The 141,800-nt window shown below is 54.4% G+C and overlaps 2 protein-coding genes across 10 annotated transcripts; both read left to right on the forward strand.

The window, feature by feature from the left end:
* The first annotated feature begins 2,618 nt into the window (after positions 1-2,618).
* Positions 2,619-29,092, forward strand: LOC131578689 (transcription factor COE4-like). The gene is given in 19 exon segments (XM_058837726.1): positions 2,619-2,648; positions 2,650-2,750; positions 7,413-7,569; positions 8,199-8,262; positions 8,356-8,411; positions 8,605-8,678; positions 9,470-9,538; positions 16,169-16,250; positions 18,297-18,414; positions 20,243-20,376; positions 20,453-20,485; positions 20,487-20,580; positions 21,745-21,833; positions 22,854-22,919; positions 24,432-24,573; positions 24,900-25,079; positions 26,009-26,200; positions 27,616-28,479; positions 28,535-29,092. Coding segments are annotated over 18 exon segments (1,752 nt in total). The 3' UTR covers positions 27,687-28,479; positions 28,535-29,092.
* A 6,265-nt stretch (positions 29,093-35,357) lies between these two features.
* DYSF (dysferlin) lies at positions 35,358-115,878 on the forward strand. 9 transcript variants are annotated; one of them, XM_058837715.1, is made up of 57 exons: positions 35,358-35,467; positions 39,055-39,110; positions 39,638-39,729; positions 40,791-40,896; positions 42,100-42,214; positions 42,297-42,493; positions 43,508-43,636; positions 43,743-43,805; positions 43,921-43,971; positions 44,049-44,079; positions 44,443-44,558; positions 45,776-45,902; positions 46,160-46,263; positions 47,769-47,837; positions 47,937-47,980; positions 48,116-48,198; positions 49,786-49,827; positions 50,507-50,622; positions 50,936-51,049; positions 52,753-52,930; positions 53,923-54,047; positions 54,876-54,982; positions 57,275-57,467; positions 58,155-58,310; positions 60,407-60,538; positions 60,846-61,012; positions 61,290-61,404; positions 61,496-61,601; positions 62,238-62,380; positions 63,738-63,911; positions 64,572-64,677; positions 64,930-65,007; positions 68,097-68,278; positions 69,055-69,195; positions 70,007-70,036; positions 70,695-70,721; positions 71,521-71,562; positions 73,491-73,592; positions 74,569-74,730; positions 75,661-75,826; positions 76,481-76,554; positions 80,268-80,330; positions 83,740-83,838; positions 84,415-84,543; positions 85,695-85,850; positions 87,103-87,194; positions 88,944-89,114; positions 89,897-90,039; positions 94,922-95,061; positions 95,894-95,982; positions 96,188-96,283; positions 99,231-99,372; positions 107,012-107,111; positions 107,355-107,533; positions 108,351-108,460; positions 110,298-110,445; positions 112,774-115,878. In XM_058837715.1, the coding sequence occupies exons 1-57, from the start codon at positions 35,380-35,382 to the stop codon at positions 112,810-112,812; spliced, it is 6,345 nt and encodes a 2,114-aa protein (XP_058693698.1). In that variant the 5' UTR covers positions 35,358-35,379; the 3' UTR covers positions 112,813-115,878. The 9 variants fall into 9 exon arrangements, with proteins under 9 accessions (XP_058693698.1, XP_058693704.1, XP_058693702.1 ...); XM_058837714.1 differs by lacking the exon at positions 35,358-35,467 and adding an exon at positions 37,462-37,600; XM_058837721.1 differs by lacking the exon at positions 80,268-80,330.
* The last annotated feature ends 25,922 nt before the right edge of the window (positions 115,879-141,800 follow it).

Below are 141,800 nucleotides of genomic sequence, written 5' to 3' on the forward strand. Positions count from 1 at the left end.
ATGGGGATGGATGGACACAAGGATGGATGGACACAAGGATGGATGGACACGGGGATGGATGGACACAGAGATGAACAGAGGGCTGCTGGGATGGACGGGGACATGGACAGATGGAACCCCTGAGACCTATTTGGGGTCACCCCGGGGTGTCCCTGGGGATTCAGAGGGGTCTCCCCGGGATACCCTGGGAGCAATTCAGGGTGACCCTGGGACCAGCTCGGGGTCACCCCAGGGACACATTGGGGTCACTTTGGGGTACCCTTGGCACCTGTTTGGGGCCTCTCCTGGGTGTCCCTGTGGCTCCAGTGGGATCTCCCTTGGCTTGTGTCCAGAACCTCTTTGGGGTCATCCCAAAGTGTCCCTGGGCCTGTTTGGGGTCACTCCAGAGTGTCCCTGGGGCCGGTTTGGGGTCACTTTGTGCCATCCCCGGCCCCCATTTGGGGTCACCCCGGGGGACACATTGGGGTCACTTTGTGCTACCCCTGGTCCCTGTTTGGGGTCACCCCGAGGAGTCCCGGGGGACACATTGGGGTCACTTTGTGCCACCCCTGGTCCCCATTTGGGGTCACCCCGAGGGACACATTGGGGTCACTTTGTGCCACCCCTGGCCCCCATTTGGGGTCACCCCGAGGGACACATTGGGGTCACTTTGTGCCACCCCTGGCCCCCATTTGGGGTCACCCCGAGGTGTCTCGGGGGACACATTGGGGTCACTTTGTGCCACCCCTGGTCCCCATTTGGGGTGACCCCAGGGGACACATTGGGGTCACTTTGTGCCACCCCTGGTCCCCGTTCAGGGTCACCCCGGAGGACACATTGGGGCCACTTTGTGCCACCCCTGGTCCCCATTTGGGGTGACCCCGGGGGATACACTGGGGTCACTTTGTACCACCCCTGGCCCCCATTTGGGGTCACCCCGAGGTGTCCTGGGGGACACATTGGGGTCACTTTGTGCCACCCCCGGCCCCCGTTTGGGGTCACCCCGAGGTGTCTCGGGGGACACATTGGGGTCACTTTGTGCCACCCCTGGTCCCCATTTGGGGTCACCCCGGGGGACACATTGGGGTCACTTTGTGCCACCCCTGGTCCCCATTTGGGGTGACCCCGGGGGACACATTGGGGTCACTTTGTGCCACCCCTGGTCCCCATTTGGGGTGACCCCGGGGGACACATTGGGGTCACTTTGTGCCACCCCCGGCCCCCGTTTGGGGTGACCCCGGGGGACACATTGGGGTCACTTTGTGCCATCCCCGGCCCCCATTTGGTGTCACCCCAGGGAGTCTCGGGGGACACACTGGGGTCACTTTGTGCCACCCCTGGTCCCCGTTTGGGGTCACCCCGAGGTGTCCCGGGGGACACATTGGGGTCACTTCCCGCTACCCCCGGGCCCCATTTGGGATTTCCCCGGGGTCTCTCCGTGGCCTGGGGGGTCACTCCCGGGGGTCTGTCCCGGGGGTCTCCCCTCGGGGTGCCCGGCGCCCCCCGCGCGGCGCGGGGAGGGACCGCTCCTCCCCGGAATGATGTCAGCCTGGCCGGCCGCGGCCCCCGCCTCCCCCGGCGGCTCCGGCCCTGCCTCCCCGGGGAGGCGGCGGCGGCGGCGGCGGCGGTGCCGGGATGGCCCGGGCCGGTGGGGCGGCGGCGGGGCGGCGGCAGCGGGCGCTGCTGCTGCTCATGGTGCTGCTGCCCGAGCCCAGCCGCCGGGGCCGGCCCGGGGGGAGGCGGAGGCGGCGGGGAGAGGGCGGTGATGGCGTTCCCGGGACCCCCGGGCCGCCCCCCGGCCGCCCGCTGCTGCTGCTGCTGCCGCTGCCGCCGCCGCCGCCGCTGCCTCCGCCCCGCGCCGCCGCCGCCGCCGCCCGCCCGGTAACGGAACCGAGCCCCCGCCCCCGGCCGGGCCCCCCCGGCCGCCCGCACTCCTCCCCTGCGCCTCGGCCCTCCCTCCCCGCCTGCCTCCCTGCGAGCCTCCATCCCTCCGAGCCTCCCTCCATCCCTCCACTCCTCCTCCTCCGAGCCTCGCTCCATCCCTCCCCGCGCCGCGCTCCATCCCTCCACTCCTCCTCCTGCGAGCCTTCCTCCAGCCCTCCTCTCCCTCCTTCCATCCCTCCACTCCTCCTCCATCCCTCCCTCCAGCCCTCCTCTCCCTCCCTCCATCCTTCTACTCCTCCTCCGGGCCTCCCTCCATCCCTCCCTCCGGTGCCGCGCTCCATCCCTCCACTCCTCCTCCGAGCCTCCCTCCATCCCTCCCTCCTCTCCCTCTAAGCCTTCCTCCCTCCCTCCTTCCTCCCCATCCCTCCCTCCACCCCTCCCTCCACGCCTCCCTCCCTCCCTCTCCCCCCGCGCCGCCCCCCGCCCCTTCCCCTCCCCTCACTTGGCTCCGGGGCTCCTCCAGCTCCAACTTCCCGGGCTCTGCCCCCTCCCGCCCCCTCCTCCCTCCCCACAACCCCCTCCCTCCCCCGGAGCCTCCCCCTCCTTCTCCCCCTCCCTCTCTCCCTCCCTCCCTCCGCAGATGCCGCTTCCCCGGCGGCCGGGACGGCGGCCCCCGGCACCTGCCCGGTGCTGAGCCCGGGGCTGGGGGGGGGGTCGGGGGGGGTTCCGGGGGGGTCCCCCTGAGCCCCCCGGTCATGTTCTCGGTGCAGGAGGCGCTGCCCCGGGGGGGGGGTCCCCATGAAGGAGGAGCCGCTGAGCGCGGGGCTCCCCGCCGGCCGCTGGCTGCAGGGCACCGGCATCCTGGACGCCAGCACGGCGGCGCAGAGGTAAGGGGACAGCCCGGGGACAGCTCGGGGACAGGTCGGGGACAGCCTGGGGATGGCCTGGGGACAGCCCGGGGAGAGCCCCGCAGCTCCGGGGGCTCCGGGATGGATGCAACCCGAGCTCCGTGGGGCATCCCGGGCTCCGCGGGGCATCCCGAGGTCGGCGGGTATCCCGGGCTGCACGGGAATTCCGGGGGCTGGAGGTGTCCCGGAGGATGTGGTCATCCCGGGTTTCACGGGAATTCTGAGGGCACTGGGCATTCCACGGGTTGGGGGTATTCCAGAGGCTGCGGGCATTCCCGGTTTTCCTGGGCATCCTGGGGCATTCCAGGGCTCTGGACATGCTGGGCTTCTCGGGTATCCCAGCTTCCCTGGGCATTCCAGGGGCTGTGGGTATCCCGGGGATGTGGATGTGCCGGGTTCTGTGGGCATCCCAGATTCCATGGGCATCCACAGATATCCCAAATTCCGCAGGCACCCCCCCAGGCTCCACAGATATCCCAAATTCCGCAGCCCTCCCGGGCACTGCGGGCATTCCAGGGGCTGTGGGCATCCTGGGATTTGGGAGTGTCCCGGGATCCACGGACATTCCTGGTTCCGTGGGCATTCCTGGTTCCGTGGGCATCCCAGGATATGCTCCCCCCGCTTTTTTCCTGGCATTCCTTGGGCCTCTGGATATCCCTATCCCGGTGCCCCGGGCATCCCCATGGATTTCAGCTGCCAGGAGTTTGTGCCAACGGGAATGGGATCTGTGCCCATTCCCTGTCTTTTCCAGGGGGCTCAGATCCCATTCCCGGCTTTCTCCAGGGGGCTCAGATCCCATTCCCGGCTTTCTCCAGGGGACTCAGATCCCATTCCCTGCATTCCCAGAGGGCTCAGAGCTCACCGGATCCAATTCCCTGCTTTTCTCTGGGACTCAAATCCCATTCCCTGCCTTTTCCAGGGGGCTCAAATCCCATTCCTTGCCCTCCTGGGGGGCTCAAATCCCATTCCTTGCCCTCCTGGGGGGCTCAGATCCCATTCCCTGCATTCCCAGAGGGCTCAGAGCTCTCCGGATCCCATTCCCTGCTTTTCTCTGGGACTCAAATCCCATTCCCTGCCCTCTCCAGGGGCCTCAGTGTCCCCTGTCCCTCCCTCCTGGGGTCAGTGCCACCCCTGTCCCTTGTCGTGCTCTCCCCTCTGCGGGGTTTGGGGTGTCCCTAAGGGGTCACCGAGGCCATGGTGGCTCCCTGGGATCCCCCCAAAACTTTGGGATGCTGGAAAATCTCAGGGAACGCTTCCCCCCCCCCCCTCCCCCCCCAGGGGACCCCAGCGCGGCCACCACCGCGGTGACAGCCACCCCCGGGGGGGGTGACAATGTGGAGCTGAGGGACAGCAGTGCCACGCTGTGGGGAGGGGGGAGTTGGGGGTCTCAGGGAGGTGCTGGCCTTGTCCCCGTGTCCCCAAAAACTCCCCGGGACCCCTGCAGGGGGCACAGGGACACACCCGGGGCTGGCAGCGGTGGCAGGGATGTGTCACCCAGTGGGGTCCTGGGCGGTTTGGGGTGTCCCCTCCTGCCCTCCCCGTGTCACCCTGGTGGGCGTGTGCCACCGTGCTGGCAGTGCCACGCGTGGGGACACAACCAGCGGTGTCCCCAAGGCCACCGCGATGTCCCCAAGGGGTTGGCACCGGCGTCCTGGGCTGCGGGGTGGCATCAGGACCCTCTAAACCGCCCCCTCCCGCTTGTCCCCAAGGCCACCACGATGTCCCCAAGGGGTTGGCACCGCAGTCCTGAGGTCCCTGGGTGGCCCACACGGGGTCCCCACCCGTGGGTGGCATCCGGGACCTTCTAAACCGCCCCCTTCCGCGTGTCCCCACGGCCACCGCGATGTCCCCAAGGGGTTGGCACCGAGCTCTGGGGTCCCGCTGAAGGTCCGGGGTGACCCACGCGGTGTCCCCGCCGTGGGGTGGGGTCCCCACGCCCCCCGGGAGCCGCTTTAGGGCCGTGCCCGGGGCCGCCGCTTTCCTGGAAGCGCCGGGGCCGCGGCTGCTTGGAAATGCTTGATTGCCTTTAATAATTAATTAACGCGCCGGGCGGGGCTGGCAGCGCGGGGGGGACACGGCGGGGGACAGCGGGGACAGCCAGAGCCATCCCCCGAGCGCCACCGAGGCCATTTGGGGGGCGCGAAGTGGAATTTTTGGGGCTGGAAGGAGCCGCGGACGTCGCTGTCCCGTTGTAGGCTGGGGAGGGGGGGACAGTGAGGGGACAGAGGTGTCCCCGCGGGGGTGGCACCCTGAGAGCAAAGCCACCAGCACGGGGAGGGGACAAGGGACACGCCGCGGTGTCCACGGCAGGTGTGGGGACATGATGTGAGCCGTTTGTGGTGGCCGCGTGCAGGTATTATCACCTCCCCAGGTGTGGCCCCTCGGTGTCTCTGGGGACACTTCGGGGACCCCTCGGGTGTCTCTGGGGACAGCTGGGGGCCCCTCGGGTGTCTCTGGGGACAGCTGGGGGCCCCTCGGGTGTCTCTGGGGACAGCTGGGGGCCCCTCGGGTGTCTCTGGGGACAGCTGGGGACCCCTCAGGTGTCTCTGGGGACACTTTGGGGACCCCTCGGGTGTCTCTGGGGACACTTTGGGGACCCCTCGGGTGTCTCTGGGGACAGCTGGGAACCCCTCGGGTGTCTCTGGGGACACTTTGGGGACCCCGGGGAGCAGCTGAAGGAGCTTTTCCTCTGTCACCTCACGAAGAAATGTCCCCAGAGTGTCGCCGAGGTCCCCAAGGGATGGCGCGTGGGCCCGGCTGTGGCGGGGGATGACACCGGCGACCCGCTCCGCTGCTGCCGCGGGGACACCGAGGGGACGGGCGGGGTGGGGACGCGGTGACAGTGACGGGGACGGTGCTGGAGCCATCGTCCCCGAAGTGGCTCTGCTGTCACTGTCCTGTCACTCGGGTGTCGGGGCAGGGACAGCAGCGGTGACACCGGCGAGCGGGGAGGGCTCAGGGATGTCCCCTCTGTCCCCTTCTGTCCCTCGTGTCCCCGATGCCAGGGGCAGGTGCTGGCTGTGTCCCCATCTGTGTCCCCTACCCTGGACAGGGCGGGTCCCAGGGAGGGGGTCCTGGGGACAGGATGGTGGCTTTGGGGACAAGATCCTGGGGACAGGCTGGTGGCTTTGAGGACAGCGTCTTGGGGACAGGCTGGTGGCTTTGGGGACAGGGTCCTGGGGATCTTGGGGACAGACTGGTGGCTTTGGGGATGGGGTCCTGGTGGCCCTGGGGGTCCTGGGAGCAGGTTGGTGGCTTTGGGGACAGGGTCCTGGGGACAGGTTGGTGGCCCTGAGGTCCTGGGGGTCCTGGGGGTCCTGGGGACAGTCTGGTGGCTTTAGGGACGGGGTCCTGGTGACCCTGGGGACAGGGTGCTGCAGATTTTGGGGTCAGGGCAGGGTGGGGGGGGGTTCCACAGAAGGGGTGCTGGGGGTCCCAAGGATTGGATTTTGGGATTTTGGGATTTGGGGATTTTGGGATTTTGGGATTTTGGGATTTTGGGATTTTGGGATTTTGGGGTTCTGGGAAGGGTTGCTGGGGGTCCCGGGGACATCGTGCTGGGGGTGTTGAGTTTTCGGGTGTCCCAATACTGGAGTCATGGGGATCCCCGGGATGGAGTTCTGGGGGTCCCAGTGCTGGAAATGGGGTGCTGGGGGTCTCCCGGTCCGGGGTTCTCGGGGATGGGGGTCCCCAGTGCTGGGGTGCTGGAAATGGGGTGCTGAGGGTGCCAGTGTCCCATGGAGAAGGTTTTGGGGTCCCCAGGATGGGGTTCTGGAGGATGGAGATCCCCGGGATGGGGTGCTGGGGGTTCCCGCGATGGGGTTTGGGGTGTCCCAGTCCTGGGGATCCTCGGGATGGGTTTCGGGGTCTCCCAGTCCTGAGGGTCCCCGGGATGGGGTTCGGGGTGTCCTGGTCCTCGTATTCTGGGGGTCCCTAGGATGGGGCACTGAGGGTCCCAGTCCTGGGAGTCCCCTGGACGGGGTGTTGGGGGTCCCCAACTCCGGGGTTCTCGGGGATGAGGGTCCCCAACTCCGGGATTCTTGGGGATGGGGGTCCCCAGCTCCAGGGTTTTCAGGGATGGGGGGTTCTGGTTCCGGGGTTTTCGGGGATGGGGGTCCCCAGCTCTGGGGTTCTCGGGGATGGGGGTCCCCAGGTCCGGGGTTTCTGGGGATGGGGGTCCCCAGAACGGGGGTTTTTGGGGATGGGGGTCCCCAGCTCTGGGGTTTTCAGGGATGGGGGTTCCCAGGTCCGGGATTCTTGGGGATGGGGGGTCCCCAGGTCTGGGGTTTTCAGGGATGGGGGGTTCTGGTTCCGGGGTTTTCGGGGATGGGGGTCCCCAGGTCCGGGGTTTTTGGGGATGGGGGTCCCCAGAACGGGGGTTTTTGGGGATGGGGGTCCCCAGCTCTGGGGTTCTCGGGGATGGGGGTCCCCAGGTCCGGAGTTTTTGGGGATGGGGGTCCCCAGGTCCGGGGTTTTGGGGGATGGGGGGTCCTGGTTCCGGGGTTCTCGGGGATGGGGGTCCCCAGGTCCGGTGTTTTCGGGGATGGGAGTCCCCAGCTCCGGGGTTTTCAGGGATGGGGGGGTTCCTGGTGCCGGGGTTCCGGCTGTCCCGGCTGTCCCCCACACCGTGGCCTGTCGCAGCGGAGTGTCGCTGGCCCGCGCTCACTTCGAGAAGCAGCCCCCGGCCAACCTGCGCAAATCCAACTTCTTCCACTTCGTGCTGGCCATGTACGACCGCCAGGGCCAGCCCGTGGAGGTGGAGCGCACCTGCTTCATCGACTTCGTGGAGAAGGAGCGGGTGAGAAACCCCCCAAAAAAACCCCAAAACCTCCCCAAAAGCTCCCCAAACCACCCCAAAACCCCCGCGGGGCGGGGCGGCAGCGGCTGAGGCCGGAGCGCGGCCCCAACTCATCTCATGAGGATGGGGAGGGGACACGGAGTGACCCCAGGAGGATGTGGAGGGGACGCGGAGGGGACACGGAGTGACTGCGGAGGGGACACCGAGTGACCAGGAGGGTGTGGAGGGGACATCGAGTGACCCCAGGAGGGCGCGGAGGGGACACGGAGGTGACCCCAGGAGGATGAGGAGGGGACATCGAGTGACCGGGAGGGTATAGAGGGGACACGAGGTGTCCCCAGGAGGGTGCGGAGGGGACACCGAGTGAACCCAGGAGGATGCGGAGGGGACACCGGATGACCCCAGGAGGGTGCAGAGGGGGCACCGAGTGACCAGGAGGGTGTGGAGGGGACACCGGGTGACCCCAGGAGGGCGCGGAGGGGACACGGAGTGACCCCAGGAGCATGCGGAGGGGACATGGAGTGACCAGGAGGGTGCGGAGGGGACACGGAGTGACCCCAGGAGGGTGCGGAGGGGACACCGGGTGACCACCTGAGCCCTCCCCGTTAATTTTGTCCCCACCCCTCAAGGAGCAGAACGGGGAGAAGACCAACAACGGGATCCACTACCGCCTGCAGCTGCTCTACAGCAACGGTGGGTGCGGCGTTCTGGGGGGGGCTCGGGGGGGTTTCGGGGTGTCCCCAGGGGGAGGTGACAAGCGGGGTGGCCCCTCTGGTGTCCCCGCAGGGCTCCGGACCGAGCAGGATTTGTACGTCCGGCTCATTGACTCCATGTCCAAGCAGGTACCGAGACCCCAAATCCACCCCCCACCCCAAATCCCCCACCCGCGGGGAACATCTGGATGTCGCTGCGGCCACATCTGGCCGCGGTGTCCCCCGCGCTGGGCGGGGAGGGGGTGGCGCAGGTGGCAGGGCCCGGGAGCGCCTCGCCGGTGCCACCGCGGTGTCGCCGCTGTCCCCTCGGTGTCCCCTGCAGGCCATCATTTACGAGGGGCAGGACAAGAACCCCGAGATGTGCCGGGTGCTGCTGACCCACGAGATCATGTGCAGGTGGGCTGGGGACACCCGGGGGGTGACAGGGCTGTCCCCAAGGTCCCTTTAGTGCCCGCTGAAGTGATTACAGACCCCGCGTTAATTAATGAGCCGGGCCAGCGCCGCTAATTGACCTCGCGGCAGGGGACAGGCCACTCCCTGAGTCCCCTCGGGGACACCCACTCGGGGTTGGGGACTGCGGGTGGCACTGGTGTGTCCCCCGGGGGGGACACGGAGCTCCGGGGTGGGTCCCCAACCCCTTCAGAGCCACCCGGAGGTGACAGGGACGGGTCCCCAACCCCTTCAGAGCCACTCGGGGATGACAGGGACGGGTCCCCAACCCCTTCAGAGCCACCTGAAGGTGACAGGGACGGGTCCCCAACCCCTTCAGAGCTGCCTGAAGGTGACAGGGATGGGTCCCCAACCCCTTCAGAGCCACCCGAGGGTGACAGGGACGGGTCCCCAACCCCTTCAGAGCTGCCTGAAGGTGACAGGGATGGGTCCCCAACCCCTTCAGAGCCACCCGAGGGTGACACGGAGCCCCCCTGGGTGACAGGGATGGGTCCCCAACCCCTTCGGAGCCCCCGGGACCCCCCAAATCTGTCCCCAACCCCATCTAGAGGTGGTAAAGTGACACCCCCGAGTGTCCCCTCCCTGCTGTGCCCGTCCTGGTGTCCCCTCTGTCCCCAGCCCTGAGTGACGGGGCGGTCCAAGGGTGGGACATGGGGACCTGGCGGGTCCCCCCCGGCGTTTGGGGGGTCCCTCAGCCCTCGCTGTCCCCTGATGTCACCTCCTGTCGCCGTGTCCAGCCGCTGCTGCGACAAGAAGAGCTGCGGGAACCGCAACGAGACCCCCTCGGACCCCGTCATCATCGACAGGTGCTGGGGACATCGGGGACATCGGGGACATCATCGGGGACATCGGGGACATCATCGGGGACATCGGGGACATCGGGGGACCCCCGACACCTCACCGCGACCCGGGAGGGGGTGGCAGCCACCGGGGGTGTCCCCAGGGTTGGGGACACGATGCTGATGAGCCGAGGGGACAGCGCGGGGGGCTCTGGGTGTCCCCAGGGGGCGGTGACAGGTGTCCCCGCTGGTGACATCGATAATGGAGGTGGCACCGGCAGCGTTGGGGACATCCCAGGGTGGCCGTGTCCCTCTGTCCCTGTCCCCAGCGGGGTCCTCCTGCCTGTCCCGGTGTCACCTCCCTGGTGCCACCAAGCCAAGCCCGAGGAGGGGACAGGACCAGGGTCCCTTGTCACTGTCCCTGTGTCCCCTGTGTCCCCTGTGTCCCCTGTCCCACTGTCCCCACCATGGCGCTTTTGGGGTGCCCGGGGGGGGTTCCTGTGACCCCCCCCTTGGGAGGTGACACCCCCATGGTTGGTGGCAGTGTCCCAAATGTCCCAAATGTCCCAAATGTCCCAAATGTCCCAAATGTCCCAAATGTCCCTTTGTCCCCCCCTCAGCCGCAGGACTTTTAGGGGGTCACCCAAAGCTTTTTTTTGCGGGGGGTCACACAGGGCCAGGAGTGTCCCCAACATGTCACCCACCATTCCCAGCACTTTTGGGGTGTCCCCAGTCTGCCCCCAAGGGCTTTTGGGGTGTCCCCAGACCCTTCTCCCCATTCCCAGCACTTTTGGGGTGTCCCCAGTCTGCCCCCAAGGGCTTTTGGGGTGTCCCCAGACCCCTCTCCCCATTCCCAGCACTTTTGGGGTGTCTCTAACATGCCCCAAGACTTTTGGGGTGACTCCAAACCACTCCAGGACTTTCGGGGTGTTCCGCAACCTCGTGTCCCCATTCCCAAAGATTTTGGGGTATCCCCAATCGTCTGTCACCACTCCCAGAACTTTTGGGGGTGTCACCAAGTGCCAGGTGTGTCTCCAGTCCCCTGGCCCCATTCCCAGGATTTTTGGGGTGTCCCCAGTCTGCCCCCAAGGGCTTTTGGGGGGTCCCTGAGGGCCAGGAGTGTCCTTGACCTGTGTCCCTCCAGCCCCAGAACTTTTGGGGTGTCCCCAAACCCCTCTCCCCATCCCCAGCACTTTTGGGGTGACCCCAACCCGCCCCAGGATTTTTTGGGGTGTCCCCCATCCCCTCTCCTCATTGCCAAGGCATTTGGGGTGTCCCCAACACGCCCCACAGCTTTTGGGGTGTCCCAAATCCCCTCTCCTCATTCCCAGCACTTTTGGGGTGTCCCAAATCCCCTGTTCTCATTCTCAGGACTTTTGGGGTGTCCCCAACCTGTCCCACATCTTTTGGGCTGTCCCCAAATCCCCTGTTCCCATTCCCAGGACTTTTGGGGTGTCCCCCATCCCCTCTCCCAATCCCCAGCACTTTTGGGCTGTCCCCCACCCCCGTGTCCCCAGTCCCCATCACTTTTGGGGTGTCCCCGAGCTGCCCCAGGAAATTTTTGGGGTGTCCCAAATCCCCTCTCCCCATTCCCAGGACTTTTGGGGTGACCCAAACCTCCCCCAGACTTCTTTGCGGTGTTCCAAATCCCCTCTCCTCATTCCCAGGACTTTTGGGGTATCCCAAATCCCCTGTCCCCATCCACAGGACTTTTGGGGTGACCTCAACCCGTCCCACACCTTTTGGGGTGTCCCCAATCCCCTCTCCCCATTCCCATCACTTTTGGGGTGTCCCCAACCCGCCCCAGGACTTTTTGGGGTGTCCCCAATCCCCTCTCCCCATCCCCATCACTTTTTGGGGTGTCCCCAACCTCCCCCATCACTTTTGGGGTGTCCCAAATCCCCTGTCCCCATCCACAGGACTTTTGGGGTGACCTCAACCCACCCCACAGCTTTTGGGGTGTCCCCCATCCCCTCTCCCCATCCCCATCACTTTTGGGGTGTCCCCAACCTCCCCCAGGACTTTTGGGCTGTTCCCCATCCCCGTGTCCCCATCCCCATCACTTTTGGGGTGACCTCAACCCTCCCCACACCTTTTGGGGTGTCCCCAATCCCCTCTACCCATCCCCATCACTTTTGGGGTGTCCCCAACCCGCCCCAGGACTTTTTGGGGTGTCCCCAATCCCCTCTCCCCATCCCCATCACTTTTGGGGTGTCCCCAATCCCCCTCCTCATTCCGAAGGTATTTGGGGTGTCCCCAAAGCCCGTGTCCCCATCCCCATCACTTTTGGGGTGTCCCCAACCTCCCCCATCACTTTTGGGCTGTTCCCCATCCCCATGTCCCCATCCCCATCACTTTTGGGATGTCCCCAACCTTCCCCAGAACGTTTAGGCTGCCCCCCACGCCCGTGTCCCCATCCCCATCACTTTTGGGGTGTCCCCAACCTCCCCCATGATTTCTGGGCTGCCCCCCACGCCCGTGTCCCCATCCCCATCACTTTTGGGGTGTCCCCAACCTCTCCCATCACTTTTGGGGTGTCCCCAACCTCTCCCATCACTTTTGGGGTGTCCCCGAGCCGCCCCAGGATTTTCTGGCCTGTCCCCAAACCCCGTGCCCCCATCCCCATCACTTTTGGGGTGTCCCCAACCTCTCCCAGCACTTTTGGGGTGTCCCCAACCTCCCCCAGGACTTTTGGGCTGTCCCCCACCCCCGTGTCCCCATCCCCATCACTTTTGGGGTGACCTTAACCCACCCCACAGCTTTTGGGGTGTCCCCAAACCCCGTGCCCCCATCCCCATCACTTTTGGGGTGTCCCCAACCTCCCCCATCACTTTTGGGCTGTCCCCCACGCCCGTGTCCCCATCCCCATCACTTTTGGGGGGTCAGGCAGGGCCAGGCGTGTCCCCAGCCCCCCCCGGGAGCCCCCCCCGTGTCCCCGTGTCCCCCCCCGGGCCAGCCCCGCTGGTTTGAGAGCGCGCTAAGTGCCCCTCTCGCGGCGTTAATCAAATTACCCGGCAGCGAAAATTGACGCTTCTCATTAATTAGCCACGATTATGCTAATTGCGCATTCAAATTTATGCGCCGCGAGCAGAAGGTGCTCGGCAGCGGCGCCGGGCATTTGCATATTCAATGGTAATTAGCGATGCTAATTAATGCGCCGGCCCCGTATTTTTAACTCGCGGGGGTTCAGCCCCAGCTCCCCCCCCCCCCCAGCCTGGGGCAGGGATTTAGGGGGGATTTGGGGTTTTTTTTGGGGGGGGTTTGGGGTACCCTCCCCGGCCGCGCTGTCCCGGGGATGGCGGGACCGCTTTCCCGGCGTTTTCCCGGCGTTTTCCAGGCGTTTTCCAGGAGTTTTCCAGCTCCTTCCTTGCCCTGATTACCACCCGCGGGGCGGGAATGGGATTATGGGATTGTGGGGAACGGGGGGACCCCCCCCTTTTCCTGTGTTGTCCCATAGGGTGGGACCCCCTTTCTATGGGGTCGGGACCCCCTCGGTGTGGGATCTCCTTTTTGTGGGATCCCCTTTTTGTGGGATTCCCCTTTTCCGTGGGGTTCCTGAAATGAGACCCTTTTTTTGTGGGATCTTCTTTTTGTGGGATCTCCCTTTTTGTGGGATCTCCCGTTTTGTGGGGTCCCCCTTTTCCATGAGACCCCTTTTTATGGGATCCCCCTTTCCATGAGGAGCCCCTCGCTGTAGGATCCCCCTTTTCCATGGGATCCTCTAAATGAGACTCCCTTTTTGTGGGATCCCCTTTTTGTGGGATCCCCTTTTTGTGGGATCTCCCTTTTTGTGGGATCCCCTTTTTCCATGGGATCCTCTCTCCCTATGACCCCTCCCTCCACGGGATCCTATAAATGAGACCCCTTTTTTTTGGGATCCTCCTCTTTTTTGGGATCCCCCTTTTTTTGGGATCCCCCTTTTTTTGGGATCCCCCTTTTTTTGCGATCCCCCCTTTTTTGGGATTCCCCCTTTTTTTTGGATCACCCTTTTTGTGGGATCCCCCCTTTTTTTTTGGGATCCCCCTTTTTCCACGGAGAGCCCCTCGCCGTCGGACCCCCCCATCCCATGGGATCCTCTCTCCTTGTGCCCCCCACTTTCCATGGGATCTACTTTTTGTGGGATCCCCCTTTCCGTGGGATCCCCTTTCTGTGGGATCCCCTTTCCCCGTGACCCCTTTTCTCTGGGATCCCCTCTCCGTGGGGCCCCCTTTTTATGGGATCCCTTTTCCCTGGGATCCCCTTTCCATGGGATCCCCTCATCCATGGGATCCCTGTGGGATGGGACCTCCTTTCCCCAGAATCCCCTTTTTCCATGAGATCCCCTTTTTTGTGGGATCCCCTTTTTGTGGCATCCCATTTTTTTGTGGGATCCCCTCACCCACAGGACCCCTTTTCTGCGGGATCCCTTTCCATGGGATCCCCCTTTCCATGTAACCCCTTTCTCTGTGGGATCCATGGGATCCTTTTTTACCCTGGGATCCCCTTTCTGTGGGATCCTCTCTCCCTGAGACCCCTTTTCCATAGGATCCCCTTTTTTTCTGGGATCCCCATTCTCTGGGACCCCCTTTCGTGGGATCCCCTTTCCTTGGAACCCCTTTTTTGTGGGATCCCCTTTTTTGTGGGATCCCCTTTTTTGTGGGATCCCTTTCCCTGGGACCCCATTTCCATGGGATCCCCATTCTCTGGGACCCTCATTTTTGGGATCCCCTTTTTTGGGATCCCCTTACCAAGTAACCCCTTTATGTGGAATCCCCTTTTTGTGGGATCCCCCTTCCCTGTGACCCCTTTTTTGGGGTGGATCCCCCTTTTTGGGATCCCCTTTCCATGTAACCCCTTTTTTGTGGGATCCTTATTTGGGATCCCCTTTATTTGGGATCCCCTTCCCAAGTAACCCCTTTATGTGGGATCCCCCTTCCCTGGGATCCCCCTCCGTGTCCCCCCAGCCTGATCCAGGGGTGACCCCGCTCGGGGTCCCCTGGGTGTCCCCAAACCCCGTGTGACCCCAGGGATGGGCCCGGGGGTCCCAACATTCCCAGGGGTCCTGGTGTTGGATGGGGAGGGACACTGGGATGGGGACATTGGGATGGGGACAGGGATGGGGACATTGGGATGGGGACACTGGGATGGGACATTGGGATGGGGACAGGGATGGGGACATTGGGATGGGGACACTGGGATGGGGACATTGGGATGGGGACAGGGATGGGGACATTGGGATGGGGACACTGGGATGGGACATTGGGATGGGGACAGGGATGGGGACATTGGGATGGGGACACTGGGATGGGACATTGGGATGGGGACAGGGATGGGGACATTGGGATGGGGACACTGGGATGGGACATTGGGATGGGGACAGGGTGGCATCATGGGATGGGGACACTGGGATGGGACATTGGGATGGGGACACTGGGATGGGACATTGGGATGGGGACACTGGGATGGGGACACTGGGATGGGAATTGGGATGGGGACAGGGTGGCATCATGGGATGGGGACACTGGGATGGGACATTGGGATCAGGACACTGGGATGGGACATTGGGATGGGGACAGGGTGGCATCATGGGATGGGGACATTGGGATGGGGACATTAGGATGGGGACACTGAGATGGGGATATTGGGATTGGGACAGGGTGGGAGACTGGGATGGGGACACAGGGATGGGACATTGGGATGGGGACACTGAGATGGGGACACTGGTATGGGGACAGGGTGGGGACACTGAGATGGGGACACTGGTATGGGGACAGGGTGGGGACACTGGGATGGGGACACCGGGATGGGACATTGGAATGGGGACATTAAGATGGGGACACTGGGATGAGGACAGGGTGGGACATTGGGATGGGGACAGGGCAGGACAGGAGGGGACACTGAGATGGGGACAAGGTGGGACACTGGGATGGGGACACTGGGATTTGGGACAGGGATGGGGACACTGAGATGGGGACAGGGTGGGACACTGAGATGGGGACAAGGTGGGACACTGGGATGGGGACACTGGGATTTGGGACAGGGATGGGGACAAGGATGGGGACATTGGGATGGGATGGGGACCCTGGGATGGGGACAGGGTGGTGTCATGTGATGGGGACAGGAGGGGACACTGGGATGGGATGGGACCGTGGGATTGGGACAGGGTGGCACAATGGGGTGGGGACAGAGTGGGACAGGAAGGGACAGAAGGATGGGGACACTGGGATGAGGACATTGGGGTGGGGACACTGAGATGGGGACATTGGGATGGGGACACTGAGATGGGGACATTGGGATGGGGACAGAGAGGGACACTGAGATTGGGACACTGAGATGCGGACAGGATGGGGACACTGGGATGGGACATTGGGATGGGGACACTGGGATGGGGACAGGGATGGGGACACTGGGATGAGGACAGGGTGGGACATTGGGATGGGGACATTGGGATAGTGACAGAGAGGGACACTGGGATGGGGACACTGAGATGGGGAAAGGATGGGGACACTGAGATGGGAACAGTGATGGGGACACTGGGATGGCAACAGAAAGTGACAGAAAGATTGGGGACACCTGCATGGGGACAAAACCACACACCAGGAATGGGGAGGGGACAGCACGGGGACACATTTTTGTCGTCCCCCCCCCCTTTTTTTTTTTCTCCCCCCCTTATCCCAGGTTTTTCCTCAAGTTTTTCCTCAAGTGCAACCAGAACTGCCTGAAAAATGCCGGGAACCCGCGGGACATGCGGCGCTTCCAGGTGACACTTGGGGACATCGCAATGAGGGTGGGACCCTAAAAAAGGGGTGCAGGCGACCCCAAAAGGATTTCCCAAAGGGGTCGAGGGGAACTGGGGACTCGATTCCCCCCGTTCGGGGGGAATCGAGTCCCCAGTTTCCCTCGACCCCTTTGAAAATCCCAAATCCACCCTCACCCTATTAAAAAAAAACCCCAAATCCGCCCTGAAAACCCCAAAATCTCCGCCCCTCCTCCCCCCTCCCCGGTCGCAGCTGGGTCCTGGCCCCCCCCGAGGTTCATCAGGGCTCGGTAACGAGATGTTAATTATGACATTTCGGTGATTAACGACCCCATTTGCATCGCGGCATCGGCGGCGGGAGAGCGGCGGGGGGAAAAAGGGGAAAGGGGGGGGGGGGGAGTTGTGGGATTGGGGGGGCTGGGAATGGGGTGGGGGGGTTCCCTTTTAGGGGATGGGCGGCTCTAAAGGGGGTTTGGGGTCTTCTGGGGGAGCTGGGGGGGTCCCTGAGGGGGTGACCCTAAAAGGGGGTTGGGGGCTCCTTGGGGGGGGGAAGCCTTGGGGGAATTTGGGGGGTGCTGGGGGTGGCCCTAAAAGGGGTTTGGGGTCTCCTTGGGGGGGCTGAGGGTGGTCTAAGGGGCTTTGGGGTGCCCTGGGAGCATTTAGGGGACTGGGGGTGACTCTAAAATGGGTTTGGAGTCTCCCTGGGGAAATTTGGGGGGGTGGGGTGACCCTAAAAGGGATTTGGGGTCTCCCTGGAGGGCTGGGGGGTGGCTCTAAGGGGTTTTGGGGTACCCTGGGAGCATTTAGGGGACCGGGGGTGACCCTAAAATGGGTTTGGGGGCTCCTTGTGGGAGTTTGAGGGGGAGCCTTGGGGAAATTTGGGGGGCTGGGGGTGACCCTAAAGGGGATTTGGGGTCTCCTTGGGGGAGTTTGGGGAGGGGAGCCTTGGGGAAATTTGGGGGGCTGGGGGTGGCCCTAAAAGGGGTTTGGGGTCTCCTTGGGGGGGCTGGGCGTGGCTCTAAGGGGTTTTGGGGTGCCCTGGGGACACCTGGGAGACTGGGGGTGACACTGAAAGGGGTTTGGGGTCCCCTTGGTGGGGCTGGAGGTGGCCCTAAGGGGTTTTGGGGACACCTGGGGGACTGGGGATGACCCTAAAAGGGGTTTGGGGTCTCCTTGGAAGGGTTGGGAGGGGTCCCTGGAGGAGTCTCAGGGGGGTTTGGGGTCTCTTGTGGGGCTGGGCTGGGGCTGGGGGTGGCCCTGAAAGGGGTTTGGGGTCCCCTGGAGGGGTCTGGGGTGGCCCTGAAAGGGGTTTGGGGTCCCCTGGGAGGGTCTGGGTGTCCCCTGAGTGTCCTGGAGGAAGGGACTTGGGCAATCTGGGGGGGCTGGTGACCCCAGGCTGTGGGGGCCACCCTCGGGCCACCCCTGTGGGGACACCACAGCTGGCCCCTCCTGCGGTGTGACAGGGCTGTGACAGGGATGGGGACATTGTGGGGACATCGTGGGGACACCACACACAGTGTCCCTGTGGTGTAACAGGGCAGGGGACATTGTGGGGACACTGTGGGGACATTGTGGGGACACCACACACAGTGTCCCTGCAGTGTGACAGAGCAGTGGACACTGTGGGGACATTGTGGGGACACCATGGGGATGTCATGGGGACACCATGGAGACACCACACACAGTGTCCCTGCGGTGTGACAGGGCAGGGGACATCATGGGGACACCACACACAGTGTCCCTGCAGTGTGACAGAGCAGGGGACATCGTGGGGACACTGTGGGGATGTCATGGGGACACCATGGAGACACCACACACAGTGTCCCTGTGGTGTGACAGGGCAGGGGACACCGTGGGGACACCGTGGGGACACGACGGGGACACCATGGAGACACCACACACAGCATCCCTGCCCTGTGACCGAGCAGGGGACACCGTGGGGACACCATGGCGATGTCATGGGGACACCACACAGTGTCCCTGTGGTGTGACCGAGCAGGGGACACCGTGGGGACACCACGGGGTGACCGTGTCCCTTGTCCCCCACAGGTGGTGGTGTCCACCACGGTGCACGTGGACGGCCACGTCCTGGCCGTGTCCGACAACATGTTCGTCCACAACAACTCCAAGCACGGCCGGCGCGCCCGGCGCCTCGACCCTTCCGAAGGTCAGGGGACACCTGGGGACATCTTGGGGACATCCTGGGGACCTGCCATGGGACCCTCCAAGCCTGGCCTGGCATCCCCAGGGCGATCCCTGTGTCCCCACCCTGCTGTCCCCAAGTGTCCGTGCCCATCCATGTTGGGTGTCCATGGGTGCCTCCCCCTCCGTGTCACCGTGGCCACCTGGGGATGTCTTGGGGACATCTTGGGGACATCTTGGGGACGTGCCATGGGACCCTCCAAGCCTGGCCTGGCATCCCCACCCTGTGTCCCCACCCTGTTGTCCCCAATGTCTGGTGGGCCCATCCATGGGTGTCCCTGTTTGTCCCCACCTGTGTCACTGTGGTCACATGGGCGTGTGCCCGGCCGTGTCCCTGTGGCCACCTGTGATTGTCCCCATCTGTGTCCATATGTCTGTCCCCTGTTTTGTCCCTGTGGCCACTTATGTGTCCCCACCCATGTCCTGATGTCCCTGTGTCACCTGTGTCCCACCCCAGCCATGTCCATGTCCCCATGTCCCCATGCCTGTTCCAGTCCATGTCCCCGTGTCCCCATCCATGTCCCCATGTCCCCATGCCTGTCCCCATGTCCCCATCCATGTCCCCATCCATGTCCCCATGCCTGTTCCAGTCCATGTCCCCATGTCCCCATGCCTGTTTGAGTACATGTCCCCATGTCCCCATCCATGTCCCCATGCCTGTCCCCTCTTCCCTGACCCCACCCCATCGCCCCCAAGTGCTCCCCACCCCTCCATGTCCCCACCATGGCTGTCCCTGTCCCTTCCATGTCCCCACCATGGCTGTCCTTGTCCCTCCATGTTCCCACCCTGGCTGTCTGTGTCCCCACCATGGCTGTCCCTGTCCCCTCCAATCCCGTCGTGTCCCCACCATGGCTGTCCCTGTCCCCTCCATGTCCCCTCCATGGCTGTCCCTGTCCCCTCCATGTCCCCTCCATGGCTGTCCCTGTCCCTCCCTGTCCCCACCATGACTGTCCCTGTCCCCTCCCTGTCCCCAGCATGGCTGTCCCTGTCCCCTCATGTCCCCACCATGGCTGTCCCTGTCCCTCCATGTCCCCTCCATGCCTGTCCCTGTCCCCTCCCTGTCCCCACCATGGCTGTCCCTGTCCCCCCCATGTCCCCACCATGGCTGTCCCTGTCCCCCCCATGTCCCCACCATGGCTGTCCCTGTCCCCTCCGTGTCCCCAGCATGGCTGTCCCTGTCCCCTCATGTCCCTATCATGGCTGTCCCTGTCCCCAGCATGCCTGTCCCTGTCCCCTCTGTGTCCCCACCATGGCTGTCCCTGTCCCCTCTGTGTCCCCACCATGGCTGTCCCTGTCCCCTCTGTGTCCCCACCATGGCTGTCCCTGTCCCCTCTGTGTCCCCACCATGGCTGTCCCTGTCCCCTCCTGTCCCCTCCATGTCCCCACCATGGCTCTCCCTGTCCCTCCATGTCCCCACCCTGGATGTCTGTGTCCCCACCATGGCTGTCCCTGTCCCCTCCAACCTCTCCATGGCTGTCCCTGTCCCCTCCAACCTCTCCATGGCTGTCCCTGTCCCCTCCAACCTCTCCATGGCTGTCCCTGTCCCCTCCAACCTCTCCATGGCTGTCCCTGTCCCCTCCATGTCCCCACCATGGCTGTCCCTGTCCCCACCATGGCTGTCCCTGTCCCCTCCTGTCCCCTCCATGTCCCCACCACGGCTGTCCTTGTCCCCACCATGGCTGTCCCTGTCCCCTCCCGTCCCTTCCATGTCCCCATCATGGCTGTCCCTGTCCCTTCCATGTCCCCACCCTGGCTGTCTGTGTCCCCACCATGGCTGTCCCTGTCCCCTCCAGCAGCCACCCCCTGCATCAAGGCCATCAGCCCCAGCGAGGGTTGGACCACGGGCGGTGCCACCGTCATCGTCATCGGCGACAACTTCTTCGATGGCCTCCAGGTGCTCTTCGGCACCGTGCTGGTGTGGAGCGAGGTACGGGGACGGGCCCGGCGGTGGCCTGGGGACAGCTCGGGGACACCGCTGAGGCCGCGTGTCCCCTCGCCCGCAGCTCATCACCCCCCACGCCATCCGCGTGCAGACCCCCCCCCCGCCACATCCCGGGGGTCGTGGAGGTGACGCTGTCCTACAAGGCCAAGCACTTCTGCAAGGGCGCCCCGGGACGCTTCGTCTACACCGGTGAGGGGACACCGGGAGTGGTGCGGGGACACCGGGAATGGGGTGGGGACACCGGGAGAGGGGTGGGGACACTGCGAGTGGGACATCCGGGATTGGGGTGGGGACATCGGGAGTGGGGTGGGGACACCGCGAGTGGCGCGGGGACACCGGGAATGGGATGGGGACACTGGGATTGGGGTGGGGACACCGGGAGCGGGGTGGGGACACCGGGAGTGGGGTGGGGACACTGCGAGTGGGACATCCGGGATTGGGGTGGGGACACCGCGAGCGGCGTGGGGACACCGGGACTGGGAACATTTGGTTTGGTGTGGGGACACCGCGAGCGGTGTGGGGACATCGGGATTGGGATGGAGACACCGGGAGTGGGACATCCGGGATTGGAGTAGGGACACCGGGAGCGGGATGGGGATACTGGGATTGGGGTGGGGACAGCGGGAGTGGAGCGGGGACATCGGGAGTGGGGTGGGGACACTGGGAGCAGGGTGGGGACACCGCAAGTGGGACATCCGGGAGTGGGGTGGGGACACCTGGGAGCGGGATGGGGACACCGGGAATGGGGTGGGGACATCGGGATTGGGATGGGGACACCGCGAGCGAGACATCCGCGATTGGGGTGGGGACACCTGGGAGCGGGGTGGGGACACTGGGATTGGAGTGGGGACTCAGGGAGCGGAGTGGGGACATTTGGTTTGGGGTGGGGACAGCGGGGTTGGGGTGGGGACATCCTGGAATTGGGATGGGGACACCGGGATTGGGGTGTGGACATCGGGGATTGGGATGGGGCCATGGGGGTTGGGGTAAGGACATCCTGAAGCAGGGATGGGGACATCGGGGAATGGGAAGGGGACAGCCGGGAATGGGACGGAGACCACTAGGATTGGGATAGAGACGCTCAGGAGTGGGATGGGGACATCTGGGAGTGGGGTGGAGACATCCTAGAATTGGGATGGGGACAGCTGGGACCCTGCCACACACTCATGCGATGGGGACCCAGATCCCCGGGAAGGGGACCCAGACCTTTGGGACAATGGCACAGGCCCCCGGGAAGGGGACAGAGCCCTTGTGACAATGACCCAGACAGCCGGGCCAGTGCTCCAGCCCCTCGGGACAATGTCCCAGCCCCCGGGGAGGGGACAGTGACCCGGCGGTGTCCCCTGTCCCCAGCCCTGAACGAGCCCACCATCGATTACGGCTTCCAGCGGCTGCAGAAGGTGATCCCGCGGCACCCCGGGGACCCCGAGCGCCTGCCCAAGGTAGGGGACAGGGACAACCCCTGACAGGGACACGGGGACATCTCCGGGGGACACGGGGACACGCCCAGGGGACACCCCCGGGGCACACAGGGACACACCCGGGGGACAGGGACACCCCCAGGGGACACCCCCGGGGCACACAAGGACATCCCCTGGGGACACGGGGACACCCCCGGGGGGCACAGGGACATCCCCGGGGGACACGGGGACACCCCTGGGGGGCACAGGGACACCCTCAGGGGACAGGGACACCCCCAGAGGACATGGGGACACCCCCAGGGGACACCCCCGGGGGGCACAGGGACATCCCCGGGGGACAGGGACACCCCCAGAGGACACGGGGACACCCCCCGGGGACACGGGGACACCCCCAGGGGATGGGGACACTCTCAGGGGACACAGGGACGCCCTCAGGGGACACCCCTGGGGGACGGGGACACCCTCGGGAGACACAGGGACACCCCCAGGGAACAGCCCCGGGGGACAGGGACACCGGCAGGGGACACAGGGACATCCCCGGGGGACAGGGGGACACTCTTGGGGGACACAGGACACCCCCGGGGGACAGGAGGACACCCTCACGGGACAGGGACACCCCCGGGGCACACAGGGATATCCCCGGGGGACATGGGGACACCCCCGGGGGACACAAGGATTCCCTGGCAGCGCCCCAGGATGGGGATAGGGGTGACAATTCTTGTGTCCCCCGGGGTCGTTGGAGACACAGAATGGGGGGGTTGGGGACACGGGGGGGACACGGGGGGGACACGGGGGGTCACTGGGGACTCGGGAGGTCACTGGGGACACAGAATGGGGGGTTGGGGACACAAGGGGGACACTGGGCTGTCATGGGGGGGATCAGGGGTGACCATGGGAGGGACACAGGGGGTCACTGGGGACACAGAATGGGGGGGTCAGGGGGGACATGAGGGCCATAGGGGGCGGGCTGGGGGTGCAGCCCCCCCCCCGACCCCCCTGTCCCCTGCCCTGTCCCCTGCCCTGTCCCCTCGCTGTCCCCAGGAGGTGCTGCTGAAGCGCGCGGCCGACCTGGTGGAGGCGCTTTATGGGGTCCCCCACAGCAACCAGGTGTGCGGGGACCCCCCTGGGACCCCCGAGACCCCCCCAAGGCCCCCTTGGGACCCCCTGGGACCCCCTGGGACCCCCCTGGGACCCCCCTGGGACCCCCCGGGACCCCCCTGGGACCCCCTTGGGACCCCCTACCCTGGGACCCCTCCACTCTGGGAACCCCTGGGATCCCCTTGGGACTCCCTGGGACCCCCCCCCGGGACCCCCCTGGGACCCCCTCGGGTTTTCCCACCGCCACCGTGGGTGGCCCAGGAGGTGACACCAGCTGGGACAGTCACAGCCACCCTCGGCCCATCCCAGAGTGACCCCACGGGCTCTGTGGGTGGCGGGGTGACAGTGAGGGTGACACCGAGGGTGACACCGAGGGTGGCATCGAGGGTGACACCGAGGGGTGGCACTGGCAGGGCACCGTCGAGTGGTGACAGTGACAGGTGACACTTTAGGGTGACGCTGTGCTGGAGGGTGACACTGTGGGGTGGCACTGAGATGTGACACTGAAGGGTGACACCAAGGAGTTACTCTGTGGGGTGACAATGGGGTGACACTGGGGTGACATCAGGGGTTTAATTTGTGGGGTGACACTGGGGTGACACTGTGGGGTGACTCTCTGGGGTGACACTATGGGGTGACACTGTGGGGTGACACCAAGGAGTTACTCTGTGGGGTGACAATGGGGTGACACTGGGGTGACATCAGGGGTTTAATTTGTGGGGTGACACTGGGGTGACACTGTGGGGTGACTCTCTGGGGTGACACTATGGGGTGACACTGTGGGGTGACAATGAGGTGACACCAAGGAGTTACTGTGTGGGGTGACAATGGGGTGACACTGGGGTGACATCAGGGGTTTAATTTGTGGGGTGACAATGGGGTGACACTGTGGGGTGACTGTGGGGTGACAATGGGGTGACACTGGGGCGTGACACCAAGGAGTTACTCTGTGGGGTGACAATGGGGTAACTCTCTGGGGTGACACTGTGGGGTGACACTGTGGGGTGATACTGTGGGGTGACACCAAGGAGTTACTCTGAGGGGTGACAATGGGGTGACACTGTGGGGTGACACTGTGGGGTGATACTGTGGGGTGACACTGTGGGGTGACACTGTGGGGTGACACCAAGGAGTTACTCTGTGGGGTGACAATGGGGTGACACTGTGGGGTGACGCTGTGGGGTGACACCAAGGAGTTACTCTGAGGGGTGACACTGTGAGGTGACACTGGGGTGACTCTGTGGGGTGACAATGAGGTGACACCAAGGAGTTACTATGTGGGGTGACAATGGGGTGACACTGGGGGGTGACACCAAGGAGTTACTCTGTGGGGTGATGCTCTGGGGTGACACTGTGGGGTGACGCTCCGGGGGTGACACTGTGGGGTGCCACCAAGGGCTTTCTCTGTGGGGTGGCACCATGCAGGAGGGTGACACTGTGGGGTGCCACCACGAGGTGACACTGAGGGGTGCCACCAAGCAGTGCCGCCCTCGCTCGGTGACACCGCCGCCGTGTCCCCAGGACGTGCTGCTGAAGCGGGCGGCTGACGTGGCCGAGGCGCTCTACAGTGTCCCCAGGGCCCCCGCGCATGTCACTGTCCCCTCCTTCGGCGGGGGACAGCTCGGCCTCGCCATGGGCGACTCCCCGCAGGGCTCCGAACAAGGTGCGAGGTGGCCTCGGGGCGGCGGGAAGGTTGTTGTCCCCTCCCCGCCTGGTGGCACCTGTCCCTGTCCCCTCAGGGCTGTGACCGAGGTGGCCTCGGGGTGGCGGGAGAGTTTTTGTCCCCTCCCCAGGAGGTGCCACCTGTCCCCTCAGGTCTCCCCAAAAAGTGCGCGGTGGCCTCGGGGGGTTGTGTCCCCTCCGCCACCATGTCGCTGTCCCCTCTGGGCTGTGACCAAAGCGCGCGGTGGCCTCGGGGCGGGGCTGAGGGGGGTCCGGAGAGCCTTTGTCCCCTCCTCAGGCGGTGCCACCGTGTCGCTGTCCCCGCAGGGTTCTCGCGCAGCCCCGGGACGCCCCCGGCGCGGGGGTTCGGCCCCCCGGGCTCGGCCCCCCAGCAGGGCTTTGCCGGGGCCACCGGTGGCTTCGGCGGGGCCACCATGGCCGGGCTGGGGGTCCCCGGGTCCCCTCCGAGCTTCCTGAACGGCTCCACCGCCACCTCCCCCTACGCCAGTGAGTGACACTGCTGGGGACACTGGTGGGGGGGGGGACACGAGTTCGTGGGGGGGCCCTGGGGGGGTCCCCAAATCCGTGTGACTGCTCTGGGGGGTCCTGAAGTCATGACGGGTCCTTGGGGGTCCCCAAAGTCATGGTGGGGTCGCTGGGGGTCCCCAGAGTGATGTGGCAGCTCTGGAGTGTCCCCAAAGCCATCACTGAGGGTGAGAGAGGGAGCGAGGGTGGGACAGCCCTGCCCCTGCTCCTGTCCTTGTCCCCAGCCCTGTCCTGGCCCATCGGTGTCATTGTCCCCATCCCTGCCTCTCTCCCTGTCCCCATCCTTGTCCCCATCCCTGTGCCTGTCCCTGTCCCTATCCCGTCCTCATCCCTGTCCCCATCCCTGCCTCTCTCCCTGTCCCCATCCTTGTCCCTTTCCTTGTCCTGGCCCTGTCCTCATCCCTGTCCCCTTACCTGTCCCGTCCCTGTCCCCATCCCCACTCCTGTTTGTCCCTGTCCCTGTCCTGGCTCTGTCCCCATCCCTATCCCTGTCCCTGTCCCTGTCCCTGTCCCTGTCCCTGTCCCTGTCCCTGTCCCTGTCCCCATCCCCGCCTCTCTCCCTGTCCCCATCCTTGTCCCTTTCCTTGTCCTGGCCCTGTCCTCATGCCTGTCCCCTTCCCTGTCCCGTCCCTGTCCCCACCCCCACTCCTGTTTGTCCCTGTCCCTGTCCTGGCTCTGTCCCCATCCCTGTCCCTGTCCCTGTCCCTGTCCCTGTCCCTGTCCCTGTCCCTGTCCCTGTTCCTGTTCCTGCCTCTCTCCCTGTCCTCTCCCCTGTCCCGTCCCTGTCCCCATCCCCACTCCTGTTTGTCCCTGTCCTGGCTCTGTCCCCATCCCCGTCCCCTGGCGGTGTCCCCCGTCCCCAGCCGAGCCGTGTGTGGCTGTCCCCTCAGTCCTGCCCGCCAGTCCCCCGCTGGGCGCCTCGTCTGTCACCGTCACCTCGGGCCCGGGCACGGCCACCCCTCCCGGTGGCTTCTCCTTCTCTCCGGTGACGATGATCTCGGCCGTGAAGCAGAAGAGCGCCTTCGCCCCCGTGCTGCGGCCACAGGGCTCCCCCCCGCCCGCCTGCGCCAGCGCCCTGCAAGGTCAGACTGTCCCCAGGGCCACCAAGGCCACCAAGGCCACCGTGGTCTCTGACACCCAGTCCCCGGTGGCTCGTGCGCCGTGGAGGGTCCCCGGTGTCACCAAGCTCCCGTTCATGGGAATGGTTGGGCCTGCCCTGTGCCACACCCTTGTGCCTCATCCCTGGTGTCCCCAGTGTCCCCAAGGTCCCTGGCATCTGTCCCCAGTGTCCCCAGTGTCCCCAAGGTCCCTGACATCTGTCCCCAGTGTCCCCCAGTGTCCCCAGGGTCCCCAGGATCCCTAACATCTGTCCCCAGTGTCCCCCAGTGCCCCCAGGGTCCCCAGTGTCCCCAAGGTTCCTGGCATCTGTCCCCAGTGTCCCCAGTGTCCCCAAGGTCCCTGACATCTGTCCCCAGTGTCCCCAGGGTCCTCAGTGTCCCCAGTGTCCCCAAGGTCATTGACATCTGTCCCCAGTGTCCCCAGTGTCCCCAGGGTCCTCAGTGTCCCCAGAGTCCCCAAGGTCCCTGACATCTGTCCCCAGTGTCCCCAGTGTCCCCAAGGTCCCTGACATCTGTCCCCAGTGTCCCCAGGGTCCTCAGTGTCCCCAGTGTCCCCAAGGTCATTGACATCTGTCCCCAGTGTCCCCAGTGTCCCCAGGGTCCTCAGTGTCCCCAGAGTCCCCAAGGTCCCTGACATCTGTCCCCAGTGTCCCCAGTGTCCCCAAGGTCCCTGACATCTGTCCCCAGTGTCCCCAGTGTCCCCAAGGTCCCTGACATCTGTCCCCAGTGTCCCCAGGGTCCTCAGTGTCCCCAGTGTCCCCAAGGTCATTGACATCTGTCCCCAGTGTCCCCAGTGTCCCCAGGGTCCTCAGTGTCCCCAGAGTCCCCAAGGTCCCTGACATCTGTCCCCAGTGTCCCCAGTGTCCCCAAGGTCCCTGACATCTGTCCCCAGTGTCCCCAGTGTCCCCAGTATTCCCATGTCCCCAAGGTCCCTGACATCTGTCCCCAGGTGGCCCCAGCCCCTTGGAGGGTCCCCGGTGTCACCGTGTCCCTTGCACCTTTCTGGTCAGGGCTCTGCTCTGTGCCACCCCTGTCCCTGTCCACCGGTGTCCCCAGTGTCCCCAGGGTCCCTGACATCTGTCCCTGGGTGGCCCTGCCCCACAGAGGGACCTGGCTGTCACTGTGACCCCTGTACCGCCCACAGGCATGGCTGGAGCTGCCCTGTGCCACGCTGGCACCTGTCCCCTCCGTGTCCCCAGTGTCCCCGAGGTCCCCGGTGTCCCCAGCACCCACCCCGAGTCCCCCTGCCCCACTGAGGGTCCCCGATGTCACCGCGCTCCTGCCTGATGTCCCTGCCCGTGTGACACCCATTGTCCCATGCCACCCTTGTCCCCGGTGTCCTTGGTGTCCCCTCCTGACGCTGTCCCTGTCCTGCCCAGACCCGGCTTTCGAGGACTCGGACAAATTCCACGCTCCGGCGCGGCCGCTCCAGGGATTGGCCTATTCCTAAGGACGGCGTGTCCGGAGGGGCTCCGGACCCCCCATCCCACCGGGACAGGAGCGGGGACAAGGATTGGGGACATCCCTGTCCCCTGTGCCCACCCCTCGCCTCCCCTCAGTGCTGGGATGGCTCCGGAGCAGCCACGCGGAGCGGGATGAGGGGACATCCCCCTGATGTCCCCACCCGGGTGACCCCGGCCTGGCCCGGCTGAGGGGGGACTTGGGGAAATCCTGGAATGAGCCAAAATTCCTGGGTTTGGCCTCGGGAAGAGGCGGAGAGAGCCGGGAATGGGGGGCAGTGGAGGGCGCGGGATGGAGGTGCCGGGATGGGCGGGAGGGGTGATCCAAGGTGGGATGGAAGCTCCAGAAAAGGATGGATGGTCCAAGGTGGGATGGATGTTCCAAGGTGGGATGGAAGCTCCAGAAAAGGATGGATGTTCCAAAGTGGGATGGAAGCTCCAGAAAAGGATGGATGATACAAGGTGGGATGGATGCTCTGGGATGGGATGGAAGCTCCAGGATGGGCTGGATGATCCAAAGTGGAACAGATGATCCAAGGTGGGATGGATGTTCTAAGATGGGATGGAAGCTCCAAGGTGGGAAGGATGTTCCAAGGTGGGATGGATGCTCTGGAATAGGATGGATGATCGAGGTGGGATGGAAGCTCCAAGGTGGGGTGGAAGCTCTAGAAAAAGGTGGATGATCCAAGGTGGGATAGATGATCCAGGAAGGATGGATGCTCTGGAATAGGATGGATGATCCAAGGTGGGACAGACAATCCAAAGTGGGATGGATGCTCCAGGGTGGGACAGATGATCCAAGGTGGGACGGATGATCCAGGTAGGATAGAAGCCCCAGATGGGAAGGATACTCCAGATGGGAAGGATACTCCAGGATGGGAAGGATGTTCTATGGAAGCTCTGGAAAAAGATGGCTGCTCTAGGATGGGGGGTGGATGATCCAGGATGGGAGGGATGATCCAATGTGGGATGGATGCTCCAGAATAGGGTGGATAATTGGAGTTGGCGGGATGACCCAAGGTGGGATGGAAGCTCCAGGGTGGGATGGAAGCTCCAGGTGGGATGGATGACCCAAGGTGGGATGGATGATCCAGAATAGGGTGGATACTCGGGGTTGAAGGGATGATCCAGAATGGGATGGATGCTCCAGAAAAAAGATGGATATTGAGGACTAGAGGGATGATCCAGGGAAAGATGGATGTGCCTGGGCAGGGGGAATGAACTGGGGATGGATGGATGATGGATGGATGATGGATGGATGGATGGATGATGGATGGATGATGGATGGATGATGGATGGATGATGGATGGATGATGGATGGATGGATGGATGATGGATGGATGATGGATGGATGGATGATGGATGATGGATGGATGATGGATGGATGATGGATGGATGATGGATGATGGATGGATGGATGGATGGATGATGGATGGATGATGGATGGATGGATGATGGATGATGGATGATGGATGATGGATGATGGATGGATGATGGATGGATGATGGATGGATGGATGATGGATGGATGATGGATGATGGATGATGGATGATGGATGGATGATGGATGATGGATGGATGATGGATGATGGATGATGGATGATGGATGGATGATGGATGGATGGATGGATGATGGATGGATGGATGGATGGATGATGGATGGATGATGGATGATGGATGATGGATGATGGATGGATGATGGATGGATGGATGGATGATGGATGGATGATGGATGGATGGACAGATGGATGATGGATGATGGATGGATGATGGATGATGGATGGATGATGGATGATGGATGGATGGATGATGGATGGATGATGGATGATGGATGATGGATGGATGATGGATGGATGGATGGATGATGGATGGATGATGGATGGATGATGGATGGATGATGGATGGATGATGGATGGATGATGGATGGATGATGGATGATGGATGGATGATGGATGATGGATGATGGATGGATGATGGATGATGGATGATGGATGATGGATGATGGATGGATGGATGATGGATGGATGATGGATGGATGATGGATGATGGATGATGGATGGATGGATGATGGATGATGGATGGATGATGGATGATGGATGGATGATGGATGGATGATGGATGATGGATGGATGGATGGATGATGGATGGATGATGGATGATGGATGGATGATGGATGGATGGATGATGGATGGATGGATGATGGATGATGGATGATGGATGGATGGATGATGGATGATGGATGGATGATGGATGGATGATGGATGGATGATGGATGATGGATGGATGGATGATGGATGATGGATGGATGATGGATGATGGATGGATGATGGATGGATGATGGATGGATGATGGATGGATGATGGATGATGGATGGATGATGGATGGATGATGGATGATGGATGATGGATGGATGATGGATGGATGATGGATGGATGATGGATGATGGATGATGGATGGATGATGGATGGATGGATGGATGTTGGATGATGGATGATGGATGGATGATGGATGGATGGATGATGGATGGATGATGGATGGATGATGGATGAATGATGGATGGATGATGGATGATGGATGGATGATGGATGGATGATGGATGGATGGATGATGGATGGATGATGGATGGATGATGGATGGATGATGGATGGATGGATGGATGATGGATGATGGATGGATGATGGATGATGGATGGATGGATGATGGATGGATGATGGATGATGGATGGATGGATGGATGGATGATGGATGGATGGATGGATGATGGATGGATGATGGATGGATGATGGATGGATGGATGGATGATGGATGATGGATGATGGATGATGGATGGATGATGGATGGATGATGGATGGATGGATGGATATTCCAAGGCAGGAGGGATGATCTGGGACAGGATGGATGCTCCCAGGAGAGATGGATAGTCCAAGGTGGGATGGATATTCCAGGTGGGATGGATATTCCAGGTGGGATGGATATTCCAGGTGGGATGGATACCCCAGGACAGGCCGGATGCTCCGGTGGGACCCGGCTCCCCTCACCTTTCCCGGCTCTCTCCCCACTCCACATCCGGAGCTTCACCCACAATTCCAGAATCCAGTCCCAGAATCCTGGATCTCTGTGATTCCCAGAATCCCAGATCCTGGATCTCTGCCTGTCCGGGATCAGGATCCTGGTGCCACCTGGGGTGGGGGAGCACCGCAGTCCCTGTCCCCTGCCATTAATTATCGCCATTATTATCAATATTAATTATCAGAATTATTTTGACCACAGGGCGGGGGGAGGTCCCTGGGTGTCCCTGGGTGTCCCTGGGTGTCCCTGTCCCCTCCCCCAGCCGGGAATTTTGTACATAAAACGGGAAGAATTCCCAACAATTCCCCCTTTTCCCCCCCTCGGGGGTGGCTCGTGTCCCTCCCCTCCGTGTCTGTCCCCTCTCGGTGTCACCGCGTGTCTCCCCCGCACCGGGCTGGGGGGTGACCCTTGGGGACAATGTCCCCCTCGCGGAGGTGGCGCAGGGCGTGGCCGGGGGCCCGAATGGGAATTAAAGACCTCTTGGAAAAGCCGCGACTCCCGGGATTTGTCACCCCCGGGATGGTGACACCGGTGTCACCCCGCTGTCCCCACGGTGGTGATGTCCCCACCCCCAGCCTCGGGAATCCCGGGAATGCTCCAGGCCCCTGCCCCGTGTCCCCTCCCCGCCCCCGGCCACCCCCGGTCCCCTCCAGCTGCGGTGTCACCTCCTGTCACCTCCCCCCCGCCCCCGCGCGCCGGGATGAGCGCAGGAGGAGCTGGAATTAATTGCGTTAATCAAGAAAGGTTAATGAGGAGGTGGCGGTGCCAGCGCGGGGGGGGAGGTGGCACAGCTGGCAGCGGCACGGGGACGGCGACACGGGGCGGGGACACCGAGCGGCGACACGGGGGTGGCAGCGCGGCTGGGGACACCGCGTGACCCCCGTGGGGACGGGGGTGACACCGTGACCGGCCGGGGGTGGTGGCACCGTGTGCGCGTGTGGCACGGGGGGTGGGGACATGTGGTGGGGACAGTCCCGGGTGTTGGGGACACACAGATGGCACACGGGGACTTGGAGATGGTGGGGACATGGTGGGGATGTGCTCATGTTGGGGACAGGCGGTGACACGCATGGCACTTGTCATGGGGACACTCAAGTGGTGGGAACTTGTCCAGGTGTTGGGGACACACGCGTGACGCGCTGTGGGGACACGCTCAGGACTTGGGGACAGTCACGTGTGGTGGGGACACACACAGGTGTTGGGGACACACGTGGCACACATTGAGGGGACACACGTGTGGCATGCATTGAGGGGACGCACACAGGTGTTGGGGACACACACAGGTGTTGGGGACACACAGGTGTTGGGGACACAAGTGGCACACATTGAGGGGACACACAGGTGGCACACATTGAGGGGACACACAGGTGGCATGTGTTGGGGACACGCTTAGGTGGTGGGGACAGTCACAGGTGCTGGGGACACGCTCAGGTGGTGGGTGGGGACATGCCATGGGGACACTGCCAGGTGTTGGGGACATGCAGGTAGCACAGGTGGTGGTGACAGGCTCAGGTGTTGGGGACACACAGGTGGCACACGTTGAGGGGACAGTCCCAGGTGTTGGGATCATGCAGGTGGCACATGTTGAGGGGACACTCCTAGATGTTGGGGACATTCACAGGTGGGGACATGCATGTGGTACAGGTGTTGGGGACACGCTCAGATGTTGGGGACACGCATGTGGCATGTGCCATGGAGACAGTCCCAGGTGTTGGGGACAGTCACAGGTGGCACGTGCCATAGGGACACTGCCAGGTGTTGGGGAAACGCAGGTGGCACATGCCGTGGGGACACTGCCAGGTGTTGGGGACATCTCAGGGGACCGGCCATGGGAACACCCGTGCTTGGGGACACTTACAGGGCTTGGGGACATGCAGCTGGCACTGGGATTGGGGACACTCACAGGGTTTGGGGACACACACTGGGATTGGGGACATGAACTGGGATTGGGGACACACCTGGCACCGGGACTGGGGACATGCACTGGGATTGGGGACACTCACAGGGATTGGGGACACGCAGCTGGCACCAGGATTGGGGACACGCTCCGGGATTGGGGACACACACCTGGCACTAGGAGTGGGGACACACACCAGGACTGGGGACACGCAGCTTGCACCGGGATTGGGGACACTCACAGGGTTTGGGGACACACACTGGGACTGGGGACATGAACTGGGATTGGGGACACGCAGCTGGCACTGGGATTGGGGACACACACCAGGACTGGGGACACACACCAGGATTGGGGACACTCACAGGGATTGGGGACACACACTGGGACTGGGGACATGCTCTGGGATTGGGGACACACACCTGGCACTGGGATTGGGGACACTCTGGGATTGGGGACACACACCTGGCACTGGGATTTGGAACATGCTCTGCTGGCCCTTCCCATTCCCATGGGAGACCTCGACTTTCACCTCTCCCAAATCCCAAATTTCCCCCAAATCCTCCAGGTCCTGGGTTTGGGGTTGTGGCCCATCCTGGGATTTGGGGCTGGGGAAAATGGGAAGGGATAAACCCAGAGAAGGAAAAATGGGAATGGGATAAACCCAAGGAGGGAAAACGGGAATGGGGTTGGATAAACCCAAAAAAGGAAAAATGGGAATGGGATAAATCCAAGGAGGAAAAAGGGGAATGGGGTTGGATAAACCCAAGGAGGGAAAACCAGGAATGGGATAAACCCAAGGAGGGAAAATGGAAATGGGGTTGGATAAACCCAAGGAGGAAAAAGGGGAATGGGGTTGGATAAACCCAGAGAAGGAAAAACGGGAATGGGATAAACGCAAGGAGGAAAAATGGGAATGGGGTTGGATAAACCCAAAGAGGGAAAACAGGAATGGGGTTGGATAAACCCCAAGAGGGAAAAGCGGGAATGGGATAAACCCAAGGAGGGAAAGTGGGAATGGGGTCGGATAAACACCAAGAGGGAAAAGCAGGAATGGGATAAACCCGAGGAAGGAAAACAGGAATGGGGTCAGATAAACCCCAAGAGGGGAAAGCGGGAATGAGGGGATGGGATCAGGGGGAAATCAGGGAAAAGGGGGATCCGGATCCCATCCCAGTTTGGGGTGGGATCTCCCGGAGCCGCTTCCTGGGAAGGGCCAGGGCTGGAAAGAATTCCCAAAAATAGCCGGGGGCGGGGCCATTCCCAGCTGTTCCCACCGGGAATGCGAATCCCATAAAGGGGGGTGGGGACCCTGAAATCCCCCTGGGAACACAAAAAGGGACCTGGGAACCCCAAATCCCCATCCCAGCGAAAACTGAGGGAATGGGGATCCCAAAATTTCCTCCCTAGGGACAATTGGGGCTGTAGGGACCCTAAAATCCCTCTGATGTCCCCAAAGGGGGATGGGGACCCCAAAATTCCCACTTTGGGGAACAATGGGGGGAGTTGGGAACCCCAAAATCCCTCCCGATGTCACCAAAGTGGGGGTGAGGACCCCAAAATTCCTGATTTGGGAAAAATGTGGGAGTTGGGAACCCCAAAATCCCTCTGATGTCCCCAAAAGGGGATGGGAACCCCAAAATTCCCTTTCTGGGAACAATGGGGGGGCGGGAACCCCAAAATTCCCGCTCTGGGGACAATTTGGGGCTGTAGGGACCCCAAAATCCCTCCGATGTCACCAAAGGAGGGGGTGAGGACCCCAAAATTCCCGCTTTGGAGACAATGTGGGGGTGGGAACCTCAAAATTCCAGCTTTGGGGACAATGGGGGGCTGCAGGGACCCCAAAACCCCTCCCGATGTCCCCAAAGCAGGGGATGAGGACCCCAAAATTCCCTTCCTGGGAACAATGGGAGGGTGGGAACCCCAAAATCCCTCCGATGTCGCCAAAGAGGGGGGTGAGGACCCCAAAATTCCCGCTTTGGGGACAATGTGGGGGTGGGAACCCCAAAATTCCCGCTTTGGGGACAATTTGGGGCTGCAGGGACCCCAAAATCCCTCCAATGTCCCCAAAGGAAGGGGGTGAGGACCCCAAAATTCCCTTCCTGGGAACAATGGGAGGGTGGGAACCCCAAAATCCCTCCGATGTCACGAAAGAGGGGGGTGAGGACCCCAAAATTCCCGCTTTGGGGACAATTTGGGGCTGCAGGGACCCCAAAATCCCTCCAGATATCCCCAAGGGAGGGGGTGAGGACCCCAAAATTCCCACTTTGGGGACAATTTGGGGTTGTAGGGACCCCAAAATCCCTCCCGATGTCCCCGAGGGAGGGAGTGAAGATCCCAAAATTCCCGCTTTGGTGACAATGGGGGAGTTGGGGACCCCAAAATTCCCTTCTGGGGACACTGAAGGAATGGGGTCCCCAAAATTCCCGCTTTGGTGACAATGTGGGGGTGGGAACCCCAAAATCCCTCCGATGTCCCCAAAGAGGGGGGTGAGGACCCCAAAATTCCCGTTTTGGGGACGATTTGGGGCTGCAGGGACCCCAAAACCCCTCCCGATGTCCCCAAGGGGGGGGTGGCGCTCCAACCCCGCCCCTCCCCCACTCCCGGGGCCGGGTCCCTTTAAGGGAGGCGGAGCCCAGTGGGGGGGAGGGGGGGGAAATCCCGGGATTTTTTTTTTTTGGGAAGCGGTGGGGGGGGATGCAGAGGGGTGGGGGAGGGGACGATGCTCCGCGTCTTCGTCCTGCGGGCCGAAAATGTCCTCACAGGCGACAGCGACATCAGCGACACCTACTGCTCCTCCACATTCCAAGGTGGGAAAGCTCCCGAGGGGGACAAAAAAAAAAACGGGATTTGGGAAAATTTTGGGGGAATTTTGAGTGGGGGGGGAGGGAGAAATCGGCCACGCCCGGTCCTAAAAGTTGGGATGGGGCTGGAAGGGCTGCGGGTCCCCCCCGCTACCCCTGTCCCCGTTTTTGGTGTCCCCTCCCCATTCCAAAGTGTGAATTCCTCCGGAGGGAACAGGAAAAAAAAAAAAACCAACGGGATTTGGGAGAATTTTGGGGGATTTGAAGGGGATTTTGGCCGCCCTGAAGGTTAGGATGGGGTTGGCAGCGCCGCCGCTCCTCGCTGTCGCCGTTGTCGCCGCCACCCCCTTTGGTGTCCCCTCCCTATTCCAGAAACTCCAGAGGAGAGGGGGGGAAAGAAATTTAAAAAAATCGGGATTTAGAGGAATTTTGGGGTTTTTTTGGAAGGAATTTTGGCCCGAAAAGTTGGGATGGGGTTGGAAGAGCCGCGGGTCCTCGCTGGTGGCACTTGGGGACCCCCCTAAAGCCCCCCCCGCTCCCCCGAGCGGCGCCCGGGATATTTTGGGATTTTCCGTGCGGGAGGGGCGAGGGGGGACGATCCCAAATTTGGGAATAACGGGAATCGTGTCCCTTTCCCGGGGTCCTTTCGCGGTGTCACCGCTGGGGGACAAAAGTGACATTGAGGGGGGACGACAAAGGGCGGTGACGTCACGGCTTGGTTGGGATGTTTTTATTTTTGGGAAAAGCGGGATTTGTTATTTTTGGGATATCCTGGGTGAGGGAGCGCTCCTGGTTTTTCATGGAATTCTGCCGGTGTGGGTGTGGCGTTCCCGGTGTTCTGCTGGTGCCGCTCATCCCGAATTCCCAGGTTTTTGGGAGTTTGGCGTTCCCGGGATTGCGGCATTCCCGAATCCTGGCATCGCTGGGCTGGCGCCTTGTAGGATCCCGAAATTCCCGGGGATTTTTTTTCCCTATCCCTGGGGTTCCCAGCATTCCCAAATCCCGGGGTTTGGGGGATCTTTGGGGTTCCCAGCATTCCCAAATCCCAGCCCTGAGATGTTCTTGGGGTTCCCAGAATTCCTGGATCCCGATGTTTTGATTTCTCCTCCCTGGGAACTGTGGGATCCCTGGATCCCTGGATATTTATTCCCAGCATTCCCAAATCCCGGGGTTTGGGCTTCCTGGGGGTTTCCAGCATTCCCGGGATCCGATCATTCCCCATCCCTGGGATTTGCAGCATTCCCAGATCCCGGTGCTGGGTCATCCTCAGGCCTTGGAGCATCCCTGAATCCCAGGGATTTCTTCCCGATCCCTGAGGCTCCCAGCATTCCCAAATCCCAGTGCCAGCTTATCCCTGGGGTTTCCAGAATTCCTGAATTCCCGATGATTTAATTCCCCATCCTTGGGAATTGGGGGATCCCCGGATCCCAGGGATTTCTTCTCCATCCCCGGGGTTCACGGCATTCCCAAATCCCGGTGTTTGGGCATCCTGGATATTCCCAGCATTCCTGGCTCCCAAGGATTTCATTTCCCACCTTCTGATTCCCTGGATCCGGTGATTGATTCCCCATCCCCGGGATTTGCGGATTCCCTGGATCCCGGTCCTGGGGTATCCTTGGAACTTGGAGCATCCCTGAATCCCAGGGATTTATTCCCGATCCCTGAGTTTCCCAGCATTCTCAAATCCCGGTTTTGGAGTTTTCCCGGATTCGGGACGGTGTTTGGCCACCCTCGGGTTTTCCAGCATTCCTGGAATCCCAGGGATTTATTCCCCATCCCTGCGTTTCCCAGCATTCCCAAATCCCTGGGAATTCCAACCTCCCCGAATCCCAGGGATTTATTCCCAACTCCCGCCCTTCCCATCTCCCCCCCAATCCCAGCTCTCCTTCCCACCATCCCGGTTTTTTCCCAGCCTCTCCAGGGGCGTTCCCACGCCGGGAAGGGCTGGACCGGGAAAAGGGGGTGGGAATGGGAGATGGGAGCGGATCCTTATCCCGGCTTTCCCGATCCCGGCTTTCCCCATCCCGGCTTTCCCGATCCCGGCCATGCTCCGCTGCCTCCTCCAAAGGGCTTCCCAACTTCCCAACCTGGAAAAGCGGGATAAACAAAGCGATCCCGTGGCCAGCCTGACATTCCGAGGTGAGGGAATCCCGATTTTTTTTTTTATTCAGTATTTTTTTGGGGGGAAGGAAGAGGGGTTTGGAATATTTTTTCCCGCTTTGGAAGCAGCTCCCAGGAAAATTTGGGATCTGGGAAGCTCCTAAATCCTTGGAAAATCCTTCCCTTTGCCGCTTTTATCTCCCTGATCCCAAAGTTTTTAAATCCACTCTGGGATATCCCCGGGAATTCCGTCCCTTTAAATCCTTGGATTATGGATGGGGATGGATGCGAATAATCCCGCACGGAGCGGGGGTTATCCCATTCCCGAGGAATGGATTTCCAGGGAAAACGGAGGGGTTTGCACTCCCAAAATTCAGGATGGCGCCGCCCTGGGATTTTCCTGGAGTTCGAAAAAAATGGGGACAAAAATCCCATTTTTAACAAAAATGAAGGAAAAGGCCGAGCGGCTCCCGATCCAGGTTTTCCGTTTGGAATGGGGGTGCTGCCGATCCCATTCCCACCGGGATCCTTCTGGAGAATCACAGCAGCTCCGTCTTCCATGGAATCCTCATCCAGGGCAATTCCAGGGCTCTGAATCCCGGGGGAAAAAACCCCAAAAATCAGGAATGGGATGGGAATAAATCTCTGGATGAGGAAAATCAGCGGGATGAGTTTTCCGTATTCCCAGAGCCGGGAAGGTCGGCTCTTCCCAATCCCAAACAGGGAAGGAGTCGCTGAGCGGTGCGAAAAGAGCAGAAAACCGGGAATATTTGGAATATCCCGGAGTCTCCCGGGATTTGAGTCACCTCCATTGTTTGGCTTTTTCCTTTTCCTCTTCCCGCGGGGGTCCCTCCCTTGGGATGCGGCGACATTCCAGGAGGGATGAGGGGGGCGTGGCTCTGGCAAGGGGGTGGGGAGGGATGGAGAATTCCCAGGACTGGGAATGTGGGATTTGGGGGAATCCCGGGATTCCCCATCATGCGGCTTTTTTGGGGAAACTGAGGTACAACCCCGAGGTTTGGGAAAGGAGGGAATTTGGGATCTCCCCTGGCTCTTCCTGCCCACCCCGAATTCCCAATCCCTGGAAACCTTTGGATGCTCCTGGGGAAACTGAGGCACAGCAAGGAAGGGGTTCCATGGGATTTTCCAGAGCGTTTTCCATCCTGGAAGTGTTGGGGCTCCAAGGGGGATCCCGGATCCAATCTCTGCATTCCCAGCCCTGCTTGGGAACAGGGAATGGGGCTGGATCCTGATCCTGGGAATTGTGGGAATCCCTGGAAGCTCAGCCACCCCTGGGAGCAGAGAATGGGATTCAACAATTTTCCTAGGAATTCTTGGAAGTTCAGCTTCAGCTGGGAGCAGGGAATGGAGCCTGATCCTGGGAATTGTGGGAATCCCTGGAAGCTCAGCCCCAGAATTTCATTCCGGGATCCTGATCCCTGGGAAGCTCCCGATCCCCAGGAAGATCCCAATCCCGGTTTTTCTCCTTCCAGGTGTCAAGAAGAGGACAAAGGTCATCAAGAACAACGTCAATCCTGTCTGGAATGAGGTGAGAATTCCCAATCCCTGGATTTCATCCCGGTTCCCAAAAAACGGCCCCGAGCTCAGGGGATTCCCTGGAGCTTCCTCCCCACGGAAAATTCGGGATCGTTCCCTGTCTGCTCCAGAATTCCAGGCAGAATTCCAATCTCTTCCCCTTCCATCAAGATCTTATACAGATTTACAAAGAAATTTACATCTTTACAAGAAATTTCTATGGAATGGGAATTTTTCCAGCACCTTTTCCCTTCCAACCCTGTCCTTGTGCTCCCATGGGCCAAAATTCCAAAAAAAAAAAAAAAAAAAATAGGGAACTTGGTGGGAAAACGGGCACGGATTTGGGGCCAGAACAGCTCCTGGGATCTGCTCCTTCCCGGCAATCCATGGCCAAGGAAAACTTTTTCCCAAGGCAACTTTTCCCGGTGGATTTGCCGGGAAATTTGACTTTGGGAACACCGTGGTTCCGAAGGGTTTTGAGATTTGGGTTTTCCACTTCCAGGTGCTGATCCCGACCTCTCCCTCTCCTTTTTTCCCCAGGGATTCGAGTGGGATCTGAAGGGAATCCCGCTGGATCCCGATGCCGAGCTCACCGTGGTGGTCAAGGACCATGAAACCGTGGGAAGAAACAGGTGGGAAAAAATTCCAGAGCCGGACACCATCCCCTCTCCCTATTCCCAATCCCGGGGTTCACCCGGCTCTTCCCGGACTCCGCGGATTCCCGCTGTGGGAGCGGGGGAGGCCGTGGGAGGCCGGAGCCGCATTTTTGGGCCTCCTCGCTCGGAATCCGAGGGGAAATTCCAGCGTTGGAAGGTCGGGAATACACAGGGGGTCGTTGTCTGGGGATGGACACTTCGGACACTTGGCCGGGATTTGGGAAGCGCTGCCAAGATCATTCCCAAGGCGCCGGCAGTGCCGGGAAGGGCGGTGGGAGCGGAGCCTCCGGTTTCCTTCCTCCGGCTGATCCCGGTGCCCCCCATTCCAGGAGTTCCCCATGGATCGGGGGCTCCTGCTGGGTGAGGAATGCCGGGATTCCGGTGATTCCAGGCCTTTCCCGGCTCTGCAGGGTGCGAGAGCTGCTTGGAAAAGGGGAAAAACAGAGGAAGGGATTTATTTTTAGGGATAGGAGCTTGGGAGTGAGGCCCGGGCAGGAAGGATCCCGATTCCAGGGCTGGAGCTGAGGCTGGAATTGCTGCCGGGCTGAAATCCAAAGGAGCTGGAATTTGGGGCTGCTCCAACTGCTGGGTGCCCATAAATAGCCACGGGAAAACGGGAGGAGGGTCCTGGATCCTGGAGCAGGAAGATTCCGGCTGACACCTCCCACTGTCCCAGGCAGATCCAACCCGGCCTTGGGCATTCCCAGGGATCCAGGGGCAGCCCCAGCAAATCTGGGAATTGCAGAATCCCAGGCAGGAATTCCTTGCCAAGATCCCAGCCCAATCTCCCCTTTCCCTTGGGAAGCCATTCCCTGGCTCCTGTCCCTGCAGCCCTTGGCCCCAGTCCCTCTCCAGCTCTCCTGGAGCCCCTGCAGGGACTCTCAGCATTCCCGGGATTTCTCCCTTCTCCAGGGGAACATTCCCAGCTCTCCCAGCCTGGCTCCATCTCCGTGGCCTCCTCTGGACTCCCATCCGTGGCTCAGGAATGGTTCGGATGCCCTTGGATCAGCCCTGAGCCCTCTCCCTGTTTCCCGCAGGTTTTTGGGAGAATCCCGGGTGCCGCTCCGGGATGTTCTGGGCACTCCCAGCCTGGCGGCCTCGTTCAGCCTCCCCCTGCTGGACTCGCGCAAGGAGAGCACCGGGGTGAGGGCCTGGCGACCAGTGTGGACCAGTTTGGGCTCCCAGTTTGGACCAGTTTGGGACCAATTTGGAACACTTGGGGCTCCCAGTTTGGGACCGGTTGTGGCTCCCAGTCTGGGACCAGTTTGGGGCCGGTTGGGGTTCCCAGTTTGGACCAGTTGGAGCTCCTGGTTTGGGACCGGTTGTGGCTCCCAGTTTGGGTCCATTTTTAACCAGTTTGGGACCAGTTGGGGCTCCCAGTTTGGACCAGTTGGGGCTCCCAGTTTGGACCAGTGTTGGCTCCCAGTTTGGACCAGTTGGGGTTTCCAGTTTGAGACCAGTTGGGGCTCCCATTTTGGGACCAGTATGAGCCATGGCAAACCAATTGTGGCTCCCAGTTTGGACCATTTGTGGCTCCCAGTTTGGGACCAGTTTGGGGCCAGTTGGGGTTCCCAGTTTGGACCAGTTGGAGCTCCTGGTTTGGGACCGGTTGTGGTTCCCATTTTGGGTCCATTTTTAACCAGTTTGGGACCAGTTGGGGCTCCCAGTTTGGACCAGTGTTGGCTCCCAGTTTGGACCAGTTTGGGTTTCCAGTTTGAGATCAGTTGGGGCTCCCAGTTTGAGACCGGTATGAGCCATGGCAAACCAATTGTGGCTCCCAGTTTGGACCATTTGTGGCTCCCAGTTTGGGACCAGTTTGGGGCCAGTTGGGGTTCCCAGTTTGGACCAGTTGGAGCTCCTGGTTTGGGACCAGTTGTGGTTCCCATTTTGGGTCCATTTTTAACCAGTTTGGGACCAGTTGGGGCTCCCAGTTTGGACCAGTGTTGGCTCCCAGTTTGGACCAGTTTGGGTTTCCAGTTTGAGATCAGTTGGGGCTCCCAGTTTGAGACCGGTATGAGCCATGGCAAACCAATTGTGGCTCCCAGTTTGGACCAGCTGGGGCTCCCAGTTTGGGCTCCCAGTTTGGGACCAGTTTGGACTCCCAGTTTGGGCTCCCAGTTTGGACCAGTTTGGGCTCCCAGTTTGGACCAGTTGGGGTTCCCAGTTTGGGACCAGCCTGAATCCCTTCTGTCCCAGTCTGATCCCAGTTTGAATCCCTTCCCTCCCAGTTAAATCCCAGTCTGAATCCTTTCCCGCCCAGTTCAATCCCAGTCTGAGCCTGTCCCTCCCAGTTTGATCCCAGCTCTCCCATCCCGGCCTCTCTAACACTCATTCCCTGTTTTCCAGGCTTCCCTGTTCCTGCAGGTGTCCTACATCCCCCCTCCGGGCGCTATCCCGCTTTTCCCACCTCCGGCCCCTCCGGAGCCGGCCCCGGCTGCTGCCGAGCTGGACACGGTCACCGGTAACCGCAACCCCTTCCCATCCCGGATTTTGGAGTCCAAACCCATTCCCAAATCCCACATTTCCCTTCTTCTGCCGGGCAGAGACGGCCGGAGAGGAGGACACGGAAGATCCGGAGGCCACGGGGGACACGGAGCCCTCGGCATCCTCGGGAGCACCGGGCTCGGAGCCGCCCTCATTCCCAAAGAAACCGCCCGGGAATCACATCCATGGGGTGAAGAGGAGGAGGAGGAGGAGCTCTCCCCAAAAACTGTTATCCAACAAACCACAGGACTTCCAGGTGGGATGAGCTGTTCCCATAAAATCGTGGAGGTTGTCCTGGAGATTCCTTGTCCTCCATCCTGTGGGATGATCCTGGTGATTCCTTGTCCTCTGTCCCATCCCAAATCCCAGTGATTCCCTGTTTTCCATCCCATCCCATCCCATCCCATCCCATCCCATCCCATCCCATCCCATCCCATCCCATCCCATCCCATCCCATCCCATCCCATCCCATCCCATCCCATCCCATCCCATCCCATCCCATCCCATCCCATCCCATCCCATCCCATCCCATCCCATCCCATCCCATCCCATCCCATCCCATCCCATCCCATGGATCCCATCCCATCCCATCCCATCCCATGGATCCCATCCCATCCCATCCCATCCCATGGATCCCATCCCATCCCATCCCATCCCATGGATCCCATCCCATCCCATCCCATCCCATCCCATCCCATCCCATCCCATCCCATCCCATCCCATCCCATCCCATCCCATCCCATCCCATCCCATCCCATCCCATCCCATCCCATCCCATCCCATCCCATCCCATCCCATCCCATGGATCCCATCCCATCCCATCCCATCCCATGGATCCCATCCCATCCCATCCCATCCCATGGATCCCATCCCATCCCATCCCATCCCATCCCATCCCATCCCATCCCATCCCATCCCATCCCGTCTCCCGATGATTCCCTGTTTTCCACCCATGGGATGATCCCGGTGATTCCCATCCTGATGATTCCTCGTTCTCCATCCCATGGGATCATCCCAGTGATTCCTTGTCCTCTATCCCATGGGATGATCTCAGTGATTCCCTGTCCTCCACCCCATAGGATGATCCCGGTGATTCCCATCCCGCTAATTCCCTCTTCTCCATCCCATCCCAGATCCTGGTGATTCCCTGTCCTCCATCCCATGGGATGATCCCAGTGTTTCCCATCCTGATGATTCCTCATTCTCCATCCCGTGGGATGATCCCGGTGATTCCCATCCCGCTAATTCCCTCTCCTCCATCCCATCCCAGATCCGGGTGAGGGTCATCGAGGCCCGGCAGCTTCCCGGGATCCAGATCCGGCCGGTGGTGAAGGTGACGGTGGCCGGACAAACGCGGAGAACGCGGATCCGGAAAGGGAACAGCCCCTTCTTCGATGAGGTCAGCGGGAATTCCCGCTCCAACGATTCCTGGGAGAGGCCGGGATGTGGGAATGAGCTCCAGGGGGAAAACTGGGATAACTCATCCTCATCCCGGTTTTCCACAGACCTTTTTCTTCAATGTTTTCGACTCCCCATCGGAACTGTTCGATGCTCCCATTTTCCTCACGGTGAGTGTTGGGAAAACCTGGAATTCTCCCCTTTCCAGGGAAAAATCCCCTGTTCACCAGGATCCCCCATCCTGGCAGGATTTGGGTCGGATTCCCCGTTTTCCCTCATTTTCAGGTCGTGGATTCTCGATCATTTCGCACGGATTCGGTGATCGGGGAATTCCGGGTAAGACCAGATCCTCTTTTCCCGGAGTTTCCCGCTCCGGATAAATTCTGGAATCTCCTTTTCCTTTAATCCCGCAGATGGATGTGGAGACCGTTTACTCCGAGCCAAGTGAGCCTCGGGAAACTCCTTCATTTTTTTCGGGAAATGCCCCCACACATCCCAACTCTTCCCTAGAGGAACCCCGTATCCACGATCCTGGAATCCCGGAATGGTTTGGGTGGGAAGGAACTTTCTGGATCATCCGGTTCCATCCAGGGAAAAAATCCCATCCAGCCTGGACACTTCCAGGGATGGAGCATCCACAGCTTCTCTGGGAATTCCAAAAAAAAACCCCTCCCTCTTCCCCGGTCCCTTTCTTTGGAAAGGAACTGAAATATTCCCTTATCCCATTCCATGATTTTCACCCAGGAGCATCCCTGACCTCCCTGCACATCCGGGGACTAATTCCCGGTTTCCCACGTTTTCCCGCAGAACACGCTTTCCGCAGGAAGTGGTTGCTCCTCTCGGATCCGGAGGATTTTTCCGTGGGAGCCAAGGGATACCTGAAGGTCAGCGCCTGCGTGCTGGGGCCTGGAGACGAAGCTCCCGTGAGTATTCCAGCTGGGAATGGGGGGATATTCCAACCCTGGGATATTCCAGCCCTGGGATATTCCAGCCCTGGGATATTCCAGCCCTGGGATATTCCAGCCCTGGGATATTCCAGCTCTGGGATATTCCAGTCCTGGGGTATTCCAGCCCTGGGATATTCCAGTCCTGGGGTATTCCAGCCCTGGGATATTCCAGCCCTGGGATATTCCAGCCCTGGGATATTCCAGCCCTGGGGCATTCCAGTCCTGGGATATTCCAGTCCTGGGATATTTCAACCCTGGGATATTCCAGCCCTGGGATATTCCAGTCCTGGGATATTCCAGCTCTGGGATATTCCAGCTCTGGGGCATTCCAGTCCTGGGATATTCCAGCTCTGGGATATTCCAGCTCTGGGATATTCCAGCCCTGGGATATTCCAGTCCTGGGATATTCCAGCTCTGGGATATTCCAGCCCTGGGATATTCCAGCCCTGGGATATTCCAACTCTGGGATATTCCAGCCCTGGGATATTCCAGCCCTGGGGCATTCCAGTCCTGGGGCATTCCAGTCCTGGGATATTCCAGCCAAAATCCACCAATCCCCACAACCATTCCCAAGGAAGCCACAGCTTGGATCTTTCCCATTTTGAGGGAAAAGTGCTGCATTTTCTCATGGAATCATGGAATGGTTTGGGGGGGATTTAAATCCCACCCCTTCCATGGGCAGGGACAGCTCCCACCATCCCAGGTGGATCCAAATCCATCCCAGCCTGGCCTTGGGCATTCCCAGGGATCCAGGGGCAGCCCCAGCAAATCTGGGAATTGCAGAATCCCAGGCAGGAATTCCTTGCCAAGATCCCAGCCCAATCTCCCCTTTCCCTTGGGAAGCCATTCCCTGGCTCCTGTCCCTGCAGCCCTTGGCCCCAGTCCCTCTCCAGCTCTCCTGGAGCCCCTGCAGGGACTCTCAGCATTCCCAGGATTTTGCCCTTCTCCAGGGGAACATTCCCAGCTCTCCCAGAGCTGAGGGGCTCCAGCATCCTGGAATGGTTTTGGTTTGGATCCATCCCATCCCATTCCATGTTGAGGACCCCTCCCACTATCCCAGGTTTCTCCACACCCCCTCCAGCCTCACCTTGGACACTCCCAGGAACGGCAAATCCACCCAGCTTCTCTCATTTGGAATTTTCCTGCTCATTCCCGAATCCTGGGTGACTTTTCCCGTTGTCCTCTCCCCGCAGCTGGAGAAGAAGGAGGCGGCCGAGGACAAGGAGGACATCGAGGCCAATCTGCTGCGCCCCACCGGGGTCACCCTCAGGGGGGCCCAGTTCTGCCTCAAGATCTTCAAAGCCGAGGATTTGCCCCAGAGTAGGTTTTTCCTTCGGATCCCTCGGAATCGCGACATTCCAGGCGGGAATTACAGCCCGGAGAAGGGAAAGATCCGTATCTCAATCCAAGGATATCGGGCGGTTTTATGGGAGAGGTTTCTTACCGCTCCAAACTGGTTTTATCCCCCTGCTTTTCCCGCCTGGAGAGCGTCTCCTCCATGGGAATGCTCATCCCCAGCTGGGACCCTCCGGATGCCGCGGAATTCCATGGAATTTGGCATCTCCCTCTTTTCCCAGTGGATGACGCCGTCATGGACAACGTCCGGCAGATCTTCGGCTTCGAGAGCAACAAGAAGAACCTGGTGGATCCCTTCGTGGAAGTCAGCTTTGCCGGGAAAACGGTCAGCGGAGCGGGATCCGCCGGGATCCTGGGAATGGCAGCGGGAGGAAACCGGGATTGGGATGGCAGCACGGTGTTCCCGGGGCTGGGATAACAGCGGGATGATCCTGGGATTGGGAATGGCGGCGGGATGATCTCTCGTGGTCCTCAGGGTTGGGGTGGCAGCGGGACATTCCCACCCAGATCTTTGGGATTGGGATTTCAGTGAGATCCAGAGACCTCCTGGGTCTCTGGGATTGGGATTTCAGTGGGATGTCCTTGGGATTGGGAATGGCAGTGGGACATTCCCACCCAGATCTTTGGGATTGGGATTTCAGTGGGATGTCCTTGAGGATGGAATGGCAGTGGGACATTCCCACCCAGATTTTTGGGATTGGGATTTCAGTGGGATGTCTTTGGGATTGGGATGGCAGCAGGACATTCCCACCCAGATCTTTGGGATTGGGATGGCACCAGGATAGCCTCAGGATTGGGATTTCAGTGGGATATCCTTGGAGCTGGAATGGCAGCAGGACGATCCCCAGGAATTTGGAATTGGGATGGCAGTGGGACATTCCCACCCAGATTTTTGGGATTGGGATTTCAGTGGGATGCCCTTGAGGATGGAATGGCAGTGGGACATTCCCAACAGATTTTTGGGATTGGGATTTCAGTGGGATGTCTTTGGGATTGGGATGGCAGTGGGACATTCGCAGCCAGGTCTTTGGGTTTGGGATGGCACCAGGATATCCTCAGGGTTGGGATGGCAGTGGGACATTCCCTGTGGATCCCCAAGCCTGGACCTGGAATGAGGAGATTTGGTCTTTTAATGGAGGAATTCGGTCCTGGAATGAGGGAATTCAGTCCTGGAATGGGGGAATTTGGTCCTGGAATGAGGGAATTTGGTCTTGGAATGGGGGAATTTGGTCCTGGAATGAGGAAATTTGGTCTTGGAATGGGGGAATTTGGTCCTGGAATGAGGGAATTTGGTCCTGGAATGAGGGAATTTGGTCTTGGAATGGGGGAATTCGGTTCTGGAATGAGGGAATTTGGTCTTGGAATGGGGGAATTTGCTCCTGGAATGGGGAAAATGTGATCCTGCTGATCCCAAGGTGGGAAGATCCCTGGGAAATCCAAAACATCTTGTGCTGGGGGGCTTAGGAACCTCATGGAATGGAGGGTGGATTTTAGGGAATCTGAGACTGGATTTTAGGGAATCTGAGACTGGATTTTGAGGAGCCTGAGACTGGATTTGGGGCAATGTGAATCTCAGCTTTTGGGAATCTAAGGCTGGATTTTGGGGAACTTGAGGCTGGATTTTAGGGAATCTGAAGCTGGATTTGGGGGAATCTGAGCCTCAAATTTTGGGAATCTAAGGCCGGATTTTAAGGAATCTGAAGGTGGATTTCAGGGAAGCTGAAGCTGGTTTTTAAGGAATCTGAGGTTTCCCAACTCCATGAACTGCACCAGCAGCCGCTTTCTTGGGACAACACCAACTTTTCCCCTCTTCCCATCCCTCCATTCCAGCTGTACTCCCGGATCCTGGAGAAAAACGCCAACCCCCAGTGGAACCAGTGCCTGACGCTGCCGGCCATGGTGAGCGCCGGTGTCCCCAAGGTCCCCTCACAGTGTCCCCAAGGTCCCCTCCCGCCGTCCCCAGCGCCACTCACCCTCTTCCCGTATCCCTTTTCCCAGTTCCCTTCCATGTGCGAGCGGATGAGGATCCGTGTGACCGACTGGTGAGCGGGGAAGGGCATTCCCAGTGGAATTCCCAGTGGAATTCCCAGTGGAATTCCCAGTGCCCGGAGCGGAGGGAAGGGCATGGGGACATTTTCCCCCACCGCGGTCCCCAAAGTGACGATGTCACCTCGCAGGGACCGTCTGACGCACAATGACGTCATCGGCACCGCTTTCCTCGGAATGTCCAAGATTTCGGCCCCCGGCGGGGAGCTGGAGGGTAAGGGCGGGAAGCGGGCCGGGATTTGGGATGCATGGCCTTGGAGGAGCTGCATGGCACGGCTGGAGGTTGGTGGTGGCTTTGGGGACATCACAGCTGTCACCGTCCCCTCCTGGGGACGTGCGATGGGGTCGCTCCAAGCCGTGCCCCATTCCTGGATGGATCCAACCCCTCTGGATTCTTGGGATTGGGTGGATTCTTGGGAATAGGGGAAGGAAGTTGCAGGTCCATGGTATGGCTGGAGGTTGGTGGTGGCTCTGGGGACGTCACAGCTGTCACCGTCCCCTCCTGGGGACGTGCGATGGGGTCGCTCCAAGCCGTGCCCCATTCCTGGATGGATCCAACCCCTCTGGATTCTTGGGATTGGGTGGATTCTTGGGAATAGGGGAAGGAAGTTGCAGGTCCATGGTATGGCTGGAGGTTGGTGGTGGCTTTGGGGACATCACAGCTGTCACCGTCCCCTCCTGAGGACATGCGATGGGGTCGCTCCAAGCCGTGCCCCGTTCCTGGATGGATCCAACCCCTCTGGATTTTTGGGATTGGATGGATTCTTGGGAATGGGGCATGGAGGCTGCAGGCCCGTGGGTGCTGGAGGGGTTGGTGACACCCATGGTGACACCGCTGCTGGCAGAGGCCACGCCCCCCCTGTGGCCCCACTGAGGTGACATTTAGGGACTGTCACAGGCTGGGAATTCCCATCCAGCCTGTGCTGCTCTGAATCCTGGGAATTTTCTGAGGTTCAGGATGCCCAGGCATGGCAGGGCTCAGCTGGATGTCACTGTCACCGTCACTGTCACCGGTGCCAGGTGGGAGGGCGGAAATTTGGACACGGCTTTGGAGCTGCCGAGGGCTTGGAGCTTCCACGTGCATGAGCTTTTCCCATTGGCAGCGCTTCCATGGAATCCGCGATCCCAGCGGGAATTCCGCACTTGGCTTTGTGACCTCCACGTGAGCCGTAGGGACACGGGATGGCCACGTTGGAAAAAAGCTTGGAGCACCCTGGGATAGTGGGATGTGTCCCTGCCCATGGAATGGGATGAGCTTTAAGGTCTTCCCGAGCCATTCCATGATTCCATGGATCAGGACACGATCCAGAGGCTCCACCCGTGTCCTACCCCTGGCGCTGTCCATTCCCCTCTTCCCAAATCCCAACACAGATCCTGGGATGGGCTGGAGAGAGAGAGAGAGAGAGGCCAGGAGGGAGGATGGGAATGGAGGAGAATCCAGGATTGGCATTTCCCTTCCCACCACTGGGATTTTCCCAGGGAAATGCCTGGGAATGCCACTCAAAGAAGCTCCAATCCTGCTCCAATCCCACAGCCTCTGGAATTGTCCAAGGTTGGAAAAGCCTTGGAACGACCTGGGATAGTGGGAAGTGTCCCTGGATGCACCTGGACGGGCTTTAAGGTCCCTTCCCACCCCAACCATTCCATGATTCCATGATTCCATTAAAAAACCTCTCGCTTTTTCTCTCTGTCTCTCCGCACTAAAACCCGTGGGAATCTCCACCCTCATTCCCATCTCCATCCCTTTTCCATGCTCCTCTTCCAACCTTTCCCAACCTCTCTCCCTCTCTTTGTGCCTCAGATGAGTTTCCTGCTCCTGTGAAGCCTCTGAAACCCTCGGACCGTACGTTCCCAGTAACATCCCAGTTTTCCAGCACCTCCCGGGACTGGTTTTACTGGTTCCGCTCTCTGGACTGGGGGAGGATCAGCTGGGATGAGTTGGGCACCTTGGGAGATGGGAATGGCTCCGGTTTGGGGATTCCTGGGATTCTGTTGTATCCGGAATGTGGAGCCAGCCGGGCGCACGGAGCTCAGGGCAGGATTCCTGCTCAAAATTCCATAAAAACGAGTGGTTCTCCTCATGGAATCACAGGATTGGAAAATCCCTCCCATCCATTGGCTTCCAAGGCCAATCCATATCCGTGTCCCCAAGTGCCACATCCACAGGGATGTTCACTCCCTCCAGGGATGGGGACAGGCCTTTCCAGGAAGGAATTTTCCCTAAAATCCAACCCAAATTTCCCTTGGCACATCCTGAGGCTCTTCCTTCTCTTCTGTCACTCTTGTCTGAACCCTCTCTGACCCTGTCCTTTTCCATGGGGATTTTCCTGGGATTGGGAATTCCCAGGATTCAGCGCCACACCCTCCTGCTCCAAGGTGAGGTTGTGGGATCCCAAATGGGTGGAAATTCCAGGATTTTGGTGGCCTCCAGCTGTGTGATCCCTGTGATCCTACAGCAAGCGTGACGCATTCCCAAGGTGCCTCCAGGAATCCCTAATCCCTCTTTTCCCTGCCATTCCCAGTGGATGACGGGCTGGGATTCCTGCCGACCTTCGGGCCCTGCTACATCAACCTGTACGGCAGCCCCCGGGAATTCACCGGATTTCCCGATCCCTACGAGACGCTCAATTTGGGAAAGGTGACATCGGCTGCTTCCCAGCACATCCCAAAATAACCCTCCAGCTTCTCTTTTCCCAAAAAAAAAAAAGCTGCTTCTAATCCAACCTGGCTTTGTCATCAGGAGCCTGCGCTGCGTTTCCCGCTCCCGGCAATTCCCGCTAATGCCTCCCGGCAATTCCTGCTCTGCTCCCAAAATTCCACCTCAGAAGCGCCGGCTGGAATTCTTTGCCTGAGCTCGGTGCTCGCAGTGGAGCTCCTTGGAAGCAGAGGCAGAGCTCGGTCTCGGGAAGGGAATTCCGGGATCCTGACGCCTGTTCCTGGTCTATCCCAAGGGCGAGGGGGTCGCGTATCGGGGCCGGATCCTGGTGGAGCTGGAGACCAAACTGGTGGAGCACATGGAGCAGAAGGTGGAGGAGATTCCTGCCGATGACATCCTGAGGGTGGAGGTATTGGAATTTCTGGAAAATCTCTGGGATTGGCACGTGGGATGCTATGGAGGGGATGTCAGCCATGGGTGGGGGTTTTCCCATGGTCCATGAGCTCCTGGAGGGGGTTTCCTGCTGGATTTCCACCACAAAGTGCCCAGGTTGATCCATCCAAGCTGGTCATGGTGGGCATGGAATGGTGGGATCATGGAATGGTTTGGGTGGGAATGGACTTTGAAGCTGATCTCATTCCATGGGCAATGACAAATCTCTGATCCCATTGGGATCCAATCCCAATGTCCAGCCTGGCCTTGGGCATTCCCAGGGATCCAGGGGCAGCCCCAGCAAATCTGGGAATTGCAGAATCCCAGGCAGGAATTCCTTGCCAAGATCCCAGCCCAATCTCCCCTTTCCCTTGGGAAGCCATTCCCTGGCTCCTGTCCCTGCAGCCCTTGGCCCCAGTCCCTCTCCAGCTCTCCAGGGGAACATTCCCAGCTCTCCTGGAGCCCCTTTAGCCCTGTCAAGGTCTCCCATGACGTTGTGGGAGATTTCCCTTCTTTCCGGCTCTCTCAGATTTCCTCCTTTGGCTCCTTTTCCATGAGTAGTTGCAGCCTCCTCTTCCATCTGGTTTTCCTAAAATCCCCCCAAAATTCCTGTGCTGCAAAGTTTGTCTTTCCCCCTGCAAGAGAATTCCCATCCCGGGATCACTGAGATTGGAAAAGCTCTCCAAGGTCACTGAGTTTGAGCTGTGCCTGATTCCCACCTCGGCACTGAGAGCCACATCCAGGAATTCCTTGGACACCTCTAGGGATGAGGATTCCCAACCTCCCTTGGTGCTTCCAATCCCTGACTGCCCTTTCCATGAGGAAATTCCTGCTGCTGTCCAGCCTGAGCTGATCCTGGTCCAGCCTGAGGCTGTTCCCTCTTTTCCTGTTCTTCCCTGGGATCAGATCCCATCTCCTACCTGGTTCCAACATACCAGGGAGTTGTGGAGAGCCAGAAGGTCCCTCTGGATCCCTGTTTTTTCCAGACTGAGCCCCTTTCCCATCTCCCTCAGCTTTTCCTGGTTCTCCAGACTATTCCCACCTCCCTCAGCTTTTCCTTATTCTCCAGTCCCTTCCTAGCTCCCTCAGCTTTTCCCAGTTCTCCAGTCCCTTCCCACCTCCCTCAGCTTTTCACAGTTCTCCAGACCATTCCCATCTCCCTCAGCTTTTCCTTATTCTCCAGAACATTCCCATCTCCCTCAGCTTTTCCCAGTTCTCCTGACCATTCCCAGCTCTCTCAGCTTTTCCTGGTTCTCCAGACCATTCCCATCTCTATCAACTTTTCCTGGTTCTCCAGACCATTCCCATCTCCCTCAGCTTTTCCCAGTTCTCCAGACCATTCCCATCTCCCTCAGCTTTTCCTGGTTCTCCAGACCATTCCCATCTCCCTCAGCTTTTCCTGGTTCTCCAGACCATTCCCATCTCTATCAACTTTTCCTGGTTCTCCAGACCATTCCCATCTCCCTCAGCTTTTCCCAGTTCTCCAGACCATTCCCACCTCCCTCAGCTTTTCCTGGTTCTCCAGACCATTCCCATCTCCCTCAGCTTTTCCTGGTTCTCCAGACCATTCCCACCTCCCTCAGCCGCTCCTCAGGATTTACCCTCCAGCCTCTCCCAGCTCAGCCTCCTGGAGATCATCATCAGCATCTCCTCCACATCCAATTCCCATCCGTATTCCAGAAATACCTGCGCCGACGGAAATATTCCCTCTTTGCCGCCTTCTACTCGGCCACGATGCTCCAGGGCGTGGACGGCGCCATCCAGTTCGAGGTCAGCATCGGGAATTACGGCAACAAGTTTGACACCACCTGCCTGCCCCTGGCCTCCACCACCCAGTACAGCCGGGCCGTCTTCGATGGTGAGCACGGCACGGATCCCGTCCTTCGGGATGATCCGAACCCGGCTGGCGGAAGAGAATCCCGGAATTATGGAATGGTTTGGGTTGGGAGGGGCTTGAAGGTTGTTTGGTTTTGTGGGTCGGGGAGCGTTCTGCTGTCCCAGGTGGATCCAAGTCCATCCCAACCTGGCCTTGGGCGCTGCGAGGGATCCAGGGGCAGCCCCAGCAAATCTGGGAATTGCAGAATCCCAGGCAGGAATTCCTTGCCAAGATCCCAGCCCAATCTCCCCTTTCCCTTGGGAAGCCATTCCCTGGCTCCTGTCCCTGCAGCCCTTGGCCCCAGTCCCTCTCCAGCTCTCCTGGAGCCCCTGCAGGGACTCTCAGCATTCCCTGGGTTTTGCCCTTCTCCAGGGGAACATTCCCAGCTCTCCCAGAGCAGAGGGGCTCCAGAATCCTGGAATCCTTTGAATGGGAATGGACCTTCAATCCCATCCCATTCCCAGCCCATCCATGTTGAGGACACCCCTCACCATCCCAGGTTGCTCCAATCCCAGTGTCCAGCCTGGCCTTGGACACTTCCAGGGATCCAGGGGAAGCCAGAGGTTGTGTCCAGGTGATCCTGCTGAAGGTGTCCCTGCTTGGACCAGACAATTCCAGAGGGTTTTCCCACCTCAGCCCTTTGGGAATTTGTGTCTGGGATGGAGCAGGGAAGCCGAGACTTCTCTCAGCTCCGTGAGGTGGTTTTTGGGAGCACCTTTCCCTGGCCTTTCCCTGGCTCCCATCCTCATCCCACCAGGAATGTTGAGCTGGTTTCTGGCATCCCTACCAGAGCCGCGGAGTCAGATCCCATTGGATCTCGGTGACATCTCAAGGATTTGCACAGCACCATTCCCACCTTTCTCCCAAACACCTTCAGTGGCGAATTCCCATCCCAATCCCGCTCTTCCCCCTTCATCCCCGGCTCCCAAGGGGTGGATCCCGTTATCCTGAGGTGACACTGTGCTGTCCCCCAGGTTGTCACTACTATTACCTGCCCTGGGGGAATGTGAAGCCGGTGGTGGTGCTCTCCTCCTACTGGGAGGACATCAGCCACCGCATGGATGCCCAGAACCTCCTGCTCCACGGAGCCGAGCGGCTGGTGAGTGCCTGGGAACATCCTGGGATCCTGGGAACATCCCTGGGGACACCGGGAGAGGACAGAGGCCACCTGGGGGTGGGGAGTGTCTGGTGACACGGATTCAGTGTGTCCGCTGGAGGAGGAGCTTCATGGAGTCACAGAATCCCGGAATGGGTTGGGTGGGAAGGGATCTTAAATCCCATCCCATTCCCACCCATCCCACTGTCCCAGGTGGATCCAACCCGGCCTTGGGCATTCCCAGGGATCCAGGGGCAGCCCCAGCAAATCTGGGAATTGCAGAATCCCAGGCAGGAATTCCTTGCCAAGATCCCAGCCCAATCTCCCCTTTCCCTTGGGAAGCCATTCCCTGGCTCCTGTCCCTGCAGCCCTTGGCCCCAGTCCCTCTCCAGATCTCCTGGAGCCCCTGCAGGGACTCTCAGCATTCCCAGGATTTTGCCCTTCTCCAGGTGAACATTCCCAGCTCTCCCAGAGCTGAGGGGCTCCAGAATCCTGGAATGGTTTGGGTTTGGAGAAACCTTAAATCCCATCCCATTCCATGTTTAGGGATTCCTGCCATGATCCCAGGTTGCTCCAAGCCCTGTCCGACCTGGAGACAATTCCAGGGATTCAGGGGCCATCCTTCAGCTCCTGAGCGATTTCTGACATTTCCTGTCAGATTTCCCTGTTGGTTCCCCTGGATTTCCAAAAACTTGGATGCAGATCCCTGGTGGGACCCGGAGTGGAATCTCTGATCCCAGGGAGCTTCCTCAACCCTTTGCTGGAAATGTCCTGGAAGCGGGATGGGATTCCAGGTGATTCCATAACTCCTGATCCCCATTTTTCCTGCAGGAAGCAAACCTGGAGAAGGTCCTGGTGGCCCTGAAATCCAACCGCTCTCCAACAGAGCTGGAGGCCCTGGGATCCCAACTGCTCGATGATGTCATCTCCGACTGCAGGTATTCGGGAATTCGGGATGGGAAACCTTTCCTGACCTTTCTTCTTGATCTTGTAAGGAACCACTGCCTCCACCCCTCTTCTCCTTTTTCTGCCTTTTTTTTCCCTCCTTTTTTCTCCGTTTTCCCCACTTTTCCTTCTCTTTTCCCAGTTCTTCTCCTTTTTTCTCCTCCAATTTTCCTCCCTTTTTTCTCCTCCAATTTTCCTCCCTTTTTTCCCCCTTTTCCTCCCTTTTTTTCCCTTTCCCCCCCTTTTCCCTTTTATCCCTTTTTAGTTCCTTTTCCTGCCTTCTCCCACCTTTTTTCTTTCTTTTCTAATTTCTCCTCTCCTTTCCCCCTTTTCCTGCCTTTTACCAGTTTATTTTTATTCATTTTCCCCCTTTTTTTCCAGTTTTTCCTTTTCACTCTTTTCCCCCTCTCCCCTTCTCCATTTTTTTTTTGCTTTTTTCCTTTTCTCCCTTCCCTTTTTTTCTATTTCTTTCTTTTTCCTCTTTTTTCCCTTCTTTTCCCTTTTTCTCAGTTTTATTTTTTTCCTTTTCTCCCCTTTTTTCCCCTTTTCCCCTACTCCCCTTTCCCTTTTTTTTTGTTTTTCCCCTTTTTTCAGTTTTTTCCCTTTTTCCTCCATTTCCCCCCTTTTTTCATTTCCCCCCTTTTCTCCCTTGTTTCCCTTTTCCTCTCTTCCCCTTTTTTCCATTTTTCTTTTTCCTGTTTTTTCCTAGTTTTGTTTTTTTCCCCCATTTTCCCCCTTTTTTGCCTTTTTTCCTTCTTTTCCCCCTTTTTCTCCTTTCCACCATTTTTTTCTTTTTTTCCCCTCCCTCTCCCTCCTTTTTCCCCCCTTTTTCCCACTTTTCCCACCTTTTCCCTTCTCATTCCCCCTGACTCCAAATCCCCATCCCTGGAAGTGTCCAAGGCCAGGCTGGACAGGACTTGGAGCAACCTGGGATAGTGGAAGATCCCAAACCATTCCATAATTCCCTGTTCTCCCCATTTACCTGCAATAAAAACTGGGATTTACAGATCCCAGTCCCAATTCCCAAGGTGGGAATGTCTCATCCTTAAAAATCTCATTTCCAAACCTCTCCACGGCCTAAAAATAAATTTATCTTTCCTTCCATCTATTTTTTCCGGAGGAAATCCTGATTTTCGGCTCAGGAGCCGGGAACAGGAAGTTCATTTATAGCAGCGGATCCATAAATCCTTGGATTTTACAGGAAAACCTCCCAGTTTGGCACCTGATCCATTTTTCCAGGAGCTGGGATCGATGGATATTAAAATGTGGGTGGGGCTCATTCCCATCCTGATTCCAGGGGCAATCCCGGCTCTTTTGCGCTTCCTGTTCCCAAATATCTTTGGTGGTTTCTCAATTCCTTGGAAACGCGCTGAAAATATGGAGAAACCATTAAAAATGGCCGGAAAATCCCACAAGAAGCTGGATCAGCTGTTGGGGGTGGATTTGGGATGGATTAATGACCATTAATGATGATTAATGACAATTAATGGCCTTTAATGATCATTGGTAACCACTAGTGATCATTAATAACCATTAATCACCATTAATGATGACTGGTGACCATTAATGACCATTAATGATGATGAGTGACCATTAATCACCTTTAGTGGTCATTAATGACCATGAATGATGATTGGTGACCATTAGTGACCATTAATCACCATTAATGACGTTTAATGATAACTGCTGACCATTAATGACCTTTAATGATCATTAATGACGACTGTTGAACATTAACCATCACTAATGACCTTTAATGATGACTAGTGTCCATTAATGACCATTAACAACCATCAGTGATGACTGGTGACTATTAGTGATCATTAATGACCATTAATCGCCATAAATGACCTTTAGTGATCATTGCTGACCTTTAACGATCATTAATGAACTTAAATGATGACTGGTGAACTTTAATGATGATTAACGAACTTAAGCGATGACTGGTGATCATTAATGATGATTGGTGACCATTAGTGACCAGTAATGACCATTAATAACCATAAATGACCTTTAGTGATCATTGCTGACCTTTAATGATCATTAATGAACTTAAATGATGACTGGTGAACTTTAATGATGATTAACAAACTTAAGTGATGACTGGTGACCATTAATGATGATTGGTGACCATTAGTGACCATTACAGACCTTTAATCATCATTAATGATGATTGGTGACCATTAATGATGATTAATGACAACTAACGACCCTTAATGACCTTTAATGACCTTCAAGGTCCATCCCGATCCAGCCCAATCCCTGATTCCCACCTCTCCCTGCAGCCTGAAGCTTCCCGATGTCCTGGGGAAGGCGTCCAGCACCCACCTGGATCAGAACCTTTTCCGCTTCCGGAGCACCCACCTGGAGCAGATCCTGAAGGTGGCCCTGAGGCTGAAGCACGAGAATTCCAGCCTTTCCCAAATCCTGGATCAGGCTGAGGATTGGCTGTGCCGGCTCCGGGCCATGGCGGAGGAGGTGACACTTCTTGGTTTTCCCATTGGGGTTTTTGTGGGAAGCGGGGCTGATGTTCCATCCCGACTCCCAAATCCATGGATTCTCCATGGTTTGGCCATGGAATAGTTGAGTTTGGTCTTGCTCATGGATGAGTTGAGGTCAACTCATGGATAGGGAGCAGCCCTGGGAGAAGGATTTGGAATGTTGGTGGGTGGGAAACTCCCTGTGCTCCAGGCTGATCCCACAGCAGGAAAAGGGGAATTCTGCCCGTCTGCCAAGGAGAAAAAGCTGGGAATCCTGGGAATGTCCCCCTGGAGAAGGGAGAAATGCAGGGAATGCTGAGAGTCCCTGCAGGGGCTCCAGGAGAGCTGGAGAGGGACTGGGGCCAAGGGCTGCAGGGACAGGAGCCAGGGAATGGCTTCCCAAGGGAAAGGGGAGATTGGGCTGGGATCTTGGCAAGGAATTCCTGCCTGGGATCCTGCAATTCCCAGATTTCCCATGGCTGCCCCTGGATCCCTGGGAATGCCCAAGGTCAGGTTGAACACTGGGACTGGATCCACCTGGAGTAGTGGGAGCTGTCTCTGCCCATGGAATGGGATGGGATTTAAGATCCCTCCCTACCCAAACCATTCCATGATTTCACGATCCCATTCTGGGCCGTGCTGGTGGATCCCTCCCAACGGGATCCTACGGATTTGTGTTTTCCAGCCCCAGAACAGCCTCCCAGACATCGTCATCTGGATGCTCCAGGGGGACAAACGCGTGGCCTTCGCCCGCATCCCGGCCCACCAGGTCCTGTATTCCCGGAACATCTCCAACTGCTGCGGCCGGAACTGCGGGAAGCTCCAGACCATCTTCCTCAAGGTACCTTTGGAAACGTGTCCAGGTGGAATCTTGATTTTTCCAGTTTCTCCACTAAAAATTAATAAGAAACATGGAAAATCCAGCGGGGAAAGCTCAAATCCCAACGCGACGTTCAGACCCACTTCCATGGAATCATGGAAAGCTTTGGGTTGGGAGAGACCTTAAATCCCAACAGTTCCACCCCATCCATGGACAGCTTCCATTATCCCAGGTGGATCTGAGTCCATCCAACCTGGCCTTGGACAATTCCAGGGATCCAGGGGCAAGTCAGAGCTTCTCTGGGAATTCCAGCCCAGTTGAAACTGCAGGAAAAATTCCAAGTTGTGCTTCTGGTGGAGTCCAGCTCGTCCTCCATGGATCTGCAGCAGATTCCATGGATATCTCCCTCTATCCTGCAATTCTAAGGCAGGGAAGATTTTCCCCAGTTTGTGATTTTTTTTTAGGAAAATCAATTTTATTTTTTTTCATTTTTTAATATTTTTCCAAATTCCCGACCCTTTGCTGCTCTGGAAAGTTTTGGCTGCTGCCTCTTCTCCCAAGCACTTCCCGAGCTTTTCCCATCTCCAAGGATATTTCAGGTCTGGAAAATATCTTCAGGTAGCAGGAAATATCTTCCAGGAGCAGGAAATTAGAATGGAACAAGTTAAAAAAAAAAGGGAAATAAAATAAATGAAATAAAAATCCCCATTCCCAAACCAAAAATGAGCTCAAATCTCAAAACTGGGATTTTTCCTTATCCGTGATTTTCGGATGGAAAACCAGCAGCTCTCAGAGTGGGAAAAAATGGCTGGGATGGAGGGAAAAATGGCAGTGAGGAAAAAATTCCTGGAGATTGTTCCTGGTTTTGCTGAATGTGTGAGTTGGGTTTGCTGTCCTGACCCTGGAGGGTGTCCCTGACCTTGTCCTTGTCCCTGTCCATGTCCCTGACCTTGTCCCTTTCCTTTTCCATGTCCTTGTCCATTCCTTGTCCCTGAACTTGTCCATGTCCCTCTCCCTGTCCTTGACTTTGTCCTTGTCCATGATCTTTTCCATGTCATTGTCCTTTTCCTTGAGCTTGTCCATGTTCCTTTTCCTATCCTTGAACCTGTCCATGTCCCTCTCCCTGACCTTCTCCCTGGCCATGTCCTTGTCCCTCTCCCTGTCCCTGTCTTTATCCCTGTCCATGACCTTGTCCCTGTCCTTGTCCTTTTCCTTGTCCCAGTTCTTGTCCTTTTCCTTTTCCTTTTCCTTGTCCCTGATCTTGTCCATGTCCCTCTCCCTGACCCTGACCTTGTTCCTCTCCCTGAACTTCTCTCTTTCCATGTCCATGTCCCTATCCCTGATCCTGTCCCTGATCCTGTCCCTGATCCTGTCCCTGATCCTGTCCCTGTCCCTGATCCTGTCCCTGATCCTGTCCCTGTCCCTGATCCTATCCCTGATCCTGTCCCTGATCCTGTCCCTGTCCCTGATCCTGTCCCTGATCCTGTCCCTGTCCCTGATCCTGTCCCTGATCCTGTCCCTGATCCTATCCCTGATCCTGTCCCTGATCCTGTCCCTGATCCTGTCCCTGTCCCTAATCCTGTCCCTGATCCTGTCCCTGATTCTATCCCTGATCCTGTCCCTAATCCTGTCCCTGATCCTGTCCCTGATTCTATCCCTGATCCTATCCCTGATCCTGTCCCTGATCCTGTCCCTGTCCCTAATCCTGTCCCTGATCCTGTCCCTGATTCTATCCCTGATCCTATCCCTGATCCTGTCCCTGATCCTGTCCCTGATCCTGTCCCTGATCCTGTCCCTATCCCTGATCCTGTCCCTGATCCTGTCCCTGATCCTGTCCCTGATCCTGTCCCTGTCCCTGATCCTGTCCAGGACCACTGGAATTTTGAAGCTCCTCAAGGTCAGCCGGGGACACATTTTAGGGATGTCGATGGAGGCATTGGGATGATCCCTAAGGTCTTTTCTAACCTCAATTCCACGATCCCAAAGCGCTCCACCCACTCCTGATATTATCCCAACTGCTCCACATCCCACCTGCCCCATCCAGGAATCTTCATTCCGACCCTTCCAACCTCTGGGAATTCCCATGAATCCCTTCCTGGGGATCTTTTCCTTGGCAGTACCCGCAGGAGGAGACGATGGGGCCGCGGATCCCGGCGCAGATCCGGGTGCGGCTCTGGTTTGGATTGTCCGTGGATGAGAAGGAATTCAACCAATTCGCCGAGGGAAAACTCTCCGTCTTCGCCGAAACCGTGAGCATTCCCAAGGGATCCCCATCCCGGTGGGAAAAGGGGCTGGGCTGGACCTAAAACCTCATCGTTCCCTAAAAACTGTGGGAAGGAGGAGCTGTTTCCACCAGCTCAGCCTGGAATGCTGAGGGGAAAGTTGGGAATGAGACACGTTGTCCCTGACAACGGGAAAATCGGGATGCTATGGAATGGGTTGGGCTTTTCCCAGGAGGTCTGTCCCTCAGCAGGGATTATTCACGGGATTCTATGGGATTATTCATGGAATTCTGTTATTCCGGTCCCAAATACCTCTTTTTTTTGTCTCTCCCAGTACGAGAACCAGACCAAGCTGGCGCTGGTGGGGAACTGGGGCACCACCGGCCTCACTTATCCCAAATATTCCGACGTCACTGGCCGGATCAAGCTTCCCAAGGACAGCTTCCGGCCTTCCGTGGGATGGACCTGGGCCGGGGATTGGTTCGTCTGCCCGGAAAAGACGTGAGTGGGGCTTTTCCATCAGGAATTCCCAGGAATCCCAAAATCTGGGATGCCCCCGGGGTTCCTCGTCTGCGCTCGTGGATGTGATTCCCCCTCATCCAAATCTTGGGATGCTCCAAAACTGAGGAGCTTTGGGGTGGGATTTTTCATCCTGGTTTGGGTTTTTCCTGGGGGGAAACTTGGCTTGGAGGGGCGGGAGAAATTTGGGAGCGCTGAGGATGGCGCAGGAGGAGAGTGGGATGGAGAATCCTTGATTTTGGGTATTCCTGGGATTCAGGCTGTTGCACGACGTGGACGCCGGACACCTGAGCTTCGTGGAGGAGGTGTTTGAGAACCAGGTCCGGCTTCCCGGAGGGCAGTGGATCCACATGACGGATTCCTACACGGATGTGGTGAGGGAAAACTGGGAATTCTGGGAGCCGGGCTGGGATCCCAGGGGAAATTTAGGGATGGGTTTGAGGGTAAATTCCCTGTGTCCCACAGAATGGGGAGAAGGTCCTGCCCAAGGATGAGATCGAGTGTCCTCCAGGCTGGAAGTGGGAAGACGTGGAATGGGATACGGATCTCAACAGGGCTGTGGATGAGAAAGGTACCAAAGATGGAATTTTGGGATCCTGGGTTGGGGAATTTTGGGATCTGGGAAGTTTGGGAAGTTTGGGATTTCTTTCTATGGTCCATGGATGAGAACATTCCCAGGGCTGTGGATGAGAAAGGTACCAAAGATGGAATTTTGGGATCCTGGGTTGGGGAATTTTGGGATCTGGGAAGTTTGGGAAGTTTGGGATTTCTTTCTGTGGTCCATGGATGAGAACATTCCCCTGAGAACTGGATCAGGAGAAGGGATCAGGCTCCGAAGGATCCTTTTCCTGTGTCTCTGCCTGGAGATGTGGGATGGGAATTCTGGGAATTTCCAAAGGCAGTACTGGGATAATCTGGGAAGATCCCGGTGGAAAAGAAATGGAAAACAGCAGGCTGTAGAGTGCTGGGATGGTCCCGGACGTTGGAATGGTGGGAGGGAAGAGTCTCCAGGGTGGGATTTGGAGCCAAGAACCCCACGGATCCATCCCCGGGCATTCCAGAGGGATGGATTAGCCATCCAACAGGACGGAAATCCAGCTGGGAAATTTTCCTGGATTCAGCATTGAAGATTCCTGCTGGGATCCAAGGTTGGGCGGGGGGGGGAAGCTCTTCTCCCACCTCCACCAGCAATTCCCTTCTTCCCAAGGCTGGGAATACGGGATCACGATCCCACCGGAGCGCAAGCCCAAGGCCTGGGTGCCGGCGGAGAAGATGTTCCACACCAACCGGCGCCGGCGCTGGGTGCGGCTCCGCCGGCGCGACCTGGAGCACATGGAAGCCATGAAAAAGGTGGGATGGGCCGGGAGAAGGAGCCACTGGATCGGGTGGGTGCCCGGCTTTGGCAGGATCTGCTTTTCCTTGGAGATTTGGGGAGGGATCGTCCCGGTTTCTGGTGGAAAACGCCACATTCCCAGGGGTGGGGAATGTTCCGGAGGGATTGACCGGGATGTGGGGTGGGATGGGGAGATCCAGGAGAGTCCTGGAGTGTGGGAAAGGAGGGACGGCCGATGTTCCCCGGTTGTCCCTATCCCGCTTCCCTCTAGATGGTGCCATTGGACCGGGAATGCCACTCCGGCTCCTCCGCCCCCTGACGCTTCCCAAGGCCATTTGTCTCCCTTCCCAGAAATTTTTCGGGATAATTGTAGTCACCCCGTTTGCTGTGGGTGTCACTGGGAGAAAAAATTTCTAGGGATTGGTGTGGATGATCCAGGGAGAAATTCCAGAGGTGGCAGAGCTGGGGGGGGGTGTCGGGATGATGGCAAAGGGAAAAGCGGGATGGGAAGTGGATCTGCTGGAATTCCAGCGATCCCGCTCCAAGTGGGAATCATCCCAGGGATTGGTGAAGGGCTGCATTCCCAGTGGTGGATCCAGCAGTGTTAATGGATTGGGAGAATCCAGCTCCATCCTGGGAAGTGCCCAAGGCCAGGCTGGACACTGGGGCTTGGAGCAACCTGGGATAGGGAAGTGTCCCTGCCCATGGATGGGGTGGGAACGGGATGGGATTGAAAGTCACTTCCAACCCAAATCATTCCAGGATTTTGGCTCTGGAGCCAGGCTGGGAGAGCTGGGAATGTTCCCCTGGAGAAGGGCAAAATGCAGGGAATGCTGAGAGTCCCTGCAGGGGCTCCAGGAGAGCTGGAGAGGGACTGGGGCCAAGGGCTGCAGGGACAGGAGCCAGGGAATGGCTTCCCAAGGGAAAGGGGAGATTGGGCTGGGATCTTGGCAAGGAATTCCTGCCTGGGATTCTGCAATTCCCAGATTTGCTGGGGCTGCCCCTGGAGCCCTGGGAATGCCCAAGGCTGGGTTGGGATGGATTTGGATCCACCTGGGATGGTGGGAGCTGTCCCTGGGTTGGAATGGGATGGGATTTAAGGTCCCTTTCCCACTCCAAGCATTCCATGATTCCATGACGATCTCCAATGCATTTCCCAACCTTAACTTAATGGCCCCAGCGACCTTTCCCAACCTCAATATTCCTGTGACCCTCTAAACAATTCCATGACTCCATTCCACGATTCCAACCCGGGGGAGACCCAGGGAAAACCTGGGGGTGGAACAACCGTATCCAACAACATCCCAAAAAAACCTAAATCCACCTTCTGGATCAATCCTGGAAAAACTGATCCCTGCGATCCCTGTCCGGCAGCACAAGCAGGAGGAGCTGGATGGGGACGGTTGGGAATACGCTTCCCTCTTTGGCTGGCGCTTCCACCTCCAGCAGCGCCGCTCCGACGCCTTCCGCCGGCGCCGCTGGAGACGCCGGATGGAGCCTCTGGAACGCACCGGCCCCGCTGCCGTCTTCGCCTTGGAAGGGGCTCTGGTAGGGAACAGCTTCTCCCATTCCCGAATTTCCACCTGGGAATGTTATCGGCCGCTCGTTATCGGCCGCTCGTTATCCGCTTCCCGTTATCCCCTTATCCGCCCTGTTGGTTCCCTCTTTTCCCTGGTTGTTCCTGGCTTTCTCCACACTCTGGATTTCCCAATCCGCCGCTTTTCCAATTGGTTCCGTCAGAGCCAAAGCAGCACAAAGCTCCCATTCTGTGTTTTTATGGAATTTTTTCCTCTCCTCTTTGGCATTTTTTTCCCCCCGTCTTTCCTTGCTCTGTCTTTCCCTCCAATCCAGAGTTGATCCCTTTGGGATAAAAGCGGCTCCGTGGTGTTTTCCAAGAGCTGCTCCCATTTTGGGGGATCCCGGCTGCTTCCCTCACCCAGAGCTCCTGGCAGGATTGTTCCCGTTCCCCTTTTTCCCGTGGGATCCGCAAATGGGAATTCTCAGCCTCGGAAATCCCTCCTTTTCCCGCAAATATTCCAAGGCCAGAGGGGAATTAGGAGAACTCCAAGAGCTTTTCCAACCTAAATTTTAGGATTCTGGGGAATGCTGGAAGCCCAGACTCCACTTGGACATCCCAGAGAATTCCTTCCCATGGGGAATCCCGGAGGCGATCCCGGCATTCCCGACTTTCCGTTGTTTTCCTTGCAGGGAGGAGTGACGGACGACAGGAGCGACGATGGAAAATCCGACGGAAAATCCGCGTCCACCCTGAGCTTTGGAGTCAACAGACCCACGATCTCCTGCATTTTTGACTGTAAGGGTCCCAGGGGAGCGGGAAAGGCGTTTCCCATCCTTTTCCAAGGAAAAAGACGGGAAAAGAGAGGTGGAAAAAGGGTGGAGAGGAGGACGGTGCTCGTGGGAACATCCACAGGCTCCGGGATCGGTGCTTGGGATACCCTGGGGGGATTAAGCTGGAATTATCTTGGATGGGAGGTTGGGAATGATGGAATACCTTTTCCATATATTTTTCCTGGGCTCTTTTCCATGTTTCCCGTTCTTCCGGCAGCCGGGAACAGATTCCACCTGCGCTGTTACCTGTACCAGGCGCGGGATCTCATCGCCATGGACAAGGACAGCTTCTCCGGTGAGTCCGGATCTGCACCGGCATGGAATTCCGGGAACAGAGGGATCATCCCATGGGCTGGGGCAATTCCCGCCATGCCAGGTGGATCCAAGTCCATCCCAACCCAGCCTTGGGCATTCCCATGGATCCAGGGATCCACAGCAAATCTGGGAATTGCAGAATCCCAGGCAGGAATTCCTTGCCAAGATCCCAGCCCAATCTCCCCTTTCCCTTGGGAAGCCATTCCCTGGCTCCTGTCCCTGCATTCCTTGTTCCCAGTCCCTCTCCAGCTCTCCTGGAGCTCCTTTAGGCCTGGAATGGGCTCCAAGGAATCTCTGGAGCTTTTCCTTCTCCGGGCTGGATATGATGGAGCACAGGGAGAAACTTCCATGGGATGTGCCCGGGGAAAATTCCAGAGGGTGACAGGATTTAATCAGGATCTCGGCACAGTCCGGCCCCTTCTTCTCCAGCATCCTCAGGAAATTCCTTGTTGGATTTGATCCAGCGCAAATTTCCCAGTTGGATCCAGATGATCCCTAAGGTCCCTTCCACCCCAAAACAGTCTGGAATTCCATGATTCCATAATTCCTTAACATCCCCCTTCTCCCAGCTGGACAGGGGCCAGCAGGCCCTGGAGTTTGGGATTTAGGGAAGGGATTCCCATGGAAAAAGGGAATCCGGGTGGAAAACAGCTTTGTCTGCTGCTCCATCCATTCCCAGCATAATTCCAGGGATTTCTGAAATTCCCAGGATTGTGCTGGTGTGGTCAGGGTTTCCCATGCTGGGTTTTTTTGGGATAGGAAAGAAATTGTAATAGGAGAAATCCTGTTATCCATGGGATTTCCATGCTGGTTGGATGCAGGTGGAAGATTCCTTTGGAATGTGGTTGAGGGGAGAAGGAATTCCTGGAATGATTGGAAAATCCCACATCCTCATCCCTGGAGGCTGGGCTGGGCCATCCCAGGATTATTCCAATTCCCATGGGAATTTCCAGAGGGGTTTGGGTGGGATTTCCCTCCAGATTCCGGGATTTAAACCCCCCCTTGGAACAACACATCCCGGGAATAATGGGAAACAGGGACAATCCCAAAAGTGGGGAATCAGCTGGATCGTGACCTTGAGGGAATCCTGCTTTTCCCAGTAGTTGGAATAATGTGATTTTTTTGGGAATAAACACCCCGGAGCATCCAAAAAAAAGAAAAATTAAAAAAAAAAATCCCCCAGTGTCTGCTCCCACCTGGAATTCCCACAAAAGGCTCCTTGTCGGGATGAGGAGGTGGGAGTGAGGTGAGCTCATGGCCCGGGAGGGGAGTCCGGAATCGTTTTCCTTTGGAAAAATCCCGGCCAAGGACAACACGAGCAGCAACGTTCCACAATGCGGGATTGTGATTCCCGCTGCCGGGAATAAAGGAGTTCATTAAAGGGGCTCGGCAGTTGGAAAAATAAACATTCCCTGCTCCCAACAAAGGGGCTTTAGAGAGGCTTCCATGAAAAAAATAAAAAGGAGGAGAAGGGAGGGAAAATGGGGAAAAGAAATAAAAAAAAAAAAAAAAAGGGAAAAGCAGCTCCAAATCCAGGGTTTTTTGTTTGTTGTAATGGATTTGGCCCAGGAAAAGTGGGAAAGGCTCTTCCCGGAGAGGTTTGTTGGGAATGTCCGAGTGGCCCCGGCTTGTTAGGCACGGATAGAGGGGGAAATCCGAGTGCTGGTGCCCTCATTCCATGGAAAAGGGGGAAAAGGGGGAATGCTGCTGGGATCAGCTGGTCCTGATTGGGATCTGGATCCAGGGATGCAGGATTTTCCTGGAATTTGAATCCAGGGATGTAGGATGTTCCTGGGATCTGAATCCAGGAATTTGGGATGTTCCTGGGATCTGAATCCAGGAATTTGGGATTTGAATTCAGAGATGTAGGATGTTCCCGGGATCTGTATCCAGGGATGTCTGGGATAATCCTGGGATCCGAATCCAGGGATGTGGGATGTTCCTGGGATCTGGATCCAGGGATGTCTGGGATAATCCTGGGATCTGAATCCAGGGATGTCTGGGATTTTCCTGGGATCTGAATCCAGGGATGTCTGGGATTTTCCTGGGATCTGAATCCAGGGATGTGGGATTTTCCTGAGATCAGGATCCAGGGATGTGGGATTTTCCTGGAATTTGAAACCAGGGATGTAGGATGTTCCTGGGATCTGAATCCAGGGATGTCTGGAATAATCCTGGGATGTGGGATTTTTCCTGGGATGAATCCAGGAATTTGGGATTTTCCTGGGATTTGAATCCAGGGATGTAGGATGTTCCTGGGATCCGAATCCAGGGATGTCTGGGATAATCCTGGGATCTGAATCCAGGAATTTGGGATTTTCCTGGGATCTGAATCCAGGGATGTGGAATGTTCCTGGGATCCAAATCCAGGAATTTGGGATTTTCCTGGAATTTGAATCCAGGGATGTAGATGTTCCTGGGATCTGAATCCAGGGATGTGGGATTTTCCTGGGATTTGAATCCAGGGATGTGGAATGTTCTTGGGATCCAAATCCAGGGATGTGTGGGATAATCCTGGGATCTGCATCCCGGAATTCGGGACAATCCTGGAAGCGGCAGCCTTTGGCTCTCATTAAAGCTCCCCGGGATGTGTGAGATGTTCCCAGAATCTGCACCCAGGGATGTGTGGGATGGTCCCCACCCTCCCAGCCAGGAATTTCTCCCCAGAATCCCACTCCAATCCCCCCTTTCCCAGTGGAAGCCATTCCCTGTCTCCTGTCCCTCCAGCCCTTATCCCAAATCCTTCTCCAGCTCTCCTGGAGCTGCTTTAGGCCCTGGAAGTGGCTCCAAGATTTCCCTGGATCTCTAGAACAATCTCAACTCTCAGACTGAGCCTTTTCCAGGCAGAAAAACGCCTGGAAAACCTGGCACTCTGGGCTTGGAATGCCGAATTCCAGGCGGGATAGACGAGGCTGCTCCTTTATCCTCAAGCAAGACCTGAGGGACCTCAGGATGAGATGGAACGAGCTGAGAATTCCCAGATTCTTTGGGAGCCGGTTCTGGATGGAGCTTGGAATTCTGGGAAGAGCCGGGCTCCATCCCTGTATCCCATTCCTTGAATTCCCGCAGATCCCTACGCCATCGTCTCCTTCCTGCACCAGAGCCAGAAGACGGTGGTGGAGAAGAACACCCTGAATCCCACCTGGGATCAGACCCTGATCTTCTACGAGATCGAGATTTTCGGGAATTCTCGGGACGTGGCCGAGTGCCCGCCCAACATCCTGGTGGAAATCTACGACCACGACACCTACGTGAGTGCGGCGATTCCCGCCGGGAATTCCCGGCCTCTGGAATCTCTGGTGTCTCTGGGGTGGCTCAGGATTTGAGGTAGATGATCCAGAGGGGAAAATTCCAGGGAAAACCCCGTGGCGTCCTTGAGGTTGCGTTCATTCCTCACCCTCATTTAAAGTGGGGAAATTAACGGGGATTCCTCATGGAAAAAACCTTGGGATGAAGTTGGAAGCAGTCAGGGAAGTAGGACAATGCCCTCTGCTGTTTTCCATGTCCAAAGGGATTGGGAATGATGGAATTTTGGGGGGATGGTGGCGGGAACTTGAGGTTTTTCCCACAAAAACCGGGCTGGAAAGAAACCCCAAATCCTGGAAAAACCACGGAGGGAATTTCTGTTGAAAAATGCTTGGAATACACCTTGGGAAGGGCTTGGGAATATCTCAGGCATCTTTTTCCCTCTTTCCTGCTCCTTCCCAGCAGGAAGCAGGAAAAATTCCAAAGATCCCGGTGCAGGGCAGGGAATGGGATTTTTAGGAGCTGCTGAAAGCTCTGAGTTTCTGCCCTGGAAAACCTGGGATAAGAATTCCCCAAAAAGGTGTTTTTCCAGCCTTAGGAATTCCAGGGAGAAGTTGGAAAACCGGAGGCTCTGTGGGCACCAATCCATTAATTTTCCTGCTCCACTTCCATAACGGGATCATCCCTCGCTCCTGATTTTTGGCTGAGGAGGGGATGGATTTCTCTGGGAGGAATGATCCCAATTCCCGCGGTTCCCAATTCCCTGGAATTCCCTTTCCAGGGCGCGGATGAATTCATGGGACGCTGCATCTGCCGGCCCAGCTTGGAGCGCTCGCCTCGGCTTTCCTGGTATCCCGTCCTCAAATCCGGCCGGAATGTCGGCGAGCTCCTGGCTGCCTTCGAGCTGATCCAGAGGGAAAAGGTGAGATCCATCCCTGAGCCTGGAATGCTCCGGAATTCCGGTTCTTCCCCAGGATCCAAGCGGATCTTCACCAGGATTTTCCAGGTGTTGGGTTTAGTCCATCCATCCTGGGAGAGCCGGAGGGATTTGGGATTTGTCCCTTTTCGAGGGATAATTCCATAGGGTGAGGTTGTCCAGGTGGGAAAAGAGGGCGGTTTAGGGTTGGGCTGATGGAAAGCTGTGGAATTCCAAGTGGGATGGGCTGGATGGATCCTTCTCTCCTTGGAAAAGTCCTGGAGTTCTGAATCCAGGAATTCAGAATATCAGGGGAGCTGGGAATTGCCAAATCCCAAAGGAATGCTGCCCTTTCCTTGGAATGATTTCAGGAGGGGATTTAGGAGAGCTGAAGCCACTCCGGATTTTCCAATGGATACATCCCAGATGTGCCAGGAAAAAAGGATGGATTGGGAAGATCAATCCCTGTATCCCATTCTTCCTTCCCAGCCCTGAGGTTTATCTGGGAACGGGAATCCCCACAATTCCTTCTTCCCTGGAAATCCCATCCCAAACACCAGGACAGGGCCCCAGATATCCACAGGTGGCCTCTTCCTCCTCCTCATTCCCTCAGAACCGGGTGGGAAAAGCCTTGGAAAGGCTTTTGGAATGAGATGTTTGATCCCAGTGGGAATCATCCGGGTGGATTTGGTGCTTCCTGACTGGATGAGAGTCCAGGATTTTTAGAGCTGGGAACGGAAGGGGCTGAAGGTTCCCAGCTGGAAAAGGAGGAATTCTCATCGGGAATGTCAACGGGAATTGTGTTCTCTCCCCGCAGCCGGCTGTTCATCACATCCCTGGATTTGAGGTAATTCCTGACTCCTCCTTGCAAATCCAGCACCATTCCCAGCTTTCCCAGGGATTTGGAGCCCGTTTCCAGCCCTGCAGCAATTCCTCCATCCTGTCCTAGGGAATTCTTGTGGAATTCCTGCATGGATTCAATTTTTCCTCAGCTGATAAGGAAAACCGGGAGTGGGCAGCTCCTTCCTGACAGGGAAAATGGATTCCATTCCAGGATCCAGAGGATCCTGTGGAGATACTCCAAAGGCTCTGGAGCCAGGCTGGGAGAGCTGGGAATGTTCCCCTGGAGAAGGGCAAAATGCAGGGAATGCTGAGAGTCCCTGCAGGGGCTCCAGGAGAGCTGGAGAGGGACTGGGGCCAAGGGCTGCAGGGACAGGAGCCAGGGAATGGCTTCCCAAGGGAAAGGGGAGATTGGGCTGGGATCTTGGCAAGGAATTCCTGCCTGGGATTCTGCAATTCCCAGATTTCCTCTGGATCCCTGGGAATGCCCAAGGCTGGATCCAGCTGGGATACGGGAAGGGGGTGGCACTGGATGGGATTTAAGGATTTTTCCAAGCTGAACCATTCCATGATTCCCTTGGGCTTTCCCATTTTCCCTTAGAAACCTTGGGATGGGCTTAGGGATGAGAATTCCTCTAATTCCGTCCTCTCCTCCTCTTTCCCAGAGCGAGCTCTCCTCCAGCCTGGACGAGGTGAGTCTTTGGGAATTCCTTGGTTTTCATCCTGGAATTGTTCAAATTTGTTTCCTTGGGAATTCCTCTTTTCCCTGGATGACTCAAGCCGGGAGCATCAGGATTTTGGGAATATGAGTGACCCCTGGCCGGATGGGCTTTTCCCCATGGCCGGGAATGTTGGGATCCGTTTACCCTCTGGAATGAGGTGTCCTCAGGAAATCCCAATTCCAGACTTTCCATAGGGAATTTGCTGTGAATCGAGGATGTGCCGGACTGTTCCCGCTGTTCCCAAGGAAATTTTTGTCCCTCGTGCCGGGAAAAATTCAGGGATAGATTGGATGGGGCTTGGAGCAACCTGGGATAGCGGAAGGTTCCCTGCCCATGGAATGGGATGAGTTTTCCGACGGAAACTGTTCCCAAGATTCCATCATTCCCATGATTCTGATTCCACACCCAGGATCCCGAGACTTTATCCTTGTGCATCCCATGGAGCCGATCCTGGGCTGAACCAAGAGGTGGAGTTGGGAATCTTGGAGAACTCCAGGCAGGGAAAGGGAACAACTCTCGGAATGTTGTGGCGGCCCTCGGAGCCGTTAATCCCAAAATCCGGGAGATGAGCTAGGAAAGACCCGAGCTGCATTCCCAGGAAAGGTTGGATTGGTTGGGATAAACGCATTTTTCCAAGATTTTTTTTCCCCACCCAATCTGCCTTTCCTTGGGAGCTCATCCCACTTTTCCGTGTGTCCATAATCATCTCTCTCCTCTTTTTCCTCGGTTTCTTCCCACTGCCGGAATTCCGGGATGGGACATTCCACAGCTCTGCATCCCTGCCTTGTTCTCGGAGGGGCTCCTCCAATGGGTATCGCTCTCCTCCCTTCCTTCCCTTTTCCCAGAATCCAAGAAAATCTCGGAAGAGCCTTTCAGGGAGAGTGGGATTGCGGGAACCCCATCCCAGCAAAATTCCTGCATCCCAAGGGTTGGTGCTGGCCGGAGTCTCCGGTGCCTCATGGATGCTCCTGAAGGACCTGGCTCCATCCTTCTCCATTTTTTCTTGGGAATGGCCTTTTGGGGCTAAATTCCCGCCAAACTCTGGGATTTATCTTTGGGTCACATCCCAGCTTCCATATAAACTGGGAATCGTTACCAGACTTTTTTTTCCCGGCCTCATCCATGTTTATTTTCACTCATCCTGGATTCAAATCCGGGTTGGAATCCATGATTTCCAGAGCTCCGTGCCGCCTGGATTCCCTCGGATTTATCCTCGTTCAACCCATCCCGGCTCCCAGCAGGATTTTCATGGATTTTTCTCCCTCCAGCCGCCTCCGTCTGGGAATTGATTTTTCCCACTCCCCTCCTGGTCCTTCCCTGCTCCCGCCTCATCCCTGGAATTCCCTGCTCATTCCCGTCCATCTGGTGGAACATTTCATCCTCCGGCATTCCGCTGGAATCCGGGAGAATGCCTGGAAAACCACTGGGAGAGCAGCGGGAAGGGCTTAAAAAACTCTGGAATGCTGCAGGATTAAAATCCACGTTGATCCTGGAGAGGAGGGATGGGGCAGGAGCTCTTTTCCCAAGGATTTCCCATTGGATTTGCCAAAGGATTGATCCCTAAAATCCCTTCCAACCCAAACCCTTCCATGATTTTGGGCTGGAGCAGCCTGAAATGAGATTTTTTTTTTGGAATTAGAGTTCTGGGGGTAACCCAGGGAATGTGGGAATTCTTGGCAGCTCCCCCTTCTCCTCCGGGTTATCCCGGATAAAATTCCCGTTCCCTGCCAGCACTAACCGGCTCTGGGAGCACGTGGATCGTGGGATGGAGGAGTGGCTGCTCCATGTGGGAATCCCAGGAAACTTCTCCCACACGGAATTCCCAAAAATCTTCGCCTAATGAGCAGCTGGACCCAGGAAGCAGCAATTCCCAAGGAAAACGAAAGCTTGGAATTTTATGGGAAGAGAAGTTGGAATTGGATGTTCCTGAAGGTCCTTTCCAATGGAAAATTGGAAAATCCATGTGGAAAATCCCTTTGGAGAGCCAATCCCTCACCCGATCCCGTAATTCAAACGCACCCACACGTCCTTGAATCCAATAAAATTCCAGGTAGGAGAGAATTCCATGCTCCCGGGATGGATTTCTGGAGGTTTTGCTTTCATTCCAGCCTTTCTCAGGGCTCTGGGAGATGCAGGAAAAGCAAAAGGGAGAAATTCTGGCTCCCACTTTCCTCCTCTGGGAAGGCAAATTGGGAATTCCTCGGCTGCCTCCCGGATTTGGGATGATCCCAATGGAATTCCCAGCTACTTTCACCTGAGCCCTATCCCACGGGTTTCCGGATTATCCATGAAGTGTGGGATGAAGCCCAGCCCCTTCCCAGATCCAGAGGTGATGCCAATCCCCCATCCCACGGTGCTGCTCCTGCTGAATTTTTTTGGGAATTGCCCAACTCTGAACCCGCTGCTGCTGCTTCATCCCTTCCCTCATCCCGCCGCCATCCTGGGATGGGATCGAGGCGATTCCATCCCATCATTCCCTAAAAACCTTGGAGGGCAGATCCTTTGTATTTCCCTGAGAAAAGCTCGGGAATGCTGGATCTTCTCCAGGATGGATTGAAGGGATAAAACCACTTTTCCGGCACCTCCGTCCTGCCATTCCTCATCTCTCCCATCCTGGATTTCCCGGGAGAGACGAGTTTGGCAAAGATGGAGATTCCAGGTTGGATCTAACACGGAAAGGGGTTTGATGTCCCATCCTGGCACTTCCCGATGTTTTCCTTTCCCTCTCCATTCCCGCAGTCCGCGGATTCCGACCTTCCCTATCCGCCGCCGCAGCGGGAGCCCAACGTTTACGTGGTGCCGCAGGGAATCAAACCCGTCCTGCAGCGCACGGCCATCGAGGTGAGCCACGGAGCCGGGAATCGGAGCCGGGAATGGGATCCAGGGTGGGATTCCAAGAAAAAGGAACCTCCAGGGGGAACTTCTGGCTCTTCACAATTCCCTGATGGGAAGGAGGAGCTGGGGGAGTTGGGGTTGGCTCCCAGGAAACAAGGGATGGGATAACGATGAAATTCAGGGAACAAGGAATGGGATAAGGATGAAATTCAAGAAACAAGGATAAGGATAAGGATGAGGATAAGGATGAAGTTCAGGGAATAGGGAATGGGATAAGGATGAAGTTCAGGGAATAGGGAATGGGATAAGGATGTCACCGACAGGATGAAATTCAGGGAACAAGGGATAGGATAAGGATGAAGTTCAGGGAACAAAGGATGGGATAAGGATGAAGTTCAGGGGACAAGGGATGGGATAAGGATGAAATTCAGGAAACAAGGAATGGGATAAGGATGAAGTTCATGTTGGATATCAGGAGGAATTTCCTCATGGACAGGGTGCTCAGGCATTGGAAGTGCCCAGGGAAGTTTGGAATCTCCATCCCTGGAAATTTCCAAGGAACTCCTGGTGCCAAGGTGGATATCAGTCACAGGTTGAACCCAATGACCTTGGAGGTCTTTTCCAACCTCAAGAATTCCATAATTCCCACCACTGCTTGTCCTACACAGTTCAACCTCCAGGTTCTCCTCCACTGCCGAGGAGCTCCATGGAAAACCTGGAAGTGGAAATTCGGCTCAGGATTTGGTGTTTCCTCATCCCACAGATCCAGGGCTGGGGGAACCTCAAGGATTTGGCCCAAGATTTGATGTCCCCTCATCCCATGGATCCGGGGCTGAGGAACCTCAAGAATTCCATACATAATTCCCACCATTGCTTGTCCTACACGGTTCAACCTCCAGGTTCTCCTCCACTGCCGAGGAGCTCCATAGAAAACCTGGAAGCAGAAGTTTGGCTCAGGATTTGGTGTCCCCTCATCCCACAGATCCTGGCCTGGGGCCTGAGGAACCTGAAGAGCTTCCAGCTGGCCAGCGTGACCTCGCCCAGCCTGCTGGTGGAGTGCGGGGGACAGCGCGTCCAGTCCAGCGTCATCAAGAACGTCAAGAAGAACCCCAACTTCGACGTCTGCGTGCTCTTCATGGAAGTGGTGAGGTCCCAACGGGAATGGGGAACGGGAATGGGGGAAGGGAAGGGCCTCAAAAATGGGGTGAAGGACCTGAAAGTCCCATCAAGATGGATCTGGTGAAGGACCTGAAAGTCCCATCAAGGTGGATCTTCTGAAGGGCTTGGAGGTCCCATAAAAATGGATCTTGGGGTGAAGGACCTCAAAGTTCCAGGGGAATGTGGCTTGTGAAGGACCTCAAAGTTCCATAAAGAGGGATCTTGTTCTGAAGGATCTGGAAGTCCCATAAAATTGGATGTTGTGGTGAAGGACCTCAAAATCCCATAAAAATTTGATCTTGTGCTGAAGGACCTCTGGAGTCCCGTAAAAGTGGATCTTCTGAAGGACCTCCCCGTCCTGTAAAAATGGATTTCATGGGAAAGACCTCAAAGTCCCATAAAATTGGATCTTTATGGAGATCCCATAGAAATGGATCTTGGGGTGAAGGACCTCAAAGTTCCCGGGAAATGTGGCTTGTGAAGGACCTCAAAGTTCCATAAAAAGGGATCTTGTTCTGAAGAATCTCGAAGTCCCATAAAATTGGATTTTAGGGGGTGAAGGACCTGGAGGTGCCATAAAAATGGTTCTTCTGGTGAAGGTCCTCAAAATTCCATAAAAATGGATTGTGTGGTGAAGGACTTGGAGGTCGATAAAATCGGTTCTTCTCTTGAAGGACCTCAAAATTCCATAGAAATGGATCATGTGGTGAAGGACTTGGAGGTCCATAAAGTTGTTTCCTCTGGTGAAGGACCTCAAAATTCCATAAAACTGGTTCTTCTCTTGAAGGACCTCAAAAATTCCATCCAATTGGTTCTTCTGGTGAAGCTCCTTCTGCCCTTGGATTTTTGAGGATGGTGCAGAACCTCCGCCCTCCCTTTCCAGCCTCATTCCCTCTTCCCATCCCTCTTCCCGCAGCGCCTGCCCAAGGAGAGCCTCTACAGCCCCCCCATCATCCTGAAGATCATCGACAACCGCCCCTTCGGCCGGAGACCCGTGGTGGGACAGTGCACCATCCGCTCCCTCCAGGAATTCTACTGGGATCCCTTCCAGCAGGACACGGGAGCGTCCCCGGAGCAGCCGGGTGCGTGGGAATATCGGGATTGGTGTCCATGGAGCCATGGAATGGTTGGGTTGGGAGGGAATTTCAAGATGATCTCGTTCCACCACATCCGTGGGCAGGGACAGCTCCCACCATCCCAGGGGGATCCAATCTGGCCTTGGGCATTCCCAGGGATCCAGGGGCAGCCCCAGCAAATCTGGGAATTGCAGAATCCCAGGCAGGAATTCCTTGCCAAGATCCCAGCCCAATCTCCCCTTTCCCTTGGGAAGCCATTCCCTGGCTCCTGTCCCTGCAGCCCTTGGCCCCAGTCCCTCTCCTGACCCCTTGGAGCCCTGAATGGGATTGGGATCATGGGATTGGGATCTTGGAGATCAGCTTTGGGTGGTGGCAAAAGTCTGGATGAGGTTGGGATCATGGAGATGAAATTCGTGAGGTGGGAAGGGTCTGGGAGATGTTGGGATCATGGAGATCACCTTTGGATGGTGGGAAAGGTTTGGGATGAGTTTGGGACGATGGAGATGAACTTTGGATGGTGGGAAGGGTCTGGATGGGATCGGGATCATGGAAGTGCGGTCTGGGAGAAACTGGGATCACTCCTGGAGGTCAATCCCAAGGTTTCTGGATTCCGGGATTCCCAAATCCCGGGATGACGGTGCTGCCCTGCTCCGGTTGCAGATGACGTCAGCCTCACGCCCAGGGACGACGTCCTCATCGACATCGATGACAAAGAGCCCCTGATCCCCATCCAGGTACGGAAAACGCGGCCGCGCTGGGAAGATCCCAGATTCTTTCCGTGCTCCGGTGGATCTGGTGAGGCCGGATCCGAGGCGCCGATGCGAGGCTGGATCCGGTCGGATCCATCCTTTTCCAACTCCCACGTGTTTTCCCTCCCTCTCCTCACCTGCACAACCCCAAACTCCTCCTCATTCCCGATGGTGGGAATGAAGGGCTGGGTTTGCTTTCCCGATGGAGAGAAATCCATGCTGGGCTCTTCCCGAGGAAAGCAAAAATTCCCTGAGGCTCCGTCGTCCTTGCTCCATGGCTGGGTCTCCTTTTCCCAGTTTGGCTCCTGGTTTGCAGGAATTTTACTGGGCTGGGATTGTTGGAATTCCGAATCCCAAATCCATGATGGTGGGAGCAGGGAAGGAGGGGGGATGTGGTGCAGTTCCAATGAATTTGAGGGATCTCAGCATTCCCTTGGGAATGGATCAGGATGGACACACCCCCGGAGTTTCCATTCTTCCAGAAAGTTCCTTTATCCGCAGCCCTTGGGTTCCTTCTCCAGCAGAAGGAATCTTTGGGATGGAGCTGTGTGTGGGATGCACGGATCCGGAGGCGATCCCGGTGCCTCTGGAGCAGCTGGGAATGGTGTCAGGAATGTTTGGTGGAGCTTTTCCTGATCTCCCATCCCTTGGTGGGATATCAGGGGCTGGAATTTCCCTTCTCCCTATTCCTGGATGCCACAGGGCTGGAGTTTCCAGAAGGAATCTCCCTTCCAGGTGTTTCCTGCCTCAGTTTCCCTGGCTGTGAACAATTCCAGGGATGGAGGAGCTGCTGAATCCAAGGTGTCCAAGTTGGGCATGGATCCTGCTCTTTATCCACATCCTTGGTGGCTCCTGCGGGTTTCTATTCCCAAGGATTCTCTGGTGCTGTTGGATATTTGTGGTGTATCCACAAATCCAGGCTCGAGCTGGATCCCACATCAAGCTGGGAATCAGGAATTCGGCAAATTCCCAAAAAACTGTGGGTGTGGCCCTGCTCATTCCCAATCCTCATCCCTGGAAGTGTCTTGGAGAAACCTGGGATAGCGGGAAGTGTCTCTGCCCGTGGAAAAGGTGGAATGGGATGAGATTTAACATCCTTCCCACCCAAATCATTCCATGATTCCGTGATCCTATTCACAGCTCTGTTGGGATCTTGTCCTGAAATCCTTCAAACTTCCATTAGGAACCGGACAGGAGAATTGGGAAAAGTGTGGAAAGGGAAAAGCAGCTCCCAAAAATGCTCCTGATTGGAGCATTGGGAAATTGGGAAAGCAGCCTCATTCCCTCCTTTTCGCTTCCCATTTAAGGATTTGTCCTTAAAATTTACAGCTGGGCTTTGTCTTTTCTCAGGAAGGCAACTGGAGCGTGTCCGTGGAAAAAGATGGAATTTAGGAACAGGAATTTTTGTAATAAAATCCCTCTTTTTTTAGTCCAGGACAGAGAAACTTGGGAGAAAACGGAGGGAATAATGTGGGAATCTTCTGGGGGCTGAACCCACGGAGGGATCCTAAGTTGGGATGTGGAGCTTGAGCCCGGCTTCCCATGATCTGGATCCGAGATTTCCCAAGAGCTGGAATTGGGATTTCCCACCATCCCATGCTGGAAGTGCTCGGAAAATGTGGTGCTGGCCATTCCCGTGGGTGGCATTCCCAGTTTGTCCCATTTTTCCGAGCGGTCGGGATGGGTGGAACACCCTGGGATGCCCGGAGTGGGATTGGCCATGCCCACAATTCCCTGGAATTCTCTGCTCAGATTTCCATGAGTTATTCATGGAAAAGCAGGTTGGTGGCAAACCTGCTCCCACTTTTTCCTTTGGGAATAAAACCTCTGGATAGGGACACACTCTGGAGCCCTGGGAGCTGCTCCTGGGAATGCGGGATCCCATCCCAGAGATTCCAGAGGAAGGAATGAGATGGAGCTTTGGAATCCTGGAGCTTTGTTCCCTGGGATAATTTTATTGGAAGCACCTCCAAGCTCAGATCAAATTTAGGGAAGAGTTTAAACAGCAGGAAAAGAGGGAGAGGGATGTGACAAAACCATTCCAAAGTGGAAAATTCTGGCTTTTTTTTTTCCTGGGGACAACTTTTCCAAAACAATCCTCCTTCCACCCATGGAGTTCTTCAGTTTGACCCCGGATTTGTCCTTCTCCGTTTGTTTCTTTCCTTGTTTTTTCTGCTATTTTGGGAAAGCAGGGAGCTTCTTCCTGGAAAGCCAACCCAAAATTCCCACCTCGGAATTTTGGCTCTGGAAGCCGCTCCTCTCCTGGAGGTGGACACGGATTGAGGCGTGGACGGACCATTGGGATCATCCCGCCCATCCAGGGCCAGATTTGGGAGGTCAAGGAGCAATCGCGGCCCGCGGGGACCATCCCGCTCCGCTTTCCCGGGAAAAGGGATGGATCCCAAGCCAGCAGCTCGTGCTCAGGGCTCTTTGGAAGCAGGAGCCAGGATTTTTCATGGATGCGTTTCCTTGTGTGGCTCCGGAGTTTTTCTCCCTCCTTGCCAAGCCTGGCTTTGCTCCCCGCTCCGAAGGACGGTTGGAACAAAGGATCCCTTTGTTGCTTTCCCTGGAAAATCGGGAAAACAACCAGAGGTGAAATCCCTCAGCTCCAAGGCTTGGGAACGTGTTCTCCATCTCATCCGAGCGGGATCAGGAGTTCAGGCGGAGTTTAAAACCAGTTTAAGTGCACGGGAATCACATCCCGGTCACCCAAGTGAGGAAAATCCTCCTAAAAAAATCATGGAAGAAGGATTTTTCCCGGCTAATCCCGTCTAGTTTGGTTCTTTGGGAGAAGGACATGGAGCGGGGTTTTGGAGAGGTGGAATTTGTGGAAAAGGCTGCTGGATCAGGCTTTGTCCTGCCTGCTCTGCTCCCGGTGTTTTCCAAGGGTTCATTCCCATGGGAAGAGGCTCGGGAAGGATCCCACAGCTCCGTGGGATGAGCAGGGATTTGTTCTGTCTGCTCATGGAGAAATCAGCTGGAAAGGATTCCCAGCAGCCTCTGGGAGCCGTGAGGGAATCCAGGTGGAAAATGATCCTCAGGGAATTTTTTCTCTGTGGAAACAGCCGGAAATTGTGGAATTGGGCCCAAGGATGCCGATGTGGACCTGGTGGGATCAGAGCAGGGTTTTGGGAACAAGCCTGAGCTGGAAAACTGGGAATGCTGTCGGGATCTACCTGATCCTCAGACCTGGATGTTTTCTGGGAAGAACCTCACATTCCTTCCCCTTTTCCACCTCCCAGGGATCCTTGGAATCCAGGGGCAGCGTTGCCGCTTCCTGCCCATGGAAGTGATCCCGGGTTTTGGTTTGCCCAGGATGAGCCGGGCTTGGACCTGGACCTTGATCCTGAGCATTCCCAATCCCATTCTAAATCCCCCTGGCTCCCATCCTTCCCTGGATTCCAGGATAACTCCCTGAATTTCAGTATCCAGGGAAAAGCCTTTCCTCCACTGGGAATTACTAACAGTGTTTCCATATTTTTCCCTTTTAAAATCCCATTTTCCCCCCGCCTCATTCCATCTTTTTGCTGAACATCCCTAAAAACAAACCCTGAGCTCATCCCAAATTTGCCTCATCCCGGGAAACCCCAGGGTTGGGAATATTAATTTAGATGAATCCCTTTAATTGTTGCTTTTGCTGCCATGTGTTCATCGCTGTTCCCGGAATTCCTTGGATAACGGATCATTTTAATTTGTAGCTTTCCGAGGGTTTGACGAGCTCTGCGCTAATTAACATCCCGGATTCCCGGGCCCTGCCTCATGTAGGTACCGCTTCCTTTCTAATTGCTAATGAACCGCTTAATTAATTAATTAATCGCTTAATTAATGACCTGAACCCATGAGAATATGCGGATAAAGACGGAAGGAGGCGTTTTCCTTCCGGGAATGACCCCGCTTGCTGCTTAGGAAAACGGCAATTCCAGCTGGCTGCCGGCGTGTCCTTGGGTTTTCCAATCATTCCAAAGGGAATGAGGGAGGTTTTGAAGGAATTCTGACCCCAGCTCGGGGATCCCAGCGCAGGAAGGACATGGAAATGTGGGAGCGATCCAGGATGATCAGAGGGATGGAGCAGCTCTGCTGGGAGAAAAAGCTGGGAGAGCTGGGAATGTTCCCCTGGAGAAGGGAGAAATGCAGGGAATGCTGAGAGTCCCTGCAGGGGCTCCAGGAGAGCTGGAGAGGGACTGGGGCCAAGGGCTGCAGGGACAGGAGCCAGGGAATGGCTTCCCAAGGGAAAGGGGAGATTGGGCTGGGATCTTGGCAAGGAATTCCTGCCTGGGATTCTGCAATTCCCAGATTTGCTGGGGCTGCCCCTGGATCCCTGGGAATGCCCAAGGCTGGGTTGGGATGGATTTGGATCCACCTGGGATGGTGGGAGCTGTCCCTGCTCATGGAATGGGATGAGCATTCAGGTCCTTTCCCATTCCATAATTCCATAACTCCATGATTCCCAGAGGAGAGGAGCTCAGGAGGGACTCTCGGACACCTCTGCTCCTCCGTTCCTCGCTGAGCAGCCCTACAGGGCCGTTACTCCTCCGTTACTCCTCCATTACTCCTCCATTACTCCAGCTCGTGCTGCTTTCCAAATCCCCCATCCCAGGACACGTTAATGGAGCTGAGTGGAGCCAATTCCAGCTTCTCCATGTCTGTGAACTATTTGGGATAATTGGTTGTTTGCTGTGTTTGCTCCTTCCCAATCCAAGCCCACATTTCACGGCTTCTCCGGTTACGGCTCCTTGGAAGAGCTCCGGCTGTTGGATGGCTCCTCCTGGGAATGGTTCCCATCCCAGAGCTTCACCCCTCCCCGGAATGTTCCTGATGGTTTTGATATTCCCAGCTGGGAGCCAGCCCATGGCACTGCCACTGGGGAGGGGGGAAAGTATTGCCAGAGAAAACTCCAGGATTTCTCCAGCCGGGGTTTGTAGGATCACGGAATGGTTTGGGTGGGAAGGGATCTGAAAGCTCATCCCATTCCATGGGCAGGGACACATTCCCAGATCCCAGCTGGATCCAACCTGGCCTTGGACATTCCCAGGGATCCAGGGTCAGCCCCAGCAAATCTGGGAATTGCAGAATCCCAGGCAGGAATTCCTTGCCAAGATCCCAGCCCAATCTCCCCTTTCCCTTGGGAAGCCATTCCCTGGCTCCTGTCCCTGCAGCCCTTGGCCCCAGTCCCTCTCCAGCTCTCCTGGAGCCCCTGCAGGGACTCTCAGCATTCCCGGGATTTCTCCCTTCTCCAGGGGAACATTCCCAGCTCTCCCAGAGCTGAGGGGCTTTGGAATCCTGGAATCCTTTGAATGGGAATGGACCTTCAATCCCATCCCATTCCCACCCCATCCATGTTCAGGGACACCTCCCACCATCCCAGGTGGATCCAATCCCAATGTCCAACCTGGCCTTGGACAATTCCAGGGATCCAGGGGCAGCCACAGCAAATCTGGGAATTCCATTCCAGCCCTCCCTCACCCTCAGAGCTGGGAATTTTTTCCATAAAGGAGAAATTCTCCTCCCTCCAGCCGTGCTTTGCTCCAGGAGCTGCTGCAGCTCCTGGGATGACGGGATTGGCTGGAATGATCCGGTTATTCCCGGGATATCCAAATGATGCGTCCCTCTTGGAAAAGAGGTTGGAATTCCAGCGTGGTGAGAGGGAAGAGGAATGGAACGGGGATAGGGAGACAGGAAACCTTGGGATAATCATGGAGCAGCTTTCCAGGTTGGAATAAGCTCCTTTTTCTGGGAAAATTTCAGGATTTGGTCACATGAGGTTAAATTTATCCACAGGGGATTCTCACTTGGGTTTTGCCCAATGGGATCCATGAAAAAGCTGGAAAAGGGAGCACAGATCCCCATCCCAGGGATCGTCTGTGCCCTGGATAAACCCCTGGAGGTGGTTTGGGATACCCGGAGGGAATTTTTTCCATCACCTGGATTAACAAAATTCCTCGATCCATCCTTGGCCCATCCATTGCTTTTCCATTCCCAAATGGAATCGTATCCATCGCCATTAACGTTCCAGCTGCTCCCCTTCCCTCCTTTTTATGTTTTCCCTGTTTTTCACTGGAATATTGGTCAAAATCCACCGAAATCTCTAATCCAACTCTTTCCCTTGGGCTGCGGAAGATTCCGTGGGTAAGTGCTGGGATGAATCCAAGCGTTTTCCTTGAATCCCAATACCTGGGGAATGTCACGATGTCCGAATGGAGCATTTGAAAAAATAAAATGGGAAGTGAGGAGAGGAAAATCGGGATTTTCCCAAAAAAAAACCAAAAAAAAAAAAGGTGGCAGATACTTTGGAGTGAATTTCCAAAATATTCCAATTAAATCCAATGTCTATCCATTGAATCCATAAATTCTAATATAAATCAAATGGAATTCCATTTGGAATCCTCTGTGAGGTCACCGAGCTGGAATTCTGCGGCCTCCTCAAAGGAGACATTGGGATTTTCCAGGAATTTTTCATGGATTGCCGGCAAAGCGATCCCAAAACCGGGATTCTGATAAAATCCATGGAATATTGAGCCAGAGTGGTTGTTTTTCCTCTTGGAATTAGCATCCTTAGAGCTGGAATGGTTTGCTGGGAATGAGGCAATGGGAGATGGTGAGAGCCGAGGTTTTGTGGGATTTTCCTGGTTTTTTTCATCCAAGGGTTTTGTCCTTCTGGAGAACTGAGCACTGCTGGGTTTTAATGGGAAGATGGGAAATTTTATGGATTTATTCATTTATCCGCAGGTTTTGTTGGGATGGGGAGGTTGGAAGGTGCTGGGATACAGCCAAGAAGTCAATCCCTGTCTCCCAAATCCCAAAAATTTCCAGGGAAAGCCTAAAATTGGAGCATTTCAAGCTGTTAACACCATTAAATCGGTTCGTTCCCTGCAGGAAATCCTGAGAAAACCACCCTCAAAGCAGCCAAAAATTCCCTAAAAACTCTTCAAATCCTTGGAATATTCTTCTTGGAGCTCTACCTCATCTTCCCCTGAGGAAAAATCCTCTTGGGAATATCCACAGTGGCTCTAACACCCGGAATTGGGCAGGGAGCATCCCAAGAAACCTGGAAATCAGGGGTGGGGTCGATGCAGGCTTCACTTCCCAAATCTGGGAGCTGCTGCCGTTTTCCTGGGATGTTTTGTTTTTTTTTTTGTGGAAAAGGAATAATTTTGGGATCTCTGGCTGCAGGAGGAGGAATTCATCGACTGGTGGAGCAAATTTTACGCTTCCACGGGAGAGAGGGAAAAATGCGGATATTACTTGGAAAAGGGATTTGACACCTTGAAGGTGAGCGGCTTCCCTCGGGTGTGGATCCTTGGAATTCCATTCTCCACGATTTCCTTGGGATTTTCGGCTTTTTTCCCCATCCGGGTTAAAAAAAAAAAAAAAATGGAAAGATTTTCCCCAAGTGTGGAAAAATTCCATTTCCTTTGGAAAATCCTTTCAGGAAACTTCCAGAATTTTTTTCTTGGGAGGCAGCGAGGGGGTGGGGAACTGCCACACTGGGAAGGGTTTGGGAATGACAAAAACTGGGGATTTCTCAGGGAAGAGGGAGATTTAGGCACAAGAAATGTTGAATTTAAAGCAAACTCCCAAATAGGGAAGGTTTTCCTTGGTTTTAAGGAAAATATTCCCAGCTGGAAGATCTCGATCCATGAAAAACCCACCGGGAGACTTTGGCTTTGTCTGGGTCATTGGGATGGGCTGGAATTTCTTGTGGAATTCCCAAATTCCCCACTTCTCTCTCCCTCAGAGGGAAACAAGGGGGGAAAACTCCTGGAATTTTCTCCCCGTGGGAGGAATTTTCCCAGGACTGAGGGGTTTGGTTGGAATTTTTTCCCTGCTCCATCTTTTCCTCCTCAGGTCTACGAGACGGAGCTGGAAAACGTTGAGGAATTTGAGCACCTCTCCGACTTCTGCCACACCTTCAAACTGTTCCGGGGGAGATCCCAGGATTCCAACGACGACCCCTCGGTGGTCGGGGAATTCAAGGTGGGATGGGCCCTCTTTCCATGGATTGTGTCCGTAGGGGTGGGAATTGGAAGATCCTTCAAGTCCTTTCCGGCCCAAATTGTTCGGTGAGGCCAGGAATTGTGGGAGTTGTGGAATCCTCATCCATGGAAATGTCCAAGGCTGCTTGGAAAGGGATTGGAGCAACCTGGGATTGTGGGAGGTGTCCCTGCCTATGGAAAGGGTGGGAATGGGGTGGGATTTATGGTCTTTTCCAGATCAAACCAGTCCAGGATTCTGGAGCCCCTAGGAGGGGGGTTGGGAGAGCTGGGAATGTTCCCCTGGAGAAGGGAAAAATGGGAATGAGACCCAGGGGCTGCAGCTGGGGAAATCTTGGAAAAAAGCTTTTCCAGCCAAAAAACCCGCGGCTCAGTGCGGAGCATGTGATGGGGGTCCTGGATTTCACCGGGATCTGCCTCCGGCTGGGGCGTTAATGAGGAGGGGGAAGAGTTTAAACTGCCCGAGGGCTGGGAAGGGTGGGAATGTTGGGATGGAATTCTGCTCTGGGAGGGTGGGGAGGGTCTGGAACTCTCATATTTGCTGTGGATCCCTGGAATTGTCCAAGGCCAGGTTGGACATTGGGATTGGATCCACCTGGGATGGTGGGAGGTGTCCCTGCCCATGGATGGGGTGGGATGGGATTGGATTTAAGGTAATTTCCAACCCAAGGCATTCCAGGATTCGGGAGCCCCTCTGCTCTGGGAGAGCTGGGAATGTTCCCCTGGAGAAGGGCAAAATGCAGGGAATGCTGAGAGTCCCTGCAGGGGCTCCAGGAGAGCTGGAGAGGGACTGGGGCCAAGGGCTGCAGGGACAGGAGCCAGGGAATGGCTTCCCAAGGGAAAGGGGAGATTGGGCTGGGATCTTGGCAAGGAATTCCTGCCTGGGATTCTGCAATTCCCAGATTTGCTGGGGCTGCCCCTGGATCCCTGGGAATGCCCAAGGCCAGACTGGGATGGATTTGGATCCAGCTGGGATCAGGGAATGTGTCCCTGCCCATGGAATGGGATGAGCTTTCAGATCCCTTTCCCACCCAAACCCTTCCACAATTCCATGATCCATTCCCGTCATTCCAAGGCTACTCCCACAGGACCCATCTCCACCTGTTCTTCCCTGAATTCCCGTGTTCTTCCCAGGGTTCTTTCAGGATTTATCCTCTTCCCGACGATCCGAGGGTTCCGGTGCCTCCCCGGCAATTCCAGCAGCTCCCGGCCAGGGGACTCCAGGAATGTCTGGTCCGGGTTTACGTCATCCGCGCCTTCGGCCTCCAGCCCAAGGATTCCAATGGGAAGGTATTCCAGAGGGAAAGCTCCACGTTGGCTCCTGTAGCGGATTCTTGGAACAGCTCAGCCCTTATTGGTCAAAATTTGATCAAAATCGGTCAAAATTTACAATTTTCTCCTAAAATTTAGGAATTTGTTCCCATTTTCTGTCTCACTTGGAATATCTGGGAATTCCAGGAGCCAACTCTTCCTTTATCCACTGGGATTTTTTTAGGATTGATTCCATGAGTTTTGGGTTTGGTTTTATTTTGGGGTTTTTTTGGGTTTTTTTTGGTTTTTTGGTGGTGAAGGAAATAAAATCCCGTTTTTCCCCAAAATTCCTTCTTGCAAAGGTTTGCTGGTCTGGAAGGAAAATTCTGGGAAAATGGGAATTGCAAAGGTTGAAAACTCAGGGATGGGGAAAATCCTTTTAAAGGCTCTTTGTTTCACTGGAAAAGGGGAAAATTTAAGGAAAACTGGGGAAAATTGGGAAATAGGTGAGGAAATACATAGGAAAGATGGATGAACACATGGAATACACATGGAAAATTTATGGGAAAATAACGAATAGACATAAAAATATATGGAAAAACATACAGAAAAAAATTTATGGAATATGGGAAATCTATATGGAATAGATGAACAAATTCCAATCACTTTGGAATTTTCCTCAATTTTTTTTAATGGATTTGGAATGGAAGTGTTTAATTCCTTAGAAATCTTCCATGAGTTATTCCCAAGGATTAAAACGAAGGGGGGAAAAAAAGGGAGTTTTTCCATTTAAAACCCCAAACCAACCCAAATTTGATGGCAAATTTCCCCTGGGATGGGAATTTTTCCAGAGGCTTATCCCAGCCCAAGGAATACCTGAGTGCTGATTCCATTCTCTGAGCTCTGTTTCCCACCCATTCCTTAAAAACCAAATCAGCAGGAAAAGGAAAATCCGGGAGAAGTGATGAGAAAACTTGGACTGGGTGTTTTTTTTTCCAGGGAATTCTTGGATGTGGCTGGGATAGTGGATCCCTGTAGATCCAGGCAAAATCTTTTAGGTGGAACTGGATCTTTTCCTTGAATTTTTTCCTTCTCCTGGCAAAAAAATCCAACTTAAATTCAATTCCCTGCTTCCCAAACTGATGCCGAATTCTCAGAATAATTTTTTTGGGGGAAAGGGATGGGATTTGGAGCAACCTGTGGAAAAGAGTAGGACTGGATGAGCTTTAAGGTCGTTCCCAATCCAACAATCCCGGGGGATTTTTGTGTTTCTTTCCGTGCCCGCCTCCAGTGTGATCCCTACGTGAAGATTTCCGTGGGAAAGAAATCCATAAATGACCAGGAAAATTACCTTCCCTGCACCCTGGAGCCTGTCTTTGGGAAGTAAGTACGGATTCCCTTCAGGATCCATGGAATTTTTTGGATTCCCTTATTGAGGGAATTGTGCTGGGCCAACCGGAACTTCCCATTCCGACACCCAATTCCAGGTTGGAGCAATCTGGAATAGTGGGAAGTGTCCCTGCCCACGGCAGGGATTGGGAATGGGATGGATTTTAAGGTTTCTCCCATCCCAATCTATTCCATGATTCCCTTGGCTCTCATTCATCAATCCCTGGGATTTCTGAGCTGCGGGGCTGGAATTCCATAGGGGAGGAATCTGGATCACCCCATTGATGGGAAAGAGTTTGGGGAACTTCTCCTCATCCGGGATCTTTGATCCGGTGTCTGAAGGAAAAACGTGAGGGACGGAGAGGAATGGGACACCTCTGAATGTTCTGGAAAAGGATTATCCATGGATAATTCAGTCGTTTCCCTCAGAAATGGGATAAAATTCCAAGAGTAATGGTTTATTCTGGGAAAAGATGCTTGGCAAGGCTGGGAAAGGAGCAGGGAAACTGAAGGAAGCTCAACTCCGTGGGGCTTTGTTCTCCCAGAAAATCAGAGAATCGTGGAATAGCCTGGGTTGGATGAGACCCATGAGGATCATCCATTGAGCTCCTTCCCAGGACAATCCCAACAATCCCACCCTGTCCCTGGGAATGTTGTCCAAACGCTCCTGGAGCTCCGGCAGCCTTGGGAATGTGGCCATTCCCTGGGGAGCTGTTCTGGTGCTCCAGCACCCTCTGGATGAGGAATCTTTTCCCGATATCCAACCTAAACCTCCCTGGAACAGCTCCGGCCATTCCCTGGATCCTGTCCCACAGATCGGAGCTGCCCTGTGGGATGAGCTCCAGGCTGGCAAAATCCGGGACTGGGGGCACAAACAGGGATCAAACCCTGCTTCCTATAAAATCCATCTGATTTTCCAAGGCTGCTCCCACTGGTGCTGGGACACCTTCCCAACAAAGCCAGATGGAGAGGGAGGTGAATTTAAATGGGATTTTGGGAAGGAATTCCTGGCTGGGAGGGTGGGGAGGGGTTGGGATGGAATTCCCAGAGAAGCTGTGGATCCCTGGAATTGTCCAAGACCAGGCTGGACACTGGGGCTTGGATCCACCTGGGATGGCGGGAGCTGTCCCTGCCCATGGATGGGGTTGGAATGGGATTGGATTTAAGGTTATTTCCAACCCAAACCATTCCAGGATTCCGGAAACCCTCAGCTCTGGGAGAGCTGGGAATGTTCCCCTGGAGAAGGGCAAAATGCAGGGAATGCTGAGAGTCCCTGCAGGGGCTCCAGGAGAGCTGGAGAGGGACTGGGGCCAAGGGCTGCAGGGACAGGAGCCAGGGAATGGCTTCCCAAGGGAAAGGGGAGATTGGGCTGGGATCTTGGCAAGGAATTCCTGCCTGGGATTCTGCAATTCCCAGATTTGCTGGGGCTGCCCCTGGATCCCTGGGAGTGTCCAAGGCCAGGTTGGACATTGGGATTGGATCCACCTGGGGTCATGGAAGGTGTGGAATGAGGAGCTCGTTAAGGTGTCTCCCAATCCAAACCATTCCATAATTCCACAATTCCTTGATAAACGAAGCCAGCACAGCCCAGCCCTGGCCCTGCTGGCTCGAGGTGACACAGACGCTCAGTGACTCGGATCCATCCCATCACCAGTGGGTCGGGATGAGATGTTCAATCCATTCCCATGGAATTCCAGCGGCACGATCCTCTTTTCCCAAGCATTTCCCTGTTCCCGTTCCCAGGATGTTTGAGCTGAGCTGCACCCTGCCCCTGGAGAAGGACCTCAAGGTCACCATCTACGACTACGACCTCCTGTCCAAGGATGAGAAGATCGGCGAGACCGTCATCGACCTGGAGAATCGCTTCCTGTCCAAATACGGGGCTCGCTGCGGCCTCCCCCAGACCTACTGCGTGTGCGTTCCTCCGGGGGCTCGGAATTCCCAGAATCCTGGGATTGGGGTGCGGAGGTGGCCACGGGATCACAGCAGGGGAGCTGGCTGAGTCCTGGTTCTCCTCCAGGGAGATCCCCTTCCATCCGTGGTTTCTCCTGGTGACCTCGTGCTGAGGACGCTCCCAGAGAAGCTGTGGATGTCCCATCCCAGGAATGGGAGATGGGGGTGGGATCTTGGGAAGGAATTCCTGGCTGGGCTGGAATTCCCAGATTTGCTGGGGCTGCCCCTGGATCCCTGGCAGTGCCCAAGGCCAGGTTGGACACGGGGGCTTGGATCCACCTGGGATAGTGGGAGGTGTTGGGGTTGGAATGGGATTGGATTCAAGGTAATTTCCAACCCAACACATTCCAAGATTCTGGAACCCCTCTGCACTGAAGCCAGACTGGGAATGTCCAGTCTGGAGAAGAGAAGGATCTGGGCTGACCTTTGAGTCTCTTGCAGGGCCTGGAGGTGCTCCAGGAGAGCTGGAGAGGGACTGGAGCCAAGGGCTGCAGGGACAGGAGGCAGGGAATGGCTTCCCAAGGGAAAGGGGAGATTGGGCTGGGATCTTGGCAAGGAATTCCTGCCTGGGATTCTGCAATTCCCAGATTTGCTGGGGCTGCTCCTGGATCCCTGGGAATGCCCAGGGTCAGGTTGGATCCACCTGGGATGGTGGGAGCTGTCCCTGCCCATGGCACTGGATGAAGTTTGACCTCTTCCCAATCCAACCCATTCCATAATTCCATGGTTCTGTTTGGTTTCAGCTCTGGCCCCAACCAGTGGCGAGACCAACTCCGCCCTTCCCAGCTGCTCCACCTCTTCTCCCTGCAGCACAACTACAAGGCTCCCACCTACAAATCCGACCGGATCATCTTCCGGGATCAGGAATACGTCCTCTCCGAGCTGGGTAAGATGGCAGGGATATTTTGGGATAGCAGAATTTCCTTGCTCCAGAGGAAGGGATGGAGCTGGATATCATGGAGACATCACCAGGATTGAGGGATGACATTGTCCCCATCCTCCTCCTCTCTGTCCCTATGGGCTCTGGACCATTTCCAAACTTGGCCGTGGCCCAAATCCTGGGATTTGAATCCAGACTTTCGATCTGGGAATGCTGACCTTGAGTTTGTGGGAAGCTCTAACCCGATGGAGCTTCCCACAGTGCGTGGAGACATCATGAGGAGCATTATGGAGGCCAGGAGTGGGTGATGGACATGTCCCCCTCCTCTTCCTCTCTGTCCATGTTGGGTCTGAACCATTCCCAAACTTGGCTGCGTCCCAAATCCTGGGATTGCATCCAGACCTTCCATCCAGGGACTTTGACCTTAAATTGGACCAAGCCAAACACCCCCAGGTGGGAGCTCCATTGTGGCTGTGAAGCTCCAACCTGGTGTTCCAAGTGCATGGAGATGTTACACAAAAGGTGATTGTGAAGGCCAGGAGTGGCTGATGACGTTGTCCCCATCCTCCTCCTCTCTGTCTGTGTTGGTTCTGCCCTTTTCCCAAGGCTGTCCGTGCCCCAAATCCTGGGATTTGAATCCAGACCTTCGATCTGGGAACGCTGACCTTGAGTTTGTGGGAAACTCCATTGGGTTGGAGCTTCCCACAGTGCGTGGAGACATCATGAGGAGCATTATGGGGGCCAGGAGTGGGTGATGGACATGTCCCCCTCATCTTCCTCTCTGTCTGTGTTGGTTCTGCCCTTTTCCCAAGGCTGTCCATGCCCCAAATCCTGGGATTTGAATCCAGACCTTCAGCCTGGGAATGCTGACCTTGAGTTTGTGGGAAGCTCCATCGGGTTGGAGCTTCCCACAGTGCGTGGAGACATCATGAGGAGCATTATGGAGGCCAGGAGTGGGTGATGGACATGTCCCCCTCCTCTTCCTCTCTGTCCATGTTGGGTCTGAACCATTCCCAAACTTGGCTGCATCCCAAATCCTGGGATTTGAATCCAGACCTTAAATCTGGGAATGCTGACCTTGAGTTTGTGGGAAGCTCCAACCTGATGTTCCAAGTGCATGGAGACATCATGAGGAGCATTATGGGGGCCAGGAGTGGGTGATGGACATGTCCCCCTCCTCTTCCTCACTGGCCAGACTGGCTCTGGACTTTTCCCAAACTTGTCTGCGTCCCAAATCCTGGGATTGAATCCAGACTTGCTGTCCAGGAACTTTGACCAGCCTTGAGTTGGACCAGACCCAACACCCCTGGCTGGGAGTGACACACTCCAACCTGACATTCCCAGTGCTGCCAGAGCCGGAAGAGCAGCTCTTCCATCGGAATCTCATTTTGGGAATGGTCACTAGAGGGAGACAATATCCCATGCACAGACCTGGGAATTCTTTTGGGATTTGGGGGAATCGGGGGACAGACCCAACTTCTACAAAGAGGAGAAAAGTCCTGGACTTTCAGGGAGGAGTATTTTGTTTTCCCATGGCACCTCCCTCTGACCCAGCATTCCTGGGGCAGGAGGGTTTTTTTGGGAAAACTCTGCTTTAAGGCACAAAAAGAGGGATTTGGTCCCAGGAGGAGGTGAAATCCCACTGGGCCTGGCCCAGGAGCTGCAGTTTGGAATCATGGAATGGTTCAGGTTGGGATCATAAAGATGATCCCATTCCATGCCCTCCTTGGGCAGGGTCACCTCCCTCTATCCCAGGTGGATCCGACCCGGCCTTGGATACTCCCAGGGGTCCAGGCACAACCACAGCTTCTCTGGGAATTCTCTTCCCGGGCCTCCCCACCCTGAGAGCAAAGAATTCCCGATATCCCACCTCAATTTTGATGGGATTTTTAAAGGCCACCACACCAAGGATGTCACCAGAGACACAAAACAAGGCACAACCCGGGGCTGATCCCTCTCTGCGCTCTTGGGAAACAAAGCACAAATTCCTTCAGGAATTCAAGTTTTCCCCTGAGGACAAGGAAAGCAGGGAATCCTTATGGAAAAGTTTTCCAGGGAGAGCTGAGGAGGTGTTAAAAGGCATCCCCCCCGTGGCAGTGCCTGCTGTCACCTTCTCTGGCTTTAACAGCAGCGAGTTCAAACAGCAGAACAAAGCCCGGGGCTTGACCCGGAGCAGATCTGGAATCCAGCTGCGAGCTCTGGAGCCGGACTGGGAATAAACTGGAGCCATTAAACACGAGAGCTGGGATTTTACAAGCCCCTCCCCCCGGCCCGTTATTCCATAAATCCCAGATTTTGTCGCTCTCCGAGAGGGGCTCGTTCTTTTCCCGGCATGTAAAGCCGCACGTGTGCGCGCACGCCGGAATTCCAGGGTTTGGGAAAATGTTGGGAATTAGCCCAGCTGGCTGGAGTTAAGCGTTTCCTTGGTAAGGAGGGAGCTGAGCTATCTCATAGGGATTTGGTGGAGTTGGGAGAATATTTATGGGATAATATTTATGGGATAATACTTATGGGATAATATTTATGGGATAATACTTATGGGATAATATTTATGGGATTATATTTATGGAATTATATTTATGGAGAGCGTTGTGTTTCAAATGTCCTGGAAGGTGCAGGACCAGAGTGGGGTCAAGTCCACCAACCCCAGCCTGGGATTTTGGGATCATTTGGGTTGGAGTTTGTAAAGTTGGAAAAGATGTTTAAGATCCTGGAATTCCAGAATTCAGGTTGGAAAAGATCTCCAAGATCAAGTCCAATCTTGTCCAAGCGTCATGTCCCGTTGTTCCTTGGACACCTCCAGGGGTGGGAACTTCACCACTTCCCTGATATCCAAGGACAAGGCACCGTGTCCATCCCAGGAATGGGATAGGGAGGCAGGAGTTGGCCATTGGCTGTACTGGGATGGAGGGATGGATGATGGATGGATGATGGATGATGGATGGATGATGGATGATGGATGGATGATGGATGATGGATGATAGATGGATGGATGGATGGATGATGGATGGATGATAGATGGATGGATGGATGATGGATGGATGATGGATGGATGATGGGGGATGGATGATGGATGGATGATGGATGGATGGATGATGGATGGATGATGGATGATGGATGGATGATGGATGGATGGATGGATGGATGGATGGATGATGGATGGATGATGGATGGATGATGGATGGATGATGGATGATGGATGATGGATGATGGATGGATGATGGATGGATGATGGATGGATGATGGATGATGGATGATGGATGATGGATGATGGATGGATGATGGATGATGGATGATGGATGGATGATGGATGATGGATGATGGATGGATGATGGATGATGATGGATGGATGACGGATGATGGATGGATGATGGATGGATGATGGATGATGGATGATGGATGGATGATGGATGATGGATGGATGATGGATGATGGATGGATGATGGATGATGGATGATGGATGGATGATGGATGATGGATGATGGATGATGGATGATGGATGATGGATGGATGATGGATGATGGATGGATGGATGATGGATGATGGATGATGGATGGATGATGGATGGATGGATGATGGATGATGGATGGATGATGGATGGATGATGGATGGATGATGGATGATGGATGATGGATGGATGATGGATGATGGATGATGGATGGATGGATGATGGATGATGGATGGATGGAAGGATGATGGATGGATGGAAGGATGATGGATGATGGATGATGGATGGATGGAAGGATGATGGATGGATGGATGATGGATGATGGATGGAAGGATGATGGATGATGGATGATGGATGGATGATGGATGGATGGATGATGGATGATGGATGATGGATGGATGGATGATGGATGATGGATGGATGATGGATGGATGATGGATGATGGATGATGGATGATGGATGATGGATGATGGATGGATGGATGGATGGATGATGGATGGATGATGGATGATGGATGGATGGATGATGGATGATGGATGGATGGTTGGATGATGGATGGATGGATGATGGATGGATGATGGATGGATGGATGATGGATGGATGATGGATGGATGGATGATGGATGATGGATGGATGGATGATGGATGATGGATAATGGATGATGGATGATGGATGATGGATGGATAATGGATGATGGATGATGGATGGATGGATGATGGATGGATGATGGATGGATGGATGATGGATGGATGATGGATGATGGATGGATGGAAGGATGATGGATGGATGGATCCTGACCAGGAAGAGAAGGAAGGAATGTCCATGACTGAGGGATCTTGGCCCATTTTTGGCAGGATCAGGGGCTGGTGTGGAGCAGGTGAGGAGGAGGAGAAGATAATTCCAGGTCTTCCATGGATGGAGCACCAGAAATATCCTGGTGGGACCGGAGCAGGGACTTGAACTGGAGTAGGAACTGGGAACAACCCCCAGGCTGTGCCGGTGGTGTCTCTGTGTTCCTCCTCCTCTCATTCCCATCTTTCACCCCAAATCCTGCAGAGGAGAAATGAGATCCCACCGGGAGCTCCTTCCTGTCTGCCCAGCTGAAGATCCTGGGTGGTTTTAATCTGTTGGATAAACTGTTGGCAGAAGGTTGATGGGAATCCGGATTTCTGGGACTTTGGGAGAGCTGGATCCAGGAGTGGGATCAACCATTGGATTCTGTTTTCCATGGGATCCAGCTGGATCCTTGCCACGTTTCCCTGGCTGGGATTTGTGAGGTGGTTGCACGAGGATCTCCGTAGGTTTTCCCACTGGGAATGGTATCCCTGCGCCCAGGATGGTTTGTGGTGACGGATTTGGGAACAGAGGCTGTGCTGCTCCAGCTCTTCCCGGCCAAAATCCATCCTTGTGGGATTCACTCCGCTCTTTTCCCCGTGGCAGAAGATGGAAAACCCCCAAATCCGCACCTGGGGCCGGTGGAGGAGCGGCTGGCCCTGGCCGCGCTCCGGAAGCAGGGATTGGTTCCGGAGCACGTGGAGACGCGGCGCCTTTACAGCCCCCTCCAGCCGGACATCGAGCAGGTGCGTGCTGGGATGAGCCCAGGAGCGGCATCTCCCGATCCAGCTGGATCCAAGGGGAGAATCCCACTGGGAATGTCTGTCTTGGGATATGGGATGTTCCCAGGGAGGGGAGGTGTCATTCCCTTCAGGCCCTGCTCCCGTTTTTAAATTAAATGAAATTAAATTAAATTGATTGGAATTTAATTTAATTTAATTTTACATTTTTGGTCTAAAAGTCCTACTCAGAATTCTTCTCCCAGAATCCCAGGATCACTGAGGTGGGAAAAGCTCTCCAAGGTCACTGAGTCCGAGCTGTGCCTGATTCCCACCTCAGCACCGAAAACCACATCCAGGAATTCCTTGGAAACCTCCAGGGATGAGGATTCCCAACCTCCCTGGGCACCTCCAATCCCTGACTGCCCTTTCCATGAGGAAATTCCTGCTGCTGTCCAGCCTGAGCTGATCCTGGTCCAGCCTGAGGCTGTTCCCTCTTTTCCTGTTATTCCCTGGGGTCAGATCCCAACTCCCACCAGGTTCTAACATTCCAGGGAGGTGTGGAGAGCCAGAAGGTCCCTCTGGATCCCTGTTTCTTCCAGGCTGAGCTCCATTCCCAGCTCCCTCAGCTTTTCCTGGTGCTCCAGCCCCTTTCCCGCCTCCCTCAGCTTCTCCTCAGGATTTACATCCATCGAGACATTCCCAAATATCCCTAAAATAATTTTAAAATAACTTTTAATGCCATTTTTTCATTGAGGAATCCTCCCTTCCCACCCAAGGATCCCAGCTCTCCCTGGAGAGGTTCAGGCATTCCGGTTTGGAATCTCCCAGGATTTCAGGGATCTGTTCTTCCGTGCAGGGAAAGCTCCAGATGTGGGTGGATCTGTTTCCCAAATCCCTGGGACATCCCGGCCCCCCTTTCAACGTCACTCCACGCAAAGCCAAGAGGTAACTTCCCATTTCTTCCACATCTTTTCTTTTGGGAAAGGAGTTGGGAATGCTTGGAAGCCTCAGGTGGGGATGGATTCACCAACCTGGATGAGGGACAGGTGTGGGATCATCTCCAGGAAAACGGATCCCATAGGGAAATCCCTCAGCGGGACAACTGATGAGTTTTCCACCTTCCCATGGTTTTATTCCCGGGATTTTCCAGGTTCTACCTACGCTGCATCATCTGGAACGCCAAGGACGTGATCCTGGACGACCTCAGCATCACTGGGGAGAAGATGAGCGACATCTACGTCAAAGGGTGAGCGTCCCGCTCCGGAGTCTCCCGGATTCCGGAGGCTGGAGGTGCAGGAGAAGCTGGGAAGGATTTTAGGTGTTCCTTGGGTTGGGATTGCTGGGATAGACCTGGATCCTGCTGGGATGGAGGGGCCCTCATGGCTCTCCAGTTATGGATCCATGAATTTCCAGCTGTGGATTCACATCTCCGACAATGGATCCACCCCTTTCTGACCATGGATCCAAACATTTCCAGCCATGGATCCAAACCTTTCCAAATATGGATCTACCCCTTTCCAAACATGGATCCAAACATTTCCAGCCATGGATCCACCCCTTTCCAAGAATGGATCCCATCTCCAACTGTAGATCCACATCTTTCCAGTCATGGATCCACATCTTCCAAGTCATGGATCCACATCTTCCCAGCCATGGATCCAAACCTTTCCAAATATGGATCTACCCCTTTCCAAACATGGATCCAAACATTTCCAGCCATGGATCCACCCTTTTCCAACCATAGATCCTATCTCCAGCTGTGGATCCACATCTTTCCAGTCATGGATCCAAACCTTTCCAACCATGGATCCAAACCTTTCCATCCATGGATCCACACTTCTCCATCCATGGATCCACATCTCCTCCATCCATGGATCCAAACCTTTCCAGCCATGGATCCAAACCTTTCCATCCATGGATCCACACTTCTCCATCCATGGATCCAAACCTTTCCAGCCATGGATCCATCCCTTTCCATCCATGGATCCACACCATTCCAACCATGGATCCACATCTCCTCCAAACATGAATCCACATCTTTCCAACCATGGATCCAAACCTTTCCAGCCATGGATCCACACTTCTCCACCCATGGATCCAAACCTTTCCAAATATGGATCCCATCTCCAGCTGTGGATCCACATCTTTCCAGCCATGGATCCACACTTCTCCGTCCATGGATCTAAACCTTTCCAGCCATGGATCCACACCATTCCAACTATGGATCCACACCTTTCCATCCATGAATCCACCCCTCTCCATCCATGAATCCACACCTTTCCATCCATGGATCCACACCATTCCAACTATGGATCCACACTTCTGCAGATGCACATTTCCCACTATGGATGCACACCTTTCCAGCAACGGATCCACACCTCTCCATCCATGGATCCAGCTTTTTGGAAGAGACACATCTCTGCTGAGCCCACAACTTTTTCCTTTGGATCTCCAGGATGATCCCAGGGCAATATTTTTCCTTGGATGTTCCCATAGCGGGATAAGGTGTGGGAGCAGCCTGGCCATGGGGAGAGGAGCTCGTTGTCTGCTCATTCCCAGCCTTTTTCCAGGCTCATAGACTGGATTATTTCTTTGGAATTCCCATTATTCCTGGAAAAAGCTCCTCTGGCACTTTTTTTTCTCTTTTTTTTCCTTTTTTCCTTTTTTTGCCTTTTCTCTCTTTTTTCCGTTTTCCCCCTTTTTTTCCTTTTCTCCCTTTTTTTTCCTTTTCCCCCTTTTTTCCCTTTTCCCCCTTTTCCCCCTTTTCCCCCTTTTCCCCCTTTTCCTCCTTTTCCCCCTTTTCCCCCTTTTCCCCCTTTTCTTCCCTTTTCCCCTTTCCCCTTTTTTCTTTTCCCCCTTTCTCCTCCTTTTCCCCCTTTTCCCCCCTTTTCCCCCCTTTTTCCCCTTTTTTCCCCTTTTTTTCCTTTTTTTCCTTTTTTCCCCCTTTTTTCCCCCTTTTTTCCCCTTTTTTTCCCCTTCCCCTTTCCCTTTTCCCCTTTTTTCCCCCCTTTTCCCTTCCCAACTCCATTTAGGATTTATCTCATGCTAAAAAATGCAATCCCAGCCAAGGGAGCTCCTTTTTTTTGTGCCTTTTTGGGATTTACGGGCAGGAAGAGGTGGGATTTGGGAACAGACTGTAAATCCCTGGTTTACAATCCCGATTTTCCCCCCGTAAATCCCAAATGTCGCGCGGCTTTCCTGGTATTCCCATCAAGTCCGTTGTTATCAGCTCCAGTTGAGCTGTTCCGCGTCTTTTGGGGCTCCTAAAAAGTCGTGCTGCTGGAAAAGTGGGAGCATCCAGGGATTGCTGAGATCCTTTTCCCAATTTTTAGCACCCAAGAGAATCCTGCAAGGCTTGAAATGAGTAAAACCTTGCTCAGCTTCCAGATCTCCCATCCCAAAGGAAAACAATCCTGAAAAATCCTGTTGGGAAGGGGTGAAGTGATCCTTTTTGTGCCTGAGGATCTGCCCTTTGGATCGGGAATCCAGTGGGGACCGTTCCCATTCCTTCCATCCATTGATGTCTCCGGAACAGGAGCTGGAACCTGTCTATCCTGGATTGGATACGAGGGAAAAATTCTTCATGGAAAAGCTGTCAAGCAGTGGAATGGGATTCCCAAGGAATGGTGGAGCCAGGCTGGGAGAGCTGGGAATGTTCCCCTGGAGAAGGGCAAAATGCAGGGAATGCTGAGAGTCCCTGCAGGGGCTCCAGGAGAGCTGGAGAGGGACTGGGGCCAAGGGCTGCAGGGACAGGAGCCAGGGAATGGCTTCCCAAGGGAAAGGGGAGATTGGGCTGGGATCTTGGCAAGGAATTCCTGCCTGGGCTTCTGCAATTCCCAGATTTGCTGGGGCTGCCCCTGGATCCCTGGGAATGCCCAAGGCCGGGTTGGATATCGGGATTGGATCCAGCTGGGATCCTGGGAGCTGTCCCTGCCCATGGAATGGGATGAGCTTTCAGATCCCTTCCCACCAAAACCATTCCACGATTCCACAATTCTGGACTTGCTACCCCCAGACTGAATTCCCAGCTCTGGGACTGCTGCATTCCCTCTCCCACCTCCAGGTTTTCCCCATCCCCAGCAGCCACCGGGATCTGGAATATTCCATTTCCATTTGGATCTTGTGACATTGAGCGAGATCCCAAATCATTGCCACGATCCCGGTTTTCCACAGGCTCCGTTTCTCCCTGGCAGGTGGCTGGTGGGACACGAGGAGAACAAGCAGAAGACGGATGTCCACTACAGATCCATGGGAGGAGAAGGGAATTTCAACTGGAGATTCATCTTTCCCTTCGATTATCTCCCGGCGGAGCAGATGTGCCACGTGGCCAAGAAGGTGAGAGGTCCTGGATGGAATTTCTGCATCCCGGTGGGAATTCTGGGGTGGAACAGGAATTTTAGACCTTCACAAGCAGAGCCGTGCAAAGCTTGGCTTTTCCGTGGTGTTGACGGCGAAATTTTGGGAATTTCATTTGAAAATCCGTGTTTGGAAGCGAAATGGGGTTGGTAATTAGAGGTAGGGATTTTTTTTAAGAGACAGATTCCTCTGGGAAACATTCGGAGCAGGAAAAATCTTGGAAGAAGTGTCCAATGGGACAATGGGGATATTCCAAAGCTGGAGACGGCGATTCCATGGCGATGGTTTGGTGGGAATCTCTGTTTTCCGACATGGAATAACCGGAGTCGTGCTGTGCAAAAACTTCCCGGAAAAGGCTAAAAATCAGGAAAGGAAGGAGCTGCCTCCAAATTCTGATGGGAACACAGATTGCGATGTGCCACTGGAAGAAAATCTTTGGATTCAGGGAGAGGATTGGATTGGGAGTTGAAGGGGATGGGGTTTTTTGGATGGGATTTCGATCCCCTCGTTCTTCCGGCTGCTCCTTGGATCAGCTCACGGGAATTGCAGGGATGGAAGGAAACGGGAATGGAGTTGGGATGGGTGCATGGAATAACACAAAGGAAAATTGGATGGGAATGATGGGAATTAGGGAAAATTGGGCACCAAGCAGTCGAGGAGATCCATTAATTTATATTTCCTTCACCTGGAGATCAAAAGGAATTATCCAAGGGAAGATTCTCTGTCCATGGCAGGGGATGGAACTGGATCATCTTTAAGGTCCCTTCCAACCCAAACCATTCCATGATTCCCTGATTTTTGGCTCTCTGTGGGCTGTGGGCAGCAGGGAAAATCCCGGCACCTCCCTGGAGGCTCCAAGTCCTTTGTTCACCTCATCCCGAGCCTTCATCCCTTGAGGATGCTCGGATTTGGGACACCAGCAGGAATTTCCTCATGGGAAGGGCGGTCCGGCCTTGGAATTGCCCAGAGAGGTTTGGAGTCCCTATCCCTGGAAATATCCAAGGAATTCCTGGATGTGGCCCGCAGTGCCAAGCTGGGGATCAATCTCAGGTTGCGCTTGATCATCCTGGAAGATTTTCCAAGCTCAACAATTCCATGATTCCTACTCCCTGCTTTTAGCTCAGAATTCACAGAATATGAGGTGCCCAAAGATTCCCTCTTGTGACGGGATCATCCCTGGGATCCCCAAAACCCACCCAGATCCCCATCCCCATCTCATTTTCCACGGAACCAGCGCCTCGGCTGGGAAGATGCCGAGCGAATCCCCCATCCCAGGCAATTCCCAGCTTCCAAAACCCCTTCCCGTGCAGTTCCAACGACTGACAGAATTCCAGCTGGGCCCGTTTCACGCTTCATATCCAACAAATCCCAAGTACAGGGTGTACTACATCCAATTATCCCGCTTGGAAAAAGCCAAGACCCCGTCCATAAACCCTTTTAAGCAAATCCATCCCGCTGTGCCGATCTGGAATCTTTTCCCACCACGTGGCTTCCAACGCTGGATCCGAAAATAAACACCTTGTAAAAGCTCTCTGTAAAGGCCGGAATAATGAAGGAAAAGCCGGCTGGAGCATTCCAGCTCCGGGAATTTTTTGATCTCGCCATGTGCTGTTTGAACTCCGGCTCGGTTCCTGCGGCCGTAAAAAATCCCGGCTGGAAAGGCGGGCGCTGGAAGGTGGAATTTCAATCAAAAGTCGGGAGCAACTGTGGGGAATTGGGAGCTGCTGAAAACCACCTGTGCCCAACCGGGAGGGAGGGAGAGAGTTTTCCGCTGGTTTTCCTTTGTTTTCTCCGTGCTGGAGCTCCCAGGAGCGTGGCCAGGTGGATTAGGAATCATGGAATTGTGGAATGGCTTGGGTAGAAAGGGAGCTGGAATCTCATCCAGGGATAAATTCCACCATCACAGATGGATCCAGCCTGGCCTTGGGCATTCCCAGGGATCCAGGGGCAGCCCCAGCAAATCTGGGAATTGCAGAATCCCAGGCAGGAATTCCTTGCCAAGATCCCAGCCCAATCTCCCCTTTCCCTTGGGAAGCCATTCCCTGGCTCCTGTCATTCCAGTCCCTCTCCAGCTCTCCTGGAGCCCCTTCAGGCCCTGGAAAAGACTCTGACTTTTCCCTGGATCCTTCTCTTCCAATTCCAGGAATCCCAGCTCTCCCTGCATTTCCCACAGCAGAGCTGCTCCATCCCTCTGGATCTTCCTGGTGCCTCCTCCAGATCGCTCCAAGAGCTCCAGGTCCTTCCCCTGATGGGAATTCCAGAACTGGAATTCCTGTAGGTGATGTCTCCATGACTCATCCCGACCCAGGCTGGATAACCCCTGGATAAGAGGGTGTCCATGTTATTTTATTCTGATGGGAATGGTTGGGAGCCTGGAAAATCCAGGGAAAATCCAGGGAAAACCCAGGTGCCACTCTTATTCCTCCTTTCCTGAACCTTCCAACCACTTCCAGATGGTTTTCCATAACTTTCCTGGTTGGATTAACGTTATAAAGATTTTTCTTCTCAGTCTGAGAATTCCCCCCCGTCCGAGTTTCTAAAATATTTCCATGGAAAAGAAATATTCCCATCTTTAGGACAGCTCTTCTGAAAACATGGAAATGCTTTTTTCAAGCTTTTCTCAGCATTCCTTTGGAATTTCCATCCTTTTTCCTGCTTTTTTTTGGTGCCATCTTTCTCTTCCAGCCCTGGAAAGAGAAGATATATTCCATATATTTTGCCCCTGGAAAAGTCAATCCGTGTTGGCTTCACGGGAGGAGCACATTCCCGGGTTTTGGAGTTCGGTAGGAAAACAGTTTCTGGCATGGAAAACAAGAAAATCACGGAATGATTTAGGATGGAAAAACCCTCGAAGATCACCAGCTGTGCCAAGGCCACCACTGTCCCCAAGTGCCACATCCTGAGGGATTTTAAATCATTCCAGGGATGGACATTCCATCGTTTCCCTGGGCAGCCTCTGCCTGGCTGGAAAACCTATTCCATGAAGGAATATTCCCAAAATTCCAACAGAAACTGGAAGTTTAAAGTTTGGATTCCCGGTCTAAGTCTGTTACCGGATAGGTCGTGGAACAGCCGGACAATCCGAGGTCACCTGGATGTGGATCCCGTTTTCCCAGGCATCCACTCAGGGAAGAGCTCGGCTCCTGCATCCCGCAGGTGCTGTGGGGTGGAAAATGCATGGAATTGGTTATGGAATGTTCAGCTTCCCGTGCCAGTTCTGGATCTGGGAAGTTCTTTAGGGTGAGAAAGGGTTTTCATGGAATGTCGGAGCAAACGGCGTCTCCATGGTTGTGCTGTGGCCGGTTCTGGGATTTTTATGGACATGGAAGGGCTGGAGCGTGTCCAGGGAAGGGAACGGAGCTGGGAATGGTCTAGAGCACCAGGAAAAGCTGAGAGAGCTGGGAAAGGGAGAAAAGGAGGATCCAGAGGAACCTTCTGGCTCTCCACACCTCCCTGGAATGTTGGAACCTGGTGGGAGTTGGGATCTGACCCCAGGGAATAACAGGAAAAGAGGGAACGGCCTCAGGCTGTGCCAGGATCAGCTCAGGCTGGACAGCAGCAGGAATTTCCTCATGGAAAAGGTGGTCAGGGATTGGAAGTGCCCAGGGAGGTTTGGAATCCTCATCCCTGGAGGTTTCCAAGGAATTCCTGGATGTGGCTCTCAGTGCCGAGGTGGGAATCGCGCACAGCTCGGGTTCGATGATCCTGGAGTATTTTCCAACCTCAGGGATTCTGTGACATCCAAGGGCAATCTCCTGCATGTCCAGAACTCCCAAATTCCTGCAGGACGAGGCTGAAACGGGAATTTCCGGAAGCAGATTTCTTCACCTTCCCGAAAATCAGATTTCCTCCACTGTATTCTGGAGCACATTCAGAATCCAGGAGAAATGCCGCCCTGTCAACACTTTCCCGGGAATCAGAGCCCGTTTTTTCCCTGCCTTCCCTGCTGCTTTATCCACAAAAATCCATAAAATATCCCGGAGCCTCCCCTCGCTTGGAAAACAAACCCCCAAACAATAATTCCATCCTTTTTTCCCCACGGCGTGGCCGAGGCCGGGATATAAATTTCGCGCTCCGGGTTGTTTTTATAGGGAATGCTCGGAGCTTGATTTAATCACGGAAGCGAATTTCCCGCCACCTTGGAAGGGACCCATAAACTTTGCTTGGCATCGAATTCCCCCTTCCCGATTCCCTGTTCCTTTTCCTGCTTTTCCAGTGGAGTTCTGGGTGTTCCCAGCTTGACAGGGCTCGGAGCAGGGAGGTTTTGTCTCCGGCCAAATGATGTTTTATGGTGTTTTTCCATGAAAAAAAGAGGGCATTTGGAGAGATGGAGGATTGAATTCCCACCTGGAAAGGGTCGAGCTATCCCTGGAATGCTGGGATGTTGGGATTGGGATACAGAGCCAAGGTTTTGTTCCCTTTTTCCTTGGATGTTGCAGTGGGAAGGAGGGAAGGTGGAATCCCAAAGTCTGCTGGGTTTGCCAGCAGTTCCGTGGAATCGTGGAATGGTTTGGGATGAGAAGGGCCTCAAAGCCCATCCAGGGAAACATTCCACGATCCCAGGTGGATCCAAACCCCGTCCAACCTAGCCTTGGACACTTCCAGGGATGGGACAACCACGGCTTCTCAGGGAATTCCATCCCATCTCCTCCCCAGCCTGGAATTCCTTCCCAACATCCCATCCTTCAGCTTCATTATCCCGAGGGACACGGATCTGGTTGGGAAAGGTGGGAGATGATCCCAGGTGTGAGGTTTGCTTCAAGTTCAGCTCCACATGGATGGGATGGAGGAAGGAGAAATTCCAACGAATCCTTGGGAAGCTGCATCAACCTGGAAGGGAGCGTGGGATGTGCCTGGAGCGTGGACAAATCCCTGGAATTTGGGAGTGATGGCATGGACCTCTGAGCCAGGGATTCACCGGGAAGAAGAGGACACGGAGCTCATGGAAGTTTCCTTTCCAGAGAATATTCCAGCCTGGAAATGAGATGCTCTTGAAGGTCCCTTCCAGCCCGAACCAGTCCGGAATTCCATGTAATTCCCCCTTTTCCAAGCTTAGAAGGGCACCTGGATTTCTCCAGGAAGGGGCAATCCAAAGGAGGTGGTCACCTCGGATCTTCCAGCGCCTGGGAATTTTCCAGCCCCTCCTGAGGTCATCACATCTTTCTTATCCATGGATCCATGGCTCCCGTGTCCCTGTGGATCCCTTCTTTTCCCACTTTCTGGGAAAGGGAAGAATCGCCATCAACTCTTCCCCCTTTTTTAGCAGTTTAAATTCAAAACAGCTGGAAAAGCTGGGGAAAAGAATCCCCCTGGATAAACATCCATCCCAACCAGCAGAGGGGAGACAGGGAATTTTCCATGGAGTTCACTTGAGATTTCTGGATTATCCAATATCTCAAATGCATCCGTAAAATGCTCCAGTGCAAAATTCCTGGCACGTTTTCCCAAAACCGGGCAGGGAACGGAGTGAAACTGAAATGGAACCATCCAGGGGGATCTCTTAAAAATGAATCCAATGGGATCGAAGTGCCCACGAGCTCCCAGCGGGAATATTTATGTTCCCATGGAATGCGACACCTTTTTCCTCCTTTTTTTTTTTAATAATTTAATATCGGATGAAATAACGAATCTGAGCCTTGGGGTGAATTTATGGAGCGAGGGATGAATAATGCTGGAGTTTCCTGGTTTTAATTAAATCCCGGGATTTCTGACACTTCCAGGAGGAATTGCCACCGGGACAACCTCGGAGTGGGGTCAGGAATCCCACTGGGATTTTCCTGCTCTTTGCTGGAGCCAGGAATAACAATCCCAATTATCCCTGGGCTTTGGGAGAGATTTTGTCTTTCTCCTTTATCCCAACATTTCTTTTTGGACATCAGCAGGAATTTCCTCATGGAAAAGGTGGTCAGGGATTGGAAGCCTCCAGGGAGATTTGGAATCCCCATCCCTGAAAGTATCCAAGGAATTCTCGGATGCTGAGGTGGGGATTGGGCACAGCTTGGATTCGCTGATCCTGGAGGACTTTTCCAACCTCCGGGATTCTGGAATTCTCAGTCCTAACTCCCAGGCATCCCTACAGTGGTGTTTGGATCCCTGTTGGAAAAAATTCCTGATTTCAAGCACAGAAAAAGGGAAGTGGATGCTGCTTCCCAGGCACTGGATATTCCTTACTCTGGGGTGCAGAATTGATGGATGAAATCTCCGTTTTCCAGTGGAATTCCCAAACTTGGAAGTGCAGGAATGAGGACCAGGTGTTGTTGGGAATTCCCTTCCCAGGCCCCAAACTGGGATGTGGACCCAGAACTCCTGGAGGAAAACCTGGAATGCTGGAAGAGGTGGAAAATCCTTTGATGTCCAGCATTTCTGTTTAATTGTTTCCTGGGATTTTTGGGGGTCCTAAAATGGGATGTGGATCCCTAAATCCTGGAGGGAAAGCTGGAAAAGGTGGAAAATCCTTTGATTTCCAGCATTTCCATTTCATTTTCTGTTGGGATTTGGGATTTTGGGAGGGGCTTTTTGGTTGGGATTTTTTCTTTAATGCAGGAATGTGAAGATCCCAAATCCATCCCAAGCTCCATCAGCGCTCCCAAAAAACCTTTTCCAGAGCCCAGCTCTTCCCAATGCTCCTCAGGGATATTTTAGGAGCAAATCTCAGGATTTCAAGTGGCTGTCCAGGGGCTGCTCCAGGTTTGTTTTTAGGAGAGGGATGATCAGCGGGATGGAGCAGCTCTGCTGGGAGAAAAAGCTGGGAGAGCTGGGAATGTTCCCCTGGAGAAGGGCAAAATCCCGGGAATGCTGAGAGTCCCTGCAGGGGTTCCAGGAGAGCTGGAGAGGGACTGGGGCCAAGGGCTGCAGGGACAGGAGCCAGGGAATGGCTTCCCAAGGGAAAGGGGAGATTGGGCTGGGATCTTGGCAAGGAATTCCTGCCTGGGATTCTGCAATTCCCAGATTTGCTGGGGCTGCCCCTGGATCCCTGGGAATGCCCAAGGCCAGGTTAGACATTGGGCCTGGGAGCAGCGTGTGTGATATCAGCAGATTCCTGGGATACCACGGAATCCTCCTTTCCATATCCATATTCCAAGGATAAATTTGGGAGCCGTGGGTGGCCTGAATTTGGTGGTCTCTGGTTGTCTCCGCCCGTGACGGAGCTGGGATCGGATCCTTGGTGGATCCAGAAGGGAAAGGATCCTTGGGAATTCAGAAGTTCTGATTTAGGTGTCAATCCCATATTTTTCCATGAATTTAGGGGAAAGGCGAAGTTTGGCCACTCAACTCTTGTTGCTCTCTTCACCTTGGAGAGTTTTCCTCATTGGAATTGTGGGAATTTCTGTCGATCCTAAAGATCCTGTTTGGGATCCCACGGAGCCTTTTCCTAAATTAAATCAAATTCATTAAATGAAGTTAATTACAATAATTTAAATCATTAAATTGAGGCATAAATTGTTGCCAACACCTTCCAGAAACATCTTGGGTTTTTCACTGGTTATCCTTATCCAAGAGTTTTCCAGAGCCTGTGCTCCTGCAGGACACCCCAGGAATTCCAGGATTTCCAGACCCTGCTCAGTTCTTCTGGTGAATCTTTCATTTTCCTGTGGTTTCTTTCCTGGTGGGATTTTAGGAACACTTCTGGAGCTTGGACAAGACAGAAAACAAGATCCCACCGCAGTTGGTCCTCCAGATCTGGGACAACGACAAGTTCTCCTTCGATGACTATTTGGGTGAGTTGGGAATTTTGGGATCCATCCCAAAAAAGGGGAAACATCAGGTTGTCTGGGGATGCCGAATCCCTGGAGGTGTCCAAGGCCAGTTTGGATGGGACTTGGAGCCCCCTGGGATAGCGGAAGTCGGGAGTTTGGATTGGGATGATTTGGGATGGCCCAAACTCCACGGGATCAGGGAACATTCCATGTTTCAAGGGTTATCCCACTGAGATGTCTCTCTTGGAATGTTCTTCCTTGCAGGATCCATCCAGATGGATCTCAACAGGATGCCCAAGCCTGCCAAGACGGCGGAAAAATGTTCCTTGGATCTCGTGGATGATTCCCTGTCCTCCGGGCGCTCCGTGTCCCTCTTTGAGCAGAAAACCGTCAAGGGCTGGTGGCCCTGTGTGGCCGAGCAGGAGCAGCAGAAGATCCTGGCGGTAACGTGGCCTCTCCATGTTTTCCCATGGATTCACTCCAATTCCCATCCCTGGAATGGTTGGATGAGGATTGGAGCACCCTGGGATAGCGGAAATTTCCCTGCCCGTGAGGTGGGAATGGCTGGGCTTCAAATTCCTTTCTAATCCAAAGCATTCCAGAATTCCCTGGAAGCTTCATTCAATCCAAGGCAAGGAATTTCCATTTCCAGCTGGAGGTTTTGTGGATCCAGCCCGCACTTGGCTGGAAGTTTTCTGTGCAGAGGAATGATCGGGATTTGTGGGATTTTCACCGTGGTTTTTGGAATGTGCCACCAAGTTTGGCTCCGTATCACGGCTATTCCCAACGATTTCGTGTCCTAAACACTGGGAAAAAAATTCCTGCTGTCCCAGAGGTAGATTTAAAGGTGGATGGGCTCCTCTTCCAGGTTTTGGTGAGGGAATCCAAGCGGGGAATTGGAAACCTGAGCTGCTTTCAGGGAAATCAGGAATCAGGGAATTGGGAAAGACTGGATGTGGCCCTCAGCGATGATCGGTCACAGCTCGGAATTTATCCCAGAGGTTTTCCCAGTCTCAGTGATCCTGGGATTCTGGGGTTGACCAAATTTGGGTGTCAGTGGGATGTGGGATTTCCTGGAATATCTCCAGTGACAGGTGAGGGGTCTCTGGAATCCTGGGATCCTTGTGGTCATTGCTGGGAATGGTTTGTGATCAAAGGATATTTTCTTCCTCTAATCCCAGTTTTCCATCCCATGTTCATTCCTCACTTTTCCCCCCTGTTTTTTGGGATAATAAATCTGGTTTTGTTTATCCCATCCAGGGCAAACTGGAGATGACTTTGGAAATCGTGGCGGAACAGGAGCACGAGGAGCGTCCAGCCGGGATGGGACGGGATGAGCCAAACATGAACCCCAGGCTGGAGGATCCCAAGTAAGAACATCCCAAAGGGAAAAGCAACAACCAGGGCATGGAATTCTCCAGGTCCAGATGGGAATACTGGGTTTCCAGCTGGAGGGAATTGGGCTGGACTGGGTTTGAACCCGGGTAGGATCCACTCAGAGCTCGTGGAGGAGGGGAGACAGTCCAGGGAAATTGGGATTGTGGTCTGGACCACGCATCCATTGGGATTGGGAGATCAGTCTTGGACCACCAAGGTGGACATTGGTGGGATGTATCCAGAAATATGGAAGAGCTGAAAACAGTGGGGTTGGGAGGTTGGTCTGGACCATGAATCCATTGGGATTGGGAGGTTGGTCTGGACCATGAATCCATTGGGATTGGGAGATTGGTCTGGACATTGGTGGGATATATCCAAAAAGATGGAAGAGCTGAAAGCGGTGGGATTGGGAAGCTGGTGAAGACCATGAATCCACCGGGATTGGGAGATTGGTCTGGACCATGAATCCAGTGGGATTCGGGTGACAGGTCTGGATCACCAAGGTGGACATTGGTGGGATGTTTCCAGAAATATGGAAGATCTGAGAGCAGAGGGATTGGGAAATTATTCTGGACCATGAATCCAGTGGGATTGGGAGGTTGGTCTGGACCATGAATCCACTGGGACTGGGAGGTTGGTCTGGACCATGAATCCACTGGGATTGGGGAGTCTGGTCTGGAGCACCAAGGTGGACATTGGTGGGACATACCCAGAGGGATGAAGGAACTGACACATTCCAGTGGGACTGGGAAACTGGCCTGGACCCCCAGTCCAGTGGGATTGGGGGGTTGGCCTGGATCATAAATCCAGTGGGATTTAGAAGCTGGTCTTGGCCACTGGGATTGGGAGGTTGGTCTGGACCATGAATCCAATGAAATTTGGGAGGTTGACCTGGAGCACCACAAGGACATTAATGGGATGTACCCGAAAGGTGGAAGAGCTGAAAGCAATGGGATTGGGATATTGGTGGGGACCATGAATCCACTGGGATTGGGAGATTATTCTGGACCATGAATCCACTGGGATTTGGGAGACAGTTCTGTACCACCAAGTTGGACATTGGTGGGATGTATCCAGAAATATGGGAGAGCAGTGGGACTGGGAGATTATTCTGGAGCATGAATGCACTGGGATTAGGAAACTGTCTGGAGCATGAATCCACTGGGATTGGGATTCTGCTCCGGACCATGAATCCACTGGGACTGGGAGGTTGGTCTGGACCATGAATCCAATGAAATTTGGGAGGTTGATCTGGAGCACCACAAGGACATTAATGGGATGTGTCTGAAAGGTGGAAGAGCTGAAAGCAATGGGATTGGGAAATTGGTGGGGACCATGAATCCAATGGGATTGGGAGGTTGGTCTGGACCATGAATCCACTGGGATTGGGAGGTTGGTCTGGACCATGAATCCACTGGGATTGGGAGGTTGGTCTGGACCATGAATCCACTGGGATTGGGAGGTTGGTCTGGACCATGAACACAGTGAGATTGGGAGATTATTCTGGACCATGAATCCACTGGGATTTGGGAGACAGCTCTGGACCATGAATCCACTGGGATTGGGAGATTATTCTGGACCGTGAATCCACTGGGATTGGGAGATTATTCTGGACCGTGAATCCACTGGGATTTGGGAGACAGTTCTGTACCACCAAGTTGGACATTGGTGGGATGTATCCAGAAATATGGGAGAGCAGTGGGATTGGGAGATTATTCTGGAGCATGAATGCACTGGGATTGGGATTCTGCTCCGGACCACCAAGGCAGGTGGGATTGGGGATCCAGGAGGATGAAATTCCCAGGTGACCTCCCCTTCCCTTGGCTCCAGGCGTCCCGAGACCTCCTTCCTGTGGTTCACGTCCCCGTACAAGACGCTGAAGTTCATCCTGTGGCGCCGCTACAAGTGGCTGCTGCTCCTGGCCATCCTCCTCTTCATCCTGCTGCTTTTCCTGGGAATCTTCGTCTACGCCTTCCCGGTACGGAGCGGCCGGGAGAGGACGGGAATTGGTCGAGGTTCGCGGGGCGATGGAAAATTCCGTGCTGAGGAGCACAATGGGTTAAAAAGGGACTTCTTTGGGTTTGGGATCCTCGTGGGGGAAATCTGGAGGGGGTGGGAGAGTGTCCGGGGATGGGAATGGAGTTGGGAAGGGGCTGGAGAAGCTGAGGGAGCTGGGGAAGGGGCTCATCCCAGAAAAAAAGTGGGATCAGAGGGGATCTTCTGGCTCTCCACAGTTCCCTGGAAGTTTGGAGCCAGGTGGGATTTGGGATCTGCTCCCAGGGAACAACAGGACGAGAGGGAACGGCTTCAAGTTGTTCCAAGGGAATTTTAGGTTGGATATTAAGGAAAATCCCTCATGGAAAGGGGTGTCCAGCCCTGGAGCAGTGGTTGAATCCCCATCCATGGAATTATTCCAAAAACATCTGGATTTGAGGCATTTGTGGCATTTGAGGATGTGGATAATGATGAGCAAGGGCTGGGGCGCTTTTCCAACCTCAGCAATTCCATGATAATCAGGAATGGCGGAGATCCCAAAAAATCATGGGAAGGTCATTCCTGGGGTGTCCTCAGCAACACAAAATCCTGGCACTGGGACAGATCCAGAGGTTTTTCTGGGATATAGAAGGGAAAAATCTGGGATAGCTGTGCCTGCCTTGATTGCCTTTGGCAAAATTCCATGGAGCTGCCAGCTGGATTTGTCCTTGGAATAAACGAGGATGGGGCAGGGCTGGAGAAACCTCCTCCTGCTGGAAAGCTCTGCATTCCAGAAAAATCCTGGCACAGCTTTCGGGAATGTTCCAGGAGCCCTTTCCAAAGGGGCAGAGCAGGTGATATCCCAGATTCTGTGGGATCGTGGAAAAAGGAGCTCTAGGGACACAGAGCCAGGGGTTGGGCAGTGAATCCATGAGATCTGTGGGAATCCCAGAGGATGGGAATGCACAGCGGGATCCAGAGGAGAGGAAGAGGTTCCAGGAAATCAGGGAAAACTGGGAATGCTTCCCACCAGTGGGATGCTGGGATGGTGATGGAGGGAGCGGCCAAATTTATTCCAAGGGTTTGAAGAGGTGGGAATTTCTCTTCAAAAGTTCTGGGAAGAGCAGCCAAAATCCAGGAATGACTCCTGGTGCTTGTTAAATTCTTCCAATCATTCCCTTCTTTTTCCAATGATTCCATCATTCTTCCAGTGATTCCCTCTTTTTTCCAATGATTCCTTTCATTTTCCCAATCATTCCCTCATTCTTCCAGTAATTCCCTAGTTTTTTCCAATTATTCCCTCATTTTTCCAATGATTCCCTTCATTTTTCCAATCATTCCCTCATTTTCCCAATCATTCCCTTATTCTTTCAATCATTCCCTCATTCCTCCTATAATTCCCTTCATTTTTCCAATGATTCCCTTCATTTTTCCAATCATTCCCTCATTTTCCAATGATTCCCTTCATTTTTCCAATCATTCCCTTCATTTTTCCAATCATTCCCTCATTTTTCCAATGATTCCTTTCATTTTTCCAATGATTCCCTTCATTTTCCCAATCATTCCCTCATTTTTCCAATCATTCCCTTATTTTTCCAATGATTCCTTCATTTTCCAATCATTCCCTTATTCTTTCAATCATTCCCTCATTCCTCCTATAATTCCCTAGTTTTTTCCAATTATTCCCTCATTTTTCCAATGATTCCCTACATTTTTCCAATCATTCCCTTCATTTTTCCAATCATTCCCTCATTTTTCCAATGATTCCTTTCATTTTTCCAATGATTCCCTTCATTTTCCCAATCATTCCCTCATTTTTCCAATCATTCCCTTATTCTTTCAATTATTCCCTCATTCCTCCAACAATTCCCTAGTTTTTCCAATTATTCCCTCATTCTTCCAACGATTCCCTCATTTTCCCAACGATTCCCATGTTTTTCTAACCATCCCCTTATTTTCCAATCATTCAGTTAATCTTCCAGTGATTCCCTAATTTTTTCCAATGATTCCCTCATTTTTCCAGCAATTCCCTCATTTTTCCCAATCATTCCCATGTTTTTCCAACCATCCCCTTATTCTTCCAATCATTCCCTCATTCCTCCAAGAATTCCCTAGTTTTTCCAATTATTCCCTCATTCCTCCAACAATTCCCTAGTTTTTCCAATTATTGCCTCATTCTCCCAACGATTCCCTCGTTCTCCCAACGATTCCCTTATTTTCCCAACGATTTCCTTGTTTTCCCAACGATTTCCTCATTTTCCCAACGATTTCCTCATTTTCCCAACGATTTCCTCGTTTTCCCAACGATTCCCGTGTTTTCCCACCCTCCCAGAACTACGCTGCCATGAAACTGGTGAAACCTTTCAACTGAAGCTGCTCCCGTGCCTGCCTGGGAATCCGGGGAAGGAATTTTCCCTCTGGAAGTGGAGAAGGAACGACCTCACCCAGGCCTCCAGCTGCTGCCAAAGACTCCGCTTCCCTTTGGAATTCCACCTGGGAAGCGTCAACCTAACCAAAGCCTCCACCAAAATATTCCTGATTTTCCAGCCTCCTGTGTTATGTTTGAGTTTTCCCGCTGATCTGGTTGGTAAATCCCAAATTCCAGTGAAAATCCGAGGAGGGAGCGGGGAAATGATCTTCCCATCCGTGACTTGGGAATGTGGGGAGGATCCTCAGGGTAGGATTTGGGATTTGCCGGCCTGAGCAAATCCCACGGATTTCGAGCACTTTTTCCTCTCTGATCCAGCCTCAGTTTCCCTTTTTTCCCTGTATTATCCTGTTTATATATTGTAAACCTATGGAATATGTGTTGGAAAACCGGAATCTCTGGGATGACACATTGCATTCCCAAAGCTGAAATCACAGGAATGGGAAAGGCTGTGGTGGAAAACCTGGGATTTGGAGTTGCTGCTCCACAAAATCCCGGTTTTTTTTTGGATTTTGAAGCCTTTGCATTCCACCATGGAATTCTGGGGCTGGTTTTCCCTTGGAGCTGCTCCACCATCCCAGGTCTCCCATTCCAACTGGGAGAGGAATCCCAGGAGCAGCTGGGCTTTGATTTCCTCCTTTCCCGCTGCCTCCCAGCCACTTTTTTGGGAATTCTTGGTCTTTTTGGTGTCAGAATTTCCAGAATCCGAGAATCCCTGAGGTCGGAAAAGCCCTTTGGGATCACCGAGTCTGAGCCGTGCCTGATCCCCACTGAGAGCCAGATCCAGGAATTCCTTGGAAACCTCCAGGGATGAGGATTCCAAACCTTCCTGGGCGCTTCCAATCCCTTACTGCCCTTTCCATGAGGAAATTCCTGCTGCTGTCCAGCCTGAGTTGATCCTGGGAGAACCTGAGGCTGTTCCCTCTTTTCCTGTTATTCCTTGGGATCAGATCCCAACTCCCACCTGGCTCCAAACTTTCAGGGAGTTCCGGAGAGCTGGAAGCTCCCTCTGGATCCTCCTTTACCCCAGGCTGAGCCTCACTGATATTCCTTTAAAATCCCTCATTTTCCCTCATATTCCCAAAGATTCTTATGGAAAACATCCCAACGCACGCTCGCTGCCGCCAGGTGTTAATGGAGCCCAAAACCTGTCCCGGGATGGGATTTGTTTTCCAAACAAATCCGTGATCCATGACCTTCTCAGCCTCCCTGGATCCGATGGGAATGCTGGGACGTTCCCACTTTGTTCCCTCCTCCCGTCCCTGGAGCGGGATGATCCCATGGGATTTGGCATTTGGGAATTCGTGACCTTGGCAAGGTTGGATTCGAGCTCAGAGGTCTTTCCCACCCTGGATGGTTCCACAATTCCATGGAATTTTTGTTCCATGGAACCATTGTTCCATGGAGTTTCCCAGTGCTGGGAGGATGTTATTCCTCAAATTCTCATCCCACAAGGAATCATCTCCCATTTTTCCACCAGGAAAATCCCGTTAATATCCAGCTGATTCGGGATCTTCCCATCCTCCCTTCAGCTGGATGAGACTTTTCCTTGATTCCAGGTTTTCCTTGGAGTTGTGGCTGCTTTGAATGAGTGAGGAGCTGGGAAAAGTGATCCTGAGGGATCAATTTCCTGGGAAAAATCTCTGATGGCAGCTCCTGCCCCGTTCCGGCCGGGATTTTATCCTGTGCTTAAAAAAACAGGGAAAAAACCATTTGAAACGCTTTGTCGGATTGGGATGCAATCCATGGGAGATGAAATCCCAGGATTCTCGTTGGGACAGCTCCTGAATCGCACAGGGCAGCTCCTTCTCCATGTTTTCCACATGGAAAACTCACAACTTTGGGATTTCTAGGGATTTCTAGGGATTTCTAACCCATCCCTGCTGCTAAGCTCTGGCTGATCCATGGCCCTTTCCCAAAAGCTGGAGCGGAGGAATCGGCTCCGGATTTGCACGTCCCAGGGCGGAGGTTTCGTTTTCCATCGTTAAATGCTTCGTTTTCCTTCGGCTTTTCCCTAAAAACCTCCCAAGCCCGTTCCCACCTCCATCCCTGTTTGTAGCCGACCACCAGGATCTGCTCCAATTTTCCAGAGGTTTTATTATCCCGAAGGATCTGAGGAGCCGAGGAGGAAAGCTGATTCTGTTTGCCCCTTGCTGGGATTGGGAATTTGGGATTTATGGGAATTTTGGGGATTTTTGGTCCCGGCAGCTTTTCCACCAGGATCCAGCTGTGCCAGAGGGAATCTGGAATTCCCTGAGTGCTCTCCTGGAATCCACAGTGAGAATTCAGGTCCAATATCCCCCGGATTTGCAGGGATTCTGGGATTTCCCATCCTGATGTCATTCCCCGTGATCCCATCCCAAGATCTTTGAGCCAGGAGCTCCGTATGGATGAGTGATCCATGTCGGAATGACAAACACGGGATGCTCATCCCTCATCCCATCGGGAACACCACCGTCTATCCCAGAAAGACAAGGAATCCGAATCCATCCATGGGTTACCTTTGGAATGGCCAAGGCCAGCTTGGATAAGGATTGGAGCCACCCGGGATTGTGGAATGCCTGGAATGGGATGGGCTTGAAAGTTTGGGATTGGCTCCGGAGACACTTCCAGTGGGAAATCCTATTTTATTCCCTGCAAACCCGGAGCAGGGATGGGAGAGAAGGATCCAGGGCATCCAATTCCATAAAGACAGGGATTTCCAGAAGGAAATCCCTGCTCCCAGTCCAGTTCTAACACCAAGAGGATCCTGTGAAATTCTGGTGAGTAAATTCAGGCTGGAGCATCCGGAAAAACCAACTCCATCCCATTTTTTTATCCTTGAACAGCCACATCCAGCTCCGGGCCTGGGTGTGTCCGCTCCAAATCCAGGTGGGAGCTGGAGAGGGAATTCCCTGTGGCTTCCGGTTATCCAGGGAATTGGCTGGAATTTGTTCTGGATCACCCGTGCCCGCCTTATCTGCAATAATGCCCAAAGCACTGTGATTCCCAAAGAAATGCTCTGAAACATTCCCGTTCCCGGTGTTTTGATTGTGGGGATGGAATTGCAGCTCCTCTCGGGAGTGGGAATGGGAAAATCAGGATCGTGGAGAAGGGCAAAATCCTGGGAATGCTGAGAGTCCCTGCAGGGGCTCCAGGAGAGCTGGAGAGGGACTGGGGCCAAGGGCTGCAGGGACAGGAGCCAGGGAATGGCTTCCCAAGGGAAAGGGGAGATTGGGCTGGGATCTTGGCAAGGAATTCCTGCCTGGGATTCTGCAATTCCCAGATTTGCTGGGGCTGCCCCTGGATCCCTGGGAATGCCCAAGGCCAGGTTGGATATCGGGATTGGATCCAGCTGGGATGGTGGGAGCTGTCCCTGTCCATGGACGGGGTGGGATGGGATGATCCTTCAGATCCTTTCCATCCCAACCCATTCCATGATTCCAGGATTCCCTGCCCCTTCATGGAAGTCAATCACCAAACATTCGGCTGCTCGAGCACTTCCTTGATCCTGGATTTCCGCAGCCGGCTGCCGGCAGGAATTCCAGCCTGGAATTCTGAACCGTGGCGACACCTTTGGGACCATCCGGACACAACAGCCCCATTGGAATCCAACCATGCTCCCACCCCAGTGTTGGGAATCTCCTGGGGGTTTTCCCAGGAAACAGCCTAATCCCATGTTTATGAAATTCATGGATCCAGGGCGCTTTAACTGGATGGAATTCCCGGGGCTGCTGGAGGAGGGAGGAACCTCTTTATCCCTGTTTTTTTTTCCCACCTCTTGGAGCAGATTCCAAAGGTTGTGCTCCTATCCCAAACAAAGACAAAATAGGACTTGGCAGAGACGGAGAAGTGGGAAAAAGAAATCCCAGGATAAACCAGAGATTTATGAATTCCTCTTTGCCAGTGAAAACAGCGGGAAGAATCATCCCTCGGCAAATCCGTGTCTGGAAAACAAAGCCTGGATTCATTGCCCCCTCCCCGATGGATAACAGGGAAAAATCGGGATGAGTCACTTCCAAAGGGTGGGAATGACCTTGGAGCTTCCCAGCGACTCCAGAGAGGGTCAGCGAGGTCACCAGAGAGCTTTGGAGGTGCTGGAATTCTGGGAAGAGCTCATCCCTCTTTTCACCCCGGGGAATGGGAAAAATCGGAGTTGGGCGCCTCCGAATCATTCCTGGGTTTGTTTTTTTCTTAGGAATTACGCAATCCCAGGGAAAACAAGTGGAAGAACACAAAGGCAGGATGGATTTTATTTCTATTTTCCAGCTGTCTGAATAACCGTGGATTGGGAATTCCATTATTTCCTTTGCAAGGGTAAAACCCTAAAAGCATTCCCACAGGTTAACGGAAATTTCCTTCGATTCCAGCGCTGTTTTTTAAGGAATAGCAGAAATCCCAAATTTTCTGGGCTGGGATAGAGATATATGGGATCATCAGCTCTGGAAATCCGGAAGATGTTGAAGAAATTGATTAATTAATATTTAATTTCTTATTAATTAATTAGTTTCAATCAAGAGGTTTATTATTAATTTTTAAATTCTCACCTCAATCCTAAAAAATTAACTTGGAGAGGATCATTCTCTCTTTCCCACCTCTCCCACCTCCGTCCCAGTCAGGAATTAACACAAAACAGGGATTTGTCCCAGATACTGAATTTTGGGAAATTTCCGCTGGAATGGGAGGGAATTGGACAGGGAAAAAAGCTGGAAAAAAAGTCAGGGAAGAGATCTGGGCTATCTGGGAGAAGGGAGACTCCGTGTGGGATGAGATTGGAATTTCCAGGCTCATTTCACCCACCCAGAATCAGAAAACAGCCGGGAATAAATCCTGGAGAAGCAGGAATACCGAAAGGAAAAACTGGGATAAGATAGAGAGGAAAAGGCTGTGGATGCATCCCAGATTTTATCCAGCGGGGGCAGCAGCTGAGGTCGGCTTGGGCCTTGACCTTCCCTCGAGGTTGGAATTTTTCCAGGATTCCCCATCTTCCCGAGCTCTCCCAGAATCATGGAATGCTTCAGGGAAGGGACCTTAAAGCTCATCCCATTCCATGGGCTGGGATATTTCCCGTCTCCCCAGGATGCTCCAAGCCCATTCCAACCTGGCCTCGGATGTTTCCAGGGATGGGGAGCCACAATTTCACCGATTCCCAAATTCCGGTGGTTCAGAGCTCCGCTGGCGAGGACAGTTTTCCATCCTCTCCTCGCCACCGGGAAAATTCCCCTTGGAAAACTTCTGGGCTCCATGGAAAAATTCCAAACCTTCGTGTCCAAGGAGAAGCCGAGGCTGGAGAGGGTCTGGAGCAGGAATTCCGCTCCTGGTGTGCCAGTGGGTGGACGAGACATTCCAGGCTGGCTAATTCCAAGAATTCTGCTTCCCATTAAAGTGCCGGAGAGCAGCTGGAGCTCTGGAGTCCATTAAATGCCACTTTTCGGGAATGGGCTCGGATTCCAGCTGTTTATTTTTATATCCAGGGAGCTGAGCAGTGGATGTGGAAAAAGGAATAAAAAAATTGGATGATGGGATGCGGGATGGAAAAAAAAAAAAACCATTGGAATATCAAATGTGGATTTCCTGCTCCGACACCCCGGAGTGTGGAAAAACCCTTTTAGAAATATCGGCATCTCCGGAGGTGATGGAGAATCCAGAATTCCGGGATTGGAATAGCCAGGATTTGTACAGGGAAATGCGGGTTTTAATTTCCCTGGAACAAATTGCCTGGGAATAGGGATGGGGATCCTTCTTCCCAAGGTGCCTCTGGAGAGATCTCAAAACTGGGAGAAATTGGATGGAAGGAGCAAAACCGGTTCCAATTCCGTGATTTAGGAAGGAATTCCTGGCTGGGAGGTGAGTGAGGGGCTGGGAATTCCCAGAGAAATCATGGAAGTCTCATCCCTGAAAATGTCTGAGGTCAGGCTGGACATTGGGAATGGAGCATCCTGGGATAATGGGAGCATGGATGGGCTGGGAATGGGATGGGAAACCATTCCAGGATTCTGGAGCCAGGCTGGGAGAGCTGGGAATGTTCCCCTGGAGAAGGGCAAAATGCAGGGAATGCTGAGAGTCCCTGCAGGGGCTCCAGGAGAGCTGGAGAGGGACTGGGGCCAAGGGCTGCAGGGACAGGAGCCAGGGAATGGCTTCCCAAGGGAAAGGGGAGATTGGGCTGGGATCTTGGCAAGGAATTCCTGCCTGGGATTCTGCAATTCCCAGATTTGCTGGGGCTGCCCCTGGATCCCTGGGAATTCCCAAGGCCAGGTCGGATGGGATTTGGAGCCGTCTCCTTCACGGGCTCCAGGCAGCTCCCAACACATTCCCAAACAATCCCTGGGATCAGGAGCTCTCCCAATGGACCAAATCCAGCATTTCTCTGCTCCAAGGATCCCACCAGGTGCTGGGAATTGGGGCAGCTCCGCTTTTCCGCACCCCACGGAGCCGGAGCAAAAGCCGGCGGCCGCTTTTCCAATAACAATTTATGGGAAATCCATGGATTAACATCAAAGGATCTCTTCCGTCCAGGTGGGAAGGCTGAGCTCGTAACCTTTTATCGCTCCTGCTCCAGGGAATTTTCTCCCACTGCGGGGCCTTGGACATCGGGAATTTGTTAAATCCCGGCCCCCCTGGAGCACCTTCCTCTCCCTCCCCCTCTAATTCAGGGAATGGCTTCCCAAGGGAAAGGGGAGATTGGGCTGGGATCTTGGCAAGGAATTCCTGCCTGGGATTCTGCAATTCCCAGATTTGCTGTGGATCCCTGGATCCCTGGGAATGCCCAAGGCCGGGTTGGACACTGGGATTGGATCCACCTGGGATGGTGGGAGCTGTCCCTGCCCATGGATGGGGTGGGATCTATGGGATTTAAGTGTCCTTCCCATCAGAACCATCCCAGAATTCCAAATCCGAGCTCTCCCAGGTGCAGAATTCCAGCCCTGGAAGGGGCTCCAGGAGGGAACAGCGGGATGCGATCCAAGGTGGTTTCCCAGGGATCATTCAGCACCATCCAGAGGGAAGTTTGGGAAAATCCAAGAATCCCAAAATCCCAGACTTCTTTGGGCATGAAGGGACCTCAAATCCCATCCCATTCCATGGAACACCTTCCATTATCCCAGATTGCTCCAAGCCTTTTCCAACCCGGCCTCCTGAGCTCCTGGAAGCCTGGATCCATCAGCTGACGCTGACATCACAACCCTGAGCCGTCAGGACATTCCCGACTCCCAAAAATATCCCTTCTCCGGAGGCTGGGAAGCAGCAGCCAGCCATCCATCTTGTCAGCACGGCTATTCCCAGTTTTTTTCTGGCTCTGGGAACACAGGGAGGGTGGGATGTGGAGGGAAGAGGGGGGTGGTGGCACATCTGGATGCACTCGCAGCCGGGGTGGTGGCAGCTGTTCCCTCATCCCAGTCGCTCCGGGTCTGGAATCAATTTCCAAGGGGTTTTTCCTCCTTAAATCAGAGCCCAAAGTCTGCTCTGCTCCTTCTCTCCCGGTTTTCCGGGATTTTATTCCTTGGACTCGGGAGGCTGAGAAATAGAAGTGGTGGAAAAGGAGAGGGAGCCGCTTTTTTCCAGAGGGAGGGAAAGGAGGGAATTCTGTGCTCCTTGGAGCAGGGAAGGGCAGGAATTCCGGCAGGAGATAACCCCGAGGCAGGTGATTCCCAAAGGGATTGAAAATCCGCCTCTCCCGTTCCCTGTTTTAGCTGGAAGCTGCTTGAAGTGAGGCTGAATTCTGGGAGCGAGGTGAAATCCGGGATTTTTCCTTGGAAAAACGGCATTGCAGGGCCTGCTGATGGAGCCTTGTGCTCTAGGGAAAAAATCCGGGATGGGGTTTATTTAACTACGTCAGAAATTTGTCCATGGAAATACCCTGGAATTCCAGGGGGCTCCATAGATATAAAAAACTGGGAAAGGGGCATCCAAAAGCAGATTTTTGGGAAGGCGGGATAGGATCCAGAGGCGGAAAAGGATCTCTGTCTGGAATTCCGGTGGAATTTATGGGAAAAAGCTGATTCGTGGGATTGTAACCGGTGAGGGATGGGAAAATTGGGAATGCCAGAAGGGAAAAGTGGGAAGGGTGGCAGGTGGGATATTGGGAAGGGTTTTTGGGAAGTTTGTCCCAAAAAAGCATCAAAACCCAGGTGGATTCATGGATTTTCCATATCCACAGGTCAGATTCCCACTGGGAATTCATTCCATGGGGAATTCAGCCCCTGGAGAGGGATTCACCCCAATGGGGTTGGGAAGAGTCACCTGGAGCTTGTCAGTTCCGGAGCATCCGGATTTTGGGAGCAGGAGCAGCTCCTGGTGAGATTTGCACCTCTGGAGAGGTTCCGTCATCCCAGGAGATAAAAAAAAAACAGGATCAGGGAATGGGTTGGGATGGGAAGGAATTAAAAGCTCATCCAGTTCTATCCCAAGATCCCAGGTGGATCCAACCCAGCCTTGGACATTCCCAGGGATCCAGGGGCAGCCCCAGCAAATCTGGGAATTGCAGAATCCCAGGCAGGAATTCCTTGCCAAGATCCCAGCCCAATCTCCCCTTTCCCTTGGGAAGCCATTCCCTGGCTCCTGTCCCTGCAGCCCTTTCCCAAATTCCAGCTCTCCTGGAGCTCCTTTAAGGACTCTGAGGATTCCTTGGATTTCTCTCTTCTCCAGGGGAACATTCCCAGCTCTCCCAGCTTTTTCTCCCAGCAGAGCTGCTCCATCCCGCTGATCATCCCACCCCTAAATAAAACCCGGAGCAGCCCCTGGGCAGCCACTTGAAATCCTGAGCTTTGCTCCTAAAATATCCCTGAGGAGCATTGGGAAGAGCTGGGCTCTGGAAAAGGTTTTTTGGGAGCGCTGATGGAGCTTGGGATGGATTTGGGATCTTCACATTCCCGCATTAAAGAAAAAATCCCAACCAAAAGCCCCTCCCAAAATCCCAAATCCCAACAGAAAATGAAACGGAAATGCTGGAAATCAAAGGATTTTCCACCTTTTCCAGCTTTCCCTCCAGGATTTAGGGATCCACATCCCATTTTAGGACCCCCAAAAATCCCAGGAAACAATTAAATGGAAATGCTGGAAATCAAAGGATTTTCCAGCTCTTCCAGCATTCCCAGTTTTCCTCCAGGAGTTCTGGATCCACATCCCAGTTTGGGAAGGGAATTCCCAACAACACCTGATCCTCATTCCTGCACTTCCAAGTGTGGGAATTTCACTGGAAAACGGAGCTTTCATCCCAAAATCACTTGGAAGGACAGCCAGGAGTCTTGGAATCCTTAGGAAAACTTGGAATCTGCGGGACAAAATCCATGCGGAACAAAAAGCCACGATCGGGGTCCATCAGATCCCAGATTCGGGATTTAAAATTCCAGGAGCTCTTTCTATCCCTGCTCCTCTCTGGAATTCCAGGTTGTTTTTTGATAAAATCCCGGCTTTCCCAACAACTTTTTCCTGCTTTTTTTCCCCCCAATCCAGCTCCAATTCTTCCTCAGGAAGAATTTTCCCGTCTCCGCTTTACGGGATTTCCATGCCCTGACGCGACCCCCATTAATTCCCAAATAAAAATCCGTCTGAAGACAAAAAAAATTCCTCTGGTTTTTCCAGCTTTTTTTTAGTTTTTCCCTCTGATCCTTCTGTTTCTGGGCTCATAATTTTTTACGAGCTCGGCGATTCCGAGCGATTTTCATTTCCCGGCTCCCCTTCATTATTTCCATGTCGGGAATTTTATTGCCCAGGGAAGGTAAACAAATAACATTTGTTTTCCCTAAAATCTGCATTCCCTCCTTGTTTTCCCGGTTATTCCCAGTCTGGCTTCTGTTTGTCTCGTATTCTGTGGCCATGTGGAAGGGATGGAGGTGGAGGAATATTTTGGATCGCCGTTTTCTGGGATAAGGTCTGGATTTGGAACGAGGCGGGGAAAAAAGGGGTTTTTGGGGTTCAAATGTTTTCTGGGGGATGTGTGGTTGATAATTCCCAGAAAAGTTGGGGATGTCTTATCCCTGGAAGTGTCCAAGGCCAGGTTGGATGGGGTTTGGAACAAGCTGGGATGGTGGGAACTATTCCTGCCCATGGATTGGGATGGGATGGGATTTGGAGCCCCTTTACAACCCAAAACATTCCATGATTTTGTGAGGGATATGGAAAATTCTCCCCCAGCAGCTGAACTTCCAAAAGGAAGCAGCACATCCAGGGAATCCCAGAATTCCCACACTGAGCCGGAGCTGTGTGCACACCCTGGAGCAGGAGCTGTCCATCCCATCCCATCCCATCCCAAATCCCAGTGATTCCCTGTCCCCCATCCCATCCCATCCCATCCCATCCCATCCCATCCCATCCCATCCCATCCCATCCCATCCCATCCCATCCCATCCCATCCCATCCCATCCCATCCCATCCCATCCCATCCCATCCCATCCCATCCCATCCCATCCCATCCCATCCCATCCCATTCCATGGATCCCATCCCATCCCAAATCCCTATCCATCCCATCCCAGGAAAATCTCTCCATGGGGAATTCTCAGCATCATCCTATCCCAAAAAATCCCTATCCATCCCTGGGAAGCAGGAAGGGAAAACTTTGGAGTGAGAAACACTCTGAGCGGTTTCCAACGAGCCGCCCTCCTTCCTTTGGCTGGAAATAAATCCATGGAGCACAAAAAAAGCTCTCAGGGACTCACAGGTGCTCGGAGGCTGTTGAAATATTCCGGGAATTGCTTCTTTTCCTTGAAAATGGGATAAAAATCCATCCAAGGCATGGAAGAGCCCTTGAAAAACACCCACGGAGCGCCGACATCCTGCCCCGAGCTCGGATAAAAAGTCCTTGATGGGAGGTTCCTTCCCGTTTTCCCTCTCCATCCGTAGGGAAAGCGGCTCCTTTGACGTGCTCGGCGATGCCTCGGGAAGAGGGAAGGAGCGCAATTAGCTCGGGAATTGTTGTGGAATAAAGGTCGGCTCGTTAGCGCACGGAATTAATTCCCGAGTGGTTTTTCCGGGCGGCTCTCCAGGCCCTTGGGAGGCTCAGCCAGGTGAGTAGGGGGAAGGAGGGAATTGTGGATTCTCCGGTGTCTCCGGCACGAAACGGAGCTGGAATTGTCCTGTGGGAGCAGCTGCACGAGGCGGCAGCGGGAGCAGCTGGGGGGGTGCAAAATGATCCCTCTTTTCACCAAATCCCGGGAAACTCTGGGATGGGATGGATTTAAAGCTCAGCCAATTCCAGACAGGGACAACTTCCAGTGTCCCAATGGATCCAATCCCAATGTCCAGCCTGGCCTTGGGCATTCCCATGGATCCAGGATCAGCCCCAGCAAATCTGGGAATTGCAGAATCCCAGGCAGGAATTCCTTGCCAAGATCCCAGCCCAATCTCCCCTTTCCCTTGGGAAGCCATTCCCTGGCTCCTGTCCCTGCAGCCCTTGGCCCCAGTCCCTCTCCAGCTCTCCTGGAGCCCCTGCAGGGACTCTCAGCATTCCCTGCATTTTCCCCTTCTCCAGGGGAACATTCCCAGCTCTCCCAGAGCTGAGGGGCTCCCGAATCCCAGACTTTTTTTGGTTTGGAAGTGACCTTAAATCCCATCCCATTCCCACCCCATCCATGTTCAGGGACACCTCCGTCCATCCCAGCTCTATCCATCTGTGTGTGCTTGGTCCTGCAATGGAAATCCAAGGAAAACACAGACACCACATTCCCATGGAAATCCCGGCTCCGAGGTGGGTGTGAGCTCCCCAAAGTGCTGCATCCGTGCCTCACAGGGCCCATCCCCGCTCCTGGCAGGGAAAATCCCAAATTCCCAACTCCCACACCAACCTGCTGCTGGCAAATCCCAGAGGAGCCGCTCCAGAGCCGGAGCCCAGGACAACATTCACTCATCAGCAGATTTGCTTGCTTAATCTTTGCTCCATCCCAGAAAAATTCCTGGAATTTGGAGGGGATTCTCCTCAGCTCTCCCTGAGGCCTGTTGGAAAACAGCAATTCCAAGGTTTCCTTAAAGCCATGAAGGAAATCCATGGAACAAAAGTGAGGAGTGAGCGCTTTATTCCCTGCTTCCAATCCCATTTCCCAGGCGAGGGAAAGGTTTCGCTTCCTCTTTGTGGCTGGAAAATCCCGGAGCGTTGTGGGAATTTGAATTCCCTGTTCCCTCCCTTTGGAGCTGACTTTGAAACCGGGATGGGCCATTCCAAGGAGGAATTTGTCAGGAGTGAGGGAGCAGGTCATGGAATTTCCACGTTAGGCCTGGCTTTAGGCTGAGTTTAGATCCCACCCCAGCCCGGCCAGAGAAGGTGGGAAAAACAGGAATAAAAAAAGGAATGATTTCCACTCGGAATTCCAGGAGGGAACAAAGCTCCTTTCATTTTTCCAGAGGCAGAAGCCATGAGGATGGGAGGATCCAAGAATTGGGATCAGATCCCGTGCGGGATCCAGCAACTAGAGAGGGCCCGGAGGGACAGGAGCCAGGGAATGGCTTCCCAAGGGAAAGGGGAGATTGGGCTGGGATCTTGGCAAGGAATTCCTGCCTGGGATTCTGCAATTCCCAGATTTGCTGGGGCTGATCCCTCGATCCCTGGGAATGCCCAAGGCCAGGCTGGACATTGGGATTGGATCCACCTGGGATGGTGGGAGGTGCCCATGCCCATGGATGGGGTGGGAATGGGATGGGATTTAAGGTCCTTTCCAACCCAAAAAAGTCTGAGATTCAGGAGCCCCTCAGCTCTGGGAGAGCTGGGAATGTTCCCCTGGAGAAGGGAGAAATCCCGGGAATGCTGAGAGTCCCTGCAGGGGCTCCAGGAGAGCTGGAGAGGGACTGGGGCCAAGGGCTGCAGGGACAGGAGCCAGGGAATGGCTTCCCAAGGGAAAGGGGAGATTGGGCTGGGATCTTGGCAAGGAATTCCTGCCTGGGATTCTGCAATTCCCAGATTTGCTGTGGATCCCTGGATCCCTGGGAATGCCCAAGACCAGGCTGAATCCAGCTGGGATCATGGGAGCTGTCCCTGCTCATCCAGTCGGAATCAGAATGTCTTTAAGTTCCCTTCCCACCCAAAGCATTCCATGATTCCGTGCATCCAGAGCTCTGCCTTCCCTTTTCCATCCATCCAAAGCCCGAGGTTATTCCCTCCTTTTCCCAGAAGGGCTTCATGGGGGTTCCGGGCAAAACATTCCCTCCTAAAATATCCGGGAAAGGGGCCTGGGAAGGCCCAGGGATCAGAGGCGCTCCAACGGGGCAGCGTTTGGGATGGATGCATCCCAGATGTGGAAGGGAACGGCTCCATCCCGGGAAAATTCCTTTTTCCCCTCCCAAAACCGACCTGGCAAAGGAAGATTAGAGAATTCCCATGGGATTTTTGTTGTTTGTTTGTTTCAGCTTTTATAAAAGATCCTTTTGGTTTATTTTTAATTCTGCTCCTCCTGACTATGAAGGGAAATGGAAAAAAAAAATGGAATTGTGGATGGGTCGAGGGAATGGAGAGCTCGGAGAGGTCTTGGAAAAATCCTGATTCCTGTTTTACCCGGGCAGGGAAAAATGTCCCGGATGAGAACAAATTCCATGATTCTGGCTATGGATGGGAATGGCATTTAAAGAGACGGGAATGGGAGAATTCCCATGAATTTGAGGGGGATCAGAGGAATTTCATGAGGGAAAAATCTTTCATGGAATTGTGGAATTCCAGAGTGGTTTGGGTGGGAACTCAAATCCTGTCCAGTCCCATCCAGGGACAGCTCCTATGATCCCAGGAGGATCCAGCCTGGCCTTGGGCATTCCCAGGGATCCAGGGGCAGCCCCAGCAAATCTGGGAATTGCAGAATCCCAGGCAGGAATTCCTTGCCAAGATCCCAGCCCAATCTCCCCTTTCCCTTGGGAAGCCATTCCCTGGCTCCTGTCCCTGCAGCCCTTGGCCCCAGTCCCTCTCCAGCTCTCCTGGAGCCCCTGCAGGTCCTGGAAAAGGCTCCAAGTTTTCCCTGGAATTTTTCGAGAACTTTTTTATTTGATAACGTTTTGCTGGATGCTTTTCCTGTCCCTGCATCCCAAAAAAACCTTGGATCACTCCTCATTCAGAGGGCAGGAATCTCCTCAGTTCCCAGGCTGCCCTTGGAGATGATCCCGTGGCCATGGAAGCAACTCTGGGATTGCTCCATCCCCAAAAATCCTCTCCAGAGCCTTTCCCTCCTTTTCCAGAGGGAAAAACTCCGGTTCCCATTGGAAAAGGACTGGGATGGCAAAAAAAATTACAGAATTCCGGGATTGGCGCTGGGACATTTCCCAGCTGGGGCTCCCATCCCGTTGGACATGGATAAAATCCCCAAGCCTGGAATTCCCACTCTGAGGTGGGAATCACTGCTCTGCTTTCCCAGGGAATATTTCCCCAAGATTTCGGGATCAGGGATTTTGGGATTTTGGATTTCAGCCTCTCTTGGGGTGTCCATGGATGTTTGGGATATTTCGATGAGGAACTGGATTTTTCCCAATTCTGGAAAAGGATCGGGATGAGCTTTGCCTTTCCCTCTGGAACAGCAAAGACGATTTTTCTGGGAAAGAGTCAGGGAAAAAAGGAAAAACTGGGAAAACCGGGAATTCCTGGCGGCAGCAGAGGGAGCTCTTCCATTGCAGATGAGGCTGGAATCGGTCGAATCCTTTATCTCCCATTCCAAGTTTTTCCAGGATCAGATCCCACCTGGAACAGCCGCAGCCCCTTCCCGGTTCCTGCCACTGGAGACTCCCAAAAAACCGTTTTCCCTACATTCCCGGAAAATCCCTTCACCTCCATCCCTTCAAGGATCCCCTCTCTGTATTCCCTCTAAAATTCCCACTCCAAGGACATTCCCAGGTTTTTTATGGGGTTGGAAAAAGGCTCCGAGGTGATGGGAAAGAAAAATCCTGGAAAATCCTGGAAAATTTCCTCCCGATGGGGTGGGACAGCTGGATCCAAGAGGATTCCCTGGAGGAATTCCCATTCCCTGGTGGGTTTGGGATGTGGGATCCAACATCAGGGAACAGCTGGGGACAGCTCCCTATGGAATTCTGAGTGCTCGGATCCCTCAGAGCTTTTCCAGGGATTCCCTTTCCGTTGTGGACACATCCCATGATTCCCACTTCGCTCTTTCCAAGGAATTAAAAGGAAAAAGGATTTAAAAAAAAAAAGGAGAGGAGAATCCTTTTTTCCTTTGGGATTTGAAAAAAGTGGGATGCGGTCAATTTTTCCATGGATTGTTTTCCGAAGGATTTCCTTGGGAAGGGGAGATGGGGGATCCCCGAGGATTTCCCGTTCCCTCCAGAATGCCTGCTCCGTAGAAAAAATTTCCTAGCCCTCCCATTTATCCAAGTGTGGATCCATCCCAGGAATATTTTTCCAGGGATTTATCCAATTCCCTTCATCCCAGGATTGTCCTGAGTTCCAGCTGCATTCCTGAGATCCCCAGTTCCTCCTTTCCGTGTCCTTTTCCCGATCCCTGTCCCAAAGTCCTTTCCCAGCCATTCCGGGTATCCCACATTTCCTCTTCCCAACCCATGGATCGCATTTGGGCCTTTTCCAACCTCAGTAATTCCAAGATTTTATTCCTCACCTGCTTGATCCCTCCTCAGATCCATCTGCTCTCCCTGGATCTGCTCTTCCTTAGCAGGGAATGTTCAGAACAATTCCAAGTTTGGGAATTCCAGCAGTTCTGGAGCATCCTGGAAATATGGAATGCTGGCCAAGAACGTGGAAAAGTGACCTGGAGGAGCAGGAAAAGCAGCCTGGATTCCACAGGCTCATTCCAAAGGGAAGATCCCAAAGAATCCCCTGTGGATGGGATCGGCTGGGATGCGGGAAGGAATCCATAGGGAATCGCTCCGTGCTTGGATTGGGATCATTCCCAGCTCCCTGGCTGGGAATTCTCCAGGGAATATGGGAAGCTGCTCCAGGAGGTTTGGGATAACGGGAATTGGGGTCACATCCCATGAAATTTGGGATGAGGCAGGGATTGGTCTCTGGATTCCAGAGGGAGCTGAGCTGGGATGTTCCCATTCCCACAGGAAGGTGTGGCTGCCAAAGGGAAGAAAAACATTCCAGGATCAAATGGAGCTCCGTGAATTTGGGAATTTGGGAAAGGGCTGCAGGGACAGGAGCCAGGGAATGGCTTCCCAAGGGAAAGGGGAGATTGGGCTGGGATCTTGGCAAGGAATTCCTGCCTGGGATTCTGCAATTCCCAGATTTGCTGTGGATCCCTGGATCCCTGGGAATTCCCAAGGCCAGGTTGGACACTGGGATTGGATCCACCTGGAATCCTGGAATTTGTCCCTGGATGGAACCGGATGATCTTGAAGGCCTCTTCCAACCTAACCCATTCCATGATTCCATGGATGCTGTTCCATGGACAATCCAACAGCCAGGATCATTTTTTTGCTCCCAGGGCGGATCCTCTGCTCCTCCTCATCCTCCCCATGATCCTCACCAGGACCCAACCCCCACTTCCCACCAATCCTTTGGGAGCCACAGCGCTCCCGGGAGTGCTGGATCACGGACAGACCCTCCATAGGTATTTTTTTTCCAGAAGAAAAGTTGGAAAAATTCCCACATTTTCCTGCAGAGCAAATCCCGAAGCAGAATTAACAATGCCAAACTTCTAAAAATTACAAATTTATTTCTCCGTGTCCTGGTTGGAGTCAAATTTCCCCAGGGGACACCTCCAGGACGATTAATCCCTGGATTTGTTGCAGGCCCCGGGAATCATGGAAAAGGTTCCATGGAGAGATTTATTGGGAGCAAATCCATTTTTTTCCTTGGATGCCAAATTTGCACCTTCCCTGGAGCTGCCACTGAAGTGGCTCCGATCCTTTTACAGCCGGGAGCTGGGAGTGTTTGGAGAGTGAGAAACTGGGAATTCAGGCCCGGAATTGAGCTCCTGGCAGCCAAGGGATCATCGGGAAGCCCTGAACATTTCTAGGAAAAAAAAAAAAAAATCCATGGAGTTTTCAGCTCTGTTTAGACTGAAAGGTTTTTGATCCAAACAGAGCCTGATCCCAAAGAAAATGGAATTTATGGATGTTCCCAGACAGAGGTGGTGCTTCTGGGTCCCCTAAGGGGCATTGGGAGGTTCATTCCTTTTTTATCCTCGAGGGTGGGCATGGAATCATGGAATGGGATGGATGGGGAGGGATTTAAATCCCATCCAGTTCCACCCAGGAACAACTCCCACCATCCCAGCTGGATCCAAATCCATCCCAGCCTGGCCTTGGGCATTCCCAGGGATCCAGGGATCAGCCCCAGCAAATCTGGGAATTGCAGAATCCCAGGCAGGAATTCCTTGCCAAGATCCCAGCCCAATCTCCCCTTTCCCTTGGGAAGCCATTCCCTGGCTCCTGTCCCTGCAGCCCTTGGCCCCAGTCCCTCTCCAGCTCTCCTGGAGCCCCTGCAGGGACTCTCAGCATTCCCTGCATTTTGCCCTTCTCCAGGGGAACATTCCCAGCTCTCCCAGCCTGGCTCCAGAGCAGAGGGGCTCCAGCCCTGGAGCAGCTCCGGGGCCTCCTCTGTGTCCTTCTTCTCTCTGATCCATCACAGAACATCACAGGAATTCCGGGATTCTGGAAATCCTTGGAGATCTGCAGCCTGGCTGAGGAACCAGATTTGGGATGAGTCTGCGGCACTGACAGAGCTCTGGAGTTGCCGCTGGGAACCCAAAGTTCCAAAGGTGAGCTGAGGAAAAGTTTGGTTTCCGATTGCAGACCAACAATTCCTGAAAACTGGAAAATGCCTCGACTTGGAGAGGGACTGGGGCCAAGGGCTGCAGGGACAGGAGCCAGGGAATGGCTTCCCAAGGGAAAGGGGAGATTGGGCTGGGATCTTGGCAAGGAATTCCTGCCTGGGATTCTGCAATTCCCAGATTTGCTGGGGCTGCCCCTGGATCCCTGGGAATGTCCAAGGCCAGGTTGGACATTGGGATTTGGAAAAATCTGGAATAGGGAAAGGTGTCCCTGAACATGGAATGGGATCGGAATGGGTTGGGATTCCCGGTCCCTTTCCCACCCATCTCATTTCAGGATTCTGGAGCCAGGCTGGGAGGGCTGGGAATGTTCATGTGGAGAAGAGAAAATTCCTGGGAATCTTTGGAGCCCCTTGTATGGCATAAAGGGCTCCAGGAGAACTGGAGAGGGAAAAAGGGGGGGAAATGGGGAAAAAAAAAAAGAGGAAAAAAAGGAAAAATGAAAGGGGAAAAAAAGGGAAAATGGGAAAAAAAGGGAAAAATGAATGGTTGGATTTTAGGGATAGAGACTGGGGGTTCTAAAAAATTGGGCAAGGGCTGGAGGGACAGGAGCCAGGGAATGGCTTCCCAAGGGAAAGGGGAGATTGGGCTGGGATCTTGGCAAGGAATTCCTGCCTGGGATTCTGCAATTCCCAGATTTGCTGGGGCTGCCCCTGGATCCCTGGGAATGCCCAAGGCCAGGTTGGATCCAGCTAGTATGTTGGGAGCTGTCCCTGCCCATGGCAGAGTCTGGAAGGCGATTTCCAGCCCAAATCACTCCGGAATTCCGTGACTTGGAGCTCTGATCTGCTCCGGATTGCTCAGACCAGGCACATTCCGGGACAACTCCACGGACAACAACGCTCCGAAAAACACGGAAAAACGACCAAACCCCTCTATCCCAGCGGGAAACCGCTCAGGGCAGAGGTGCAGGAACAGGTTAACACCTTTTCCTTGGAAAAAAAAAGCCCCGAAGGAGAACTCCGGGTGCCGTGTGGAACCTCTGGAGCTGGGACAATGCCTTTTTCTGTCTCCGCCGTTTCTCCCTCCCGTTATTCCAGCGGCACATGGAATTCTGCCACCCATTGAGTCACCGACGCCACCTCCCCGCTCCCTTCCCAACGTGCCCGGCTCCTTAATTATCCAATAAATCCACAAGCACTTTCCTGTCATCCCGGGGCCGTGCAGGGAACGGCTCAATTCCGTGTCTGAGTGTGCCTGTGGCTCCTGCCAAATTCCAGGGGCAGCCAAAACCGCAGGAAGGCTGCAGGGAGAGGGAATGGGCTCGGAGCATGAGCAAATCCGTGGATTTTACCAGAGGTGATGTTCATTGTTGTCTGCCCGGGAAAAAGAGGGAATTTTGGGTGCAAAAGTTGGGAATTTCATCCCCGGTTTTCCATAGGTTTGGGGTTTGTCCCTCAAGCAGGGAAAGCTCTGCTGGTGCCGCTCGTCCTTCCTGGTTTGCTGCCGGATGATGAAAGGTCGGGAGGATTCCTGGATTCAGGAATTTTGCTCTGTCAGGAAGAAGTTCAGAGCCTGGAGAAGGTTGGAGGCTCCAGTCGGGTGACAGCTTTGATTGACAGCTCTTCATCCCACTGATCCCGATCCCAAATTCTGCCTCATCCCTGGAAGTGTCCGAGGCCAGGTTGGACACTGGGGCTTGGAGCCACCTGGGATAGTGGGAAGTGTCCCTGAACATGGATGGGCTGGGAATGGGATGGGATTTAAGGTCCTTTCCAACACAAAAAATTCTGAGATTCGGGAGCCCCTCTGCTCTGGGAGAGCTGGGAATGTTCCCCTGGAGAAGGGCAAAATGCAGGGAATGCTGAGAGTCCCTGCAGGGGCTCCAGGAGAGCTGGAGAGGGACTGGGGCCAAGGGCTGCAGGGACAGGAGCCAGGGAATGGCTTCCCAAGGGAAAGGGGAGATTGGGCTGGGATCTTGGCAAGGAATTCCTGCCTGGGATTCTGCAATTCCCAGATTTGCTGGGGCTGCCCCTGGATCCCTGGGAATGCCCAAGGCCAGGTTGGACATTGGGATTGGATCCACCTGGGACAGTGGGAATGGGATGAACTTTAAGGTCCCTTTCCCACCCATCCCATTCCCAGATTCCAGGATCCATCCTGATTTCCGGTCCTCACCCAGGAGCCCCACGGATGCAGCATCTCCAAGAGTCACTTCCAGGGTTTTGTCTGGACCTTTCTTATCCTCCATGATGGAACAGAAGCTAAAAATCCCTGGAAGCGCTGGATGAAGGTGGGATCAAGATCCAAACCCCTCCTTCCAAACCTTTTCTGCCCCAGGATCCTGGAAACGCCTCCAAACGGAGAACGGGGCCTTCCCATTCCTTGTCCTTTTCCAACTCTTTTTCATCCCGAAGCGTTTATAGCAGGAACATTTCTTTTTATAGCCTCTTCCATCACCGGATGCAGGAGACGTTGACACATCCAATTATCCCGTGGTTTGGGTGGCCCGGGAACGCGGAGACGGGAACGTTGGAGCAGGGAAAGAAACCACCTCCGGCAAAGCTTTCCCGGGATCCTGTCGGCGGCACGTCCCGGCCGTTCCGTGGGGAATGGGAAGGGCGGGAGCTGGGAATGCTCCGAGGTGGCCTCGTGCTTCATCCCACGTCTCCTCCTGACCTTCCCGGGGGTGCTCCGAGACTTTTGGTTGTTCCTCTGCTCTTCCTCGGTTGTTTTCCATGTCTCTGGCTGGAAACCCTGGAATTCGTGCCAAGGAAGTCTCTTTCCGTGGCATCCTGTGACTGAGCCCTGTGAAATTCCCGCTTTTATCCCAGAGTTTGTCCTGCTTTCGGGCTGGAATTGGGAATAACTCATGGAATGAAGGATTTTCCCTCTCTTCTCCTGCTCTGGGGATTCCCCGCAGATCCCACATCTCTGGTTGGAGCATTCCCAGTGATTCCCTTTTCCTGGTGCTTTCCCAGCTGCTGGAGAAGTCCTTGGCTGGGGTTTGTGGAGTCAGTGGTGGACATGGAATTATGGAATGGTTTGGGTTGGAAAAACTTCAAGGATCATCCCATTCCCACCCCTTCCATGGGAAGGGACAGATTCCATGATTCCAGCTGGATCCAAGCCCCAGTGTCCAACCTGGCCTTGGACATTCCCAGGGATCCAGGGGCAGCCACAGCAAATCTGGGAATTCCAGCCCAGCCCCTCCTCACCCTCCCAGCCAGGAATTCCTTCCCAAATTCCCATCTATCCCTAATTCCTTTCCCTTTAAATCCATTGATCAGGGCCGAGATCCATTTGGATCCATGGTGGACAGGACGCTTCCTGCCCGGAATGAAGGAAGGGGACCTAAAGTGTCCAAGGTGAGGCTGGATGGAGCCTGGATCCACCTGGGATAGTGGGAAGTGTCCCTGAACATGGATGGGGAATGGGATTGAAGGTCTTTTCCAACCCAAGCCATTCCAGGGTTCTGGAGCCCCTCTGCTCTGGGAGAGCTGGGAATGTTCCCCTGGAGAAGGGCAAAATGCAGGGAATGCTGAGAGTCCCTGCAGGGGCTCCAGGAGAGCTGGAGAGGGACTGGGGCCAAGGGCTGCAGGGACAGGAGCCAGGGAATGGCTTCCCAAGGGAAAGGGGAGATTGGGCTGGGATCTTGGCAAGGAATTCCTGCCTGGGATTCTGCAATTCCCAGATTTGCTGGGGCTGCCCCTGGATCTCTGGGAGCGCCCAAGGCTGGGTTGGGATGGATTTGGATCCACCTGGGATGGTGGGAGCTGTCCCTGGGTGGAACTGGATGGGATTTAAGGTCCCTTTCCCACTCCAAGCATTCCATAATTTCATGATCCTCCAGTGAGTTTGGCAGTAGGGAAAGAAAAACAATTCTCTTAAAAAAAAAATCGGGATTTAGGATGATCAATCCAGAAAAAATCCCATTTCATGGAATCCTGACCATCCCGGTGCTCCTGATGGGCTGGGAAGAGATTTTTGTTTTTGGAGAAGCCTTCTCCTTGGGATTCTGTTATTCATGGAAAATGGGCAGGGATTGGCATTGTGGCTTCTCCGGAGCTGCGGGATTTGGGAACAGATCCAAATCCAGCTCCGGAGGGAGGGATGAGAGGAGCCACATCCAGGAAAAACCTGGAAAAGAGCGAGCCAAGATGGCCCCAAATCGGATGGCAAATCCCAGAATTCCCTCTCCAGGACTCTCCCTCCTGTTGCTCCCAGATTTTTCCTGTAGCAAAAATTTACTTCCCAAAAAATCCAGGATTTTCTGACAGGAGCACGGATTGAACCCCATCCCGGAGGATTTGTGGTGGCTCCAGGCAGAATTCCAAGGAAACACCAACCCATTCCCAAGTGCCGACATTGTGGATCCATCCCTGAGGAAGAACTGCAGGGAACGAGGAGAGATTTCTCTTCCCAAACCCCGAGAAATGTTGGGAAAAACCAGAGAGGGAATTGTGGCTTGCCTTCAAGTCCTTGGGGACACGGAGCTTCCGATGAAAATGGATTTGTTGCAATATTTGGGATGTCGAATAAATTTTCCTTGGAATGAGTTTATCCCAAGGCAGATCTGGTGGAGGCTTTGGATTTTGGATTTCCATATCCCAGGAATGAGGAATGGCCCCAAATCCATGGATAAATATCATTTAAAACATCCCAAAAATCCCTCTTTGCAGCCCTGACGATATCCGCACGCGGCTGCAGCTTCCCGGCAATTCCAAGCGGGAAAAAATCCGGGAAAAAAAGGAATGAAGATCCCATGGATGAGATTTATGTGGAATTGGAGCTCCATTCCAAGCGTCCACTTGTTTCCCGGGAAGAATTCTGGGAACAACAACAACGTGGAGTGGAGCAGGAAAGGTTTTTCCTTGAATTTTCCTGGGATTGGTCAAATGGAGTCACCCACAGGGATTTCTTCCACTATCCCGAGGTTTTTTTTTTGGAATTTTTGGAATTGTTGTTCTCCCAGTTTTCCGTTGGCAAGCGCCGCATCCACGAATCCACAATATTTTGTGGATGTGGCTCCATTTCCACAGAATTCCACACAAAAATTATCCAAACCCCTCTCACCACCTCGAATTTGCCATTCCAACTTTTCCCTTATTTTTAGGATTCCCCAAGGGCTCATTCCCAGTTTTTTTAATTTTTTTTTTTTTTTTTTTAGTTTTTATAGGAATTTTTAGACTTTTAGGAATTTCCTTAAATATTTTGTTTTCTGGTGGATTTAGATGGAAAACATTCCCAACTTTTAAAATTCAAATGTCGGGGATTTTCCAAATCCAATGTTCTCAAATCCAAATATTCCCTCCATAATGAAATCCGACAACTCCATGCTATCCCCAAGGAATATTCCCTAATTCCCAACTGGAATTTTTTTGGCAATTCCATTTCCCACAAAGCTTCAAATTTTCACTTCCAGCTTCCGAGTGGGAATTAAAGCAGAAGGAAAAATGCCGGCATTTTCTCTGGGAAGGAAATGCGATTTTTCCAAGAATTTTTGGGAATGTTTTGGGTTGGAATTCCTAAAAACGAGCATTCAGCCATAAAAATGGTGGGAAAGGAATGGATTCCAATTTGGATTTCCAAGTATTTTATCTTTCCCGCTCCAGAACTTTTAATGGATCTATTTCACCTTCCCAACATTCCTTCTTTTTTCCAAGGAATTTTTGATGGAGACGCTCCGATGGATCTGAACCCAATTATTCTTCAATGAACCGGGGTAAAGCTGCTCTGATCCCAAAAATGGAGAAGGATTTGGGTGGAAAATCAGCCTGGAATTCACAAATTCCATAACTGGATTAATTTTTGGGATCATGGAATAACCTGGGTCGGAATGGATCCACAAGGATCGTTGATCCGGCTCCAAAAAATTCCAGGCTAAGTTTGGATTCATTTACAGGTAAAAAAAAAAAAGGAAAGGAGGGATTAATCCACTGGGAATATCCTAAAAAATTCACGGCTGGGCTGAGTCCAGGAGCTCTGGAATTGCGTTTCCAACCCTTTGGAATTGCGTTTCCAGCCCTTGGAATGTTCCATCCTGGAGGATGCCAGAGGATCTGTGAGATAATCCCCTCGGATTCCCAAAAAAAAAGCGCTCCCAAAAAATTCCGGTGTTTATTCACCAGCACCGATGGTCGGAGCCGGGAAATTCCCGGATGGAAAAACAATGGATTCAATTTGGGATTCGATGGGGTCGGATCTGAGAGGGTTTTTTTCCAGGAATTAAATATTTGGGGATTTTTGGGATGAGTTGGATTGGGGCAGAATCCAGGATGGTTCCAAAGGGATGGAATTCTGGAAATCTTTGGAATTCTTTGGGATTTAATGTTCTCTCATCCCACGGGAATGGCATCCTCATCCAATGGGAAGCAGGGATAACAGATTCCCTGTTTTCCTCAGGAATTCCAGTCTGGAATTACGGATTACGGGAATTCCGTCTGGTGTTCCTGTGGGAAATATTCCCGTCTGTCTATGGATATTAAGGAGGATTATGGAAAAAGGTTTGGGGTTTTTTATTTCCTTCTTTTTCTTTGGATGGTAGAAATTTTCCAGAGGAAAAATTCTGTGTGTCCTGTGGATAAAATGAAATGAAATGAAATGAAATGAAATGAAATGAAATAAAATGAAAAGAAAAGAAATGAAATAAAATTTTAAAAAATGAAATTAAATAAATAATAAAATGAAAAAATTAAATAAATTAAAATAAAGTAAAAAAAAAATCCCAAAATTAAATTAAATTTCAAAAATAAAATAAAATAAAATTAAATTTCAAAAATAAAATAAAATAAAATTAATATATAATATAATAATATACAAAAATAAAATAAAAAATAAATAAAATAAAAAAATAAATGTAATAAAATAAATATATAAAACATAATATTAAATAAAAATAAAATAAACAATAAAAAATAAAATAACATTTATAAATAAAAAAATAAATAAAATTAAAAGAAATAAAATGAAATAAAACACAAAATAAAAGCAAAATAAAATAAAATAAATTGAATGAAATTAAATTTTAATTATAAAAATCAAAAAATGCAACTAAAAATAAATTAAAATTAATTAAAATAAATTCAATTAAAATAGAATAGAATGAAATAAATAAAATAAAATAAAATAAAATAAAATAAAATAAAATAAAATAAAATAAAATAAAATAAAATAAAATAAAATAAAATAAAATAAAATAAAATAAAATAAAATAAAATAAAATAAAATAAAATAAAAATAAAATAAAAAAAAAATTCCCATTTTATGAATCAGCTTCCAGCAACTTCCAGACCCTGGAAAAACAGTTAAATCCATGTTTTTCCAAAGAATTCTTCTACATTGAATGGATCTTCATCCTTTTTTTGGCAGGAAAAGGAAGTGGAGATGATCATGAGCAGCTCCCGAGCTCCAAGACCGTGTAAACATTCCCTAAAACTGGGAAATTAAGGAAATTCCACCAGCAAGCAGGAAAATTGGGATAAGGGAAGATGAGGCACAATCCCATAAAGCCCAAGGATTTTGGGGCAGGGATAAAGTGGGACATGGAATTCTCACCCCGCTGCCAACGGAGAGGAGCAGGAAGCAAAGGACAAATCCTGGGAGTTACCAATTCCTCCTGGATCCCATGGATCCCACCCCATCCATGGGCAGGGACAGCTCCCAGGATCCCAGATGGATCCAAGTCCATCCCAATCCAGCCTTGGGCATTCCCAGGGATCCAGGGGCAGCCCCAGCAAATCTGGGAATTGCAGAATCCCAGGCAGGAATTCCTTGCCAAGATCCCAGCCCAATCTCCCCTTTCCCTTGGGAAGCCATTCCCTGGCTCCTGTCCCTGCAGCCCTTTCCCAAATTCCAGCTCTCCTGGAGCCCCTGCAGGGACTCTGAGCATCCCCTGGATTTTTCCCTTTTCCAGGGGAACATTCCCAGCTCTCCCAGAGCAGAGGGGCTCCCAAATCCCAGACCTTTTTTTGTTGGAAGGGACCTTAAATCCCACCAATTCCAACCCCATCCGTGGGCAGGGACAGTTCCCACCATCCCAGGTGGATCCAAATCCATCCCAACCCAGCCTTGGGCATTCCCAGGGATCCAGGGGCATCCCCAGGAAATCTGGGATTGGATCCACCAGGGAGCTGTCCCTGCCATGGATGGGATGGGGATGGGATGGGAATGGGATGATCCCCAAGGTTCCTTCCAACCCAAACAATTCCAGGATTATTAAAAACACTGGAAAGGTCACCGGAGAAGTCGGATCCACCGGGATATTTTGGCAGGATTTGAGGTGCTTTTCCCAGATGGACACACTTGAGATCCTTCATTTTACAGGAAAATCCTGGGAGATTTTGAAATCCTGGGATTTCAGGCTCTGATGGATCATCCAGGCTGGTGGCGGCTGTGCAAAGAACTCCCTTTCCTTGCAGAAAAATTGGGAATTTTCCCTTTTATTTTCCAGATTTTTGACGCCTGGATCCTGGATTTGAAACTCCAAAATCCTTAAAAAAAACCTGGATAATTTCAAATGCTCTGATGGAATCATTCCCTAAATTTTTAATATTTATTTTCCAGCATTTATAAAATCCTTTCTTTTCCTCGCCCTTCGTATCCAAACCACATCCCAGACGTTCCAACCCCATCCCCAAAAAACCAGAATTCCGTGTCTTCCTACAGCCCTTTGATTCCTCGGGAAGCATCTGGCCTGCAGGGATATGGACAGGCTGCAAAATTCCCTGGGAGTGTCGGAGCGTTTTATGGATTATCCGGACAATGGGAATGGGGAGGTTTTCCCCACCTCGTAAATCCCAAATCCCCTGGGGCCGCCTGGTGCTGACACGTTGGGAGCTGGAAAAGGGGGAATTTGGATCACGGGATCGATGGCGCGACGCAGCCATGGGAATTCACGGCCGGAGTCCTGGGATGATCCCGCGGCGAGGGCAGCAGGAAAGGTGGGAATTCTGTCCCTCTGTCCCCCTCAGCTGCATGGATCCGGCTTTTCCATGGATCAGGGATTTGTCCAGACCCTGCTATTCCCTGGATCCAGCTTCCATGGATCAGGAATGTGCTCAGACCCTGCTGCTATTCCATGGATCACAGATGGACACAGATCCTGCTTTTCCATGGATCAGGGATGACACAGATCCTGCTTTTCCATGGATCAGAGATGGACAGAGATCCTGCTGCTTTTCCATGGATCAGAGATGGACACAGATCCTGCTGCTTTTCCATGGATCAGAGATGGACACAGATCCTGCTATTCCATGGATCAGGGATGGGCACAGATCCTGCTTTTCCATGGATCAGGGATGGGCACAGATCCTGCTTTTCCATGGATCAGAGATGGACACAGATCCTGCTTTTCCATGGATCAGAGATGGACACAGATCCTGCTTTTCCATGGATCAGGGATGGGCACAGATCCGGTTATTCCGTGGATCAGAGATGGACACAGATCCTGCTTTTCCATTGATCATTGATTGCTCTTCCTGGGATCCTGCTATTCCCTGGATCAGGAATGTGCCCAGATCCCATTAACCAGGAATGTGCCCGGATCCTGCTCTTCTCCCACGGATCCCACCCCTGCCCACCCCCTGCTCCATGCCATCCCGGGATTTTCCCCGACCTCTTCCCAGATTTTCCCGTTCCTTTCTCTCCCTGACACCCGGCCTGGCAAAGGATGGGATTTTCCCTCCCACTTCCCGCCCTTCCCGTTCCCAAGGCCTTTCCAAGCCCTCATCCCGCTCCTCCTGGGTGATCCCGAGGGCTCCCTGTGCCTTTGCCTGTTCCCCATTAAATCCCAGCCCCGGCTCCTCTCATTCGGGAATGAGGGCTGGAATGACTTCAGTCCGTGGAGCAGCTCAATCCCACATTCCTGGCTGCAGGATCTGCAGGAAAAGGTGGGAATTTCCCACCAGACCCTGCTGGATTTCCCACCCTCACACTCCAAGGATGTGGCTAAAACCAGGAGCAATCCATGAATCCCTGGATTTATCTGCCACAATCAGCCTTGGATTGGCTTGGTGATTCCATCCGGGATCGGGGTGATCCCAACCTGCCATTCCAGAGGCTCAAGGTCAGGAATGTGAGGAATTAGAGCTGAGCCCATGGGAACACCGGGATCCCTGGGAAGTCGTGTTAACCCACGGCTCTGCCTGTCCCACCTGGAAAACCGAGGGAAGCGGGAGCTCTGTGGGATAAAAGAGCTGCTCCGAGCGGGAAGCTGCAGGGACCAGGAACGGTGTCCATGACGTCATCTGGGAATTGTGGAATGGGGTGGGATAAAAAGGATCTGAAGGATCATCCCATTCCCACCCCATCCATGGGCTGGGACAGCTCCCACTGTCCCAGGTGGATCCAACCTGGCCTTGGGCATTCCCAGGGATCCAGGGGCAGCCCCAGCAAATCTGGGAATTGCAGAATCCCAGGCAGGAATTCCTTGCCAAGATCCCAGCCCAATCTCCCCTTTCCCTTGGGAAGCCATTCCCTGGCTCCTGTCCCTGCAGCCCTTGGCCCCAGTCCCTCTCCAGCTCTCCTGGAGCCCCTGCAGGGACTCTCAGCATTCCCTGCATTTCTCCCTTCTCCAGGGGAACATTCCCAGCTCTCCCAGAGCTGAGGGGCTCCAGAATCCTGAAGCAACTCCGGAGTCTCCTCCAGATTTTCTCCAGCAGCTCCCAACATTTTCCTGAAGCAGGGATCAGGGAGCCCGAGCTGCTCTGCAGGTGGGGTCTCACCTGATCGGGGCAGAATTCCCACCTTTTCCTGCAGATCCTGCAGCCAGGGATGTGGGATTGAGCTGCTCCACGGATTGAAGTCATTCCAGCCCTCATTCCCGAATGAGAGGAGCCGGGGCTGGGATTTAATGGGGAACAGGCAAAGGCACGGGGAGCCCTCGGGATCACCCAGGAGGAGCGGGATGAGGGCTTGGAAAGGCCTTGGGAACGGGAAGGGCGGGAAGTGGGAGGGAAAATCCCATCCTTTGCCAGGCCGGGTGTCAGGGAGGGAAAGGAATGGGAAAATCGGAGTTTTTGGCACATCTGGGAAGAGGCTGGGGAAAATCCTGGGATAGCATGGAGCAGGAGGTGGGCAGGGGTGGGATCCGTGGGAGAAGAGTGGGATCCGGGCACATTCCTGGTTAATGGGATCTGGGCACATTCCTGATCCAGGGAAAGCAGCAGGATCCATGCCCATCCCTGGTCCATGGAAGACAGGATCCATGGAAAAGCAGGATTCCTTCCCATCCCTGATCCATGGAATATAGGATTCATTCCCATCCCTGATCCATGGGAGGTCAGCAGGAATATTGATTGGATGTG

Source organism: Poecile atricapillus, chromosome 4 (assembly GCF_030490865.1).
Source record: "Poecile atricapillus isolate bPoeAtr1 chromosome 4, bPoeAtr1.hap1, whole genome shotgun sequence".
Taxonomy (NCBI): domain Eukaryota; kingdom Metazoa; phylum Chordata; class Aves; order Passeriformes; family Paridae; genus Poecile; species Poecile atricapillus.

Bases quoted from the DNA above. Each gene is read 5' to 3' on its own strand.
- DYSF (XM_058837714.1), top strand. From the start codon at position 37,507: ATGCTCCGCTGCCTCCTCCAAAGGGCTTCCCAACTTCCCAACCTGGAA. The intron at 96,284-99,230 runs GTGAGCGTCCCG...TCTCCCTGGCAG, and splicing joins AGCGACATCTACGTCAAAGG to GTGGCTGGTGGGACACGAGG. The intron at 99,373-107,011 runs GTGAGAGGTCCT...GTGGGATTTTAG, and splicing joins TGTGCCACGTGGCCAAGAAG to GAACACTTCTGGAGCTTGGA.